Consider the following 134,680-nt stretch of genomic DNA (forward strand, 5'->3'; position numbering starts at 1 on the left):
ATATCTTTATCGGTTTTGTTGTCGATATTCTTATCGATTTTGTTATCGAAACTTTTATCAATATATCAATTTTCGTATCGATATTTTCGGAACATATCGATATAATAATCGATAATTTTATCGATATTGTTATCGATTTGTTATCGATTTTTTAATCAATAATTTTAACTATTTTGTTATCGATATTTATCGATTTTGTTATCGATTTTTATCGAGCTTGTTACCGATATTTATTGATTTTTTTATCGATTTTGTTATCTATATTTATCGATTTCGTTTTCGATATTTATCGATTTTTTTATCGATATTTATCGATTTTGTTAACGATATTTATCGATTTTGTCATCGATAATAATCGATTTTAATATCGAAATTTTTTCGATTTCGTTTTCGATATTTATCGATTTTGTTGTCGATATTTACCGATTTTGTTTTTGATATTTATCGATTTTGTTATCGATATTTATCGAATTTGTTATCGATTTTTATCGATTTGTTTTGTTATAAAAATTAAGATAATGGAAAAACAGAATAACAGGAATGTTATTAAAAAAACAGGGGTTGAGGTAGGGATCTAGACAGAAAAAAGAGAAGAAATAGAACGAATAGATGTGTATGTACATATACATTGGTTATGAGACAAAATAGATAAGTAACGTAAGTTTCACTTCCCCAGTTTGGCGCAGGCGCACTTACTTTTTTTTAATAGGTTTTTAGGTCCTAAAAATCCGTTCCCTGGTCATAAGCTATCTGTGTGCAAAATTTCATGTAAATCAGTTCAGTCGTTTCCACGTATTAATATAATTAAACTTTTTTAGCAGGTGGCAACTCTTAAAAGAGTAGCCTGAGCTTTGAAAGTAAAAGAGACTAATGATTTGTATTTTGACGCTTTGGAATGCACCCAAAGTTTGATTTTCTCTGACAATCAGGCTACGCTGAAAGCTTAAAATGCACACATAGACAGCGTAAAATCCCCTTATTGAATTTTGTTGATCTTTAGACCAGAACCTTGTTGTTGTTGTTATTTGGCACTAAAACCGTTTTTAAGTTTGGGCCGAGACCAAAAAGCTTCTCTAATTGCTCCTCTCATGTGCGAATTGGCGCCAGTTAGTTATGCCGAGCGTAGACTGGTCCTTCTGCGCCCGGCCCTTCAATTGTTCGTGGGCGCCCTTGATTTCGTTTTCTACGAAAACAGGGCCGCAGATCTTGCATAGAATAGTTCTTTCGAAAGCATTCTCATCTTTGTTAGACATCGTCTAAGATTCTGCGCCATATAAATGGATGGGATGAGAGATTTGTAAAGCGCGATTTTTGTTCGTCGAGTGAGGGCTCTGTTTTTCAATTGTCTACGCAGCCCAAAGCCCAATATATGGTACCGCTGCGATTCAGATTGGCAGCTCTTATTACGCTTTCCAGCATCAGATTTTGACGAATTGGCAAAGAAAGGTACGACCGCTCACTACCTTCTGGGAAAGGACATGGTAGGTATAGCAATAGCCACTTTAAAATGGTGTCAGTAGAGATCACACCATTCTAGTCGCCAATCAACGCTGGAACAACTTTTTGTCCTGTGAAACTTCCATGATTGCCTGGTCTTTCTATAAAAGGAAATTGGCATTGTCACTCTTAAGTTTAAATAGAAAATAAATGTTCGTCCTTATAAAGGATCTTAAGGTCCACTTTGTAATTTAGAATCAAAGCGGGCCTGCATTGGTCATTGCGAGGTGACGCTCTAGTCTACATACATAGTTAACAAACATTTAACACCGAATAAAAAGTTACCAAACTAAATATAAACAACCAAATTACTAAATTGGATAAAGAAAGTAAAAAATTTCCAGTTTCTATAAAAAGTACCTAAATACAAAATATTTATATTACAATTGGTTCTAACATTGCCAAGACGATACTCGTGCCAAATATATGCGTTTGTACATTTGTATATTGTTTTTATTTAATGAACAACGATTAAATATATAATTATTAAGCTCTTTCTTACATTTTTTCTTAAAATAGCTATTATATCAGCTAACAAAAATAACTATGAAGTTACGAGGTAAACTGTCTTTAGAGTAGTATTTTTAGCTAAACAAATATCTTCAATGGTTTCAGCTGGTTCACAAAATTCTGAATCATTAAAATTGGCGTATGTATATATAGCATTTTCAGTTTAAATGAAACCATTTTCAAATTAAGCGAAACCTTTTTCAAATTAAATGAAACCTTTTTCATGTTAAGCGAAACCTTTTTCAGATTCAGTGAAACTATATTAAGTTGATTGCTGTAAATACGCGCCATGGACTGTTGCAAGTGCAAGGACTCTAATAACACATTTCTTGGCTGACGAATTTGAAATGCGAAAAATGCGCAACTTTAGCTTTGCTTGTAGGATTTTTCAATACAAACGCTCACACATGCATGAGAATGCGTTGCGATTTGATCACAATTGCATTGCGTTTTTGTTACTCTTGCAACTTGTGAGCTTTACTTAACGCGCTTAGAACGTCCGGACGTACAAAAAACATACATATATATGTATATACATACGGGCATCAAAACAAAAGGCAATAGCATCGAGGCACTTACACCCCAGTACGGCAAGCAATTGCCTCAGAAAATTTTATTTATTTCTACTTATGTAGCAACTAAGCTCAAATTGATGTATAATCACCTAGCAGCCTCATTGAGACAAATCAAATGCATAAACTTTTGATACATATCTTTGCAAATAATTAAATATTAGTTGGAAAATCATCTAACTTTGGGTAATTAGCTATTTCAGCTACTAAGTAATTTTAAATTGGTTAAAAGGACATTTGCAAAAGCAACATACTGACTTTGAAGTGCTTTAAGGCAAATGCATTTTAAAGTAGTTGAAATCAAATGCAGAGGACATCGCCATGTTAAAGTCAACAATTCGTTCCAAGGAAGTAAGTCGGGTCTTCAACTAGTTTTGGTGGATAAAAAACTTATTGAACATCGCTATTTAAATTAGTTTCTTTCCCTACTGGGACGGAGTCGCCAGCGACTGTTACACAAAGGTTTTTGGGCATTCATCCGATATACGCATGCTTCACAAGTGGGCGTAAATGCGAGTATGTGCTTTATCTTTAAGATATATATGCATTAGCGTGTATCAATCACGGTTTTTGCATCGGAAATATAAAATTTATTTATGTATTTTAAAACTTCCGCCGAAATATTTCGGAAAAATATTAAGATTTACATAAGCTGGACCTTTTTGAAAATACATACCTCTGAAATGTACAGGTTTAAGTTAATAAAGTGGTAGCCGGGTTTTAAATAAAACACCTTCTCCTTTCGCTGCTCAAATTGGAATGTCCTCTTTTATTCTTTTCTTTTCACAAGATGGTGTCTTATAACTATATCTTAAGGTCTAGTTACACTATTCGTGTACTAAAAATATGCTAAAGGGACTATTACACTATTACAATGATTTACATGATTTATTAATCTATTACTTAAGCTAGCCTATACAACGCTACTACAGCTTGGCCATCCTGATGAATAGAATCAGCTGATTCTGCTCAGCATATATATACGTGAGCTTATTGGGCTCCCCGAATCGACTAGGCATTAAAATTGCTACTGGATGTCGACTTCTTGTAGTTTTTGCAGCTCGCCGCAAAATGTCCGCGTTCGCCACACGCAAAGCACGTCCCGTATTCGCGCTTAGGCTTGCTGCACTCTTTTGCGATGTGGCCGGAGCAATTGCAGTTGTAGCACCTTAGCCGCTCTTCACCACTTTGTAAATTCGTTTTTGGTGCGGCTCGTCGCGGCAACTCGACAGTCCGAAATGCTCTAGTCACCTCACCAGCACTTTTAAAATTCTGAAGCTTGGCTTGTATCTGCAATTGTTTATGAGGAATGCCGTCTACGAGGTATTCAACAAATTCTTCGTCGCATAGGTTGAGGCCAGCGCTTAACAGCCGTTTCTCGTTAGCGTAGCTACTGAACTGTTCACCAAACTTCCAAATTCGCCTTTCAAATTTTCTACGTACATTGAGCAAGTTGTCTTTCTTTGCGAATATTGCCTCCATTTCTGCGAGGATTTCGCCAACAGTGCGCATAAACATCTTGTTGGAGTTGTACCACATCAGGGCTTCGCCTTTCCTTTTGAGCCGTACGACTAAACTTAACGCCTCATCGCTGACTTGTAAAACTCGCTGAAAATGGAGCAACTGAGACCGCCACATGTCAAAATCCTCGCTTCCGTCATAGTCGGCCATAAGCTCTTTTATAGTCTCCAAACCAGGCTTAGCGTTGTCTGTTGCGACCGTCAATTTCGCTCCGCCTTGTTGTAACTCTAATTTTAGTTTAAGCAACTCTATCTCCTTTTCTAATAGACTTATTTTCGTACCATCGAATTCACGGGTGTTACTTGGGCCGCACCCTAGCTCACTTGTCACGCTAACAATTTCTTGCGAAAATTCGCGCCGCTCTACGCCACTGCCTCTAATCGCACCGTCGTTGCTATACGCACCGTCGTTGTTAGACGCACCATCGTTGTTAGACGCACCATCGTTGTTAGACGCACCATCGTTGTTAGACGCACCATCGTTTAACAATGTACGCGCCGTTGCTATCGTATCCCATTCGCGTACGCTCCATCGTTGCCACGCTCACCATCGCCGTTATTCGCACCTTTGTCATTGGTTGATCCCTCGCCGTTATTCGCGTCGTTGCCGTTGTTTGGTCCACCGCCGCTATTCGCACCATTGCCAGTACCTTCGCCGTTATTTTTTTCTTTGGCTGTACCATTGCCTCCATCGATATTTGGTGGCACCGTAGCATTCGCGCCGCGTTTTTCTGGCACACTATCACCTCCAGGCACGTCAATGGCTCCTGGACACAAGCCCCGTGCTTCTGCCGACAGCTCGCTAAGTCGTGCAGCCAGCGACGCTTTTGCTCCACTAGCGTTGAGCCCCACTGCCGTGCACCACGCTTTTAATTGAAGTAGCGAGTACTTCTCCGCGTTAATTGTTTCCCGATTCATATTGAAATTTTAAAAGCTTTACGTTGGAAGGGTTCTGTGACCACTTCTGATGAAATGTACAGGTTTAAGTTAATAAAGTGGTAGCCGGGTTTTAAATAAAACACCTTCTCCTTTCGCTGCTCAAATTGGAATGTCCTCTTTTATTCTTTTCTTTTCACAAGATGGTGTCTTATAACTATATCTTAAGGTCTAGTTACACTATTCGTGTACTAAAAATATGCTAAAGGGACTATTACACTATTACAATGATTTACATGATTTATTAATCTATTACTTAAGCTAGCCTATACCACGCTACTACACCTCCAAAAATCGAGGTTTGTATAAATAAAATTAGTTTCTAAAAATAGTTTTTCTAAAAAATCACCGCAGATGGTAGGATATTTTGAGCTTGGAAGGTCTGCATTAAAATGTAAAAAAAGATTTATCAACGAAATCAAAATATGTATTTATATTTTTGAAAGTATTTTCAAATCGGTCTAGCTCACGTAAATCTTATTATTCCGACATATTTTAGCGGAAGTCTTAAAATATAATAGATTTTATAATTTCGGTGGAAAAAACTTTTTTTGTGATGCAATCTAATGTACCTACACATGCTCATATGAATCCTTGCAAAATGAGTATTTTCACTGGAAATGGCGAAAAGCAAGCTTGCGAAAGAATGTCAATATCCGTTTATTTTGCTGCTCCAGCGGCTATTTTTTTCTTTCTTTCTTTTACTTTTTACTTTTTACGAAACCAATGTCCCACCAAGTTCTTTGCTTGCCATTTGTCCATGTTTGTTGATTTTGTAGGTGGCTACATCTTTAGCCAGTTATCTTCGCCTCGTGGTTGAGAAATTGCACAACATTCGCTTTGACAACAACAGAAAGAAAGGTTAAATGCGATTTGCGTGCACATGTCATATCCCTGCAGGGAAAACCCGAACTAGTGAAACCGATTTTGTAGTTCAATATTAGTTCTTTATAGCCAGAAACGAACCACTCCGATTGTAACCATACATAGGTCGCCGCCACCAGTCCGAAACAACGAAATGTGGTACTTTTCCGAAACTATTTTATTTTACTTTTTAAAACTACATATCGTTAGCTTAGAGTGAAAAGTTCACTTTTTCAAAAAAAAAAAATATTTTAATGCGAGAATCAAGAACAATTAAAAATGCATCGTTTTCTACAAGGTCGATGTACTAAGTCAATAATAATAATAGTAATAATAATATAGCACTTAAAATGAAAAAAATTCCACATAGGATAAAAAGATACCATGCTGTTCAAAAAAATAGGGCTTTTCATGTGCATATGCCCTTGCATTTACATATTCGATGCTTTTCTAAATTCCCAACAATATAATGCACATGGTTGCCATGACAGCAAGCATAATATATGCAAATGCAATTCCAACTACAAAACCAATACCATTTCCACAACATCCTGAACAGCCCTAATATTTTAATCAAAACAAATAAAATTTCTATATCCCAATTCGATAGGAAATATTTTGAATTAATTAATTCACGCAGAAATGGACGAAATTGGCAACCTGTACTAAGAATTCGAGCCTTTCAATATTGGTAACCGGTACAAAAAAGCTATTTAAATTTTGAAATATCCTTAATAGAAAAATGGGCCGTGACCACTCGGCTCTACTCAAAATTGGGTTTTTTCGAAATTGATAACCGGAAAAAGAAGGAACAGTGCAGCGCCTTCGTCTTAGTCTGCAGGCTGTGTCGGAGATATAGCCGCTTAATTTAAACGTAGAATACGTGGTATGGTTAAGAGCATATCCAAGTCAAAATCGAAAGCCAACACTATGAAAAAAATATCGATAATAAAAGCGATAATAATATCGATAGCAAAATCAATAAAAATATCGATAACAAAATCGATAACAAATTCTATAAACAATCGATAACAAACTCGATTAAAATATCGATAAAAAATATAGTTTATTATATCGAAAAGTTCCGAAAATATCGATAGCAAAATCAATAACAATATCGATAAAAATTTCGATAACATAATCGATAAAAAAATCAATAACAAAACCCATAAAATATCGATTATTATATCGATAAGTCCCGAGAATTCCGAAAATATCTAAAGTCCCAAAATAGGCCTCAGATTGAGGCTCTGTCTATATCCCTTTCTCTATAATTACCTTTATTCTAATTTTTCTTCCTCCATCTTCATCTTTACTTTTATCGGTATCCTCATCCTCATATTTTTCTTTATATTTATATTTATCTTTGTTTTTACTTTTATGTTTATCATATTCTTCATCTACATTAATACAAATATTGCGCCATCTGTTATTCATAAGCCGAAATACCTACACAGACATACTTTTTTGTCTCCTTCTCTTACTTCCAGCGCATGCACGTGTTTGCGAAATGATGACGAAGTGATTTTGTATGGAAAATCATTTATGCCCATATATTTAAATCAAATAAACATACTTAGAAGATATCAACCAATACTTCCCATATACCAAATGGAAGAAAAAATCTTGAATTGTTGATTAAATGAAACAAAAAAAATCATTCAAGCGGTTTTCAAGCATTTTGGAAATAAAAAAATGCAAATTTTTTCAACAATTTTTTGCGTTAAAATGCTCAATATTTGTTAAACGTATATAAAATTTGTACACGATAATATTTCTGTTGCTCCTATATCCCGAAGATGAAAGTTGAACCTGCAAATCGTTGAATCGTTGCTAGAGCACTTTAAAGGCTCAAAATTGACCGCAAAATAAGCCAATGTTTACCGTTGTTTCTGCGACAAAACCAGAATTGGTTACTGACAAAAATTAATCTGTCGATAGTTTTGGAATTATATCTTTCAAACTCCACCCTTTTCTTTGAAATCGCTTCATTTGTTCTCGTGCAATAAGCGTTTTCGTAAAGCTGTAAAAATTACAAGTACAACATTTGAGCATAGCCTCCATATCGAAACGTAAGCCGTATTCTACGTCAAAAACTGGTTTTTGAAATCACCGTGAATTTGTATTTTGTTTTATATTCGTTTATTTGTTTGTTAATGCTAGTAACAGCGATGCGGTATTTGTCAATGATTTTTGATGAATTAAAAATATTTCCTCTCAAACTGAGAGTTATCTTATTTTGACTACAATATTTTTCTGCATGGCATGGTGCCTTTTTATCCTTTGCGGAATTTTTTGAAACTTAATAGGACATCGAAATGTCAAATACGCCAGTTGCTAGCATGGAAAAGAGAATTAACGCGCACTAGTCATGGTTCTCAATTCCCTAGTACCGAATCATTTCGAAACTAGTGCGTTTCCCTACAGGGATGTGTACATATGTATGTGTGTATATGTGTTTACGAGGGGATGTATCGTTCGCGTAATCGTGTGTTTTGTCTTTTGCCAGTTAAGTTAAAAATAGCCGGAAACGCATACTAATAAATCCAAAGCAAGTCTGTTGAAGAATGGCTAGACCAGTGAAGCGTTGATAAGGCAATCAGCTTAAAGAATTTGAACAACAAACAAGATTTTAACTTATTAAATTTTACGTTCTTTTTACCGCGTTTGTTTTTCTATCTGTAGTATATTAGTGTGCATCATCATAAAACAATTTGCTGTTTTTCTACCGGAGTTATAAAACATATTATATTTTAAGACTTCCAGCAAAATATTTGCGAAAAATTTTAAGATTTACCTGAGCTAAACCGATTTTAAAATACCTCCCGAAATCTCATTATTTTGATTCAGTTGATGAAATTCTTGAACATAAAAAAAGTAGATTTTTGGAAGTAGTTTCAAATAGGACCAGCTCACGTAAATCTTAATGTTTGTCCAAAGTATTTTGGCGGAAGTCCTAAAATGTAATCAATTTTATATTTCCAATGAAAACACCGCCCGAGTTTTTTATTGGAGAGTGATACACCCTAACGTGCACAAATACGCTGCGATTCTTTCAAAGCTTAACGATTTAGTTACTTTAAAAGTTACAAGTCCTATAAGGTTAAAACTCCTGAAAGGTATTGCTGTGAAGCGATAATATCTATGATTGACGAAAGATCCCAAGCATGAAGGATTGAAGGTGGATGAAAGAAGTACTGTGGCAGGCTTACTTGGCACAAGATCCCAGAGAGGTCTGCAAATGGGAACATGGCCAACCATATTCCAAGCGGAAGTCTTCGCAGTCGAAGTCTGTGTTCGTGAATGTCCTCCCAGAAGGATAAGAGGTCAGGCTACAGCTAGCTATCCACGTCGATGGCGAAAAAATTGCGTTGGTAAACAATCCGAAAATCCTAGGAGTATCTTTCGACAGCCTGCTCTATTTCTTGGCGCACACAACCGCAATCGCAAGTAAAGTACAGAGTCTCTAAATCGCTTACCGGCAGCACTTAAGGTAAAGACAAACGACCGTGTTGGCAGCACGCGAGGCAATTGGCCAGCCGGTTTTAAACTATGTAGCGCCTATGTGGTTACCGCAGGTCAGAAGTCATATCTATAAGCTGAAGGGTGAGATTCGTCACTACGTACGACACGTACACGAGACTCTACAGACAGGCTATAAACCGCATTCACCGGGAGGCTGTCTCCACTTGAACCATCGCGAGAGACCCACGTCACTCTGACACAGTTGCGAACTGGATAGTCTTGCCGTCTAAATAGGTACCTATTCAGACTCAGCCCCAACATCCCCAATGAGTGTTCAGCATGAGAAGATTCCCCCTACCTCTTCATATGCCGACTCAGTGCAACTGATCTAACACCTGGGCCTACCATTAGTTGAGCTTGACGACAACGATTGAAGGACTGTCCGATTTAGGAACGGCTAAATAATCCGTTACAACAACTAAAATCTTCAAACATGATTCTTTCCTGCCCTATCCTCCAGGTCTACCATTTAATAGGTGGTTTAAAAAACGTCATTATACTCTCTTCTCCTTGGAGGATTGGCCAATTATAGTTCACGTGGTGATAAGATATTGGAAAATGGGCTCGATAAGGAGTAGAACCATGCTCGAAAGATCTCGGCTGGGTGTTGTGATTTTATAAATAATTTATTGTGCTTAGTCGTATGCGGACGATCTGTTTTTGCCTGGGGATACCCAAATATTTTGTTGATGTTTTAATGCTGAAGCGTGGTTGTATTCACTGTCAGGTTTTGTGCTCCAGTAAAGTCGACTAGTCTTTCTCCATCGTTGGAGGTTTCTCGTGAAAGTTATTTTTCTCATTTTCTGGATTAAATTCCGTCTCGTCCACGTCAGGTGGTTGTGTGCCCAGAACAGCATTCACAGGTCTGGACCGACTCCATGTGAATGCCGCTCAAGGCCAGTCGAAATGATATGCTGTCGGGTCCAGAGGTTGCTTTATGAACCTCTGGACTTCGTCCGTCAGTTCGTATTGATGCATTCTGACGTGCATTGGCGAGGGCTCCTCTGCAAGCAAGCTGTGTGTGCAGTCTCACCTCCTTCATCCAGGTGGTGAACAGGGTAGCTGAGGATTTTGTAGGGGAGAGGGTTAGGCTCCTAGCAGTGAAGAAGCTCGGAGAGGTAACCGTTTACTTTCGAATACAAGTCATCAGTTCCATTCCCAGACGCCATTATCCAGCGATCGTCAGCGTAAGAGACAATCGAGACTTCCTCTGGTGGTTGAGGGAGCTTTAAAATATAATAGTTAAACAGTAATGGGAAAAGGACACCACCCTGTGGTACCCCCTGTTTTATTTTTCTAGGTTTGCTCGATCTGTCTCTGAACATTACTGACGAGTGTCGACCACTTAGATAATTCGCCGACCACCGTTTGAGCCTCTGTGGGAGAGACGGTGTCATTCGCCTTTGACAGGTCCAACGCTATCAAAATAGTTCTCTCACAGGGACGGTTACGATTTAGGCCACGTGTTATCTGCGTGTTTATGGCGTTAAGAGCTGTTTTTGTACTATCCACTTTACGTAAATCATGCTGATGCTTCGCTGGGGTCAGATGGTTCGTGAAATACGGGAGTAGCAAGGCCTCTAGTATCTTCGATACCGAGGAAAGGAGTGTTATCGGACGATAAGACTCTGTTTTGTTGGCTGGTTTCCCCGGTTTGAGCAGTGGGACCACCCTCTCTATCTCTCAGATGACTGGGATTATGAGAGTGGATATTGACAGATTGAGGACCTCCATTAGGTACGCTACTCCCGCAGGACCCAAATTTTTCAGCTTTAACATGCATATTCCGTCGGGTTCCATGGCTTTGGAGGCTTTCCCTTTCCCGATAGCTACCAAATCTTCACCGCTAGTGAAAGCCAGAGGGGACATAGGTTGTTGACAGTTTGTGCAGCCTTCTGGTCACTCGACGCTTGGCTTTGTCCGCCGGAAGATGCAGTATGAATTGCCGGCTAAAATAGCTCGCGCATGGCTCCGGGTCCGACGAAGCATGGTCGCCGAGAGAAATATCGACCCCGTCATCGTGCTTCGTCGGATTGGAGAGTGGCCTACCGACTTACCAAAGCTTACTCGCACCAGAGGCGCTTTTTCCGCTTATGTACGTTCACAAGCTGCCGAATCTCCGCGTTGAGATCCCTAATACGGGAATTTCCAGGGTCGGCCTGACGAAGGTTGTCACGCTCATCGGCTAGAACAGCCGCTTCAGCAGGGAAGTTTGGACGGGGGTCCGTAATACATCCTGCTGGTACGACGCGAGCTGCAGCAACAGTGACAACCCTGCGGAACTTACGTTCACCAAGGTGGAAGTCGGTTGGTTTGGGGAGCGCAGCGAAGTTGCTCTCAGTGAATTCCGCGAAGCCTTTCCAATCAGCTTTAGAAAAATTGACATAGTTCCGGTGTTCCACGGAAGCAAAGTCGGCAGGTTTATCAATCTATGACTATGAGCAGATGGTATGATATCAAAGTCAGCATAGGTCGCCATGATACGCTGTTTATCAGACCAGCGCTGACTATTGTTATATCTGGCGAGCTGCAGCAGCTGCCCATAATCCTGGTGGATGCGTCTTCGTTCATTATGCTGAATATCGAATCGTCTATCTGCTCAGCCAAATATGTTCCCCTACGATCGTTTGTCAGGCTTGAATGGCAAAGATCGTGGTGCGCATTAAAGTTACCAACTACCATACGGTTTGGCGGGCAGCTAGTGACAGGGGGTATGTAAACGTTAAATATTTCGAGCTCCACATTACCTGACCGGATAGCAATGCCCTGACATTCTAGGGTGGTATCCCTGCGGTCGATGTCTGCTTCGATAAGACGATACTGCACGGTGTGGTGCGTGATGAATGCTAAGCCACCGCGATCTCGGCGGTGCACGTTGTATCCGGCGCAATTCAACGATGTTAAGTTGCTGTGCAATTTCTTCTCTTGGACCGCGGCTATCAAAATACCATGCCTTCCCATATAGACCGTTATCTCCTCGATATTGCTCTGTAGTTCGTTGCAGTTGAATTGTAGGTGCTTCGTGTGTCTAGGGAGACTTATTTTGGGGCGTGCGTGATGTGTGTTGCCGGCCGGCCGTGGCTGTATGGGCTGCTGTAGCAGGTGCTGCTCTGTGGTGTTAGGTGGCGGCGTCTCGGTTGGAACTTGCGTCCAATCTATCGTGGTGCGCAGACCTGAACAAACATGCCCTAAACTGGCACCAGCCAAGGCAGCTGTTGCCCTTGACCGTTGTCATATTACCGAATATCCTGGTCTGACACACCGTGCAGTTGTGTCTGTGTGTGGTCGTCTCTGTTACACGTAGCAGGTGTAAGTTTCTGGCCCAGGGTTTGATTCGATGTCAACTCTTGACATAAGAGTATGTAGTAGATGTAGCCCTATGGACGAACAACGCTTGAGATATTTTGCCGACCTAAATGGAGTAAGATCGCCGAAACAGCTGTCCTCGGTCGGGTAAAACCCGAGTCATACCGGTATGTAGAACCGGCTGTCGTGGGAACGTTGATCTTATCTTCTTTTTCATCCATGACCCGTTGTTAGGGAACAAAGCTAGTGTTATTGAATTTCGCTGAGTAAAATCACCAGTGTGGACACGTTTCCACGACAGTCGGGTCTACGTAACCGAAACGACCCAGATTTATATTTGGCCAAGGACTGTCATTCCAGCAACACTACCCAAAAACTATTTGCGGAACTTGTATACTGCTACAACAACAACCAGTGTGAACACAAGGACTAAAAAATCCAAATTCTTTAAAACGAAACTAGGACGATTTCCTTTCACATTAGCTTGGCAATTCTGTACTCATTTGAAAGTTCTATTGTGAACGTAAGCATTTACAAAGAAGAAGTAGCATTTCAAAGGATTTGTCATTTACCTCTCGCAAAATTTAAAAATTCTAATTAAACGCTAAATATGAATTTGTTAAGTGCAAAATACAGTGTGCATGTAGAAATATGTCTTAAGCCTAATCAAAAGTAAGTAGGTTTCGCATGAAATAAAAAATCCACTGAATGAACTCGATATGTATTTATAGCCGTTTGGAAACGCTGGAAGAATTGCTTGACGCACCCATGCGTGAATATCTTTCTATGGTGAAAGTGCCGCTAGGTGAATCTGTAAAAGTAGAAGGTTCTACCTTTGAGAGCAATTCTGGCCTGAAGGAACTGCAATTTGTTGAATCAATTTTAATAGAATGTGAAGCCAAACGCATTGGCGAGGTAGCAGTTGCAAGCTGTTACATCTCTATAATTATATTAATTTTTGTTACTTCTGCAGTTTTTCAATGATGCGGATTTGAAGCATTTAATTCTACACTTCTACTGCCCACACAGACGTTTAATGGAGCTGGAAACATTCGATGTGGAATCGGGTGATGCGGGCGATGGCGATGCAGTACCTGCGTCCAGTCATTGGCTTTTGCCATCTAACAGTTTTCTGCATTTATGGGAGAATCTTATTTATGAAGATGGTTTGAAGGAGAAGGTGTGTAACTCTTTTTTAATTAAACCTGTAGTTTCCTCTGTTCCATTCATTCATTACAGCTCCTAAAATTTGCACTTTCCGCGCTGATATTCTCCCAGCACAGTGTAAATCCGCACATCATCTCATGTAATCGTCTGCTGCTATTACATGGTCCTCCGGGCACTGGTAAGACCAGCTTATGCAAAGCTCTAGCACAAAAATTAGCTATTCGTGTGCGTCGTACTTTTCGCCATACACATCTCATCGAAATCAATAGCCACAGTCTATTTTCAAAATGGTTTTCAGAGAGCGGGAAATTAGTTATGCGTCTTTTTGCAAAAATACGCGAAATTGTTATCGATCCTAACAATCTAGTGTGTGTATTAATTGATGAAGTTGAATCGCTCGCCTATGCGCGTGATTGCATGTCTGGCCAAGAACCAAAGGATGCAATGCGCGTGGTGAATGCATTGTTGACACAACTCGATGCCATTAAAGAGCATCCAAATGTTTTAATATTGGCAACGTCCAATTTAGCTGAAACCATTGATTTGGCATTCTTAGATCGTGCCGACATCAAACAGTACATTGGATTACCAAGTGCTGCGGCTGTAAAACGCATTTACGTAACTATGTTAACGGAAATGATGCGCATTGGAATAATAAATGAACAATCATTAACTGAGGACGAACGACATGAAGGATTGTTATCAGCATTAGCCGAGCGTAGCAATGGTTTGAGCGGGCGCACTTTGCGTAAACTACCATTTTTGGCACATGCAGTGCATACAGCCAGTTCAGATTATGATCTGGATGGAAAAATTCGATTGAGCGACTTTTTAGATGCAATGCTGGCAGCACTTGAACAACATCATTGCGATCAAAAGCTGATGAAGAACTAAAAAAACATTGATACAATTTTTTTACACATTTGTTTTTCATTTTTATAATTTTAGAACTAAATTATGGCACTGCTTATAGTCATACAGTTATTCCAATTTTTGCTTTAAAATACCATTTTTTTACATCATTATGTGGTGGTTGCTATAAAATAAAAACTACTCAATCTATTTATGTGCGAGATTTTCTAAAAAGTTATACATTCATTAAGTAACTGGTAGATACTATAGTACTAAAACCACAAATTTTTAGTGCGTTTTGATAAGTTGTGCTCCTTTCAAAATAAGTCTCAGACCAAACACCTTCAGTCCAGTTCATATAAAAAAAGGAAACGCATGCATTTTTTCATCAAATTTAATAACTTAAATTTAGTACTTTATAGTCTCCTCAAGGTAGTATTTGTTATATTTTCGCCAGCCGAAACGTTTCTTTGGATTCTTTTTACTCCATGCCGGCGCCAAATTAGGCATTAAACCCGCCTTCTGAGCCATAGTGACCAATGTGCCAATACGCTTCTGCTGCCTGTGACATAATCCTGTAATACGTCGCGGTAGCATACAGCCATCGGAGCGCACATATTGGGACAATATAAGCACATCTGTATGTTTGATATCCAAGCCAAGTGTGCACTCCGGACAGAAGCCTGTGCCACAAGCTTCTTTTACCATACGTTCAGCACGTGGTGAGGGTAATGTGACAGCCTGTAGAACAAGTGCATTTTTCTCTATTTTCTCCTGAACTACAATTTAATGTAATTAAATGTTAATAGTAAAGCAGGAAATGAAAAAGTTATGAAACAAGAACCCTAAAGTAGTAAGTTGCGTACTCGTTACTTACTTTCTTTTATCAAAAGCGGAGCGGTGGTTGTTATGCTGCGATTTGTTTGAGCTACTTTGCGGCAAATGGTTTGGCCTACGAAGCGTAGTAAATTAGACATTTTTATACAAAAATTTTATTAATTTACTTTATTTACAAAAACATCAGAGAACGTTATCTGCCAAAATATGTTCACAATGGTGAATTCAATAAGCGCTCTAAACAAAGCTACAAGAGTTTTAAAAATTTCCTAAAAGGTTCGTTTCCACATCGGCCAGATTGTGCAATTTCAACAATCAATTTCGGGGCAGCGTGGAAACGCCAATTTAGCCAATTTTTAAAACTCCTGATGTAGATAAAGAACGTAGATAGATAGATTATCTACGTTCTTTGGTAACACTGCACACCGTGTATGCCACCTATAACCGGCAGTCTTCACGTGCTGAAAATCTCTCTTGCGTGACGATGCATGCGAGATCACGCACGTGTAGACCGCAAAATGTACAAAGCATACTTTCGCTCGGTATGCGAGATCTCGCATGCTTTCAACTATCATTTTTGCTGTTTGACAGGTATTTTCTTATATCACAGAATTCATCAGAGTAGGACCTCGATTATTTTGGTGGAAAATATAAAGTCGGCCTGGAAAGCTCGAACCTTCTCTTCTGGCGTAATTTTACATATGGAAAAGTATGCTGTGAAATGCCCAGTCAGCAAAACTCTATCTCGCTTGCGAGACAAAACGGTAGGGCACGCTCCCGCAACTCACCCTCGTTACAAATATAACGTGTTGTTTCCTTCTTATTATCTACGTTCTTCGGTCAAATTAAGAATCATATCGCAGTTTCAGCTGAAAATGAGAAGTTTCGAAATTGCGCAATTTTGGTGGTGTGAAAACGCCCTTCGTACACCTTCATTGCAAAGAAGTTTTTCTTTCGTACGGCAGCACGCAGGTGATTAAACACACCTTGAACCGGTTTGTGGATTGTCAGCAAAATCGTGTTGTCTCACTTGCACATATGCTATCTTGCGCCTTTCGGAACGAAATTTAATTATCTCTTCTCGTTCGCAGTCGAACAGCTAAAATCGTAAAAATTTTTTCGTGAATTTTCACTTCCCATTCTGCATTAAAGTAAAGTAGTGGTGTGTGTTGATAATCCAGGCAAAGTTTTACTAAATTTTCTCGGCCGAGCTAAATTTTTTTTTGTTTTAATCGTAAGTAAAATACAAGCTTTTTCATATAGTATTTATACCTAAAAGAATTAAAAAACAAATATTTGGTGTAAAGGACCGAAATGAAGATAAGGTGCTGAATCATCCAAGATGGTGGATTGCTGTGTCGAGCATAATGATGTTTAGGTGTTGTCATACCCTATTTATTTAAATATTTTCGATTTATCCAAAGTAAATTTTGTTAGAAATTGTTTTGAGGAGATTTGTAGTCTCGGGGTAATTTATTAAATAAGGTCGCCGTGGTCAAGTAATTGTTAGTGGTGGGGTACAGACAAGTTGGCGCGGTGGGGAGACCACGTTCCGCTGCCCACACAAAGTTGTACACGTAAATGCAACGCTGCGCTAGAAATTTCGCAAATGAAAATGGCGGTGTACAGCACGAGCGAAATCGGTTCACTTTCGAAAATGGTGATTAGGGCTGCCATTGATTACGATAGGCAAATTTAGAATCGAGGGTAATGTTGGTGTTTCATATAGTTATATTTGTATACATTTATGTGGTATTTACGTTAATTTACCTTATTTGGATCTGTATTGAAAATATAGCTAGCAAAAAAAATAATAAAATGTTTTCTATCGGTCTAGTAGAAAGGGGAACGACAACTTTGCCATCGGTGACGCTGACTTTGCGTTATCATTAGTGATGTGCTGAATTGTCGGTACCCAATACTTAAAAAAGATTTCGGTACTCAATACTTTCTTTTCGATACCCGATACCGATTCTTTACGTTAAACCTTCGCCATTATATGCATTTTAAGTTTAGAACACACTTTCATTACTAATTTATGTGATATCGGCTAAAACACTTGAACTTATCGCAACAGAGATATTATTTTATCAGTTTTAACCTTAGTCGATGCAAGGTTTAAGAAAAATGGTTTAACGGATAATGAAGCCTTTCAGGGGAGAGATTATGTAACCAGTTAGCGACAAGTTTCGATATCGCACTTGTTGACGTAAAAATATTTCATATGATACTGTGGGAACACAACATGAATTCGCCTTGCGTGGCAACACTTTTGTTGAATTGACTTTTCCTCTATTCCTTTTTAACTCTTGTTTTTTTTCACTTTTGCTGTTGCAAGTTAAAAACTGTAAAATTTTCCCAGTGAGGTTTTTAGATCATTCTCGAAGTCATTCATTCAACGTGCACATTCTAATAAAAGTTCTTGTCATTAGTTTTAAGTTTTTGGAAGATGATTAAATAAACGTTTTAGTTTATTAATTAATCATATGTGGTAATTTAATTCTCCACAATACGTCAACAAAAGCGATACCGATTCGAAAATTGTCGATAACTGGTTACAGAATCTGCTACCAGGCCTACAAAATTTATATCTTACGATTCAGCTAGAACAAAAATGCTTCAAACAAGTTATAGAGTTTCACTGCATTATGGCCTCGAACCGACATATATACATCTTTCATTTGAATCAGTATTAAAAGCTCTATTGGCTCCTGCTTGCGGGTTTTGATAGGCGAGTTTTTCCTGAACCTTTATTTGCGTATATTTGCCCTATGTGCGCTTTTATTCGAAACCTAAAATTCGAGAATATTGGATACTTTTTAAATCGGTACCGAGTATCGATCAATACTTAAAGTATTGACTCAGCACATCACTAGTTTTCACCATCTTTTGTGTTTCGTTCACTAGAGCTGGGACACTATCGATAGTATCGCCACTCGATAGTTGAAAACATCGATAGTACTTTCGTCGTGAACCACATTATGTAACCAGAGTTCAATTGAAAACCTCAATTCTTTGAAAATTTATAACTTACACATATTTTTTTTATTTGAATGAATCTAAAGGAACTTTATAATAATAGAATAAACTTATTAATTTATCAGTACATCTTAACTAGATATGTATACTTATGTACATACATACATTTCCATGCAATAGGGAGGGGGCAAAATCTGAATTTTATAAATGTTTCAAGATGTATAATTCAAATTTCTATAAAAAAATTATGTATAGAGTTTTATAGCATAATAAAATTTTAATACATATAATGATTCTTAGTATTTTTTTTGGTGACGGTGTTGTGAATTTCCTTCCATATAAGAATAATGTATTTACCTATATAAATAGTGAATTGTTCTGTAATGTATGAATATTTAAAATTTTACTTTTGCTTGAAATTGCCTCGAGCCATGAAGTTGTGTAGAGATTTGAAGAGAATATAGTGAAGATATGCTAAACACCGACATCGATGTTTTCAAAAACTATCAGTATAGGCAACAGTTTCCAACTATCGATAGTATCCCAGCTCTATCGTTCACTTCCTCTGTATCGTTCGGTAATAGAAGTGTGATCATAGTTTGAAGGCGCACGTTCTGCCTTATTTTAACCTTTATTTTTTTATCTAAGTTTAATTTTGTATTTTTTGCAATTATATTAAAAAAAAGTAACTGTGATATAGCCAAAAAACTGAACTGAAGAGAATTTGAAAGGAGGAAAGAAAAAGAAAGTCCATTTCTATAGTGAGTGCATGCGTGTCAACTTTTTTTTTTTTTTGAGCAATTATAAAGACGGACATAAAGCGGAATTGACAAGAAAAAGAGGAAAGAACAATAAGTAGAAGCCTATTGCAGTTGATTAGTGACGAACTCGCCAGCTTGAAATTTCACAAATTTCTAAAGCGAACAAAGAGAATAAACTTACTGTCTGTTGTGGGAGGTCAAGCAATAAACGGAAACTCCTTGTGAAGACTAGTATTTTAATTTTCCACATTTGAAACTTGTAAGTACCTAAAATATGTAATTGTGACGGATATTTTGGGAAAGTTTGAGGTTCAGTTGCCAGGATATATGGTACATTTTTGGTATTATTCAAACTAATTACTGAATTTAGTTAGATACTTATGTATGTATAGTTAATTTTTTATATATGTATATACATATAGGTATCAAAGTATTAACGACTGATTGGCGTGGCTGCGACTGCAACATGTGTGTTGAGCATTGACCTCGATTAAGGTAGAAATTTTACTTCGTTTTTAAATTTACACAGTGAGGTTTTTTATTGTCGCTGTGTGCTGGATGATTAATACTTTGGGAACGCCAAATGGTGTCAGCACAATTAGCACGAATAAAAAGTAAGAGAGATTTTCAAGAAGTGAGGTTAGAATGCAATTGTAATTAACCGCCCAACTTTTTTTTTTTTTTTGTATATTTGATGTAGAAACGACATAAAGCTTGTTAATGTGGCTAATTAACAATTGTCAACTGTGTGGGTATTTTTATTTTTTTATTATGAATCTATACTTGCACCTTGACACTTGATATGCAGTTCTCACATTCTTCAGCTACGCCATGTGGGAGCGGAAGGTAGAGAAGAAAGTGTAGTGGCGTGTTTTTGCGCCACATGATTTACTATACCAGTAGGCATGGATTATGGCAGCTGTTATTAAATTTAGCTATTTATAGGATTTCAATATATTTACGTGGTCTTTTTGTATTTTGAACCTAAAAAAAACTGCTAAGAGTTACATACCTATAGCTACACTAGTAGCTACATATATAACTATATAGTTAGTAACTGCTAAAGTGAGACGAAGCCTTTTTTTGTAAGTTATCTTATTTTTTAAGGTTTTTACTACTTGGGTTTTTCTATGTTTCTTGCAGCAATTTATTGTATGAGTCAAAAAATTGAAAGACCAGTACTATCAGGTCAGCGCATAAAGACCAGAAAAAGAGATGAAAGAGAGAAATATGACCCAACGGGATTCCGTGATGCGGTCATTGCTGGTCTCGAAAAAACTGAAGGTGACTTGGAACAAATCTCTAAATATTTAGACAGCGCTGGTAACAAACTTGATTATCGTCGCTACGGCGAAGTACTATTTGATATATTAATTGCTGGTGGTCTCTTAGGTGTGTACAGCGAAAAAATGTTTTAATTAAATTGAATAAAAATGAAACTGCAATACCAACGTATAAAAAAATTTTGCTTACAGTTCCGGGAGGATCAATCTCTCAGGATGGCGAGAAACCCCGCACAAGTTATTGCATATTCGAAGCAAATGAAGACATTGAGACGATGCGCAGCCATGAGCAGGTAATGGATATGAAATTAATTATAAAAATTTGTTGTTTGCATACAATTAGAGCCGTCCGCTGACTGGCAATCTTGTTGCACCTCGTTGCGGCAGATGGTGTCGAATGTATGCAATAGTAAACGTAACATCTTTACTTGTCTTTGATTTGTTTCAACATAGTGCAAATCAAAGATTTCTTATGTTGCGACAAGAAAATTAAACACGACATAGAGTCACTAGCTCTTAAGTTATTAAAATGGTTAACCAAAACGCATACAATTAGAGCCGTCCGCTGACTGGCAATCTTGTTGCACCTCGTTGCGGCAGATGGTGTCGAATGTATGCAATAGTAAACGTAACATCTTTACTTGTCTTTGATTTGTTTCAACATAGTGCAAATCAAAGATTTCTTATGTTGCGACAAGAAAATTAAACACGACATAGAGTCACTAGCTCTTAAGTTATTAAAATGGTTAACCAAAACGCATACAATTAGAGCCGTCCGCTGACTGGCAATCTTGTTGCACCTCGTTGCGGCAGATGGTGTCGAATGTATGCAATAGTAAACGTAACATCTTTACTTGTCTTTGATTTGTTTCAACATAGTGCAAATCAAAGATTTCTTATGTTGCGACAAGAGAAACATGATTTTTTAATGATAGTTACCTACCGAATTTGAGTTAAGTCTCACTGTGAAAAAGATAATAAGTGTGTATGTGTTTAACTGATGATTTTTTTTTTTTAACTTTGCAGGTATTCGTCAAGCTCATGCGTCGATATAAGTACTTGGAGAAGATGTTCGAAGAGGAAATGAAAAAGGTGTTGGTATTCATTAAAGGTTTTACTCCGAGTGAACGCACCAAACTTGCGCGTATGACAGCGCTCTGGTTAGGTAAGTAGCAGTAAATGCTGGTGTTTGTTTTATTTTAATTGTACATATTCCAATTATCCAAATTTGGTTTAGCAGTTTTGTACAGCATGTACCTTATGCGAAGACTATTAAATAGTTGGAATATTAATTTATTTTGGCGTACTGACTTTTGAATTATTTACTAGAGGCAAAAGACACAAACCCAATAACATTTAAATAGAAAGCACCAAATTTTTTTTTATATTTATTACTGATATTTGATTATGTGATGTCTGATTATTGTTGCAGTTAATGGTTCTGTGCCCCCGAATGTTCTGTTGGTATTGAACAACGAGCATTTAATTAAGGATGGCATTGCTATCGACTTCCTTATCGAGGTATTTGTCGCTTTCAAACAAGAGAAGGGCATTTCATATCTGGTACAAGCTCTCAAAAAGGGTGGACTTGAAAGCAAGTAAGTGAAATGGTATTATTCATATTGATTATTGCAAAAAAAAAGCATCATTTACATATGTACACATACATATATGTTTACAACTAGATATAAGTACGCGCTGCAATGGTACAATCTACTTTTATTACATATGTAAATTGATATACATAGATGTATTTATAGCACTAATTTGTTTATTTTTTTTAGAAGAAATTTAAAGGCTTAATCGCACACTTTTTAACAATGAATCTAATGAAACGCTACATATTTTCATTGTGAAAGTGTGCAAGAGCAAAATAAAGCGATTGGGTGTCCAAACTTCTTTAATGTATAGAAAAATTGGCCAATAATCGCTTTGACATGGCGCTTACATCATTAAGCATTGAAATATCGGTGCGTTCAGAAATGCATCGAGCCAAAGCATCAGTCTCTTTTTACTTCTAAATTATAACGGATGCAAATGCCTTATTTACGCAACTAAGTTCCAATTAGCCATTTAATCGTGGTTGCGCATATTGGATATTTCCATCAATTACAGTTTAGAAATAAATACGTCTGATCGTTTGCCTTGATGCATTTAATTACACACACTATGTATCTTTCTATTCATGAAATAGTTTTATAGGTCTTGATTTTTTCTTTGTTACCACTTTGCACACTTTGCGAATGGATTTGATTCGATTTAAAAGTCGATGTATCAATTTCATTGTACAAGTGTGCAAGAGTAAATTGAAACGATTGGCTGTCCAGACTTCTCTTTGTCGTAGAAAAACTGGCCAATTATCGTTTTAACACGTACATATGTATGCACATAAGTGTGTATGTATATTGAAATGTAGCTGATTATTAGATTATTCAAAGCTGAAATTATGATGAACTCGGCACACTGCACAATGGATCTCATGAAATATCACATATTTTCATTGTTAATGTGTGCTACAGAAAAATAAAGCGATTGGGTGTCCAAACTTCTTCATGCAGTAGAAAAATTGGCCAATAATCGCTTTGACAGTGCAAAAAAAAATAATAATTCTTATGCATATGAATTTCCTTTGGTGAACTTTTCCGCACACTTTTTGAGAATGACTTTGACTTGAAGCAACACTTTAATTTGTCAATTTCTGGTGCAAGCGTGCAAAAGCAAGATGAAAGTGATCGGGTGTCCAAACTTCTGCAATTATCATAGAAACATTGGCCAATAATCACTCTTACATTAAAATTCACCATTCAAAATAACATATGGCACCTATTGATGCGGAGGGTTTCAGGTTGAAATTGATATCCATACCTGTTAATTTCATTAATTAACTCTCCAAGAGAAAACATGAGGTTTTATTACACTCGCGAATATGTACAATGCATATTCGGGTTTAAATTTAATTTCAAACATTTTTTTTTCTGAAGTCGATGAAAATATGCCTTTCCGCACACTTTTTGAGAATGATTTTGACTTGAAGCAAAGCTTTAATTTGTCAATTTCTGGTGCAAGCGTGCAAAAGCAACATGAAAGTGATTGGGTGTCCAAACTTCTGCAGTTATCATAGAAACATTGGCCAATAATCACTTTTACACGCAAATACATTACTCGAAAGTGTCATTTGTTTGGAGGGTTTCAGGTTGAAATTAATAACTTCACCAGTTAATTTCATTAATTAACTCCCCAAGAGAAAAAATGAGGTTTTATTACACTCGCGAATATGTCCAGCGCATATTCGGGTTTCAATGGAATTTCAAACAACGTTTACATCGTAATATGTATCTCTATAATATCAGTTATTTTTCTTATGAATATTAAAAATAGAATGTTTTTTTTTTCATTCATATTTTTCAGATTAATGGACTTTTTCCCACCAAACAAACGTACTGAAGAATATTTAAAACAAGTTTTTCTTGAAAAGGATCTTACCGAAATCATAAAATTACACAAAGCACAGGCCAGTCAAGAGGCCAAGCGTGAACTCCAACAAACGCTTATCGATGATATCAATGACGAAAAAGCACATTCAGAGATCACGGCAGACATTAAAGAATTCGCACAGCGAAATAACATTCCCGATCACGAGATTATAATCATTGTAAGTAAGCGAAATTTAGTTAGTAAACAAAAACTAACCTAACACATCATACGAAAATTTACAGATTTGGTCGACTATAATGTCGCTCGGTGAATGGAACAAGAAGGAAGAGTTGGTCACCGATCAGGCGGTACGACATCTCAAAGGCTATTGTCCATTGCTGCAGGCTTTTGCCTCAACAGATCGCTCTGAGTTGGCCCTGATATTGAAGGTACAAGAGTTCTGTTATGAAAACATGAACTTCATGAAGGCCTTCCAAAAGATCATATTGCTATTCTACAAAAGTAAGTACAGCTGTTTTGTAAAAATCGTTGTTTAACATGTTTATATTTTGTATAGCTGAAGTATTATCAGAAGAGAGCATACTCAGATGGTACAAAGATGCCCACTCCAGTAAGGGTAAAATGCATTTCCTGGAACAGATGCGAAAATTTGTCGAATGGCTGCAATCTGCTGAAGAAGGTTAGTTAGTAATCTGAAACTTATATTGTATTACTTTGTTGCATTATATTTTGAAATGGCATTGCCGAAAATGAGCGTGTGTTAGTTGAAAATCAACACATTCATTGTAAACAAAAAATGCCAAAGCAAATTTTAAAGCTTTTGCTTGCCTAAAAATCGGAGTTTGCGTTGCAACATATAGATTTATTAGGCCAATAAAGACTTTTACAAAAAAAAAATTTTATACTAACTTAGTTTTGAAAAAATTCGCATAATTCACAGAGGAATATTTCATTTTACTTTACAGAATCTGAATCCGAAGATGAACAAAAGCCACAAAGCAATGGTGAATAACATAATGACTCGACGGGCATTATAGATTGGATAGGGTCTTAAAAAGCAGGCATGCAAACAAATAAACTGAATAGAACAGCGTTACATCGTGTTTCTCTTAGAGTAAAGTTCTAGTTAAAACATGAAGATTAAAAGTAACCAACCACCTCCACCTCTTCCTGCTCCTACAAACAACGACATTAGGGCGACGACATCATAAGCTGGCAGATAACCATATAAATTCATTATAATCTACACATGTAACATCAAGTATACATATACTATACATACATATATACACAGCATATAAAATGAATCATTTCTCACATCATAGGAAAATGTTTACAAATATGTTCTGAACATACAACAAATGGAAAAAAGCAATTAAAATATACTATATTATACATTAAAATACATGTCTATGAAAAAAGTTATAAGTGAAAAGAAATCAACAACTACTAATACTATCAGTATGTAGTGTGGCCAATCCACACAAAAATCTTAAATATACAGGCATATGTACGTAATGACACCAAGTTTTAGCTAAAAAGCGAAACATCTAAAAACTGACCCCAAAATAATATATCACGTTTTAGGGCGAAACAACAGGTAGATAAGCGTAATTTATGTTACAAATACATGACCCATGTGTTGAGTCAGATGAACAAACAAAAGAAAAAAGTAAGTGCATGAAATCTTTTGGCCATACAACAACAAAAAAATTCGAATTTTACGTGCGCCGCTTTCATTTTTTATAATCTATGCATAATTGATTTTAATTGCCAAATGACAAGTTGAGGCGTGTTACTGGCCCGACGAAAATTAACATTACAAGTACTATATACATATATAATATTGGGAGACGCGCATGCATTGATCCCGGGAAGCCAACAAAACAACCAACCTAGTAATAGCAATGGCCATCTTTTGCCGGATGAGGTAGGGCAACAAATATTAAACAAAAACGATACGAGAAGTAGGGAAGATAAAAGTTGTAAAATATACTACGTATTAAAAAATGAAAATTGCTATTTATGTGTAAAAGATTAATCGAATAAAAAAATTTTAAAAAGTCTTTGAAGGTTAGCAACATGACGATGGAATTAAATACAATTTAATTAATGTACTATTAAGAGCAAGTATGTGTTTATCATAAACATAAATTAACAAACAATATATACATATTACAAAAAGGTAATAAAATGTAAACAACGGGATACAAGGAGGTAATTGCGCTTCTTTTTATTATATGTATGTAGAAAAAAACTTGTTTAGTGGTGCGACCAACGGCATCACTAATTCAATATAATGGGTCGATTATGGATCGCAACGTAACCGCAGTTGGGTTGCCGATAGGCAACGCCACTGAAATGAAAATGTATATTATCAGGCAGGTTGTGCAATTCACTTTGGAGTGAATTTCAATCAAACTCGCTTTGAATTAAAATTGGCAGGGGCTGAAATTCACTCGGAAGTGAATTACAGAGCCTGCCCGTATGAATAGCAACTATAGTTAAGTTCTATAAAGTTGAAGGAAATAAAATTTTGAAAAACCAGCAACTAAGACTTGAATGTAAATAAGCTGAAGAAACAGTTGAAAAAAGAAATACTCCATCAAAATTTCTGCGGCCACTAAAAAAAATGCAGTTGCCAATATAGCAATTCAGCTGCCAGTTGCCATCTGTAATACCATTTCAGCCATTGGCTACCCAACTGAAGTTCGGTTGCAATCCGTAATCGACCCATAAACCTTCAGCAATCAACAAGTGAAAGTATCATGCTTGGAATAATTCTGGCCTTGAGTGGTTTAACCGGCCGTCTTCACATGCTTGAAAATCTCGCTTGCGTTCTGCTTTTTTCTCGCAAGCGAGATAGAGTTTTGTTGCCTGGGCATTTGACAGCATACTTTTTCATTTGTAAAATGTCGCCAAACAAGAAGGTTCAAGCCTGGTAGGCTCTTAAAAGTTTGAGAAAATTAGAAAATCTGCATAAAGAGATTTATACTATTTTCAAATGAAAAATGGCTGCCTCTTAATTTGTAATTGCCTCCAAAATAAACGATGTTGCTACTCTGAAGAATTCTGCGAAATGAGAACATAGCTGTCAAACAACAAAAATGACAGTTGAAAGCAAGCGAGAGCTCGCATACCGCTCCGTATGCGAGAAAAAGCATGCTTCGTACTTTTTGCGGGCTGCACGTGCGGTTTCTCGCATGCGTCGTCACGCAAGCGAGATTTTCCATCACGTGAAGACGTCTGGTCAATTTCATCGGCGGTTGGGTAAGGCGGCCTTTACACGGGTCGATTTCAGTCGATTGTAACCTCGTCTGAAGAATCGACCAGTCGAAACACGTACATTTTACGGTTGAATTGCGATTTAACATCTGATTATGCATAACTTTGCACAACCACTGCAATTAAAATGTCACTTAAGAAAATGACAGCAAAATCTAAACTAAACAGATCGCTAAGTTTTTACAAGTTTTGCTAATTTCTGGTTAATGGAATGTATACAAAATGATTGTTTGAAACTTATGCGAAATATGAATAATCAGACCCTTACACTGTCCGATTTTGTTTGAACGATAATAGTTTGTGTTCTTAAATCATTATAAAGGTCCTTGTAAGTAGGTCGATAGAGTAAACTGCGTTGGATTTCAAAATGAAGATTTATTCCCCTGGCGTCTTGATACATAACTCAAAAAGCAAACACGAAACATATTTTTTTTTGCCATGAATATTAAAAAACAACCCAAGGCAAACTGCTATACCCGAATGTAAAGTAGCAAGTTTTGGGATTAATTAAAAACACCTATAATATACTTACTCGATAACTTGTAATTACGATATTTTTACTTAATGCTTGAGGTTCACATATTCAAAATAATGCTTTCAATTAGCATTCACTCACTGTTCTACCAATGTGCTTACACTTGCAAATTGCCCTTCTGGTTGAAAGCAATTGTTCTTTCAAGGCGGTAGGCAATTTTTCGTTCAATTTCTCAGATGTCTATAGCTTTTGAAATTGAGTTTTTATGTGCAGAGAATTGTGTTTTTGGTTATGGTGAAATCATACCATTTTATTGTGCTATATTTTTGGTGTTCTTTGATTTGGTTGATTTTTGACAACTCATACGTGCTATTTCTTGGTGAGTTGTTTATTTATTTTTATTTAATTTTGATACTTATTTCAGCTTCCCTAATGAATTTACGTACTCAAAAAAAATTAAAACAGACTGCAGAAAAATGGTTGAAAATGCGTTATAAATTTTTTCGAATAACTCATCGTCAAAAAAATTATCACGTGCAACCTGCGAAATTGCAACGTTGTGTAAGGGTAAAGAAATTTGATTCATTCGGCGCATCCTGTACTGATAAGGAAACAGCTGATTATAGCCAGCAACAGACGGCCGGAAAAAAACGAGTGCGACCAACTTCAAGACAGCCGTTGAACTACGATCAATGTTGCCAGACCTACAATCACGAAAGGGGTACATATAAGAACAAATTGAGGGACTTGGGATACAACTAATGGCCTGTATGCAGCTCTCAAGAAAACGGTCAAGAAAAGATTGCAATTATTTCGTGTGTGTGTCCAAGGAATTTTTAAGTTTTTGATACTTCACAGCCTGTTACCTCACTCCTTCCTCAAGAAATAATGGAACGGGCATATATTTCTGTTGCAAACCTGAGTTGCCTTGTGCCCTTTTTTCACAAAAAAAAACTTTAGAAAACCGTAGTAGAAAGCGTACTAAAAACAAAAAATTGATTTATTCGCTTAGGGAACAGCAAAACCGTTCGAAAATAAAAATTTAATATCACTTCATCAAATTTTTTATTTAAATATTTACAATGTTTTTCAAGTACATTTTTTTTTTATTTTATAAAAATGTTTTTCATGCTTTAGCCAAAACCATAAAACTAATTAAAACTTTCACACTTAATAAAATGTTTAGAAAAATGCAACAAATTTCCATAAAAAGTGTGGAGTATTTATTCTGAATTCTTGGATATGCAGTTACATGGCTAAAGTTTTACGCGGCCAAAAACCGCATACATCTTTGATACTTGTTTGCTGATTGCTTTTTCCCATACCAAAGTAAAAATGGAAAAAGGCCTCAACCGCCACTCCCCGCTCCGAATGAGGAAGGTTTGGCAACCCTAACTCCGATTGGTTTTCATTCAATAAAAAAAGGTAGTTGTTAAGTGGAAGATGGAGTTGCTGGATAACATTTAAAATAAAATTATTTGCAACTGGCTAGCAGTTAAGTGTAAGAAAATGGAAATAGACGGCAGCAAAGAAGTGGACCAAATACATCCGCAGTATTCATTTTTGCACTCATTAGTGGTAAGCACACAAATTAAAGAAAATATAGCATAATCCAAACGAAATCAAGAACTCTTCCTTTCACAGGCAGGGGGTGTAGCTGGTGTGGTTGTTGATATTGCGCTTTTCCCCATCGATACTGTTAAAACGAGGCTGCAAAGTGAATTGGGTTTCATGCGTGCTGGCGGCTTTCGTGGCGTTTATAAAGGTTTAGCACCCGCTGCTGCTGGTAGCGCACCAACTGCTGCGATATTTTTCTGTTGCTATGAAGGTTTCAAGCGTTATTTCAGCACTACTACCGGTGTGATCAATTCACCTTACGTACACATGGTTTCGGCATCTTGTGCTGAAGTTGTAAGTCGGAGGTTATGAAATACCTATTACATATACATATATGTATGCGCAGATGCTTTGATAAATATAAAACAACTGCATTCCAGCTAGCATGCCTGATCCGTGTACCCGTCGAAATTGCGAAACAACGACGTCAAACACTTGGCAATACACAGAAAACTACAGCACTACAAATACTTTGGCGTGCTTACAAACTAGAAGGGTTGCGCCGTGGTCTTTATCGTGGATTTAGTACTACGGTGATGCGTGAAATACCATTCAGCTTAATACAATTTCCCATGTGGGAATATTTTAAGCTACATTGGACTGCTACAACTGGCATGGATTCGACTCCTTTTACGGTTGCATTATGTGGTGCAATGGCTGGTGGTATTGCCGCAGGTCTCACTACACCACTAGATGTAGCAAAGACGCGTATTATGCTTGCTGAACAGGGCACGGCAACAAGAAAGTTGAATCCACGCACTGTGTTAGCGGCCGTGTACAGGGAACGTGGTTTTGCGGGGTGAGTGGAGGGTTAATATATAGTATGTAGATACACATATGTCTGTACATGATATAATCCTTTATTCAAACAATTTATTTCTTTCTATAGTCTTTTTGCCGGTTTTGCACCACGTGTCCTCTGGATCACTCTAGGAGGTGCATTTTTCTTTGGGTTTTATGATTTAACATTAAGACTTTTGCGTGGCACTGTAGCAGCGGATAATCCAAATATATAGCAAAGCAATAATTGATATGAAATCGCAAAGTTCTTTAATTTTAAGTCTATAGGCATGCCCTTAACAAACGTTCATATGTAATATGTACGTACATACATACATATCTTTATGTCCATGGTCCTGTGCAATAACGACACAATTCAAAAATTAAAAACCGTTACTACTGTTTAGTAGCTCATGTCTAATCCGTATTGAATCCATGTCTAATATTTGAACTTACTTTAGCAATCCTTACTGCTTCCTTAGTAAAGAATGGAAATGGAGTAGAGACAAGAGCCACTTAACAGTAGTAACAGTTTTTATTTTTTGAATTTTGAATGGTTATTGCACAGGACCATCGATGTGTGTAGAAACAGATATACTCAAATTAAAAATAATTGATTAGTTGTAAGAATCAATTTAATGCTTATTTATAATGTATTTTCTATTTTCATAGACTTTGGATCGAAGCAAAAATATATTTAGAATCTAGCTTAGTTTCCATAACGATCTTTGTCTTAATTTATGAGCATAGCGCGAGAATTATCTATGTATTTGAGTATCATGTGCTATTACGAAACATCAGGTGCAACAATTATAGCAGGTAAATTTTATGATTTGATAGTTTAATAGCTCTAATAACCGCTATTTTCGTCAAAGTTTGGTATGCTTGCTTAAGTGTATAGTTCCTTGCGAAGTGTACTTGCGTAACTCTGGGTAATATAAGAAAAAATGTAATATTACAAAATATTACAAAACGCAGAGAATATATCATTAAATTTTAAATGACTGCACTCACATTATCGATTTGTAGTTTCCCCTTCAGCAGACATTCGCTCGGATCGTCGAAATCATAATCGTCACCCTGCTCCATTGGCGTATCGGAATCGTCTTCAAGTGAATACTTGCGCTCACTTCTTCGTCGGCAATAGATACGAGCTAGGCGGCGTCTATTCCGCCCTATCAAGAATACCTGTACGTTGCCATGAAAATAGTGTAAAAATCGATAAGCATACATACATACATGCACTGCAAAGATGGACAGAAGCATTGATTTAGTTAAATACTCACTAGCGCTGATAAAGCCACAATAAGCAAAAGAACAGTGAGTGGAATTAAAATGAAGTGCCCACTATCGTCTGGCTCAATATCCGTATCCGCTGCATCTGTTGTTTTGCTTGTTGTAGCTGATGCAAGTGTCGTAGGCAGTAAAGTAGGTAAAGTTGAATTTGTATTTTGCTCTAGAAGATCGCTCGTCGTTGCTGCTAACGTGGAGGACATAAAGTTTTGCAAGGCTGTTACGTTTTCAGTCATTATTTCCTTGTAATTTTTAACACAAATTGTAAATCTCAGTATGTACTGAGTTGTAAATGCAATTCTCATGCAAGTGAAATGCACCCCAATTTTATTTGTTTACATAAATGACAGTTGGTGCAATACAAAACAAGGTTGCATTTGTGCAAAAACACCTTTGATATGGCATCGCCAATAAAAGCACGCTAAATGCTCGGACAGCTGTCACTGAACGAGCACGTACATAGTCTGTTCCAGTACTGCAGGCTGTACTCTCATGTTATAATGGGAGTAAAGAGCGAAATACACAACAGAAGCGGCTTGACAAACCGAGCGAAACATCCCTTTGCTTTAATCCATTTCAGTTGTCTATGGGCGTGGTGAAACGAATACAGAAGGTGGCGCTGATTGTGATACCGCTAACACTCCCTTGAAATTTTTGACAAAGGTGTGACGTCGTAGTACATTGTGTCTATTGCCTGCGTAATATACATATACATACTGACACATCTCTCTCAGCTCTCCCCAGCGGCAAATCTGTGACAGGCTAACCTAATATTCGCGGCTTGCGTTTTGGTACGCATGCCGTCGAATTTGTTTTTTTGCGTCACCCGAAATTGGCTTTCGTCAATGTCAAAACGATGTGTTTGTTGTAAACACGGCTAATTCATTTTACAACAAACACATCATTTTGACAATGGCTGCGTTTCTTTATACATTCCGGATAATCCCATTTCACAGCCTGAATAAACAGAATACGTAAATAACAGAATAAGTAAACAAAAAAGTTTATTCCAAACGTTCAGAATGAATAAAGAAATTCAGCCATTATTGTCTTGGCAATATTGTCCGGTGTTAACCCTAATGCCTTGGTTATAATGGAACGATACGCACCGTGCGTATCGTAACAAATCGCGGCGAATTCATAAGGATCTATTCAAGGCGAATTTATACAACATGGTGTCAAGAATGATAGAATACAAGATTGCNAAATAACAGAATAAGTAAACAAAAAAGTTTATTCCAAACGTTCAGAATGAATAAAGAAATTCAGCCATTATTGTCTTGGCAATATTGTCCGGTGTTAACCCTAATGCCTTGGTTATAATGGAACGATACGCACCGTGCGTATCGTAACAAATCGCGGCGAATTCATAAGGATCTATTCAAGGCGAATTTATACAACATGGTGTCAAGAATGATAGAATACAAGATTGCGCCGATCAGAGAGGATTTTTGAGAATAACTTTTGTGTGACGTCACACTGGTGCAATTGCGAGAGAGAAATGCCAAAACGTGAGCAAGAATGGAAGAAGAAGAAAAAATGTTGCAAAGAAAACGTAAACAAGTTGCACCAGTGTGACGTCATGCAAACAACGATTCTGTCAAATTCGTTAAGAGAGGAATAGCGGTCCGAGATCGGCGCAACCTTAGTATTCTCTCAATCGTGACATGGTGTTGATGGCGAGTTTAGATTTTCGCCGAGGTACGTCTTAATGTCAAAATGATGTGTTTGTTGTAAAATGAATTCGCCTTGTTTACAACAAACACATCATTTTGACATTCAGTAGTACCGCGGCGAAAATTTAATTCGCCATCAATACCACCTTGTATAAATTCGCCTTGGATCTATTGATTTTAGATTGTTCTGTTTTACGTTACGTTTACGTGCATTATAACCATTTGCATTCATTTCCCATACAATGGATAATTAAGTGAAAGTTCACTCCGTTCCGCTACTTCCATTATAACCCAGGCATAAGTTAATGTCAAAAAGATGCGTTTGTTGTAATATGAATTCGCCTTGTTTACAACAAAGACGTCATTTTGACATTAATAACTACCGCGGCGAAAATCTAAATTCGCCATCAACACCGCCTTGTATAAATTCGCCTTCTCTGAGTAGTGGAACAGACTAAAAGCGTTGTGAATTGATTTCTTGCAGGAAAAAGTTGAGGATTATTTCAATAAAACCAGGCAAACAATCGCGGAAAAGGCATTAATTGCCTTCAATTATGATGCAGTCCACGAAAAGCGAAACCGCCTTGCAGGAAAGCTCAACGGAATATGTTGATTTATCTGACTACTGTAGGCTGTGTCTGCAAGTGCCAGAGGAGTCTCAATTACTTGATCTACAACTTATCTACGATGAAGAAGAGAATCTTAGCTACTATGATTGCTTCACCGTTTGTACGCAAATAGATTTGCACGCTGGTGGTGTTAACGCGCCACATCAGCTGTGCAAGTCATGTGGCTTGGAGTTGCAGGTGGCATATGATTTTCACAAAAAAGTGGAGGAGTCTAAGAAGTTCTTAATGCAGTTGAATAAAACGGAACAACTAGATGAAGAATTCCTTTCGACGTCTCCGCCAATTGCAAAAGAAAGCTATGAAAATAGTAACGTTACGACGCCTACGCAAATTGAAAGTAACATACAAACAGTGACCGAAGACGTGGTCGAGCAGGCTGAAGACAAAACAAATGATCCACAACTCATACTAGCGCTACATGTTAACGATGCTGCAAATGAAAACGAAATAGCTAATAGTCAAGAGATTATTGCTGGCCACTTGGCGACGCCTATAGAATATGAAGCGTTGGAAGAACATATGGAAATGGAAGATTATCAATCGGTCGACGAGCTGGTCGATGAAGGTAATTACATACATACGTGTACTATTTAGAAGTTTAGTAGCGTAGTTTCCAAAAATAGTATTGACTTTACCGAATTTAGTAGCTAGTGGATTTAAATTTCACGAGATATATGTAAGTTTTATGTTAATTCGTGCGTATTCGCATGTTGGCATTAATGGAAGCCTCGTAGTTCGTAAAAGACGTTTGCAGCTCAACGAAATGCTTATTTACTTATAGAAATTGTTGTATTAACAAGAAAACTGGCACAATAGAGAAGTTTAGGGCTGTGTGATTGGGATTGTCTTCTATAAACAGGTTATAACGGTTCCAAAGATTTTGGGAAATGCTCCTTAAATTGCAAGTCGTTCTGCAAGCGTATGCGGGACTATTCGACTTAGTAGGATATACTGTGATGTAGACCACCACTGTCTATCTTGGTTGGTAGATATTTTTTGGCACGCATGTTCTACTACATCAAATGTAACTAAATTCAAGAATGGATAATACATAACTTTAAAATTTTAATACGAAAATACTTGTAATGTTTCCTCAATTGTTTATTGAATGATGTTAATTTAAAATTTAAATTCGTGAAAGTTAAAATTTTAAAGTTAACTAAGTTTGGTGTTGCATTATTAATTTTGTTGTTGTTTTTGTTTCTTATATAACTCATTGAATAAACAGATGCGGAAACAGTACAAATTCAAATTGATGACCAAGAGTACCTACTACAAAAGGTCAAATTAAATGAAAAGAATTTTACTGATGGGTTAATCGATGCAGCTTCAAACAAAAGTCCAGATGTGTCCAGTATAAAACCCTCAGAAAGTAAGTCAACGAGCGAAGAAAGTAATTCGGAATTTCAGAGTGATAACATTACTTTTGACTATGAAAGTACTGAAAGCGATATAGAATTAGTTAATGATAAACAAAATGAGGAACATGTAATAGAAAAGGAATCACCAACGAACAAACAGAATACTGAATCAAATGTCGAAATCGATGTCAAGTCTTTAGTGATTTCGAAAAAAGGAGAAATTAGGGAGCGACGTCGTTACAGTGGCAAATTTACCTGTGATTATTGTCAGAAAGTTTTCAAGAATCGATCACGTATGCTAACACATCGTCGCTCTCACGAACCGGATCGGCCGAAATTCGAATGCGAAGAATGTGGTCGTTTATATGCAACCAAACAGGCTAAACTTGTACATGTGCGTACGTTCCACAACAGAATCGGACACAAGTGTCCGATTTGTGGTAAAATTTACGTTATTGGAAAATTACTTGAAGTGCATATGCGCTTTCATACGGGCGATTTTCCATACGTGTGCGATATATGTGGTCAAAAGTTTGCACAAATGTGCCACTTGAATACACACAAGAATGTAAAGCACAACAGTGTACGCTACTCATGTGAACATCCTGGTTGTGGTAAATTTTTCACGTCATCATCATCGCTACGCAATCACGAATTTTCGCACACTTCAATGCCATTCGAATGTGCACATTGTAAACGTGGCTATCCGGCAAAGTCTAAGTGAGTTATATATGTACTTATCTACATAAATATTTTTCCTGATTATTACGTAGTAGAAGAATCTTATATACTGATGTGTTTATTTGTTGTAGATTAAAAGTGCACATACGACAGAAGCATGGCATCGAAGTGACGCTCGAACAATTGGAAGATATGCGTAAATTTCATGTGATGCGTTCCAGATTAAATTTAGTTAAAATTACTGAATAGATCTACAACTTAAAGCTATAAATGAATTAAACTTTAGTTTATACTAGTTTTATACATAACTATTTGTAGTAAGTGGAGTTTTTTTTATGAATACTAGTTGAAATCTTAAGTGTGAATGGATTAATTAGAAAGCTATTAAAATACTAGAAAATAAAAATATGTATATATTTTTTTTGTTTGAAAAAGTGTTAAGTAAATTAAGTAATATTGAACATATATTTTCATTATATTTAATAAAACTAACGCGGTGGGAAGTAAAGCCCATCAATTACTAATAAGTATTCAAGTCCTTATCTTTACCTTTCGGTATATGTTTGCATTACATTAATAATAATAATAATAGATTGGTGCTATACATATTTTTTATTTTATTCTGTTTTTATTTTTTTAATATTATGTTTTTATTTTTTATTTTCTTTATTCTGTTTTTTATTTATTTTTTTATTTTATTTTTTTTAATTTTATTCTGTTTTTATTTTTTTTCTGATTTGTTTTATTTTTTATTTTTTGATGTTGGGTTGAACCGAGCTTGAACCCAGGCCCAGGCTTGAAGGGCCTCTACGGAGTGTAAGCGTAACGGGTCCATTGGCCAGTGGCTTATGTACCATCGTAAACTTAAGGACTTTTAATTATAATGGCGAGAAATATCAAAACTACGGACATATATGTTTAAGAACACCTACAAATAATATCTGTTAAGACATCGATGTCGAGTATTCCGTATGCATTCATTAGCTAATTTTCAATTAATAAAAATGTATTGCTAAGAAAACCAATCTTTTTTGCTTTTGTTTTAAAATTTATTTGAATTTGAATTATTTTCTGTTTTCTCCCTTCCTCCCTAATTTGAGTAATGCGCAATATATCGTAACGAATCTTATTATATTAATGTCATAAATTTTATAAAGTTTAAAAACACTTTAAACGGTACACCAAAACCCCCAAAATATTTTAAACCATTTATTTTAAAATTTACACCATTTGGCAGTTGCGACACCTCGTGAACTCCCTAATTATGAGTTACTTGTTCATCTGGTAAAAAGTTAGCATCGTTGCCATCCATTTAACGGTTTCTGAGTTCTTTGTACGGTCTGAGTTTTTCTTTTAAGTGTCCTAATTTTGTATTCAACTTACTAACGCGTTACTTACACCCACATTTTGTAACACAAATTCTAGACATCGAAAAGGATCAGCATATCGCCGCATTCAAGATTGAAAAAGAAGAGCCTGTAATTTTACCTATAAAAATGCACGCCAACGAATCGCCGATAAAACCAACAATACTTGTAAATCTAGCACCGCCATCGGATGAGGATGATATTAATTTAAAGGAATACCTCTTTGAAAATCAAGATCTAATTCCGAAAGTCGAAGATCAATTCGATACGATGCCGCGAAAGCGTGGACGTCATCCACTTATCCCTGGTGGACCGCCATATCAGTGTGAATATTGTGACCATATGAGTCCATCGCGACAGCGCTTGGCATCACATCGACATCGTAAACATCGCTTCAATAAGCCATCTCATAAATGTGATGAATGTAGTAAAGAATTTTCAACGAAGCAACAACTGGAACGCCATCAGCAGCGTATAACCTGCCAAACTTATCCCATCTTCAAGTGTGAATTTTGCGAGAAAACCTGTATTGGTCGAGCGAACTATCAGATACATTTGCGCTTCCATAAGAAAATCTATCCATTTGTTTGTCACATATGCGCCAAGTCATTTATGTTGGCGACGCATCTCACCAACCATGTAAAAACGAAACACGAGGGACAGCGCTTCATTTGCGAACAATCAGGTTGTGGGAAAATGTTTCAAACATCGCATGCGCTTAAGAATCACACATATACGCATGTCAAGCAATTGCCCTATCGCTGTGACTACTGCCAGCATGATTTCCCAACCAAGGGCAGGTGAGTGAGAGAGAAGCTCTAATTAAAATTTTTGCTTCTTAAATACAAATGTATATTTTTAGATTGCGTTGGCATATAAGCAGAGTACATGCCATTGATCATACTCTCGAAGAGCTGGATTGTATGTTGGTTGCCAAAGAGATTGAGCTGAAAGCACAGTTGCAGCCTGCATTAGAACCTGACTCCAGTGCACAGATTGAAGAGATTAATGCTGATGAGCTTGCAGACTACTGATGCTGCTATATAAATATACTCCAGTTACGGATATGAAACATTTTATCATAAGTAGCGCAATTTTCGATAAAGAGAAAAATATTTCATATTTATTTGGATTTTTTCAATTTGTCCTGAGTCTACATTTAAAATAAATGCGCTAGATGACACATAACTGTGTGTAGAATAATATTACATATTAATTTTAATTATATAGATTTGCCTAAGTTTAGTTTTTGCTCTGCCGGCATAAAAACTGCTGAGGTTACTTAGCCAGAAACTATTTTGGGTCGCTCTGATAGCTTACACCCGACTGACGTGCGGGTCTAAGTTTTAGCTTTATTTGTTTAATTTTTAACCGACTTCACTAAAAGGAGAAGGTTATCAATTCACCGGAATATTTTTTTGTTTTTTTTTTTTGTATGTATGTTGCTGCATAACTTTGGACCACCTTAGCCGATTTTTAGACTTCCTTTTTGTAAGGAAAGGTGTTACCTCACAGGTAGTCCCATACTAATTTGGTTTAAATCCGATCATTGGATCATGAAGAAATTACCGACTATCTTAAAGTTTTTTGTGAGAATTCAAGTCGTTTTTGTTTTTTTCTTAAAAATCACTTTTTTTAATATTTTAAATATATTTTACTTAGTACTTGTAAAAGTTTGTTTATTATTAATAATGTATCATTTTTCGCTTACATACAAACTCATTTGTGTAGCTTAAGGGGTGGTGTTGCAACAGGTGTAACGAAGAACTTTCAATGCCATTTAGAAAGAAAAAATGTATTTGTTTTGGGAAACGCATCTTTTCAAATAAAAAACATACTTTAAACTTTTAGCCACTGTATTTTTTATTTTACTTTATTTTATTTATTTATTTTTTTCATTTATTTTATTTTATTTTATGCTTTATTTTACTTTATTTTATTTAAAACTAATGATCTTTGGGGTCTCGGCTGCAAGGGTGTAGTAGTTTAGTTAGTTTTCATTTATAACAGATTTTTATCCTTTTATTCGATTTTTTAAATAATTTAGTTTGAAATTCAAAAAGACAAAATACAATAAACGGGTTTTATGTTGTTTTTGAGTGAAGTTTTACTTCTATTAAATTTTCAGTACAAATGGAGTACCTTTTAGTTGAAGAGCTCGATTCGGTGTCTGCTGAAAGCATACTACCCCACTCTGTCCTTTACAGCAACGATAATACAAATAGTAACTCTCTGGCCGGTTCAACTTCCAAATCAGAAGGACTGTCTATTCACTCAGATGCAACACCGCTCAGCGATTATACTACTGGTGAGAGCAAAAAGGACAATGAGTTGAGCGAATATACACAAAGTCAAATTGAAGAACAAAACAGCCCACCCTCATCGCGCGCCTGTACGCCTGATCTACCAATAAAAATAATTCATCCACATCGTGCTGGCCGCATCGCCTGCGATTTTTGCCAGAAATCGTTTACCAGCCGTAGCAAAATGCTTTCCCACCGACGCATGCACGAGCCGGATCGACCGCGCTTCAATTGTACCTTTGAGGGCTGCGATCGTTCTTATTTATCACGTCAGTCGTGTGAGCTACACTACAAACAGACACATTGCTCGCGCGATGACTTCCTACCGTTCAAGTGTCAGCTGTGTAACAAAGCGTTCTCGGTACCACAAACGCTGGAGGTGCATATGCGTTATCATACGCGTGAATTTCCCTACGAATGTCAGCATTGCCATCGCAGATTTGGACAAAAAGGACATCTGACGACGCACATGCATGTTAAACATAATAATTTGAGATACATTTGCCCGGAAACGGGTTGTGGCAAAGTATTCAAAAATACGATTTCGCTGCGTAACCATAGCTTTTCACATACGGGTATGCCTTTCCGGTGCGCCTACTGCGATAGGGGCTATCCGCAGAAGTCGAGGTAAGTAACTACGTTTTTTTTTTTTTTGCGTGCAAATATCGTATGCGTTAACCTAGGAGGAAATTTGTAACTGCGTCTTTTGTAACCCAGCATAAAATCGGTAATTTTTTCTTGTGTTCACAAATAAACATCAGGGCTATTTCAGGAGCACTTTGCATGGAGTTTAGGACGATTTCACGTCGATAGTTTGGGATCATTTCGGGACTGGTTCATCACTATTTAAAGACCATTTCGGGATAATTTTGGGACTATTAATGGACCATTTCCGAACCATTTCAAAACTTGATCGAGATCATTTCGGGACAAGTTCACAAATTTTCGACCATTTTGGGGGCAGTTCAGGACCTTTTGTGACTATTTCAGAAAAATTTCAGGATTTGTCGGAATCAGTTCAGAGCTAGTTCGTGATCATTTCGAGACCGTTTCGGGTCCTGTTCATGAACATTTCTTGAATAGTGCACAACTATTTGACGAGCACTTGGAACTAGTTCTGGACCATTTGACGCTAGTTCAGGACTATTTCGGAACTAGTTCCAGCCTAGTTCGGGACTAGTTTGGGATTATTTTGGGACTAGTAAGGGACCATTTCGGGATCATTTCAGGGTAGTTCGAAACTAGGCGTGAAATGATCCTGAAATATTATCGAAGTGTTTTTGAAAAAATCGTGTACTGGTCCCGACAAATTGAATAAAGTGAAATGAAATTATTTTTTAATTTCTAAGCTAAACTATTTGTGAACATACAGACATATGTATGTAGCTGAATCGTCTAACGCTTTTCCAAGCCGTACGCAGATATTTACACATCAATTTTTATGTGTACCTGGTACTCACGCCTTTTTTTTATGTGATTTTGTTTATTTTGATATTCTCTTTCCTTTTCAGGCTCAAAGTTCACTTGAAACTGAAGCATGAAATTGATATGCCCGTTGAGGAATTGGAATCGATGCGTAAACTGAAAAATACTCATACTCGCATTCGTCATGCAGTCGTAAAGGTGGCAAGCACCTCAGATGTTATGTCACAAGTTAAGGCGGATGACTTAGATGTCGACGACCCCGAAAGTGGTGTATATTTTGAGGATGTTGGGGAAGTTGAGGTGGATATGTAACGACTGATTATATTTGTTCGTTTTGACTTAGACGCCAAGGGGATGAAAAGCATTCGAAGGATTGTAGTACGAGTATATGGTGCTCAAGATTAACTAACGCTGCATTTTTTTGTATATAAACGTATACATTCATTAATATATAACACAAAAAGTCTGAAATGAATTATTAGAAGTACAAAGGTATAATTAAGTAAAAAGTATTTGAAATACTTCTTTGTTGATGTACATATCCGCGTATCGTCATTCTGCCATGCCGCGTAACTGACATTGGCTGCCAAAAATTGGATTTGTTCACTCAAGCTCTTGACTCAATCTTTATCCATTCGCCCTGAAATATTCTAGCCAGAAGTGCGATTGCTTAATAAAAAAGAGGACCATTTTGAAATACGAGTGTTTTTACTCTCTATAAAATAATTTATGCAACCTCACATACGCGGTTTTGCTTTATCTTGATACGCGGTTTTGCATTTTGCTGATACGCGGTTTTGTACTTTAAACGACGATATGTAGATGGCATGAGCCAAAATATGTATCTTAAAATCAGTTGAATATGAATAATAGATTTGATTGTACATAATGATGCATGTACATACATATAAAGAAAGAAATATATGACCAACAACATGTTTTCACTTTAAATAAATTAATAAGAATGTATAGGCTAAGTGGAAGGTGCTCATTTCCTCTACACAAAAAATAATTGTCGAACATACTTTGTATGAAAGAACCTGCGCGAAAAAAATTGCCAAAAATCAACGCGATTTTCTAGCAACTTCAAACTTGCACTTTGTTATACTAAAATTTAATGGGCTATACAAAATCATGTTTGGAATTTTTCTTAAAATCTGATTATAAGTGTTAGAAATTCAATTTTTATAACTGTATATGGTCGTACACAAAGAAGCGATGAGTGACATTTTGACCAGATTCGGTTTTTTCTTTTGTTTATTTTTAACCGACTTCCAGAAAAGGAGGTTTTCAGTTCGTCGGAATATATCTATTTTTTTATGTATGTTACCGCATAACTTTGGACCACGTCATCCGATTTCGATAATTCTTTTTGCATCGGAAATGTAGTGTCTCAGAGGTGGTCCCATACTAATCTGGTTTGAATCCGAAAATTGGATCATGAAATATATATATATATATATATTTAAGTCGGATTTTTTTTTGCTAAAAATTACTTGTACTTGTACAAAAAATTATAAGAATTAAATAATCTTTAATAATTACACCCACAAATTTTAAACTTTTTATTCAGAATTTAAAAAAAAACTGTAGGTATGCAGTTTTATAGACCATTAAATTTAAAAGTGAAAATTTCAAGACGTTAGGAGTTCGCGTTGATTTTTAATAATTTTTTTTGGATGCCGGTGCTAGGCATTTTCTTCCATCTGAAATGCACTTACCTCAGATTTTTCCCATATAAAAGTAAGTTGGAATTTTTTTCATATTTGGTAATAACTCAGATAATAGTGAATTAGGCGCAGCTTTATCAAAATGAAGAATTGTTGAGTACCTCATACCTAAATTTAGAAACAGAAAGTGCATTTTTACTGTAAAAATGTACCACTCGTGACGATGAAATGACCCATATGTATATGGGGAAAAACACTTTCCTAGAGATGGTATAGAATTCTTAAAATCGTTATTTTTCGATCACAAAACTGCTTCTCTTCAGGAGACTCTCAATAATAATACCCAATGATTTAATTATTTAACCATCTTTTAATATAAAGTATTTTTTATAGGTCTCCTCACTTATCTGCCCATTTGTGGCTTCTACAAGATATTAGCTTCTATAGGAAAAAATCTAACGAATTTCATGCGAAGAATTTCATCATTGGCTAAGAGTGGCAAGGAAAGTAAAACTTTGCTGATTCTAGTACAACCAAAAAATATAAAGAAACAATTTTACGTTTCTATCAAAAATTTATCAGCTAATAAAAACGTATGTATGTATACACGAATATAGACTACATAAACATTCTACTTATTATAATAGGTAGTAAAAATTATGTTTGGCCTATGGCGGGGAGCACTGTGCAATAGTTCCAATACCGGGACTGGTATCCTATCGACGATTGTGTATATGTTAAATTTCTATATACATACATACCATATTCTACTCACAAAATCTAAAGAATAAAGATACTCTCCATTATGTGTGAGTTTTACTACATTTTATTGAAACAATAATCTTATTTTTTTACCATAAATACACCCACACACGCACATACATTACGTACATTTTAAATCACTTAAGCGCGCATTATCGCTTACAGTTACGATAAATACGAACTCTCAAAAACATCATGCAATATTTATATACAAACATACTAAGTATTAAAATTCTACATTATTTACGTCATACTACATACCATACGTACTCGTACTTATGTATATAGGTATGTATCACCGAAAAAAAGTTCGTAAAAGAAACCATAAACAAAATTGTTTAAGCATTTAAATATAATACTAGATCTATGCATACACGCACATAACTATATGTACATACTAGAGGGCTGCATGAATGCATTCAAAACGGCTTTTGAATTATTCATATACAAAACGAATTACTGATTTTGGCTTCAAATTTTTTTTGAATTTGAGTGAATAGCTGTTCTGATATTTGTGTCGACATCACAATATTCAAACAAAGTGAAAATAAATTGAATTGAAATAAATGACAATTTTGTGTATGAATATCCAAAAATATTTTTTCTATGCACATATGTACAAACATACAATGTATGTATGTATGTATTGCTGCGCTCCTATTACGTAAGAAAAAACTTGTTTGTAGAAAGAAACTTTTACCGAACTGAGTTTGAATGATTTGAATGTTTTCCATTCATTCATTCACATTCTTCCATTTGAAGGTAGAAAATATAAAACAAAATGTATATTCATAACTTACAAAATTCCAAACGCTGAGTGTTTTGTATGTGAAGTAAAATATTCAAATCTACTGTACTCTGTTTGTCTAGAAGTTTGAATGAATTCATGCAGCCCTCTAGTACATACCAATAGCCGCCTGGAATACACTTTTTTATGCATGCATGTATGTACATATGTTTATTTTATATGTATTTATTTAGGTAAATGCATCATAAATGCTTCTCAATTTCTATTCTTTGGTATTTTGATAAACTGCTACGGCAATTGTTTTTGTACTCGACATTTTGAGGTAGCAGACATTGTATGTAGGTATGTATGTTTGTAAATACATATTGTTGCACTTAAAGCTAATAGATACATCTAAAAAATGTACACACACTTAAACATACATATTAAATAGTAAATATTTTGTCGTAGAACTACACGCTCAACCACTTGGTGGTGTGAAAATACATATCGATGCGTTTAAGTATATAAATATGTGAGTATGTATGTATGTAGGTATGTTCGGTGCCCTCAGTGATTTACTGTTAGCGGTATAGCTTTGCCCGAAGATTCATCTAAAAGGAGGAAAACAAATTGTTAATTTTATTGAAATGACCTCCCAACAATTTGAACTAAAACTCACCCGGATTTGAGGATGCTGTAGCGGTTGCAATCGTCGTCGCTAGACCGTTGGAGGGTTCAGCACGACGCCGCGATGTAATTTTCTTCCAACCGCGTAACAGTATTTGATTACGATATTTTGGTGTTGTGAATGTGTAGAGCAGCGGATTGACAGCGGAATTCAGTGGCAATATGAAGACAACCAGCCAAGCGTAGATATCGTCTGCTCGTAAAAACAACAAAAGACGTACACACACTTAAGTTACATGTCCATACTATAAATATGTACGTACATACATGTATATGTATGTAAATACAGTTATTGCAAGTACGACTCGGCGTATGAGTAACTTATATAGAATGTACATTAGACCGTACCACCTTATGTACAAGCAAACAAAAAAGTTCGCAGTACACTTCGGAGTCTAACGTATTTTTGCAAGGTAGATTTGAAAAAAAATTAATGATTTTAGTCGGCATTAGGGTGGTACGTTAGGGTGTTAGGAAGTGAGATCTGATGGGTAAAAACTAGAACAGGTTACAAAAAATAGTTTTCTAGAGACAAGAACATCGATATATCATATTTATGGATCCTACTGTAAGTGCCGAAGGCATGGCGGTATAAAAAGAAATTCAGCCTTATCATGAGTTTCATTTTCCCCGAACCGGTTCACTTTTCACTTTTGGTTTCCATGGTTTTACTATGGGCGGATGACAAATTTTCGAGCGAATTTTTTTTCGGGTGAAACTCAGGATAATGCAGATTATTATTTTTTTTTTACGAATCTGCCTTGGAAAAATACTTTAGACTCAAAGTTATACGGCGAACCTTTTTTATGGTTCGGCCTAATGCACATAGGTACGTACATGAGTTTATGTTTGTGTAATAAACTTTACGCTTTTACTCACCCGAAATGTTATAGTTGAAGAAAACCCAAATCTTCACCGCTATAATGGGCGCCCAACACAGCACATCTGTCAGGACAATGAAGAAGAAACGTACTGCAAACTCACAATCCAACAGCGACAGTGGTGTTGCTTTACGCGTACGCCAAATGGAAATGAGCAATGCCGTGTAGAGGAGAGCAATCATCAATAGTAAAAATAAGTTCACACCTAAAAAAATGAAAGCTGAATATTGCCAACCCAGCGGGTAGGGCTCTTGGATGTGCAGCGGAAAGCAAGTGCCCGAGTAGGTGCCATAGAATTTGGTGCTAGAATGCCAGAGTGCAACTGGCGCTACAGCAATGCCCACGCCCATTAACCAAATGACCAGAAGGGCAATAAAAATATTTTTTATGCCGATGCGGTGTTGACCACGAAACGGATCGGCGATAAGTAGAAAGCGTTCGAATGACATGAAGGCGAGTATTAGCATGGAAACTTCGGATGAGGTGACGGCCAAGGAGCCGATAGCAGCACACTGCCAGGATGTGATCCAATCGAGTGCGACTCTGTAAGAAGGTGGAAATAGAAGAAACAGCAAGTGAGAAAGGTAAGATGAGTATAGTTAGTCATTACATGAACGATTACATGGTAATTAAATGTTGAAAGGTCTGCATTGAGATTGGTTTCTACGTGTATTGACATTTGAGTTCTTTCTTACCTGTGACCAAGGAAAATATTCTAAATTTCAGTCATAGCAATTATTTAACTTCCGCAGGTAGATCCTATTAACGTGAATATGAATGTGATTATGAACGTGAATATGGATATGTCTATGAATGTGAATAAATGAATAAGTTATTATAAGTTATTATAAATTGAATGCGTATAAGAGAAACTAATATAAGTATGAGTACGATTACGAATATGAATATGAAAGTGAAATGTTCTCGAACTAGTAATGTAATTGACCGAAAGTAGTCCTGAAGTGGTTCTGAAAAAGTCGTGAAAGCAATTCGAACAGGTCTTGAAAGGAGTCCGAAACGGTTCATTACTAGCCCCAAAATGATCCCGCACTAGTCTCGAAATGTTCTTGAAATAGCCCTCAGGTTGTCCAGAAATGTTTCTAAAGTAGTCCTGAAACAGTTCCGAAATAGGACTGCAATATTCCTGAACGTGTCTCAAATGATCCAAAACCAGTCTTAAAAAGGTCCCGAAACGGCCGAAAAACTCGTAAACTTGTCCCGAAATGATCTCGAACAAGTCCTGCAAGGATCCTGAAATGGTCCCTTATTAGTCCCAATGTAGTCCTGAACTAATCACAAAATTGTCCTAAACAGGCTCCGAAACGGTCCCGAAATGATTCCGAACAAGTATCGAAATGGTCTTGAAATTGTCCCTAACAGGCCCCGAATGATACCGAACTAGTACCAAAATGGGTCTGGAATAGCCTTGAACTAGTCCAAAAATGTTCATTTGTACGCACGAGAAGCAATTAGAGGTTTTCTGCAGGTTTGGTTGGTTGGTAGAAGAGTGACCTGAGGACATGCCCAGGACCTAATTAGTGCTTATAGCACCATTTTGATACGCTTTCTCTGGGATCCTTGATCCTTTTCTGCTTTCATGATGCGGTTTCGTCAAACCATTTGGATTTTTCGATGAATCCACTTTAGTCTAATAATGGTGAATTTGGAGATCTCCCTAAGATGTTGGCCTTATTCGTGCTAGTACTGGCCACTCGCAAAGATAGTGTAGGATCGTTTTCTTACTTCCTTCAAGATCACAGTTACGGCACCGAGGGTTATATGAAAGGCCAATTTAGCCGTATGTTCGCCAATGAAGCAATGTGCTGTTATCGTGGCTGTTAACTTGAATTTATCTTTCCTCGACCTCTTTAGAAGTTCTGCTGTCTTTCGTTTGTCATAGTGCGGCCATATATTATTCGTATTTTTGCAGGTTTGAGGGTTGATCCAACGTGCATCAGCTATACGTACGAATTGCAAATGCAGTTCCCTTTTGATGAGTTCCCGTGTACAGTTTATTGTCTCTGCTTCGGATTCATAAGAGATGCTCTGGCCGTAGCCAACTCGTCAGCCCTCTCATTTCCGTGTATGTTCCTATGGTCGGGAACCCACATGAGGGAGATGTCTTTTAACTCGGCTGTTGAGCTTAACGCACATTTGCAATCTCTGACTGTTTTGGACTTTGTTACCGGTGAGGCAAGTGCTAGAAGTGTCACCTGGCTGTCTGAGAAAATGCACAGGCCCTCCGGATTCCCACTACTTCCGCTTGGAAGTTAGTATTGGTCGCATGATTGCCGCGTACATCCAGATGATAAGCTTTGGCCTTAGTCTCCAGTTCCTACTGAATATTCTTTTGTATGTGTAATAGGCTGTATGTAATAGGCTATGTAGAATCTAGTTGGTTGAAGGAAAGTCAGTGAATAATATAAAATTTTGGGGCTTAGGCATTTTCTAAGTATTTGGCCGAGCGTATCTTCCAATATTTGGTGTACGCCTTGGTGCCGTTACACGAATGGAGGAACCTACAGTTAATGCCGGCTCCGAACGGCAAATGGAATTTAGGGTAAGCTTTTGCATGGAGGTTTGTCGTTGAATGCCGAGGGAGACCGCTGCTAGAAAAAATGTTTTCCATTTTAGATGTTGCTTGATTCAGGGATAGGACCCTGGTCCTACGTTGCCGCAGGTGCCGCGGACAGAGCCTAAACACCTTCCAATATGTTCGTCTGCGATTTATGAAATCTACTACTAATTTTACATGGGATCGGATACCAGTTCCTTACCTCGTCTGCTTACGTAGGTGATATTGAGTACCTCTTCTCCATCGGAAGTTAAAATATAAGTAAGAGTATGTATACCCAACATTGTTTACCTCCAACTCGCCTCCAACCATATATTTTATTGAGCTCAACTAAAATTTCTAAACAACACCTCTCTGTGACTGTCAAAGTGTACAAATCTGTACAAATCGTGTGCTCTTCGTTTAATACAATTTAATCATAAATTCTATCGTACTTACCTATTGTTAAAAAAACTACATACTTTTCTGCTCTACTCACTTATAATACTCGCTGCGATAGCGGTAATCCTGTACACCAATTGTAATCAAATAGAAGCCCATCAATATATCTGCCAATGCCAAGTTGCGTATAACCATAGTTACAGCAACATTCTCATCTCGATAAATAAAACGTCCCCAAAGTACCATTATATTTCCAATCACCGTGACGAAAGCCATTATCCAAGCTGAGTACCGTAATACTGGCTTACTGAGTAGATCGCGAAATGATGAAACACCATCACTATTTGGTTTACACATGCGAACTTGTGGAGTCATCGAGCAGAAGTAAAAACGATCAAAGACGATGTACTTCAGATTAGACATCTGACTGATAGCATCAAATTCGATACGCTCGAAATGTATGCCCGTCAAATTTAGATATGAAATATTTAGCGATTGTAGTAGTTGATGTCCGATGTGTAGTGGCGTGTGGCTAAGGGATCTGAAATGGGTAAGGTAAGATTGTTGGGAAAATAAATATATTCGTAAGTAAAGCTTTAAAAACAGGGTCCGAGAATGCGTTCCGGTTTTTGTTTAGTTCTGCATCAGAACAAAATGTAATGTCAAGAACGATCCCGCAAATTAACCAAACGGAAATAAAACTATTGAGAACAGTTTGAGCGGGTATAACAAAAAGTTGGGGAATGTTTCCGTACCGAAAAAAATATGCACAAAACTCTCGGGAACGTTCTAAAAAGGGGTGGGGGGGGGCAAATGAGAGCAAAACTCTCAAGAAGGTTCCCAAGAAGACCAGAATGAGAATTAAACTTTCGGTAAAGTTTTCAATGAGAAGGAAAGTATCGAGAACGTTTTTAACGAGGACCAAATAAGAAGAAAAGTCTGGGAAACGTTCTGCTAGAGAACAAAAGTTTTGTGAACTTAACGTTACGAATGGGAGATGCGTCTGCGTGTTAATATCGCACATTGAGTAATAAAGAGATGTAATTCAAAATTTATGCTTTTTGAGATTTCATTTCATTTTATCAATCTTTTATTGCGTTTTCCCACCAAATTGAAAATATAAAAAATCGTTTTAGTAAGAACCATGATTGTTTATTCTAAGCCAAAAGAAAGCTGGATTATATCAATTTCAAGATCGTTTATCACTAGGGTATACTGTTCATTTATGGAATAATTTTGTATTTTCTGAGCAAGAAAAGTTCGTGTCTTAAGTCTTTCGTTGACTTAATTTGCATACTTATCTTTCAGTTCTTTTTTCATTAATTTTAATATCTAAACATTTCCAACTAATGCAGCGCTTCCATTCTTTGCGAATAGTTCAGAAAAGAGGTGTTCCCGTTGCGTTCGCTGTCAGAATGTTCCTGAGACTTTAGTTCCCAAATTTTTATTCCAGAGAAAGTTCCTTAGACTTTTGTTCCCATTTTGTTCTTTGTCCCATTTTGTTTTCATAGAAAGGTTTCCGAAAGTATCGTTCGCATCGGAAGCGTTCCCCAGGATTTTGTTCTTTTATATGTATGCGATTCTCTTTGAAAACGTTCTCGACAGTTCTGTTCTCTTTTTTTCTTCCTGTGAAAATATTCCCGAAGGTTTATTCTCATTTCAGTTTGCGTCTTTAGCGGTCTTAGGAACAAAACTACGGAAACGACATTTTGTTTCGATCATACCTTCTCGGTCCTTCCTTAAAAATATGGATATACAGTATTATCTAGGCCATATCTATAGCACCCCCCTTTCAGAGTGATATTGTTTGTCACTTATGTATGTTTAATTATTAATTTTTAGGAATTTTAAATCAAAATACAGTTCATTCTCCAACAAAACCCACATAAACCCAAGTTTTAAAGTTTGTAAATTTCAAACTTTTTTCTCAGAAGTTTTAGAATTTTTTCGAGTAAGCAGTTTAATAGCCCATTCAATTTTAGTCAATGTGCAAGTTTCAAGTGGCTAAAAATAGCCGTTGATTTCTTAGAATTTCTTTTTGTCGCGTTTGCTTCCATATAACGAATAAACACAATTTATTTTTATATGGAAGAAACACAACGCAACACCTTCGGTGAAAAAAAAATCTTAAAAATCACCGGTGATTTTTAGTCACTTGAAACTTGCATATTGTTAGACTAAAATTAAATGGGCTGCAAAACTGCGTACTCAAAAAAATTCTAACACTTTTGAGAAAAAAGCTTGAAATTTAGGTGGAAATTTGTTGCATTTTTTCGTAGTCTTTTACAAAGATAAAACTTGGGTTTATATAGGTTTTGTTAGAGCATTACCTATACTTTAATTGAAAATTCCTAAAAATAAATGAATAAACATGAGTGGGAAACAATATCACTTTGAAATGGGGGTTATATTGTATTGGCCAATACTGTATATGACATTTTGACGCTCATAAAAATTTGCTGCAACATCTTATGTACAGAAATAAATAATTTTTTTCTTATATGTATACTCACAGCGCCTCTAAACAACTACTTCGTAAAAAGACTTCGCCAGACAGTTCCTTCAGGGGATTACCAATGAGCCGACTGTGTATTAATGAGCGTAGTATGTGCAATGAGAAGAGAAAACAGATTTTATGAATTATTATTGAACATATGAACATGTGTATATTATTTTCATTATTATTATGTCGGATATACTCGCGCTCCGACCTAAAAGGCTCTATCGTCTTTTATGCTAAAAAAAAACCTTATATTATATATTAAGCACATCGGAGGGTATAATTTTCTAAATTTTGGAGGTATATCAGGCTGCGATTCACGGTATGTAGGCAGTCACATACATATAATATGCTCTGGGTTTTCCACCACCAACCCACAAAACCTGCAATCCCTCTTTACAGAAAACTCCATTTTATTCAAATGGTACCTTAACTTCCAGTGTCCTGGAGGTTAAGGAGTCTTTCGGAGCTACTCCGGGAAGGAGTTATGGATTTATTTGATTGTCTAATTCCCTTTGACTTCTACCAGTGGGCAGTGGTCTGAGATTCTTCGTCCTAATTAGCTCTGCAGGGTATCCTTTAGATGTCCCGGAGAAAGCTCGGGACCATACAAGTGCAATTGAGCTCTACGTCAGTCAGCTTTTTAATTGGCTTCAAACCCTTAATGTCCAGGGTGTGGGTTTCTAGGCGGTTCAAAAGAGTTTCACAACTTTCCACAACCACAACTTTTCTAAACGAGTCTAAGTCCTTTAATGTTAGTTATTCTGGCCCCATTTGTCCTAGGACATTTTCGAACACACGACTTCGATATTGCTTCCTGGAATGCTATTGGCAAATTTTTTCTGGAATCTTGGTCCAAGAACGCCTGCCCCAAGTCCCAGTCGTCCATCTTTGATCAACCCGCATACCAAACTTGATATCCTTTGTCAAACATAGATATTTACTATCGCTTCACAGCAGTCCCTTTCAGGAATTCTGAGAATATAGTGCTTGACGAAAAATAATTTCGGTAACATGATGTAGTTGAACTTGATAGCGGATCCACCAGGAATGTCTGGAGACTACGGAGATCCTTTCTAATCAGATTTTTCAGTGACCAAAGGCCAACCGTTAGACAAGGACTATGTGCCCCCTGTAATGGCCACGCAGACCATGCGGTATAGCACCCGCACTGACTTGCATAGCTTTTGGCCACCAGGCCAGTGTCGCATATGTAACTACAGCTTTTACGACCGTATTGAAAGTTAGTTTGTGTGATACTCTCCAGGTTTTACCATGCGGTCTCTGACAGATATAAATGTCAGTGAGATCCAATTGAGCTTTTTGTCCTTAAGTTTGCGACCACGATACTCACAGTGTTTGTTCAGGAACCTTATTTTTATTTTCGACTGTAAATTATTTGTAAAAGTTTAACTCTTTTCGTGTATTCTGCATAAAAAATATAGTCGAGAAATTTAATTTGAGAGCTGCACCTAATTTGCTTGCTCATTTTATTATGACAATGATCATTTAAGATCCCAATCAGTATCAAGAGATGCGTTTTGTTTTTAGCTTAATGAAGTCTTTAGATTGTGTCCGCTTCACTCGTGGGTAAACAAACTTAGCCACATTCCATTTCATCTGATAATTTTCGATTACATCTTAAAATATGTATTTGTTCGCATCCTTTAATGATATTGCACTTAAAATCATTCAATCCGCTTCTTCTTTTAAGGCGGCTTACTACCTCCGTTTAGACCACCCTGCATCGATTAGAACGCCTACATTTGAGGCTGAGTGAGAGTTGCTGCTAAAAACACTTTCACGTACTTTTGCATATAAATAATTTTCATTTATCCGTGAATAAGTTCAATGGGAATAGGGGATTACGAGCCGCCAAGTCTTCGGTTAAACGAACATAGTCAAAAAGATCTGGTCCAACCCTGCATCGTCTGCAATGGTCGATTAACCAGGCATGAACTCAATGCATTTTAAAATGCGTGGATCGACTTCTAGGTGACAGAACAAGAGAGTTGTTAAGCTTCTCTATAAACAGCAAGTCTGTATTGGGACCATTGAAACCCCGCCTGTGGCCTTGGTTGAAACCAGAGTGGCTGCGACGCTAGAAGTTAGCATTGGTAAGGTCATATTTTTCTGTATTTGGCTTCGTTTCATAGACACCTAAGGAAAATTGGCCTCCCCGCAAAAACTTCCGCCAAACCGCACTGTCATCAGCAGCAGTAAGCCACCAGAATCTTATTTTTGCACCTCCCACAAGCAGATTTGGATGTTACTGCATCCCGAAAACGGCTACTTCTTTACGTAATACTAGCCTTTGTATACAGTGGTGCCTTGGGAGTTGCAGCACCTGGAGGATTGCCGCTTTTCGTTGCCTGCTTCCAGTCAGAAATTCAGACCTACGCCATGCCTGCCTTCCGACTCATGCACCTCGTAAGCGGTGGTCCGGCTCTGACGCATACGAATAGTAAAGAGACAAGGCACACACCTCTACTGATACCAATTGGAAATGCCTAGTTTAGCCAATTTATTTTTCACCTGGTCATTCCATTGCGGAGTAGGCTTTCCACTTGCTCTATTACCAGAATCGCGACCTTCGTTGCATACTTTCAGAGCTGCAATGTTTCTGTCCATTCTTACGACATGGTCAAATCAGCGGAGCCGCTGCACTACTTATGTCCACATCTTTGTAAAGCTCATAAAGCTCATCGTTTCATCGGGTGCGGTATTCACTGACGTTAACGCACATAGGGGTTGGGGGTTGTTTGTTTTTACGAGGTAGGTCTAAACCCCAGCGCAAAACATATTGAAGGAGGGCGTGTTCGCCACTCGCTTCCGATTGGATGTTCGGTTGTTACCCGTGGGATACTTGGTGTAAACACCGGAACCGGACGCAAAATAATAGTGTTTAGCCAATTCCCGGGTCACAAGCATGCCTTACTATGGGTATATTCTAAGCCCCCAATAGCGCAGGGCACTGCTGGTTCCTAACTCGTTAATAATATTTTTTTTTTAACTTTAAACTTTTTGATTTTCTTCCGTTCACTGTGCTGTACTAATATTTTACAATTAAGAAAAACATTAAGCCATTCAACCGATATAAATATGTATGTAGTGTGTAGGTATATTGCCTTTTTACCGCGATTCATTATTTTTTTAATGTGCAGCGAAAACACAGATATTATTTCTTGATCAACTGCCGTTTCTCAGCATTTGCTTTCCATGAAATATTTGCTTTTTCTTCTTTGGCGCTTTGGAGTCTCAAATTTGTGGCCTTAGGCAATTTATGAGTACATCTATGCAAATTTGTACATTTTTTCGCCATTTAGCCTTCACACACATACCGATATTTACAAAATTTTAAACTCACTTAGCCGGAAAGCAAACCGATAAAAGCAGTAAATACGAATGTAAAGAGTCTTTTACGATATTCGTGCGCTGGCGTTAGTATTGGAAATTAGTGAAGAAGGCTGTGTACTTTTGACAGTGTTTGCGGCCGCATAGAATTTTCCAATTCATTATGTTGTAAACAACCCGTTGACGTAAATTATTGACCTTCGCCAAAGCGCAATTACCATAATGTTTAACCGAAATACATTGATATAATATTTTATACGTCCACTCGCCCCCCCCCCCCTTCCGCCATCAAATATGTTTACGAGTCCTTTGTAAGTATTGCATTGATCATAAATAACCGCAGTCGCACGCGCTGTATGTAAATGGCGGGGTTAGGAAAGAAAAAAAGACCAATATTTAACGGCTCTTGGTCATTTTTGAAAAAAATCGTTACATCAACAAAAATATTTATGTCAATGCATGATGTACTTCAAAAGCAATAGTCGTGCTAATGTATGTATGTATGTATTTATGTTTGTACACAGTTATGCTTTTTATGCAGACATATTTATGCACATTAGAGTGCCCCACAAAAAAAAAAAAATCAGGGTTTTCCACCGGAATTATAAAATTTATAGTGTTTTAGGAAGTCTGCAATAATATTTTGGTAAATAGTAGTATTTGCCTAAGCTGAACTGATTTGAAAATAGCGCCAAAAATCTCATTATTTCGATGCCGTTGCTAAAAACTTTATGCGGACCTTTTAAGCTTAAGTTCGCTCTTCTATAACTTTAGGTGATTTTTTGATTTTTTTTTTACTCTATTTATTTATCTATAAAAAACTCCACTTTTGGCGGTATGTATTTTCAAATCGGTGCAGCTCACGTAAATTTTAATCTTTTTCTAAAGTATCTTTATATTTTATAATTCCGAAGGAGAAATAGTACCGATTTTTTGATGGAGACTGTTGCACCCTAATGTATATATTTACCAACTTATACGTACAATCATACATACGTACATATTTCCTTCTGTGCATATATATGTATGTATGTATGTGAATGTACATTGGTATATTCTTGTGGCTGTGTTGATTTTGCATGTTGCTCCGAAAATTTCGCATATCGGAGCATTTTTTACCAAAAGGCACGTTCCATTCAATCCTAAGTGAATGCGTCAATGCTAAATGTGCCTCGTTTCGTTGTGTAACGGCTGTTTGTAGTTGTATTATTAGCTTCGAGGTAAGAAGAATTGTTTAGATATGTAATCCTCATTGAAGGTAGGTAGAACAAACTGAACGCACTTGTGCAAACAGAAAGTTGCATTTAATTTTTAACAGCAGTTAAAAAAGCTGCACGCATTTCAAAAAAATTTTATAGGTCATATTCAACTGCGTGAAAGGACATACATACATATATAAATACAACATACATACTTATGTAAATGAATGTTTACAGTAGAATGACACTTATTTGCAAAATAGGCCTTAATGTGATTGCTGCGATATTTACGAGCAAAAATTTATGGCGGCCGTCGTAGCAGGGTGGTTCGAAGCGATCTATCGGATATTGGTAGGATGTATGTGTATCTTCGGACAAAAGATGGGCGCGCGGGCCTTATTTTTTCGGCACGGTCAGGCACGAAAATAGAACACTTATTCGCAAACACGCACGGAGCTAAAATCAGTTAGGCCCGGCGCGACCCAAACACGATTAGGTACGGATTATCCGAATTTCGCCAAAAATATTAAATTTAACGAGAAAAAGGCTTTTTTTAGATAAGAAAAGTTCCATAATAAGTTTCTATTGCAAATTAAAGTATAGGGAAACATATATTACCTGGACCTCTACCAAAGTACGGAACTATCTTGGTTATCCGAAAGAAAACGTTTCAAAGTGGCCCACTTCACGTATTTTGATCTAATTTTAATTTAAAATTTTTATTTTTTTAATTTTTTTTATCAGTAACTGCTTTACGAAACAATTAATATCTCAGGCTCTATATCGATACACCCTTTAAAAAGTTGTCAGTTAAATCTTTGATATACGCTCCATCACATATATTTTTTGCAGATTTTAAAACTTGCTAAATTGTTGATTAGCAAATGTGGCTTAAAAAAATTTATAAATCTCTCACTCTCTGTCAATAAAATAGTAAAAATTTATTTTTTTGATAGAACCAATATTTATCGAGCTATGATGTCATAAACAATGGCTTTCGCCGAGACACCTTATATTTTGGCTATTGTATTTTTAACTTTAGAAAAAAAAAATAGTTCTTTTTTTTGCGTTTACAAACACTTTAGTACCTCCTTTGCTACATATCCGAAAATCGAGCAAAAGCAGTTTTTGACCAATTGAAATAGTATGAAATGCCCCATGTATGTGGTATGTATTTAATTTTCTTAAAAATTAAAAAAAAAATTACCCTTTTCTCCAGCCATTACACTTTACAGTTTCATATTTTTATTTGTTAACTATTTGCCGCAATAAGAAGAGCGAGGCCGAAATACGTGAGTGCGAAGGGCTTGAATTGCTGGCCGAAAGGAAAAATTCTCGAAAATTTTACCAGAGAATTAGGCGACTTACGGAAGGTTTCAATACCAGGGCGAACTCCTGAAAGAACAATAATGGCGACCTAGTAACTGATGTCCAGAGCGTACTTAAATTGTGGAGGGAACACTTTTCCGCCCTACTAAATGGTAGCAGCACGGAAAGTTGTGGAGAATACGAAAGCGAGCCCCCAGTCAGTGATGACGTAGTCGATGTTCCACCATCTGACTATGTCGAGGTAGGAGTAGCAAAAGCGCGCTTGAAAACCAACAAAGCTGCTGGAGCTGACAGCCTGCCAGCTGAGCTATTCAAGTACAGATGAATGCATGCCCGACGACTGGAATTTAAATGCGCTCTGCCCAATCCACAAGAAAGGCGATGACGGCAAAGGAAGACGGAGACTTCACTGGGCATTTCCCATTGGCGTCAGTTGACACAGAAGAGAAACGACTGGCGTGCTTTGTTGAACTCGGCCAAAATCGCTTAGGCGGTTACAGCGCCAAATAAGAAGAAGTCAGAAACCAACGAAATTTCAGCGCCTTTCAAAATAAACAAATTCCTTTTTTTTTTTCTTTCACATCGATAATTTTTCTCGTCATACGAATTAATTATGTATGTTCCAATGCTTGCAGATGTTAATTTTTTTTTTAGAACGTCCTTCATTTTATTATTAGCTAGACAAACAATCGATTAACAGAGAAAAATAAAAAAAAAAAAAAAAAACAACGGTCAGCATAAAAGAAATAGTAAATATTCGCAGCCTCTTGCAGCTGTAATCAAAGAAATTGCATAAACCAGCGAAATTACTCAGACGCAAACGAATTTGTTTGCGTCAATTACAGTTTTATGTGCAGGAATGCTGTTTTCGGGAATTGAAATAAGTAAAACATACATTCATACAAATCTACTTGTTGTCTACAAAGAAGCATGCAAAAAAAAAAGAAAATTAATGGAAACGATTATAGGACAGCGAAATGTAAATGACATGTAGCAATAATACTGAGTTCTTTTTTAAGGGCAGCTAACGCTGACTGTTGGAACGTGCATGTTCTGGCAGATTAGCCAATTTAATGGAGATATGCCGGTATTTCAATGCAAGCCATGGCCGGTCACGAAATCAGCTTTTTCGTAACAAGTATTTATGTACTTACGAATAGTAATAATGTAGATTACAAGGAGATCATTGTGCATAAATATTTAGAGCTGTAGGCAGTAATGGAAAGTCAAAAGCGTTGAGGAATTCGAAAGTGATATTTACAAAATTGCAATGCAATTGCGTTTGTTCGGCAGTGGATAAGATAGTATCCCACATTTCATGATTCTGTAATATCCTTTTCCAGTACATTGTACAGTTCGCGAAATGTATTTTATATATATATTTTTTTTTCAGAGGCTTGTACGATACGGTACAAGATTTCAGTATATCAGGACCTGAAGCACGAAATTAACTGGCATGGTGGCGTCACAGAATCCTTATAACAGGTATATTCTGCGCTGGTTCCTGCCCTGTAACCGGTAAATTATGTTACCACGTCACGAGCTGATAACAAAGTACTGCCCCGTGAAATATGCAATGACAGAAGTTCCACAATTTTATTTTAACTGCATTTCCAACGTACCTATAATCGCGGTGACAAGAATTGGTAACATTTTTTATACAAATCTTGACCTCTCAATAAAAGTCTTGAGTTTGTCCAGTTTAAGGGAAACCTATAAATATTTTTTTTAATTATACTCTAGATTATTTGGGGATGAAGAGTATATCTATCGTATTCGATTCCAGTAAATGAATATTTAGCGCTTAAACGTTTTCCACGTTTTGGCGATGATGTTGTGACACAAATGGAGAGATATACACTTTTACTCCACCTCCAAAGAAGCTTTTTTATGACAGAAGTACACTCGGAGGTCTGCAATTGTCTGCCGAGAGCGATCGCTATTTGAAAAACATTTTTTTTTAGATGTTGCTGGGAGCAGAAATTGAACCATGGACCTCCCAAGTAGCAGTAGGCACATCTGGTAAAAGCACTACGCAAATTAGAACAAAGTCAGAAAAAATGCAATATAGTTTTAAAAATAAAAGTTTAAAATAAGAAACGTGAATTTTTCGATGATTTTTTTTTTTTACTTTTGATCAAAAAAAAACTTTGAACTTATTTTGTTTTGCCCTTTGCTGCATAAAAGCTATCTTCACTGCTAATAGTTTTATTGTGATCTTTGGTGATGACTTCATACCAACATACGCATTTTATCTGTATGAGAACTATACAAAATAAAACCGTTTTATCCGTTTTTTTTTTTCTTAATTTCAAAAGAGCCGCATAGGGGTTATTTTCCAGGAAATTTTCCTTTAAACGAGTAATTCTTATATATATGTATATGTATATAAGGGTAATCCAAAATAACTAATCTAGCGAATTTAGGGCCTTAAAATTACCTACTATTTACTGAGAAGGAAACTCTCCCATTTGGAAAAGTTTTTATTTCAATTCTTAAAGGTGTCGGTGGGCACTTGAAATTTTCCATGTAAAGAACAAGTAAAAAATTTTGTTTTCATTGAAAATATTATAACTTTTGAACTGGTAAGCTTTTGCGTTTTCAATGTGGAGAATTTGTCCTACTGGAATCTTAAAAAATTCCGGTCACCTTAGATCTAACTAAATTGCTGTCCTATTCTGCTGACGCTAAGAATAAAAGAGCACCCACGAAGGAAGAAAAATGAACAGATTTAAATTTTAGGCAAAAAAAAAGCAGCCTTAAATATTATGCATTTTTCGTCGCATTTTTCGCACAAGTATTTCTGGTTAGTTAAGAACTCAATCAAGTTATTTGTTTTGATTACAATACTTCATTTTTTCTTTTTTATCCTTTGAAATATTCGGCACACAATTGGGAAATACAAACAATTCATAACGGTCACAACAAAAATATGTTGAAAAAAATGCAAAATTTTTACAAAAAACTCTGCCAAAAGCAAACAAAAAATGCTTAGACATATTTAAGCTCGTGGGAAAATGAATGATACGAAACTTGCAACATGGATACAAGATTTGAAAATGGCACACTTTTTAGCTGGGGCACACTTTTTTATATGTGTGTGTGTGTGCCGCTTTTTTCTCGTTTGCTTGTATGTTCGTGATAGCTTTGTGTTCATTAATTTTCTGGCTTAACTTCGAATTGTGCGCCTACTAATAAATTCAAAACACGCCTGTCAGCCAGCAACGCCTCTTCGCCACCATCACTGATACGCCTTGGACGTTTTTTTTTTGTCATATACACATGTGCATTTTTTTCGGGGGAATTTGCATGAAAGCGCCAATACAAATAAAAATATCTTATCTCCAGTGGATTTGTCTACTTTGGCAACGTATTTATTTGAGTGGATACAGAAGTTAATCCAAAAGAAAAAAATAATAAAAAAAATATAAGTAAGTAAATAAAAAACGAAATGAACCGAAAACCACACTGGTTGCAAGAACAACACGATGACTTTAAAGAATACATAGTTGCATGCGAGCATCAACACGCTCGTAACTTTTGCTGACCTTTGCATGACAGAGAATCAAAATAAATATAAAGCGTTTGGGGAGCAAAAAATAAAAATAAAAATAATAATACAAATTACCATTAGCAATCTTACTGTATATGAGTAAATATGTACGCACATATGTATGTATGTATGTATGCACGTACTTGCGTTTGCGAATTTCAGAATAATCTATGTAGCTTGCAAAGTTCAAACTTTCACTTGAGAACAAGCAGCACTGTAGGGATGAGTGAATATAATCGCTGTAATGAAAGGGTTTATGTTAGTTATTGCTTTGGGATTAGCGTAAAATCATGAACTGTAAACTTATGAAAGAAAATTTGAATATAATAACCAAAACAACTCAATATATTCATCTCATTCAATCAGTGGTATTTATTCCTTGGCTGTCAATATCTGACGCTCAGGGAGATAATGAAGGACACAATAACAAAAAACTCAATAAAGTGACAGACAAGAACAATATGCGGTCACAGCTGTTAGTATTTACATTAGGATGCGTCGTAAATATACATAAGTTTCTGCTTTCCAAAGCGATCCGCAAAATTTGGTCCGGAATAAAAAAAATGGTATGCAAGAAATTTAAGGCTCTATTAAATAGTATAGTTAAAGTGATCTGATTTATGTAAAAAATAACCTGTTTTGTGCGATATTTTGTTGTCATTTTGAAGGCAATTCTATTATCTCTCGTTCATAGAAACGGTTTTACAACTGCACTATGGGAAATTTGGCCAAATTTCTCTCTAAAAAGCCTATTTTTTTTTGTTATTTAATAAAGTGTACCTACTTAATTGCTTATGAAGTTGATCATTTTTTATGTAAATAATATTTCGACAAACGAAGGACGCTTTGGTCAAATTTAACCGTTATTTTATGGTTTTTATTTTTTCGGTTGAGAATAATCGATATTTTTGGATTTTTATCTTTTCGATAAATTTTTGATCGTTATTTTAAATTTTTATTTTGTTTTTAATATATCTTCGAAGGTATTTAGAAAATAGGTAGAGTATCGGCTTTCTGCTAGAAATTTAATTTATAATCTTATAACTGGAGTCTACATATCGCGCACTTTCTTCAAAGGTGTACTAATTAAGTATTTGCCTTATCTTATAAATTTAACTGAATTAAATTTTTCAAATAGGTGGCAACCCCCCTCAAAAATATTTTTGACAGTAAACTTTCCTAACCCTCTTTAGTTGGTTATCCATATTGCAATATTTAATTTATCTTATTATTAAATTTAATTAAAATTTCCAAACAGGTGGCAACCTCCCACAAAACTTTTCCTGCTATTAGCCTCCTTGATTAAACCTCTTTCTTTTGACAGCCAACCTGCAATGTTTAGTTTGTCTTATTATTTAACGTAAAATGCAATTTTCCAACAGGTGGGAATTTCCAAATTTTTTTCAATTTTAAGTTAGAAATAGATTGGTGAAAACTGTATTCGATTCCATGCATGCGCGTACAAACATACGGACAAAAATTCTAAAAACTGTTGATTTGGCTTCTGCTGCTCTCATAAAGACCCCCCATATAAATTTTTCTCCAATATCTATAATGTACCGACCTGTTACAATTTTATTATATGTATAGATTGCTATTTTTTCCTTTCATTCGAAAAACTAATATGTAAAATCGTAAATTAAAAAGTAACTACCTCGCTTCTCAGGGGTTCTTTTATTTTCACAAGCCCGTCTTGAGATGAAGGGGTGTATAAAAGCCTGAACGAAAATTTAAAAATAAAAAAAATAAAAATTAAAAAATTAAAAAAATTAGGGTTCGCTACCAGATATTCGATACCAAAAATTCGACAAAACTTTGACTTTGACCAGCTACAACTCGGCGAGTTTATGAATAAATTTCAATAATTCAAATTTATAAGATTTAAATTGAAAAAAATGTGTCGAGTATTTGGCGATTTAATAAATATCAATTTTTTCAAACTCTGCCACTGACCCCTGAAAATTTATTAAAAATGTTGAAATTTGCATGGATTTCAATCGATTTGTCTTTGCATAGCGCATGAGGCGGCTTAATGTAACTAACTAATCTATACGTTGGTTAGTAAGTGTCATTAATATTTGTGCGTACATACATTATGGTGGCCCTTAAAAATAATCAACATCATGTGGCATCTCTTTATTTTTTTGTACTTACAAAATAAAGGCATGAACGAAAATTTAAAAAAATAAAAAATAAACAAGTAAGAAAGTCTAAGTTCGGGCGGAGCCGAACATTAAATACCCGGCGCAGGTACCGCTACATGGTAAGCCGGTGTGTATCGGTTTTGAGTAAATTAGCGTCCTTAAATTTCGAAATATTGAAGTTTCAAGCATTTCTGAAATTTGCCGTTATATGAAAAGTGGTCGTAATTTGAATCTGACTCCAATAATTTTCAACGGTTTGCTTCTATGCGGCTAGCACAATAATCAAATTGGTAGAACGGTTACCGAGATACATATACGTGATCATAAGTGGGCGGTGCTACGCCCATTTTCCAAAATTATGTCATAAACGTATTTCTTGGAAAAGAATTGTTGCAAGCATAAATTTTGAGTAAATTAGCGTCCTTAAATTTCGAAATATTGAAGTTTCAAGCATTTCTGAAATTTGCCGTTATATGAAAAGTGGTCGTAATTTGAATCTGACTCCAATAATTTTCAACGGTTTGCTTCTATGCGGCTAGCACAATAATCAAATTGGTAGAACGGTTACCGAGATACATATACGTGATCATAAGTGGGCGGTGCTACGCCCATTTTCCAAAATTATGTCATAAACGTATTTCTTGGAAAAGAATTGTTGCAAGCATAAATTTTGAGTAAATTAGCTTTAATATTTGTTGATTTATCGAAGAATTCGTATTTCTCCAAATTACCGTTATATGGGAGGTAGGCGTGGTTATTGTCCAATTTTAAAAATTTTCATCCATTTGGTATGCTGTGGCAAGACTAACAACTGTGCCAAGCTTGGAAGAAATTGGTGCAGCGGTTACCAAGATATACACATGTATCCATAAGTGGGCGTGGCTACGCCCATTTTCCAAAAATGTACAATATTCTTATTTTTCGTCTAAAGGTTATTGTAAATATCAATTTTGAGTGAATAATCTTCAGTAGTTACTAAAATATCGCAGTTTTCGTATTTCGGAAAGTTACCGTTATATGGGAGGTAGGCGTGGTTATTGTCCGATTTTGCCCATTTTCAATACCATCCGTCCTACGCCCGAAGGAAGTACACGTACCAAGTTTCGTTAAGATATCTTAATTTTTACTCGAGTTATCGTGTGCAAGACGGACGGACGGACGGACGGACGGACGGGCGACAGTCACCGCTTAATCGATTTCTCTTTTCATTCTGATCATTTATGTATACATTTGTCTATATCTATCTCGATTCGTTTTGCCTGTTACAAACAACCGTTATGTGAACAAAGTTATAATACCCTTGTGCACAAGTGCGCTCGGGTATAAAAATTAGGGGTCGTTACCAGCAAATATTCGACAGATATTCGATATCAAAAATTCGACAAAACTTTGACTTTGACCAGCTACAACTCAGCGAGTTCATGAATAATTTTCAATAAGTCAAATTTATAAGATTTAAATTTAGAAAATATGTCGAATATTTTGCGATTTAATAAAATTTGATTTTTTCAAACCCTGCCAATGACCCCTAAAAATGTATTAATAATTTTGAAATTTGCATGCATGTTTTTTATATTTTACTTAGAACAAAAAGGGGGTGCCTCATAAAAAATGTATAGTAGATGTTAATATTTTAAGGACCACCCTAACATGCATATACGCACAATGATGTTGCGCAAAACTGCGAAGGTCAATAATATTGCATTTCTAAACTTTCTTAACTTTTCTTAAGCCTTAGCCGTTCAAAAGCTGCAGTTTCTCTCCATGGATTGGTCACTCATTGCAATTAACCTGATTTTGCACTGAATTTAATACACAAACGAATTGTGGCTGCTAAAGTTGATTAATGCAAACAACCTTACGATTTTATAATAATTACAAACTTTACACCTAAAACTATTAATGACTTTGTCAAAGTTTCGTAATTAATAATCTTAAGAGTTTATGGAACTTTTTTGAAGAAGTGCGTATCTATTTACTACAGAAAAAATGTTGAAAATAAGCAAAATAGATGAAAGTTGCATAAACACTCAAATAAACGAGGCCGTGCGAACAGAAGTGGCTCAACCCAATTTTTAAATAAAATACGCTCGTTGCAAATTAAGGAATAAGCGACTTCTATTTTACGGTTTATCACATTTGAAACAATTTTAAGAAATTATGTACATAAAAATAAAAATATATGGGTTAGACAACCTCGGCTCTTATGGCCTCAAAATATCTCGACTACACCCAATGTAAACATATGCTATGTATTTATTTAAGCTCCGTCGGTTCCGATATACATATGCATGTGAACTTAAATTTAAAATCTAATTAAACAAAATCCGCGGCATACTGGCAAACTCTTTTTTTGAGCGCCTATTGGTCACATAAGAAAGTTGCACCCGATATTATAGTCGTGTTCGGTCAAATACTCAAAAAATTCGGTGTCCAACAATCGATTCTACGCCAAAGGGGTGAGACTGATGGGTTTCCTAAAACCCCGGAAACATCGAAGCTTGTATAAATGATTACATTCTCTGTACGATGTTCGATTATTCGCCCTTTTTACAAACCCGGTTTTCTGTTCATTCGAAAAATTGCAATTTGAAAAAACCAGTTCCCGATTTTGAAATTAAGAAACAACCGGATAAACCGGGTTTCTTTTACATAGTATTCATACATTGCAAATGTGGCATGAAATCATTACCAAAAATTACAATAAAACTATTAACTAGGGCTGTGCGATTAATTGATTACTCAAAATTTTAATTAATCATAAAGTAAATAACTTAATTATTCGATTAATTGAAAATTATGATTACTCAAAAGTTCAGTTACTCGAGTAATCAAGATTTTTGATTAACCAAAAACAAAAATATTTGAGTAATTTTCTTTATGATTAATCAACATTTCGAGTAAAATGAGCAATCAACATTTCAACTCTTTACATATGTATAAAGGAGTTAAAGTGCCTTGATACTTTGAAAACAACGCTTCTGTTTTCAAAAATTAAAACGAAAATTTTTTTTCATATACAGAATGTAAAAATGAAAATCAGCATTTTCAAAAGCAAACTCTTTTAACGAGCAAAATTATTTTTTTTGAGTAATCATACTTCAAGTAACTCGATTAATCATCGTTTTGAGTGATCAAAATCCTGATTACTCGAGTAATTGATTAACCAACTTGCTCGAGTAATCGAATAATCNCAGCATTTTCAAAAGCAAACTCTTTTAACGAGCAAAATTATTTTTTTTGAGTAATCATACTTCAAGTAACTCGATTAATCATCGTTTTGAGTGATCAAAATCCTGATTACTCGAGTAATTGATTAACCAACTTGCTCGAGTAATCGAATAATCGCACAGCCCTACTATTAACAGTAAAGATAGGTTTCATTTGGAAAATAAAAAAGAAAAATAAGTTCAAAAATTTTTTTTTAGATCCAAAGTAAAATAATAAAAAATCAGCGAAAAATCATGTTTAGTCTCTTATTTTAACTTTTTTTACAAATACATATATTGCAATTTGTTGAACTTCTTTCGGATTGAGTAGTTGAGCCCAGCAACAAAAAAAACGTTTTTTTTTAATAGCGGCCTTCCTTCGGAGAAGCTCGGCTAAACACGTAGAAAACGTTTAAGCGCCAAACATTCAATTATTGGATTCAAATATGAGATACTGTTCATACCTAAATAACCTAGGATATAATTTTAGAACTATTTAGGGCTTAAGCTGGAAAAAGCCTTGAAAACTTATAAAAACTCCAAAACTTTATAAAGAGGTCAAGATTTGTATGAAATGAAAACATCGGTTTGTTCGATAAAAAATTAAAAAAAAAAACCGCCTATATATATCTAAAAGTCTGCTGGATTTTATAAGAAACCTTTTTATAACAAAATGCTCTCGCATGTCTGTGATTAATAGGGAACACAAAAATAATGTTTGTTTAATTGACAAAAAGAAAGGGCTGACAAACAATGAAACGTCCCGTTATTTTCTAGTAAACAATTTTAATATTCTCGTTAAAATATTTCGACTGTGGATTTGCAATAGTGAAGTTTCGCGTTAAACCGGTTTTGGTGGTTGAAAAATTCAATGAACATTTTTTCATTTTTAGCGAAGGCTTTTTAACAGTTTCCAGGTGTATTGCGAACTGAGCAGCGAGTTTTATTATGCATCGATTGTAACTTCGCAATATGAGCAACAATATATTTTTGTGAAGCAACACTTCAATAAAATGTTGCAATATTTTCACCAGGAGAATTGCCATCTCTTAAATTCTGTCCAACGAAGTCTTGTGACGTAGAGCGCTCACTACATACATATGTATGTATGTAAAAAAACTTTCTATATGATAATCGAAAAAATGTTGTTATATTTTAATGATCATATGATTAAGTTTTTTGTGCATATTTTTGTCTTCCCTAGTCATTAACTATCGAGGGCGCCTTATCTTCCAATTATTTAATGTTTGATGTTACTATTCTATTTTATTCAACAATTTTATTGACCTTGAGGCCGTTTTAGTGAAAATTTTTGCCGAAAAAACAACAATTTACATTTGGGTAGAAGTTATAGCTGCTATTCCAGAGATCACCACATCTCCTCATCAGACTTCTTCGACTGGCATTCGAACGCCAACGACCTCCGAGACGCCTAAACCAGTTGTCTTACCTGATGTTAAGCCAACTACAATCAAGCGCAGCTATTCCGCTGCAATTCACACTTGATCATTGTTGTTGTTGATTTTTGTTTATAAGTAGTTCTATTTTTAGAATGTATAACTTTTAGGTGTGCTCGTTCTTAAGTTATTTGTTTTTGTTATTTATGGTCTTATAACAATTATATTCAACAATTTTATTCTATTTTATTCAAATTTTGTTTATGGTTAAATATCTTAGAATTGTAAGGGTTAATGTCTTCCTAACACCTGACCACTTAGCTATATGCATGCATTTGATATGAAACTCAACAAAAAATAAACTCAATGACCCAAAGGAAGCGACTCTGGTTTATTAAAAAAACATTTCACATTTTAGCTTATTGCTAGCGCTGCGACACCTACGCTTACAAATGAAAAAAGGGAAACAGTTAAGTCAGTACATGTATGTATGTTTGTTTATATGTATTTACATACGATTGTATGTAATTCCAAATGTAAGACGTTGTACACTTTTTTAATCCCGCACTATTCACAGCCAGACACCCATACCCCCTTAGATAAGTACATACATAAATATGTATCAAGCAGACAGTCAAAGAGTTCGTCTGGTATTTGTATCGTATCTGTTTTGGTTTCTTTTGTTCGTCTACCAATCTGTTGCTATTTGTGTCCACTTTTGCTCATGTTTTTTTTTTGGTCAGTGGTTTGTTTCCTTTTTCACTTATTTTAAGTATTGGTTTTGATACAAACAATTTTTTATGATTTTATTTGAAGGTGTATGTGTGCACTTATTTGTATGTGATTTGTATTTGCAATTTCCATGAATATTTGTAAATTAGAATGTGTGGCATGAAAATTTATTGGTCACTGTTTACTTGGCGGCACGTTTTTTATAAGTTTTTTTTTTTTTTTGAGAGTTGTTTGAATTTTTGTCCTTCAATATCCATTTCAATGATAGAATTTATCTTGACACAAGTTTCGAATAGTTTTACGGTGGCATTTCTATTGATTTATATGAGCATAAATGTAGGTGTTCACACATACATAGCATATGCAACCATGTCTAAATGTGTAAATGTATTCCTTTGGGTTTTGTTGTGTCGTTCGATTGATTACAGTTTCTAAGAATTTAATTCAATTACTATTACTTTAAGTTGACATCTAAGCAAATTTTCAATGTTATCTTTGTTTTTCTAATTTGCGTGGAAATTTTTCCATGCTCTTTTATCCTCAAGGGCGGCGCGCAAACGTAATAAAACATTAATATATAGTATTAGCATCCGTAGCGTCTCTTAAGAATTTCCCAAGTCTATTATCATTCATGCATCACAGTTTATTGTGAGTTTATGCAAATGTGTTTGAAATTGTGCAAGTTGTTTATTGAATGTGTGCGATAAATTAAATTTATTAAAAAGACATATGTAACTTCTTACGCAGTGAAAAGGAAAGTAAAGATTATTTCAAAGCACTTTTAGTTATTTCGTAGGCAGTTAAATGGCGGAATTTCAAGGTTGTCGACCGTAGTAGGGCTAAAATTTATTTGAAATAACTATGTATATAAATTTTGCGGAAAATTGCTTGGTGTTAAAGTTTAAGTAAGGCAATTTTCCACCCACATTTTTTTTTACGAACATTTTGGTGATTTGGAAATCTTACTAATATTATAACTAAATGTAACGCAAAAACGTCTCAACGAATTGGAATAACATTTGGCACGCAGATAGCTTATTGCCTGGATTAACATATAGAATATTTCCTTACAGAGAGTTGCTACCTTTTCCAAAAGCTAAAATTATTTAATTAATAAGTTAAATAAAATAATAAAACAATGTGGGTGTCAAGTGAAAGGACTTCTAAAAGAATTTATTTCGAAATAAATTTTAAGAGAGTTGCCATCTGGTCAAAAAGCAAAAACAATTAATTAGCAAGTTAAAATAAATATATTTATACGGGTTTTAAACGAGAGATGTTTAAGAAAGCTTTATTTCGAAGACATTCTTGAAGAGGGTTGCCACCTGTTTAGAAATTCAAAATTAGTTTAATATGATATAGCAATATGGGTTTCAAACGAGCGTAATTTATGAAATCTTGATTGCCAAGATGGTTTTTAACAGGGTTGCCACCTGTTTAAAAAGTAAAAATCAATTTTATTTACTAACTGGACGAAATATTTTACTATGAGTATCAAACGACAGAAGTTTAAGAAATACATATTTATTTCGCATATGTTTTCCAAGGGGACCAATTTCTCTCGCGCTTCTTGACCGAATTGAATGATTGTTTCACAGTTACAAAGTCGTTTAGAAGCAGCAGTGCAGAAAACTTAAGTTTTTTTCCGGCAGGTGGATCAGAAAAAATCGTATTTATGGTCCGATTTAAGTACTTTAATAATATAAGTTTGCACCAAAAAAGTTGCATACCGTTCAAATAAGAGCAATAGGCGGACTACGTCTATACTTTTACCTTTTCAGCTTTTCAGCATATTTCTCACTTCGAAGGCCCATATCTCAATTTCGGAGGCTAACTTCGGAAAACGGAGAAATTACTTTTTTACTTATGACTCATTCTCTTGAAAAAAATGGGTTTGGTCCAATACCCAGAAAAAAAGTTGATTTTGCCGTATAGTGTTATGAATGGATAAAAGATACATCTTCTTTGAATTCTGTACTAAATCCTGACATTTTAATATCAAGTATTTCAAGTGCTTATCAAAACTTTACGACACGCACATAATGACAAATCAGAATGTTACGCATATGTCACGTACGTACTTTCGATTTTAACTCTCCCGTGATAAATGGTAGATCCAATATGGGTCCGAAATTTTGAATTCATTAAATCTGTAAAGTTTTAAGCGAATCTAAGTAATTTTAATTTTTTTTTTGACAAATCCAGCGTCTTTTACTTAGCACAGTACTGACGCGGTTGAAGGGAAGCATCCCATTTATATACATGTATACAAGAATTGATCGTTGAAAAGAATACGACTATAAGGCTATTATATAAATCAAGCACACATATGTAATTTAATCATCAGTAAATCACTGTCCTTTCAAAACATCACATCAGTTAAATACATTAGACTTAAGTGATATAAGTCATTAATTTTTCTAAACTATTTATTTTGAATGTGGCATAAGTCACCGTAATGAAAAGTAGTAATTTTTCCATGACTATACGAAATTATTTATACTGAGCAAAATATCGGTATCCTAAGAAAATAAATACGCGTAAATCTTTTCGAAAGTTAGCATCAAATTTCTAAACGTGTCAAAAGGCAAAACCCTTGCATATATCGCTTTATAAACAAACTGACGTATGCCACTTTCAAAATAAACACCTGAATTATTGACAAACGGTTTCGAAATAATCAACACACATTGGATATTTACTCACATAATGTTTTCTAAACCAAAATCATCCTTAAACACTATAAAACATATTTAAACAACACATATATGCTCACTTTCAATATCGAAAGTTTTGTTTTACCGGACAGTCAGTTTTGAACTTTTGCATGCGGCAACCTGTAGTAAGTTATGAGCTTAATATTTATTCAAGAGTGTGGCACTTTCTTATGACTTTACTGGTATGATTTTTTTCTGTACACCGACATTTGGAAACGAGTTTTGAGCAACGCCCCCTATGAAGAATCCCCAGTGTGTGACGATTGCCCCTCCAGGAATTTTGATAGCCACCGAAATAAAGGGTAAGGATGGTATAAGTGGTGTAGCGGCCTCTATAAGCCGTAAAACCATTGGTTGAAATTGAAAATATAATTATTAAAATACGTTAAAGTTTAAACCATTCAAGCACAAAAGCTTTGCCCTGCAATCTACGAGGCGTATGAGTGCTTCTTTACTGACCCATTTATGCATTACCGAAAGTTACTCATACGCACTGTAGGATCGCCAGGCACTTATAAATTGTATTCCCATTTAAGTGTTTGCCGTGCTTACATATATTTCTTATGCAATTCCCCAGTCCATAATGGCTTTTAATTGACTTTCGTGCTATGAAAGTATTGTATTATCGTTTGCAGTTGTTTATATGGCCAGTTGCGAGCGGCAATACTTCTTTACCGCCTAACAACTCAGTTTACACGCATTGCAAACCAACGTTTTCCCATTTTCTCATTCATATATATTATTCTTTTACTCAGACACTTTTGCCATCTATCTCTATTGACTATGTATCATTCTTATTTAATAGCTGAAGTAGTAGCATAAAAACACCGTAAATCAACAGTCAGCATTGCTTTACGATTTCATGAAGAAGCATCGTTATTGTAAACATACACACACAATTATCTACATACTATGTATGAACATAAGAATGTCCACACATAGCTTTAAGTTTGTCTTAGATGCGCTTAAGGTTGGTTATTACTAAATGGTGGCCATTCTTATTATCTACTGCATGCCGCTAAAGCACAGCTGACTGTGAAATTTAAGCAGGATAGCTTAGCATGTTGGTATTTTGTTCTCTTGCTATTTCATTGATTGTCAATTCATACTCACAATCTGTGCACGAATGTTAGTAAAATGTGTCATTTAATACATATGTAGCTGCTATTTATTCGTTCCATCCGCTTTGGTATTGAATGCACTTGTCAGGTCATTCAACGTGCTCAAATGCAGAAACTAGCAAATATACGTATTAACTTATGATATTAAATTCTCTTATTTAATAAACACTAGTGAATCCGTATGGCGTTTAAATGCCAAAGCGATTGGCCAAGAAATTCAACAAAATGGGAGAAATTTTTCAAAAATTCCGAAAATTGTTTTTGCATAAAATTACTTTGTACCGCTGAAAATAGTTCTAACTTCAAACAATAAAAGCTTATAAAAGAAGTCATTTAATTTGACACCTCACTTTTGAAATTCGAACAAACGGTGCCTTCAAAAAAATGCCTTCGCGTATTATACATACATATTTAAATGTACAGTGACACGAATAAGTGACCACGTGTTGATTTTTTTTAAATATTCATAATATTTTTCGAGTTAAATTTTGTTTGTCATTTTTCTATAAAAGTATTCTGCAAGCTTTAACCAGAATCATATAAATCACAGTTTAAAACTTATACAAAATTTAGGAAAAACCAACAAATCATCATCATCAAAATTTAAACTTTTTAATCTGAATACTTAGAACATTTTTAGGTATGCAGTTTTATAGTCCGTCGCGTTGATTTTTAATATTTTTTTTTTTGTGGTGACGGCTTTTGAAGTTTTTTGTAAAAAAAATTATCACGTGATCACTTTTTTCAGTCACTGTATATACATACATAATTACGTTGATATGACTTTTCTAATAGGTGGCGACCCTAACAAAAATACTTTCAAGCTAAAGATTTCTTAAAGCTCCTTCATTCGACACATATTTTAATATTTAATAGAACTTTTTTATTTTTAATTGAATTAAATTAAACTTTTCAAAGAGGTGAAACTCTCTTAAAAATGATTTTTAAACTAAAACTTTCGCAATTTTTTTTCTTCTGATATTGTGTTACATACGTATTTAACTACCTGATCAATTAAGTTGAATTTGACTTTTTAAACTGGTGGCACCATTCCTACATGTAGTCGTAGTCTAGTGGCATTATTCATAAAAAATAAAGTAGCTTTACAAAAGGTTTATAAATTGAAAAATGTATGAAAACGTCAATTTATAAAGCTCTTTAAACCTACTTTATTTTTTATGAATAAGGCCATAGAAATATAAGCTTTTTAAACCTATTTCGATTGATATCTAAATATCTGCTAATAATTCATTTAATTTACTAAATGATATGTGGTATGTATGTTTGTATATACATATAGGATGTCTCACCAAAAAATTTTGTGGTTTTTTTACCGGAGTTATATGATTTATATTTACGTGAGCTAAATATAGTAATGACAATACCAAATATCTCATTATTTTTATTCGATTAGTAAAATTTAAAAATATTTTTATGCGGACATTTTTAGCTTAAACTCTTCCGCGATCTGAGGTGATCTTTTGACAAAATATTCCTAAATTATAATTCAGTTAAAAAACCAATTTTTTGAGTTATTTTCAAATGAGCCTCTCCCATAAATCTTCATATTTACGAAAGTATTAAAATATAATAAATTTTTTGATTCCGATTTGAAAAACAGTCCCGTTTTTGCTGTATGGGGAGTGACGCACCCTTATGTATATAGATAGTAAGAACTGGGTAAGGGAAATATTTAAACATCGCATACTTTCCCTTATCTTTTTTCTAAACCCGTTCGCGGTCGCTATGCTGTAGTGGTAAGCAGTGCACGCTTCCACCCCGCAGGGCTTGGGTTCACGTCCTGGTCAAAGCAACATCGCAAACAATTTCAATAAAAGGTTTTTTCTTAACAGCGGTCACCCCTCGGCAGGCAATGCCAAACCTCCGAGTGTATATCTACCTTCTCATAAGAATACAATCGCCGTTCGAAGTCGGCTTAAAATTGTAGATCCCGCCTCTTTGTGTGACGACATCAAGACGCATGCCACAAATCGGAGGAGAAGCTCGGCCAAACATTAACATATGTGTAAGCGCCAATCTATTATTATTATTATTAACCTTACTCTTATACTTATTGTTATCTTTATCCTGGGACAAATTCTTATCGGTTTACTTATATTTACGCTGACCCTTACCCATATCCACATCATTATACCTATTTGTATCCTTATCCTTATCGATATTATTGTCCTTATACGTGTTATCCTTATTCTTATCATCTCATTCTTAGCCTTATACTTGTTCTTATCCATATCCTTATCACTATTTTTATCCTTCATATATAAACATATTCTTATCCACGTCTTTATCCTTATCATTATCCTTATTCTTATCCTTATCCTTGTCCTCGTCCTTATCCTTTCACGTATCCTTGTAGTTATCTTTATCCTTATCTTTATTATTACCCTTATGGTTACCCTTACCTTTGCCTTTATCCTTTATCTTTTACATTATCATTTTGCTTTTCCCTATCTTTATGCTTATCTTTATGGTTTTTTTATTTATCCTTATACTAATCTCCAAATTGATGCACATCAGTAGCTCAATTCTTTTCTCAATATCTATGCAGTTTGATATTCTTCCCTATTGCAAAAATTAATTTTCTACCCGTAACTTACCAAACCACAGTAACTTGTATTTACTTGCACTTAATATGTCCGCCGTCTTCTGCATTGCAGTTTTATTTTTTGCTGCAACACTTAAGTAAACATTTACTTACTTGGCGCACAGTTTGAAGCAACATACTGAGGAATGCAATAATATTTATTTAGTAAGCGGAGACAACTTTACTATTTTCACTTTTTTGCTTCTTCATGAACTTTACTACCCTGCACTTAAGCAAAGGGTGCATTTAATTTATTGACAATAAAGGAAAGCATAAAAATCAGTGTAAATACAGTGAAATCTGGGAGCAGTCGTGCGACGATGCAAGCTGCCAATGGCCATTAAGCTACTAAGATAACAGCTATTTAAGTAATGATTCGAATAATATGCTATGTGCTCAGAGGAATCAAAACTTTTATCACGTGGATGAGCTCATTAATACGCTACTAAAGCCTGGCGGTACCTTTGGTGTTTTAAGAAATATAGTTTTCTAGTCTAAAATTTCTAGTCAGTTGTTCTCCCCTTCTGCACTGGGCCCTTCCTTCCGTTGTGTTCTTGAGCCCGCCCACCACTACTGTTATCTTGCGACCGGAACAGCGCGAATGAATCTAAAAGTTATGCTCAACGACATAGATAGCCATATTAAATCGACCAAAAAATTGTGTGTAGATACTCTTTTTGAAAAGCTATGAAGATCTGATCAATGATGGATTTTTTACGTAACCGTCGCAGCATGTCATCTTTTTTTACGTGGCGGATGATAAGCCCAGTACAACAGTACTGGGTAGGGGTTTAAAAATATGCAGATTTAGCTATACACCTAGCTGCTTTCTCCAAGGCAGGCACTCAGTTGCAGCCAAATCTACTGGCGCACAGTAGGTCCCTTAAGTTGAATAACTTGAAGTGGCGCCACTAAAGCTTCCTCACTTTCTGTCGTGATGCAAGGCTCACCATTGGTTTGCCATCTCGCGTATGGTCTATCCACGCTGCTAGGATGGAAGTACGGAGAAGCAAAAGTCGGAATTGAAAAATACATTGTTGTGCAACTTTAAGTACATCCCTAGAAAAAAAGCTCGAAATGCCCTCAAAGCATGCTCATCGTTTTAAAGAAGTTGGTATACTCACAAACCCAGATTTGGGTACATATAGTAAAATTTCACGAGCAATGATTTTCTGAAGAGCATTTTAACCCTTTAGCTCTCTCACAAAAGGATCGCTTTGGTACCTATGTGGAAATTCTAAATAAAATGACATTTGGGGGGTCGCTAGAGGGTTAAAATATTCTAGAAAATTATTGGCCTTTTTGTTAAAAAGTCTACAAAACAGGTTTTGTAAATCTCACCGAATGCAAATCTTATTCTCCCTATCCTATATATTCATGATTAAAATACAAAAAAAAAAAACTTAAAAAAGTTGTAGCATATTTCAAGGGGACATATTGTTTTCTGTGTTCTTTGTTTTTAGAGTTTTTGTCTGAGAATTTCCCCAGTGAAATTTTCTCTCGAATAATTTTTTAGAAGATGTTGACCCTCGAGGGACCTATTAGATACCATTTTATTCAAGATTTCCAAAAAAGTGCTCGAAACGACCCTTTCGAAAGAAAGCTAAAGCTTTTTTTAATGCTCTTTATGCTCTACAAAATTATTCCTCGTGAAATTTAACTATAAGTACTCAAACTACATACATATTTCGCTCCAATATGAGTATTAACCCCTTTTCTGCCTATTCTTAAAACACTCAGGCAAAAAATCGCCAAACTTAATATGGCCATAGAAAAATTTGAGCTGAGAATGTAAAAGGATGTGGAGGTGCCCAAAAATGCTGTTGCACTGTGTTATTTTTTCCATTTTACCTGAATTCAAGCTTTGTCATTTCTATTTGGTATTCTTATGAAAAATAAATTTAAAAAAAAATCGTGAAAAAAGTATCCACTTCAATCTCATTTGAAGGTTACTTATACGCACTGCCGTACCAATGAACCTTTCATATTTAGTACCTACTAAATCCATCAAAAAATATCTGATTCAATTGCTTTCTCTATAAATGAGATCTTAAACTAACTGCTTCTTCTCTGTACTTACATATCTCTGATGTCATTTAAGCCCCAAAAGGCACGCGGATGTATGTATGCGATGCGATTTTCATTGAGATCTCTTCGCAGTAGCCATAGAAGTTGTAGGGCGGCATTAAATGAGACAAAACAAATAAATTTCATATCAAAACGAATTAATCACTTTTGCTTACAATATTAAAAACATAAATAACTGTGTAGCCTATATCAAAAACTGTCTGACGCACATACCTGCGTACATGAATCATTTCGACACGCAAACAAAAAAAAAAATGGTATTGCAAAGTGACAGTAATTCGCAAATTTTCACTACGAAAGTATTTACCTTTATGCGCAAACACGTTTTTTGTTTATTAATTGCTCACTTTACTCCTACCACCACCACCACCATCACATTGTTGTGGCTGCAGCACAAATAACGGTAACAATAACTATGATGGCTATAAAAAACTGAACAGCAGCAAAAATTCAAATACGCTAAGGTGTCTGCGCGGCACATTGATTATTTATCGCTTTTATAGCTATGTAGACGGATTTGTATTTGTTTTTGCTTCGTGATGTCCCTTTATTTTCAATATGTAATATATGTACAATGTTTGTCGCTGGTCGTTTTTTTTTATGCCGACTCGTCTGTATCGAAAAACAGATTTAATGCCTTCGATATTGACACTAAATGCCGCAACCAACCCTTACTTCGTTTGTTGACAGTGAAAAATGATTGGCATTAAATAAAAACAATGTAGGCAATTTATTAACTGAATATATGTATGTGTACATGTGTATGTATGCACACGTACAAGATCCTGTATTTTATACATATGTAAGTATGTATGTAGGTTTATGCCACAGCCGATTGTTTTCATATTTAAGTTAAACTTGTTTTTAAAGAGCATTGAGGTTGAAAACAAAATTTTTTTACTTGCCAAAAATGTCACATGAAATCGATTAAATGCTGGAACAAATTTATTTATTTTACAGTGGTATACTTATCAAAATCGTATTTCCGTAAAGCAGGGATCACACGATTTGTACATTTGTACATTTGGCAGTCACAGAGTGGTTTTGTCTAGAAATTTGTATCGAGAATGATTTCATGTCAATAACAACTTTCCAAACAAAAGCACTCTGTAACGGCGAAAATGTAAAAATGTGTTCAAATATACAAATCGTGTGATGCCTGCTTTAATTTGTACGAAATCTATCTATCTCAGCAGCCCGTACGGATGTGTTCCTAGCTAGTAAAAAAACTACACTAAATTTTATTGAAATCGGGCAAAAATGGACTTTGGAAGGTTCTGGACAATTTTTGCTCAACATATGTAGTATAAGATACATAGGTACGATAGCGGACAAAAGTATTTATACATAGAATTTTTCGCAATATATGCAAACGTTTTTATTCTAATTTTTTCCGATAATTTTTTATAAAAATATAGTTCGTACTAAAACAAAAAAAAAAAAAAACATGTATAAACTTTGTGCAAAACTCAGCAAAATTGCATAAATAAGTATGCAGTTGCAGTTGCAAAAAGCAAGTTTGAAGTAAATCGCGTTGATCTTTGGCAATTTTTTTTTAGCAAAAAAATTCAAAATATTAGTATTATTTTCTCACCAATAAATAAAATTCAGTAAAAAACCAGTAAAATTTAATTTTTTAATGGAAGTTATAACCGTGATGGTCCGTGTTCATAACCGTTACGGTCACTGAAATAATTACATAATTTGATCTCTTTAAAAATTAAGTTTTCACAAAAAGTGGGCTTAGCAACAGAAAATAAAATTTTAACTTTTTTAAATTACTTACAGCAAATTCAAATTAGTCAAATGAGCAAAGGTATCATCTGCAATATATTCAATGCGATTTGAATCCAAATAGCTGCAAAAGAAAAAATAAATAAAGAGAGAGAATTATTTTAATGGATATGCATTGAAATAATTGTGTACAAGTATACATACAGTCAGTCAATAAAGTTTAGGTACAGCGAATTTTTTACAATACGGGCAACTATTTTTTAAACATTTTATGTTTCGCTAATTTTTTATAATAAAATGGTCAATTCTACAAAAAAAAAAATCAGCGTACCAAACCTTGTGCGAAATTGAAAAAAATTCTGCAAAATTTCATTCAAATATTGCATTTTGTATAGAAAGCTAATGGCTGATTTTTTTTTGTCGAATACTTGTTTATTAACTTCAAAATAATACAAGAAAAGCATAGAGAAGCAAGTATGCTGCAAAAAAATGATGGTCCTTAAATATAAACTACCCTTTAGTTTCATGTTGTGCTTTTTTAATTTTCCTTTATCGAAAGGCGTCTCAAGACTAAGTAAATTTGTAAATTTGTGTGACGCAGATATAACAGAAAATCTGCTAGTCGGTTTAAAGGGTGAGGCAATCGCATTGTTCCCAAATTCAGACTGATATAAGTTTCGAGCAACAAGCGCTGAAATGGTCTAGATTCTGGAATGTTCGTAAGCGGATTAAACGAAATCTAGGTCGTAGTGGAAGAAAAATGGCTGCTGAAATGGGCTTATCAAGCGCAAAGCATAGACGAATTAATGGAAAACGATCTCAGACTGAAGCGGGATAGGTGTTTTTCCATGAGTCTTGAGCAGTATGTAAACAAACAAAATGATCGAATTTATTCGTCAAAATGAAAATCTGAACGTTCGAATGGTCACCAGAATGCAGACACCACTAATGGTGCCATAACGGCTAATGGACGCTTTCTGATCGTATTTTTGGAACGTAGCGTAAAAATAAATACGCAAGTATATCGGAAAACTATGTTATAATCAGCCCTGATGCTGTTAACAGACAAGCATTACGATCGTAGACCTTCGAGATTTTAACATGATTCAGTACCGTCATACAAATCACGAGTCAACTAAGAGTTGCTTTAAAACAACGTCAAAACATTTATTTTTGTCGACGCAACGGCTGTCGTTTCCTTTAGATGCGAAACCGCTTAATTTTTGATATTTTAAAGAGCAAAGTTTGCTCTGAAAATTACCAGGGTCTCGAGTATATCAAACAAGCACAGAAACGTGGACAAAGGCAAATAAATATGGGAATGCCGTCGTAGTTATCGGGGGAACGATTTTCGTAAAGCCTCTAAATCTCTTCGTGTAGCTGATGACTACTGAAGAATATTGAATAATGAACTACTCTAGACAAGGGAAACAAAGGCGGGCACGGACACTATAGAAGTGCTAAAGGCGGAAGGCCCTGTCTGCACTTGATGTGAATAGCTGGTGAAAATTCGCAAAGAAGAGTGGTATTTGAGAAAGTTCCTTGGCCTCGGATCATACCAAAAAAAAAAAAATAAGAAGAGTATAAAATAAAAATCGCTTTCATAAGAGTATTATTCTTCGTTGACGGGGACATTCGCAAAGGAAATGTTGTTGTGTCAAGGCTTGTGGACAATTGTAAAACACTTTAGAACCACATGGGGGCCCACAATAGAGTAAAGCTGTAGCGCGCCCCTGGACATAAAGGTTTTGAAGGCTACGCAAAGCTGAACTGTCTCGTAAAACGTGGAGCACAAATGCATTGGCAAGCGTCCGAGCCATAACTCTTTCAGGAGAAACTCCGAAATACTCCTTGAACTTGGACCTGAGGGACTTAGAACCATTACTGTCTACCTGACAGGGCACTGCAAATTAAGGTACTATCTGAATAAAATGGATATTTCTGTAGAGACGGACTGCAGCTTTCGGGGCTGGTGGAATAAACCCAAGAGAGCATTCTATGTAACTACTCACGTAACATGCATAGCAGACTGATACACCTTGGGAAACGATTGTCAGCGATACAAAATTTGGAACATGGCACCCTCCAAAGTGCCCAACTTTTTAAAAATCAAGATGAATTCATTACGAGAATGAATATGGAGATGATTGCGAAGACAAATTCAAAGACACACTGAAACGAATAGCGAAATCAATACGAAGACGAAGATTAATACGAAGAAAAACACGACAACGGTGACGAGGAGGAATGCGAAGATTAATACAAAGGCAAATACGAATATGATACGTAGACAAATACTTTTAAGAGAGGAGACGAAGACGAAAACGTATACAAAGATGATTTTGAGGACGAAAATGACAACTAAGTTGAAGATGAATACGAAGAAGAATGTGACAACGGAGTGGAATACGAATACATTCTGAAGACGAATACGAAGACAGCGACTAAATCGAATACGAAGGTGAATGCGAAGACGAAATAATCTTCGAGACACTGAAACAATTTTAAATAATGTAATAATTCTAGTACTGTTACTTAAATTTTATGTAAAAAAATTTACAAAACTCGAAATCAGAAATATTTCTTCGTATATCATTTGTCTGTTTTGCATTCATTCCATTTACTTTCAAGCTAACTTTTGTTTCCTTGGTAATAACCTGTTCAAGCATAAGCATGTATGTAAATCTAATAGCGTTTGTACTTACGAGTATAGTAGCTGACTAACGTTTTCTCAAACATTGACTTTTATTGCACACACAGGTTTACATGCACACCCGCATAACAAACATGTTTTATGCGCATACATATGTACATAAAAACATATACATAAACATACATATGTACATAAAAACATATACATAAACAGATTTTGCCGGCTCATCACGACCTTTGTAGATTGAGATGCGCTTAATACACTACACATATTCTACTCACATTTCATATAGACGCGGCATGTGCGGAAATCTCTCGTTACGAAGTGTGAGTAAATTATCACTCAGCATCAGCCATTCAAGGCGTGGCATGTCCGCAAATTGTGCCAACGGCAACTGACGCAATTGATTCGAAATGAAGAAAAGCCACACCAAAAAGTTCATGCCACGAAATGTGCCGACTGGCAGCGCGCTGATATTATTGTGCCGCACATCCAATTTCTCCAACTGGTGTAGGCCATTAAATGTGCCCAGCGGCACATGCGATATGTTGCAATGCTTCAGTGAGCTACCGCGGTAGAAGGCGAAACACACACATATACATATATGTATGTATGTACACACGAGTAAGTGCGATGGAAAGGACAGATAAAGAAATAATAGATTACATATATAAAGTAAAAGGCGTGAAGTTAGAGAAGTAAGAAGGAAAGAAAAAAGAAGCAAACAAAGACGTTGCTATAAATCGTAGTAAATAGGCATTAAGATTAGCGCAAATGCCGAAAAAGGGTCAAAGGCCTCTATTGAACGCTGCTATGCCTTCAATTCTTTTCTACTGTATTTTGCTCACTTCCGTTACTTACAGCTTCACCAAGCGTTTCAGTCCAATAAAGGCATTCTCACGCAGTGTCAAATTACTGCGGCCGATCATCAAGTACGTCACCTGCAAGAAATGGTCAAATTCCATTGAGCCTTTTGAATTAAGTTCTTGCGTTTTGTGTGGCTTAAGTTTTAAGCATGTGCATACATACGTACTTCTGCACTTAAGCGCGGTATACGCGTCAATTTCGCTTTGCGGCCGCAATATAATATTGTACGCTGTCGACAAGTGCATACACCTTTAGGATATGTTGTAATTTCTGTAATGAATGAATAGATGAATAAATAAAGGTGAAATTCGCGTAGAAGAAGAATGCGTCCATGGAGACATTAAACGCTGCGCGCGGTCGCTTTTTAATGAGCACTTCTTACCACAGTTTGCAACTTCTTCGTTGTCACCGCTGGCATACATGTTGCCCACACTACTACTGCTGCCGCCAGCGCTGGCAATTACTTGCGTACGATGCCCACCGCCAACAGTGTCAATGGATTCTTCCTCTTCTGGTGGCACTCCCACGCTTGTCACATTCATCAATTCTCCTGCTGCTCCGCCAAGAAATTGCCCGCTCTGCTGCTGCTGCTGCTGCCGCTGTTTTTGTCTTTGTTGTTGTTGTTGTTGCCGTCTACGTTCAATCGCATTGCCGACAATTTTATCGGTCAGCGCCTTACTGCCATAAAGTAGGCCACACTCGACCGGGTGTTCATCGCTGCCATCCTCACAATCTGTGCGATTGTCGCAAATTTGGCGCTGTGGCACGCACAACGTATTGCCATCGCAGGCGAACGTTCCCTGCGGGCAGGGTCCTGCAAAGAAACAAAGTGGCAGTGGTTTAACACCGGAGACAAAACGTACAGTTATAATGGAAATGAAAACTTGAGAATATATAGAGGAACGTGCGAATAATACTCGTATCCAAATGGAAAAGCATTAAGAGAAAACTGCCAGAATGAAATTAATGTTGCACCCAGCCATGGCAGGCAAGCGGATAAATTAAGAACCAGCAGTTGGCCCAAATTCGGTACTCGTAATATTACCCAAATACTCAGCAACTACATACATATATATAGCTACTAGCTGTTGAGGCGCGGGTTGCGCGGTAGGTGTCGAAAATTAAAACAACCGCTAACGACCCGCAGCAGATCGTTAATTTAAAATAATTGAAATGAGCTTTTGCAAGCTGTCTGCCTTTTGGTTAATGTTGGGGACACGGAATTGAAATTGTGGCAGTCTACTTAAGCTTGAGTGGACAATTGCGTAAACACTATTAAAGAACTTTGTGGCAAGCAGCTTGTGGGAACAGTAAGAAAAGGAGTCTTAGTACTTATTTGCGCATAACCATAAGATAAAGTCTGTTGTAAATAAGACAACACAAACTTTAATTAAAATATATTTCTCTTTGATTTTAATCTAGTTAGTGTCGACATTTGGTCCTGAAGTCGGCTTGATATACTAAATACTTGCTAAGAGTTTATAATGAAATCTATAAATATTAATTAATAGTTTTCCCACACCCGTTTCGCTCAGTGAACATTGGTAGTAATTTATTTTAATAAAACTCAACATCAGATTTTTCTTTTTTTTAACCTCCTTCAACATATTTGCTTTGACACCCATATTGTGATACATATATTAATTTCTAAACTACCTTAAGTCAAGTTTAATTTGACCTTTTAAAGATGTGGCAACCTTTCTACGTGTAGTTAAGAAATAAAGACTTTTCAAAAACATTCTAATCGATATCCTTTTAGTAAAAATTCATTGAACATATTAAATAATTTGTGTTTATTTAAATTTTTAAATATGTGGCAACTATTTCAAGCCTCAAAATATTATAAATGTTCAGACAAAATATTTCTTATTACTTTTTCGTTTGGCACCCATATTTCAACACATATTTCATTTAACTTGTGTATATTTAAATTAAACCTAAACAGGTGGCAGCCCACTTTAGAATATTTTTAAACTACAACCTTCTTAAACGACTTTCGTTCTCGAAATTAAAAAAAATAAATCGATGGGCACCCTAATGTACATACATATGTATATAGAGAACACTGGCCACCAGAATTTTTCAGCTGAGCTTTTGAGAGCTGAATCCTATAAGATTTTTTCCAATTAAAGTTCAGATTCGGATTCTACCTAAAAAAGGATATAAGAACCATTGGTCATTGGTTTTGCCGCAAGCAGTTCAGTATATCAGTTTATCCTATTACGTATAAGTTAGAACTACTAGTTTAGCCTAGGCAGGTTGCCGTTTTTCCACCGGAATTTGAAAAATTTGTTATTTTCGAAGTTCTCCGCCAACATATTACAATATTATAATTTGTAAACATTTTTATGCAGACCTTTTGATTTAAGCTCTTCTATCATCTGAGGTGATTTAAAAAAAAAATATATATATTTAAAAACTAAAAAGCTCGATTTTTGGAGTTATTTTCAAATAGGTCCAGCTCACGTAAATCTTAATATTTTTTCCGAACACTTATTTTGGTGAAATACTTAGAACATGATAATTTTTTTTTACTTCCGAGGGGAAAAAATACTAATTTTTTTGGTATGGGGAGCAAAAAAAAAGGTTATATTCGTGCAAATTTGGTAAAAATGTTTACTTTTATTTGATTAATGGCGTTTTTTGAAATCCAAAATACGGACCAAAATTTAAAAAATAATTGGATGCACTTTAAATTTGGTCCTCGGCGATTTTTGGGTCGCTGATTACGAATATGATCATAAATTTTTCAAATTTATTTAGAATCTCAAAACCTGCACTTAAATTCAATGGCCTACAAAACTCCTTACTCAAAATCTTTCTAAGTAATCTAATTGACATGATTATTAAAGTGTTCTACCCTGGCGTGGAAACCAAATACCTGACGCTTGGAGCTTCAAAATCCAACTGGCTCTTTATTTTATTTCATGTATATAAATGCTTAACCTGATTACATTAGTTAGACTTATAACTGTGCTTAGCTAGTGAGAAAATTCAGTTTGCTCGTTTGCGCTGCTGAGCGAGTATAAGAGTATAACAAACAAAACAGTAATTGCAGTTCGATACTAAACCATAGGATCTACACAATTATGAAGGTTTGTTGAACTTTTTTTGCCTTACTACATATTTCACAAAGTTTAATCTTGGACTTACACGGTTTGTGTTGAATGACAAATAACATTTTTATAAAAAAAAAACACTAAAATGAAACAACATGTGTTGACTCGCCGTGTTGACTCGCCTTTCGACTACACACAGTTGAGTCATTTAGAGTCATGCCCGAATCATGTCGGTGTAAATAACATATTTTTTCACCAACCCATCCAATTTTCAAATTTCATAACTCGGTTTTTAGTCAACTTAAATGAGCGATATACATATATTTTTGAAGGAAATTGAAAGTTGTATAAAAATGATTTTTCCATAAATTTACCTCTCCAAAACTTATTCAAGGTTAAAGTCAAAATATATGGAGTAAAATACACAAGACCGTCAACAAAAGAAAAAGAATTGCCAAAAATTAACGGTTCTTTGTATCCACTTAAGCTTGCACTTTGTTATAAAAAATATAAAAAATTAAAAAAAAATGTCAAATTTCTTAACGCAGAAAACAATTTATTTGTGTTATTTGTATGGCAAATAGCAATTCGCGATGAGTGACCTGTAAATCTTAATAAAAAGGGCTGCGCTTTTGACATTCGTCTTTTTTCACTCTCCCGAAAATATTTCACAGGGGATTTTGAAAAAAAAGATAGTAGATTTTTTTTGAACCAGGCTAGTGTATTTATGTAGTATCCAAATAGTTACTGTAAATACAAATGTTTCTAATTCTGTTTCTACAAAGTAAGCCTAAACGGCCTAAAAGTTTTTCCTAAATATTTGACACATTTGCTTCTCTTCTCTACAAAGTCGTACAATGCCAAAGAAAATTTATATTTACTTTACTTTATCTAGATAAAGAGTATTGAATTTGTTTTAGAAAGACAAAAATAATTTAAAACCCTAGAAAAGCTCATAACATTTTATGTAGCTTATACAGGTTTTAGCCTAATTTCAACCCCCTTTGCAATTTTCTTTAAGTTCATACAAACATTACTGTGCATGTATGCACGTGTGTATGTTAGTAAACTATCAAGATAAGCTTTATTTTATTAATAGTTGGTACTTCTATTTAATCTTCTCTCTATTTTTATTACTACTAAATTTAATCTTCACAGACTAGGTAAACTTTTCAAACAGAAAAAAATAAATAAATAAATAAACAAATTAAGATTACTCTCTAAGCCACTTGTGGCTATGAAGAGCTAATATTTTGACTGCATATGCTTTGATTTCACTCCTATCGCAGAAGTTAGAACAAACGCATTAAATCGGCACATAAAAATTTACAATCGATTTGCCTGCCTTATTTGGTTTAAGCCAAGGCGTGAGGCATACATACACAACTTTTAATTTGTTCCTACCCTCCTCAAATTTGGGAGTATGTGTGAAGGTCCTCAATATCAAAGCCATTGACAATTTGGTGGTATAAAGAGATAATCTTATAGCGGCATGTAGCCGCATTTATCAAACGTATATACATACATTCATACGAGTACATAGAAATATGTTTGTGTGCGTAGAGAGGACGTGTAGACGGCTCGTTAAGAAGCATACGCGCAATACGCTTTATTGCTATGACACACACATTAAAGGCAATTATTCGTATCAAAAGCATATCAAAGCTTTTGGTTAAATTGCGCGGATTTCTATTGTGCCATTATCGGAAAATGCCATGAATGGCATACTGCAATGGAGTTCAAATGTGTGTGTTCGTAAGAATGGTCGTGTGCTCATTTGCATACATACATATATGTAAATATATACTGTCCGACTTATTTGTTTCTGCCTAAAGCGCTTACCTACATACATACATAAATGAGTCTGGGCATGAAATTAGCCAAACTATTGTCATTTACTGATTTTTATAGGCAAATCGTTTTGAAATGCTAAAAAAAATGAAGCATTCGATACAATTATAGTAATAATGATAATAATCATAAACCCCAATTGGCCTTATGAAATGTCACAAATGCGTAAAGGCACGCAAAATCTAATAAAGAGATGAGATAGTTACATACATACATATATACGGGTATGTCAGTTTATATCTTTAAATCTACACATTTATAAATCGGATTTATTGAGCTTCCGGAAAAAGGATTTGCGATTCAGTTGATCTTCCTTGAGATTTTTCATTTAAAAGTTTCAAGTTTTATGTAAAAACTCCCGCTCACTTTCTTTATCCATTAGGTAAGAAAGAAATTAGTATTTTAATTAGAGCTTACATCAAGTTACCCAACCTCGCCGTTTTCTTTGCTCTAGATTAGTCTATAAAATAAAATTAAATTGCTTAATATAGCAAAAAAAAAGGTGATCACAGTGGCAGAGATAAAAAAAAAACTTTTTCTTGGGTGAGAATAACAAGCACAAGCAATTTGACGGCTAATAATTTGAGATTTGCCTTTCATTACTGGGCTCGATCTCAGACCCTTCGGAACGATAGCGCACTATTAACCACTACACCACAGTACATAAAATTAGCTTGACGTTTTTCTTCATTATTAGGAAAAATCTGTCGTGTCCCTAATGTCACGTCCGTAACTCGTACTATACCTCATAAAAAAGGCTATATCTATATCTATATATGTATTTATGTAATATATGTACGTTCATAAGATTTGCACCGTTTGTTCGATTATAAAAAATTAGGCTTCGAATTAGAGGGCTTGGGCTGTAGATGTGCAATGAGGTTTTACCTTTTCGAAAGGAGTTGCCACCTTTTAAAAAATTTAAAAAGTTAAATTCAAATTAGTTAATACGTAAAGTGAATAAGTAAAATATGGGGATCAATCGAAGTGTGTATGAAAATACTTTATTTCTGACATATTTTTAGGTGATTTTCCACATGTTTAAAAAGAAAACAAAATCAAATTGAATTCATTAGCTAATTGCGTATCTAATTACATAAATATACTATGAATATTATACGCAAAGTCGTTTTTGTGAAGGTCATCAGATAAACACCTTTGTTTCGAATTTGAAATGTAAAATTAAAGACCTTGGCCAGTTGATTTGGAATAACCTTTTATTTTTTTGAAGTTACATTTTTAAGCGGTACAGGTGGAAGTTAAATTTGAAAAACCGACGCCACGCGAGACCTTTCTTCGCTCAGATTTACATCAAATTCTTCACATTGATCGCCTAAAACTCTGACTTACATGTGGGGTATTTATTTAGGTTTTCGTAGAGGGTTTTCACCTGCTGAAAAAATTAAATTCATAAATCAACCAACCTAGGAAATTCTTTTGCCTTCATTTCTATATTCAAAAGTAATAACTTTTTATGCCAGCATCGCTAAATTTTTAATATTTTTACATGCGGCAAAAAACTTATATATATATTTTTTGTTTGTTGTTTTGTTCAATAAAATATATAACATGAAAAAGCTAACTTGAAACTAGTTAAAAAGAAAGAAAGGAGTAATGTCACGATTTTTTTAAGAACTCTGAAATTTGAATGATCTGATTAATTAAAAAAATTATTTAAGAAATGCAGCTCAATGTAGGATAGCAATATATGTAGGTACAAAATGAAGGAGGAAATTTTGTAGAATTTAAAAAACCTAAAGTTATTTAGCTCACAAGGCCTAATTTTTAAGGATATTCAAGAATACAATTTTAAAAGTACATTTTCAGTACCTATTCGTAGACTTACTTGTGCACCAAAAAATTTATTCTGTTCCAATTCTACAGAATCTTCTCTTTTATTTGGTACCCATATTGCTATTCTATATTTCACTAAGTTTTTAAACTTTAAACTTTGTGCGAATGTCGCGCGTCCGTTACCTGATATGTAAATCTTGAAGTACAAACAACTCAAGATAAGCTTTTATTTCAAATATTTTTTTCTTTAAGTCGATCATTTACCAAAAGTAATTGCTCGGTTCTCAAAGAAGAACTCTATACCTACTCAAGTGAAGCCTAAAGTAGTTAATGAAAGGGTTTATTAAACATTCAAAAACAAGTATAAAGTAATGTTTAACATTTTTTATCATCACGTTGTAATTGCATTTTCATTTACTTAAACACAATTTTATTTTCTTAAGGTTCTTGAATCGAATCTTTTCTAATCCCTGTCAACAAAATGAAATACTGCCGCTTAATCCACTGCACTTACATACGTACTTAAGTGGGATCCGCTATTGACATTGCCAGCAATTCTCTCCCCACAACAAAAATTTCTTGTCATTGTTTTTTGCCATTGCAGGCATCGTTGAACGATTTAATCTTAAACACGGCAACATTTTTGCGTTTGCACAAAGCCAGCAACGAGGCAAAAAAATGTATGCGTGTATGTATGTACGAGTATTCTACACGAGTCGAAAAGAACAAATAAACGCATTTTTATAAGAGGCGAAAAAATTGCTATAAAAATAACAAAGAAGCAATTAATACTTGTAACTTTGTTAAGTGGTTATGGCAGGCAGCATCCCAAAGCAACTGCATAGGACAACGCATACACACATACATACATACATATGTACATACATTAACAATTATCCATTTCTGTTTTTTGTGTGCGTACGTTTGTCAGTCGAAAGCCAAGAAAGCAATACGCGTGAAAAGACATTCATTTATTTATACATATTTATTTATACTTAATTTGCCACAAACGGAATGAAGAAAGTCAAGAAAACTGTATAAAGTATGAGTGACATGGGGTCGTGAACAAATCGAAAACGGGCATTAACGCAAACGTGTGCCTGAATGCGAATAGCATATTGCCATAAATAGGTTAATTTGAACGCACGGCTCAGGGGAGCAAAAGACATACTACACACACAGATATACACGCACACGGCAACTTTTTCACGCCGTAACTGGAAGATGACTCAAACACAAAAAAAAAAACAAATAAAAATCGTCACAAAAATAGAGAATGAGAAAAGTGAATAAAAAAGCATGGGCGAAAATAAAAGCAATTGACAAATAGACAAGTTCAGCTTGGTCAGTGTTGGGTGTCAAAGGCCAATGCGGCGCACTCACAATACAACTACTACAGAAGCAATATAAATAGCAAAACGGCTAAGTAGACAGTTGACAATGGTCACAGTGGTCAATGGTTAATGGTTAATGGTTGCAATTGATATGCAATAGCTACGAATCGAATTGTCAGTTAGGCAGTTGGGCAAACGAAATTCAATTTTCTTTTTCCACGCACTAATTTAGGTGATAAAATTGATAATAAGCAGGCAGCAGCAATGATATCGGCAAAAATTATGCGCGAATAGTGTAATAAAAATTGTCTATTTAGCATTTGAAATTTATATAAATACATACAATAATTTAAAAGCATATTTATGCGCTTTCGATGCTTTCAAGTGTCAGCAAAGTGCGTGGGAGAATTGATAAAAATGTACTAAGCTTACTGAAATGGATGGTATAAATGCGAGGAAGAAACAAACATTAACGGTTTGAATGTATAAGCTGTGGAAAATACTAGTGATACACATAAATTTTATTTTTAAGCAGTTATTGGTGACTTTTATTGGTTATTTATGTTTATTGGTTGAGTTATTACGCTTTTGCCATAAGTTAGAGTAATTGAAAATGGAAGAACTTAAAGGCCAATGAGTATGTATACTATATAGCGGCTGTAGGTGAGAAGCATAAATAAATTTTAATGTATGTACAAAATTGTCTACTATTATATTTAATAGACTGCCTCATGCTCTATACAAAGTTGCTTCTATTTCTGCAGTAAAATTAAAATTGTGTATCAATTTTAAACGTTTTGGACCAATTTGATAACAAAACTTATTTTTATATGGAAGAAAACCGCAACACCTTTAGCAAAGAAATTCTAAAAATCTAATTAATTATTGAAGAAAATCAATGGATAAATAAGAAATAATGAGTGGTCAAATAAAAAATCCGCAAAGATTTTTTGTATGAAATATGAGCAGTGAAGCGTGTTACTCGGGTGTACGTGGCGTATGAAGAACTTTCTTTCCTGCTCATTTTTCATACAAAAAATCTTTGCGCATTTTGAGTTGACCGCATTTATATGAAGATTCTTAAATTGGTTCCTAAGATATACGTGATTAAAAGGAACCAATTTTTGCTTTAAGCTGAATAACGGTAAATTGCAAATAAATATCTCGAAAACGTATCCATACAAAAAAATTAACCCGAATTTCGGAATCACCGAGCAATTCTACATAGAAATTTGGATAGGGGCGTCTGGAGAACAAAAACCAAATTAAAATTTGTGATCCAGTGTTTTTAGCCAGTTACAACCTGCACATTATTACACCAAAATTGAATGGGCTATAAAACTGTATGCTCAAACCAATTCTAATAGTGATTTCGTTTCTTCCAAAAAATGTTGCCCTTCCACCATACAAACTGTGTTCGATGTTACTTACACTCAACCCTGTCAAAGGGCTTGTTATTGCTTTCTTATCCTTGTCTAGCTCACGCATAGGGCAACCATCTCCATTGATAAAGCTGCAAAGGGCAGAGAAGGGGCCATTTTTGCCTTACAAAAGTGTGACATTATAAGAAATGAGACACTAGTCGCATGGTATCCATCCGTCTCACACATTATTAAAAGTGGCGTTACTCTCTGTCTCGCTCACACATCGTAAAAGGACTCTCTCCGTCTCACTCAAACTAGAATTTAGTAAAGTTAAGTTGTTTTAAGTAAGAAAAAAATTTAAAAATCTGATTGGGCGAAGCATTAAATTTCAAAATTTTTGAGAAAAAGTATCATTTTCTTCCAAGCTAGAGCAGTTGGCTACAAATTTTAAACGACAATTTACAGAAGCATTACTCGGAATTACATAATAGAAATAAAATTGTGAAAAAGTAGAAATTTGTAGTAACGACAATTAAAAAACCATCACAGGGTGTAGATTTTTTTGTTGTTTTTTTTTTTTGAACGCCTATAATTTAAAAACTACAAGACAAAGATTTTTTTTTCTGATAAAAAAACAGGTGGCAACCCTTCTCAAAAGTATTTTCTAGCTAAAAACTTGTTAACTCCCCTTCGCCTGATATTGCGATACATATTTTAATTAACTGATTAATTAAGTTTAATTTGCTTTTTTTTAACATGTGGCAACCACGCTCAATTTAGTTCGGATATAAAGAGTTTTCAAACCCGCTTCGATTGATACCTATATTTTAACAATTCGATTAACTTTTTAAATAAGTTGAATTTAACTTATTAAAAGGGTGGCAACATCTCAAAAATATTCTTAGTGTTCAAACTAAGGACACTCTTTCGTTTGACATCCATATTGTGATATTTCATATCAGTTATGTATAAGTTAACTACTAAATTCGAAATTTTAAGCAGATGGTAACCCTCTTCAAAATATTTTCAAACTACATACATACTACCTTCTGAAATCCCTTTTGTTTGGCATCCATATCTTGATTCAGATTTCTCTCACTCAATTCTCTTAATTCTAATAGGTGGCAACTCTCTTTTAGTTATGTGAAGAAACAAAGCTTTTCAAAACCATTTCAAAAAGTAAAAGCTTTTTGCGCATTTGCAGTCCAAGCCTTTTAATATGAAAATGGAGCGAGCGGTGCCGTTATAATGGCATTGATTATTAAATAATTGGAATTTAATTGTTCAAAAGTGGCAACTCTTTTCAATAAAACTCTTTTCCATATAGCGAGTTAGCACTTCTACAGGCCAAGCGCTTTAATTTGAAAATCGGGCGAACGTTGCAAAGTTAATGTCCTGTACAAAAAATATGTTCGCTTGATATATATATATATATAGATATGCTTGTTCCGCAACAATTTGTTAGGTTTTAATATTTTTTTTTTTTTGTTAATTACTTCACTTGTTAAATAATTTGAGTCCAATTCATTAGCTTATGCGAACCCTTTCGACAAAATCCTGGTCACAAAAATACCTCAACAAATATCAACCTATTTATGGTCTTGAAAGTTCTTTTATAGCAACGGGGTAATTATTAAGTAATATATATATATAGAAGCTAGTAATGGAAGTAAAAAATTGTACATAAATCATAAAAATTTACCACCAAATTTAAGAAACCGACTGCTTAGTTAACAACCCTGCAGGTAAACCGCGAACTAGTGAATCAAATTTCTAGTTCTGTACTAGATCTTTTCGCCAAAAACGAAACAATCCGATAGTAACTAGATCCCCAGCAGTCCGAAATCTGCGAAATGTGGTACTTTAAAAAAAAAACTATTTTATTTCAAAATTTTCTATTAGAAATCTATATGATGAATTTAGAACTGGTTCGCAACTATAGAAAATGAGCTGCAAAACGAACCAGATCTTATCTGTCGAATTTATAACAACATAGTTCGGGACCATCGAAAAAAGATGCAGCGGGGCGCTTGTTTACTTTACATAGTCCATTCTGCACTTCCCAGATGCTTTTTCATAGCTTCACAATACAAAAGAAAAAATTTTGTTAACATTTTAACATCTTGAGATTATCTAGAATCTAACCAATAACAGCAAGCACCTCTGCAAACTCAGCTACAGCCAAACTAATGTAAACGTACATTCTTACAATCATTCAAACAAATTTAATTTCAAATTGAAAACACATTTCTTTGAAAATAACGGAAGAACCGAAAAGATTGAAAAATCATCATATTTTTTTATTTCGTCTGCCGATTTTAGAACTGGACTAGTTCGGAACTACCGAAAAAGGATGCTGTGGGGGGCAAACGACACTTCCTAGAACATCGCCATGTTAAATTCGCCAGCTGCTTGCATGCAAAAGAGATTTATCGCAAACCATTACTGGGTCTAAATTTACTAGAAGAGCACCAGTTCAGAACTAGAGATTATCCCCATAGCTATGTAACTAGGTACACCATGACGTATGAGTAACATGAGAGCTGCTGAGTAAATGAATCAAGTTGCATATTTGTATGCTCCGGCGGCGCAGTGCCATATCTATCCGAAGAGATATATTGTACCCAGCGAGCTAGTTGAGTTTAATTGTAGCCTTGATTTATGTAATTGCTTTAGTCAGAGCCTGCAATCTAATTTGGAGGAATCATATTACAGCTAGTCGGATATCCTATTCATCAAATTCCATAAAAGAAAAAAAAAACATTTAATATAAATTAAATCAGTAAGAAAATTTGAGGTCTAGTTAACAAAATACATATATCACCTTTTATTGTACCATTAAAATAAATCTCACTTGATATTTATCGTCATAATGGTGTTTCAAATTATTTTCAACACTAAATTTTCAACTCATAAATTAAAAGTCACAGTGTTAAGTACTCACCCAAACTCAAATAGAATATTATTGCCGAGAGTGTAATGACCGAAAGCAGCAGGCAGCCACCGATAGCGATGCTGCGTCCATAAACCATACTTTAAGCGTGCAGAAAGCAGAATTTATTTCGGCGTAGCGTTGTTGCGGGCAGCAACTTGTGTCATCTATCTGTGTATATTTGATGCTAAATGAAAATCCTTTTTATGCACGCTTTTACGTTTAGTATGTGTATTTTGTATTAAACTTTCATCTTTGTTTTTCCTTCAGACGTTGGCATTTTCTGTTTTTTTTTTTTTTGGCAAAGTGACGTTTACGTGAGTCCTCTTCAATGTAATTAAATGCGCTTGCACTTGAAGTTTTTCTTTTTTTGGCGTTGTAGCTGCAAGCAGACGCCCGCCCCACTGCTAGCCGTTTTAAATGTTATTCTGTCACGTGACAACAATTACCAGACAAAGCGCTTCCGCGTCGTTTAACGATTAATCACGCTGCTTTTCGTTGGTACCGTTAATATCGCGCATCTACGCAGAGCTACGGCAACAGAGCTAGACTCTGCTGTCGTCAATATCATTAACGGCGACATTAGCGACATGATTATACCGGATATTAATATTTATTTTTTTTACTTTTATTTTTTTCCCTTTTATATTCTTTTGACCAGTTCAAAGACAAATAATTTTATTCACAATATTCATGGAGTACATCAACATAAATATTACTCGTACTTTATGTGGGCTATCAACCGCCACATCATCAGCATCGCCAATAATCCATCACTATCAGCTTGGATAACATCAAAATCTATGAAACCTCCATTAGACAAAGTGACGGACGTTTGGATGGCTGTTAAGGCTCTGTTATGCATACTTGGCATTGCTTGAGAGTTGTCACATAAGGAATCTGTTAAATGAGCTTCGCGTGTAAGCGGTTACCCAACGCACAGCATTACATACGTAAAAGTCTGTTGGTTTTTGATTTCTACGTAAAAATGGTATAGCAGTGCATGCAATGCCAAGTATGCATAACAGAGCCTTTAGTCACTTAGTATAGATTTTTATCACTATTTTTTGCGTACACAGCTTCCAGCTTCCAACGTTTTGTCGTTGTGTAGTGTGTGTTGTTTTTTTATGTTTTATAAGAATCACGGCACTTGTCTTTCATACGTCGGGAGTTGAGTAAATTATAACTTTTTTATACTAATATGCACTTATCTTCATATGTACATACATATGTATGTATAGTAAAAGCATATAAATATGTATATATGTACGTATGCATTATTTACGCGTGTATTAAGGTGGCCCTAATTTGTATTAAAATAAAAAGAGTGTATTAAACTTTGTAAGATATCATTTATAAATGTTGGGCGATCCAAAAAACTACTAACTATAAAATTTTAAGCTAATCGGAGATGTTTAATGGGTTGCGACTACTAGAGGCCTAAGTTTAAAACTGCTGCAAATTTAATGTAAATTTTTGTAAATAAAATGTTTACTATAAAAAATCTTCCATATATTAATATACAAGAGACAAGCATCCTCCTCCATCACACCATATCGCTCAAACTTTTATGTAATTCCACTGCTTTTCAAAGCATCCATCCAACCTGAAAGTATTCATTAAAAAGTTTTAATACATTTATCGCGTTTTGCGCGATATTATGTGCACTTGATTTCGCATATTTTCACTGCCACAAATTAGGAATTTCGTTTAAAAATATAAATTGTGAAGTTATTACTAAAAATTTTATTTATTATCCACTTCAAAATATTTATTAGTAACGGTAAAGGCAACACTATTGCCAAAAAGGGCTGCCAGATAGCGCTGGAGTCATTACGAATAAACGCCAAGTTAGAAAATGTGCCATGAATGTCAAATTAAATCGACCTGTTGCGCCATTGAGTATATCGAACTCTTATGTGTTACGATTGGCCCAATGGACGTGATATGCCAGTATTATTATGCGTTAAAGCTTCATTCTGAGACACCAGGGTTGAGTTGTACAGTGGTAAATTTCAAGTCACCAGCGATAAATCAACCACCAGAGCCATTGCGCGCCTTATACTGTAATATTTAAATTAAAATAATTGAATTTAGTTTTTAAAAATGTGGCAACCCTTGTGAAAGACTTAAATATTATTCAAAACTCTCAAACCAAAGGATTTTTAACAATATTTCGTTAGACAAACCCATTTTAATTCTTCAGATAGGTTGCGCATAACCAATTTAAATTTGACTTTTCAAACAGGTGGCAACCCTTTTAAAAATATATTCAGCCCTCATGCATGAGTGGATAATGATTTTATATATCTTCGTATCAAGTTCCAGTAATTTATCAAAAATATTTCCTGAGAAATGCTGTACGAAAAATTCCGTTTGTATGGGAGGTGCCACGCCCCCTTGTCTAATCGAGATTAAATTTATCCTATATTTTAAGTTGGGCTAAATGACAGCAGTGTACAAAATTTCATGATGATCGGTTGAGTGGTTAAGGCGTGAAAGCAAAGCAAACAAACAAACTCACTTTCGGATTTATAATATTAGTAAGGATAAGGATGAGAAAATTCCCATATTGACGCCATATTTTTCAGTTTGAATTAAAAAATAATAATTTAAAATTTGTAAAGAGCGAACCTAACAAGCTCGAACTACCAAGTTTCCTGAAAATCCACCAAGTTTTTAAATTCTAAATTGACTTCAGATTTGATAAAACACATCTTATAAGTTTTATTATGCTAGATATTGAAAAAATTATGCTAATTTTTAACGTTTTAAAATGTTAGGAAAATTCGCAACACATAACAGCTAAAACGTATAACGTATGAAAATACTAATTAGTTTTGAGTTCGTTGGACATTTACGATTATGAATGGATTTATTCCGACTAATTTATCACAATTTCCAAATATAACTTTTTCGCGGGAAACATAGCCTCTGCGACCATTATGCGACGTGAAGAATTTTTTCAGAACTTTCTATAAATAAAATCGTATTTGCGAAAAAATCGTTACAGAATTCGGGGCAAACTTCTAATGTTTTTAAAAATTTCGTAAAGATTTTTGTGAAATTTGGTTTGCTTTATTTAATTATTGACATATATACCTACATATAAACACAAAAAAAAATATTCCGATAAATTGATGACCTTCTCCTTTCTAGCAGTCGGTTAAAAATTTGTATACCCAAAAAAATTATCATTTTTAACTGTTTAAAAACTTGGGACGTTTTCTCAAGCAGGTGTTCAAATTTATGTGCCCTTTAAACACACACATATTTTGTTCTGAAAAAATGTGTTTAAAGCGAAGGAAAAATTTTAAAACCTACATAAGAAAACGTCATTTAGTAGATAAATAAAATCATAGTGTGAGATATAAACCAAAATAAATAAAAAATGTAAATAAAAATAATAATAACAAAAAAATTTAAAAATTGTTGCCACTTTCTTTCTTTGTGAATTTGTTTCGTTCCAGAATCATCAATACATCCTTTGCATGGTAAAATATATTTTGGCAATTTAAAATTTGTATGTAAAAAACTAAATGACTTGAATAAAATCAGAACAACTGCTTCAGTGCTACCACCTTGGTTTTGAACGAGAAGAATATAATTCCACAAAAAAATCTCCACCAACGAAAAAATGTTGGTACACACCAGAGCTGTGTAATGATTGAATCAATTGAGTGTGCATTCTCATTTTTTTCGTTTCAAAATTGTGATTGTTTGATTTAAAAAATTTAACAACCACTCTTGAGATTGGTTACAAATTGTAAACACAAAATATGTAGTGTGTTATGGAATGGTTGACACCCATTCACATAGAGAATGTGAATGCAAAAAAAAAACTCAATCATGTATGATTGGACGTTTATGGGAATGCAATCTGTCATTATCATTCAGTACTAATACTATTTGTTGTATCAGGGTTGAAATTTTTGTACTCAAAATGTGAAACCAGAAGATTGCCATCTCCCTTAAAATAAGTAAACAAATAAATATTTGGTGCTAAAATATTTTTCTAAGTGTTTGGCCGAACTTCTGCTCAAACTTGAGGCATGAGTTCTGATTTTATAAGAAGAGTTTTCAAGGCAGAAATATACTCGAAGGTTTGCCATTGCGTGCCGAAGGACGACTGCTATTTTGGGTTATGATCTGACCAGGTATTTAACCATGGTCCTATGGAGTGGAAGTACGCACATGTAATCACTCTGCTACGGCGGCCGCCGTAAGTACATGCTATACATATCGTCGTTTAAAGTACAAAACCGCGTATCAAGAAAATGCAAAACCGCGTAATTGCATAAATTATTTTCTAGAGAGTAAAGTCACCCATATTTCAAAATGGTTATCTTTTTTATAAAGCAAACGTATTCTGGCTAGTATATTTCAGGACGAATGGATAAGAATTGAGCCAAGAGTTTTTGTGAGCAAATCCAATTTTTGGCAGCCAATGTCAGTCACACGGTTTTGAAGAATGACGATACGCGGTTTTGTACTTTAAACGACGATATATATGTACACATATTAGATTATTTATTCTCAAAATGCATGAAAACTATAGTATGCTTGCAAACAATTAATAACATTTTGTGATAAACAGTTTTACAAATGTATTTGCACTTCAAATTTGTATTTTAATAAAGTATTAATTAAATAAATTATTATTGTAAATTATTATTTTAATAAATAGATATAAAGATATTTATACTTGGCAACTCTTGGACTTTTCTTCATTTGTAACAAATGACAGATGTAAACAAAATAAAAAAATAATTGTATTTTTACAAATTTAAAGCAAACGGGCGTTCTTTACAAAAAAATGTAGTTAGGGATCGAATTGCGCATATTTTTTTTACAATATCAAGTGCCCACAAGAAGTGTTAAACCACTAAATAGCTTAAAAAACGCTTTCAAAAATTCGAAACGAGAGTGAAGTGCAGTGTTCAATTGTGATCGAAATTGCAGGCAAAATTTGTGCGTGTGTAATTAATGTTTTACTTATTTGAAGAAATGTTGCCCGTTGTTATTAAAAATAAGCAAACCAAGACCCCCGCTTTCCACTGGTGGTTACATAATACTTGAATAGCTCCTTAATTAACATGTGTTTGTTTTGAGCACGCACGGCCAGTTAAACAGGCATGTCTGAATCGATTTCCTTCATCATTCTTGGCAATTTGATGTGCATTTTTATTGTTATGTGTTGCAAACAGACATTTTAGGAACTAAATAGGTTCTAAAATCTCTGTACACAAGCGCACTTATTTTTAACAGTTTCCAGTTTATGTAATATTAATCAAAACAGCTTTTATTTATTTTATGTATTATGTGATTTCTGGAAGCGTCGAATACAAAAAAGGGCTGTGACTGGGTTTATGTAATTTGAAATTGTATTGATGATTACTAATAATAATAGAAAGGCGCTTACATATCGACACAACTAAAAATTTCATATATTTCAGTAGAGCCAATTAAAGATTTTTTGTTTCGTAATTTAGCAATAATATGTCTTGGAACGTAATTATTCCGGATTATATGCAGTCATACTGTAAGCTTTCAAATTATGTATTTTTCTAAACCTGAAATTTTGAATTGTGCCGTTATTGCAGAGGACCATCGACATATGTTAGTGTTTGGCCGAGCTACTCCTCCGATTGTGGCATGCGCCTTGATGTTGTCGCACAAAGGGGAGGGACCTACAGTTTTACGCCGACTCCTGCCGGGGGCCGACCACTATTACAAAAAACATTTTCTTTTTTTTGTTGGCCGGAACTGGGCTCGGACGCTCACCCTGCGGAATGGTAGTGCGCACTTCTAACCACTACACCACAGCGATCGCTTAATTAATTTTAATCATTAATCGCGATTAACCATTTATTCGTTAATTTTTAGTCATTCATAGACTAACATTTTGTCGACAATACTCGCATAAGATAGTCCCAAATTTTCACAAAAGAGAAAAGTGATTTTCTTCAAAACTTTTGAATGACGTCTTGACTGAACTTACTAATTCGGAATTTCTACTATTACTTATAGAGTAGGCTATTCATAAAGTCTGGGTAATGAAATAAAAATTTTTCTATTATAAGTTCCATAAATATAAGGAGACTTTTATTGTTTAATTTATTTTTTGCACATAAACTTGTATCTTGAACTTCTTTTTCCAAAAAGTGAGGATGTCAAAATTTCAATAGATATCGGATGTACGGTAATTTTCCAAAGAGATCTCCTAATAGATAAGTTCATGAAAATTATTCCAAACGAAAACTTAAAATTGATAAAAAAAATAATAACTAAATTTAACTAATTTATATTAGAGGTTTGAAGTTTATCCCACTGTAAGTATGAAATCTTCAGCTATGTGTTTCCATTGTCACTTTTTCGTAGCCATATCAACAGCCTGACAATTAAGAAGATTGTGACGTTTCATGCTACCATACGCAATATCTTAAATCCTTCAAATTTTATTATTAACCTTTTGTTTGTTAAAAACATTTTCTTCTTAGATTCGAAACTTGATCAAGCAAAATTGCCTTTGTTTTTGACTAAGAGATGCTCAATAAGCTCAGAATTGTAGTTCTCATTTGCATACATAACAATAAATTATTAATTTTTGTTTCACACCAACTCCAATATTGAATAGTAAAATATATTTTAATCTTACCCAAATAAACAACGATTTAGTTCAATGGTCAATCACATATAGAGTATAGGGTGGTAATGTGTTAAAGTTTTAAAGTTTTTAAACGTAAAATTACGGCTAATACCTTTTTAAGCGTTTTGTAATTTAACCAAAACTCATTAGCATCCACTCAAGCAAGGAATTATTTACTTTTCAACATGCATTAGCAGAGTGCACTTCTATTTTGTTTACAATTTGGTTGTCAAACACACTACATCGGATCTTTTGACACATTTACCAGAATTTACCACCAGGTAGCTTCTGACAAAGAGATGACCTTACTTACTCTCTTATTTGTCCTCTCAGTTGCCAGAAAACCAAGTACGATTTCCGGTAAAATCTGGAAATTCTGGTAAAAAATGGTAATTTCGGACTCATGCGGGTTCACAACTAAATAATATTGGGAATACTTTTGAGGTGTTTGAAGAGGGTTGCGACCTGTTTGAAACTAAATTTATTTATAATAATCATATTTTGGCCTTGACACTTTTGCTAAGTTTTGGCCGAGCTTCTCCTCCGATTTGTAGCGTGCGCCTTTGCTGTCACACAAATGGGAGGGACCTACAAACTTACGCCGACGCCGAACGGCGATACAATTTTTATGATGAGCTATTTTTTTATTAAAGACACTAAGATTTTTAAAATATTTTCACTAAAATTTTATCAACCTAAATGTAAAGCTTATGCGAAGTAGTTATCTAATTTAATGTAAATTTTAAACATTTTCAAGATAAAACATGAATTATATTTAAAACGTAAATGTTAATACAACTGTTTTATATATAATCCCAAACATATGATATAAAATCCCCTCTACCAAAAAACTTAAATTGGGTAACGCCGGTTTGAATTTTTACAATTGAGCAATTGTCAAAAATCTTCCTTTTTATCAAAAAGTTATTTACCAGGGTGTCTTTGAACTAATGATTGGTACTGAGTTAAAGAATGCACACACATAAAAGATTGCAGCCTTTTCAATACTCATTCAGTGTTAAACCTTTTTTTGATTGGGCATTGGTTTTTTCAATCTTGCTATGAATATGTTGATGTGTGAATTCATAACTGCTCTGAGAGAATGGAAAATTCAAAAATTTTAAACCTCAATCCTAAGCGAAGAATAAGTAATGAAAACTGGATAGAAAAAAATTTTTGAATTAAAATTGAAAATGATTTCACACTTACACAGCTCTGGTACACACACAGCAGAGATTTTAAATCGAAATGTGTTTCGTAATAATCGCTAGTTGCTTCACTTGGACAGGACTACAACATACTAGTCGAGCAACATAATTGCGTTGTAAGGCCTAATAATATTTTAAAATCAATTTTTTTTGATGTTTCAAAACCGCAGTTCCTTTATGAACACCCTAATTTACTCTTTCTTATTTCATTTATGAAGCAAACCTCATTTTTCGCCAATTTTCTATTGACTGCACTTGAATCCTAATTGAGTTCAGACCATCAGCTACATGGAGCGTGTGTGTATGCATGCGCATGTGTATGTATATGTATTGTGCATGTATGTATGATTGTATTCACGAGAACGTGAATATATAAGATATCAGTTTCTGTGCTTTCTACCTAGCATCTCTTCAGCACCACTTTGTTACATCATTATCCAAAATTAGCACTTAAGTGCACATATGAAAATATATACATACATACATATATATGTGCACAAAATATGTATCTATTCGTGTATATGTGTGCAATTTTCTTTGTAAAATTTCACGTAATACCCTTTTTTGTGTGTTTAAAATGCTCTTAAAGTCATCGACTTTATTCCGTGTCCCTTTTTGTGATGTGCCAGCTATAAATCCTGTAACAAATGTTTGGATACTTAAATGCATACAAATTAAGTACAGACTATCGTTGTGACGTCGCTGAATGAATATATAAAACGTAAATACGGTTAATGAAGCATGCAAAAAATATTCAAGCCTTCCAGGAAATGATTATCCAATTAAATAAAAAGCAGTAGGTTTTGCTACTTACAGAAGAAACTGTATTCAATTTTAGGCCAATTCCCTAATAGAACTTTTAGCCGACTTTTTAATTGTATATGCCCCGTTTATATTAGGCCAGTAGCAAGCCAATCCAGGTGCTAGCCTAATACATATAAACCGGCATGCCAGTAACTGGAGTGCCGGCCTACTTTTCATGCCAATGCTGGAGTGCAATGGGGTGTAGTCGTTGTGGCTATGCAGTTACAGTTGCACGGTAATACTCAATCCCGACTCTTGCGTTCTCGTTCACGCACTCTGGTCAACGAGAGTAATCCATGTAACCAAATCAAGATTCTTCAACATATCGATGATTTACGCCCACAACGAAGTGTCCAAGGGTAGCTTCCATGAGCGCACATACGAACGCCATGTCCTAGTACGAAATACTAGGTTCAAGCATAAAAACATCCATCAAGCTACGTGGCTGCATGTTGTGATAGACGGGAGGCACACTTCCAAACATCGACTCGGACCACTGTCTTATTGCAGCCAAGGTACGCACCCACCTCTGTGCAGCAAAAAAGTGCGCCAAAAAATGCAAGGAAAGCTTAACGTCGAAAAGCTGCAGTCACAACAGACGGCCAATGCATTCGCTACTCGACTCTCACACCAGCTCTCAGTGAGCACTCTTCAGCAAACCGAAATATGCGAGCAGTGGAACCACATTTCCTGTTCATTAAGTACCGCCGCTGCAGAAGTAGTCGGATTTCAGCGAGCCCGAAGGAATAATTGGTACGATGAGGAGTGGTCAAGAAGCTGCAGAAAAAACAAGTAAGAAAGTCTAAGTTCGGGCGGAGCCGAACATTAAATACCCGGCGCAAGTATTAAATATATGTTTTTTCACCCTTCCGAAACCTTCCGCTAGATGGTAAGCCGGGGTGTATCAATTTTGAGTAAATTAGCGTCCNAAACGTGTTTTTTGCTGGGTGGCTACGCAGTGATCAGGCCCAACGCGAGCTATGTGGGACCGCTATAGGGAGCTGAAGAGGGAAGTGACGCGTATCTGCGTGCGAAGAGCTTGAAATGCTGGCCGGCAGGAAAAATGTCCGAAAATTTTAACAGAGTTACAGAAGTAAATTGAGTAAATTAACAAAACACACGAGCTGCACAAAGCTTATTCTGATAACTTTGACTGCAAGTAGGCACGGGTTGCCGTGGTCCGAATGGCATACAATTTTATTCGGATAGTTTTTAAGACAAAACCAATAAAATGAGGGGTATGTGTTATGCAGATCGAAAATATGTTTTTTTAGATACAAATTTTAATTAAATATATATATTTGCAATAAACCTCTGTTTAAAACAGATTAGCCTGGCTACAGAATACCTACATTTCTTTGACCCCAAATCCTCCCAAAGTAAGCTTTCATACTGGGGGAACAATTGCAAACTCTTTTCGGGACCCCAGTCTAGTACTTCGTATATGTATGTATAGCCTTATATAGCACTAAAGACAATTTAAATCAAGTAAATAAGCACATATAGTGAGTACACATACATATCGTCACCTTAATTCACAGAGGCACTTTTTTCGAAACTGCGTTTTTCTCAGATTTTGGTAGGATATATTAAAGTACACCCTCACTAAAAATTTGAAAGTGTCAGTACCAAAAACAACGCAGTTATGCCAATTTTAAAAAGCCCTTTGTGAGTTAAGGTTAACGATATACGCATATTTAATTTCAATTACTTAATCTCTTAAATCCATGAACGCCAAAACTTAGGACAAAAAAACACAACGTAAATGCTGTGAATGGAGCTTTAGAAAAGTTATTGCATTGCCAGGTAACAGACTATTAAAAGTGCCAAAAAACAAAACAACATTTCTAGCAACTTGAATTAAATAATAAAAAGGATTTAATTGAAAAACTAGCTAACTATGTTGGGTTGTCAACAAAACAAGAGCCTAGTTTGCCTGATGCCAGCACTATTTGCGTTTAGATTGCCTTAAGATGAGCCTGTGATTGCATACAAACTAACGTAAATGTACAATAAGTATGTATGTAAATATATGTATGTATGCAAACGCCTGCATGAAAAATAAAGTTAAATGTTTTCGTCATAATCGTTAATGAATATGTACATTTCTACATCTTTACACAGATATTTTCCAAAATAATTTGGTTGTATTGGCTTACGTACATATGAAAACCTTTCACTATTTGCATACATATAAGCAAATACTAGTATGTACTATATACTGGCATCCCTTCCTAAATTTTTTACAATATCCTCACAACAATTGCCTCATTACGTACCGAGTCAAAGATTCCCCATAATTTGCTAAAAGTCACATAAAATTGTCATTTCTTCCACCACATAAACGTGATACTATGTAAAGAATAATGGATGTGTATATATTAGGGTGGTCCAAAAATGCATGTGAAAAAGTCGGAATTTTACCTAACAAATTTAACCCCTACTTTTTTATTTTGAAATAAAAAAATATTTAGAGGTCGCTCAAAGCGCCCAAAGTTTTCCATGTATTTAATATGGGGAAAAACCACTTTTCGTAGAAATGGTATAGAATTCTTAAAAAACAATATTTTTCTATCGGAAACTCTGTTTATCTGCAGAAGGTTCCCAGTAATAATACCCAATTGTTTAATTAACCATTTTTTCATCGCAGCTATAATTTATAGGTCCGCCGAAAACCCACAAAAACCCCGAAAAATACAAAAGGGGGACCAATAAAAAATCGTTTATATTAAAAAATGGTTAAATAAATAATTGGGTATTATTTCTCAAAGTCTCCTGATTAGAAGCAGAGTTTTGCGATTAAAAAATATTGAGTTGCAAGAATTGTATACCATTTCTACAAAAAGTTGTTTTTTTCCCATATAAAAATACATGGAAATTTTGAGCGCTTTGAGCGACCTCTAAATTTTTTATTTCAAAATAAAAAAATTGGGGTTTATTTTTTTTCGATATAAAATAATCCTAGGCGGTGAGAGCATTACAATTCCGACTTTACTGTTTTTGAACCACCCTAGTATAGGTACATATGTGCATGTACTCGTATGCGAATTTCGTTGTTACACAAAGCCCACTATTTTAGTGTAATTCTCTTCTGTTTGCGGTCAAGTTTTTTTCCTGTTATTAAGTTGGGTCATACATACGGTGACCAGATTTCTGTGAACAAAAATCGAAACATTTCTAAGGCATCGAATCCGAACCTACAATTTTGTTTTTAGAATAAAACGACATAACTTCTTTTAATACAGTCAAAATTTTAAGCTTTGTAGAATTAGACAAATTTAAACAGATGTTGATCAAAATTTTAAACATTTTAATCAGATTTTCTACGATTGTCTTAACTATGCAGTTTTGTGGCCAATAAAAGTTTAGCATAATAAAGTGCACATTTGAAGTAGCTGGGACTTACCGTTAATTTTTGGAAATATTTTTTTCCATAAAAATTATGTTCAGAATTTTGTTTTAGATATATAAAATGAACAACACCTTCTACAAAAAAAAAAATTACCAAAAATTAATGGTAAGTCCTTGCTAACTTCAAACTTTCACTTTGAATTGAATGGGCTACAAAACTGCATACTCAGAATGTTTTAGGAAATCTATGTAAAGAGTTCAAAATTTTGTTGAAACTTGTCCAATTTTGCTAATTTTTGTACAAAGTTTGAAATTTTGACTTACATGGCCTTTGTTAGATAACGAGCTATACTTTCATATAAAAATAAAAAACATTAAATAAACGCCAAAGAATCGGTACAAATATGAAAAATCGGGACACTTATACGTCCCGACTTAAAAACAAAAATCGGTGCTGTCCCGCCAAAAACGGTACGAATGGTCACCGTAGTCATACACATATTGTGGGAGTAATCCAAATTATACATTAAAAATAAGTACGACCAGGAATGGCAAAAAAAATAAAATAATCGATTAATTAATCATATGATTAATCACAAACCAAAAAATAATAATTGCAATTAATTGCAATTATTGAGAAATATTCGATTAATCGAATTTTTAAAGCCATTTTTTACGGTGAGTATTTACAAAAACATTTGTCCATAAAAAAATTCTAATTCTCTTGTTAATTAGCTTTAAATGAAATAAAACGAGTATTTTTAGTGATGATAATTATTTATTATATAATCATTTTTCCAAAAACGAAAGTTTTGATACGCGTCTTGGAGGCTGTAGCACCAGCTTTTGAAATGACGGTATTTTTTGGAAAAACCGTAAAGTTTTAGGTAAACAGTTTCCATTTCCTCAAGATTGACCAACTTTCCTATATACGGCTTATTTACTACCAACTTCTAGTATTTGACCAACTGGTGCGCCTATAAATCAATGAGTGTGTAGGGCCTTTAAAGTTGCTACACTTAGTTTTTAGCCTTTACAATGGACTTACATGCACAACTTTTTGTTGCTGTTTGATATTTTAGACAGCTACAGTATTCATATTTCTTGAAAATATGTTTACAAGTAATCGATTAATGAAACACGAAACTACGATACAATTAAATCGTAGATTGGACAAAAATAATCGATTACTTTAATCAAAAGGGTCCCAAATTTTCTGCAAACAAACGCATGCACAAACAGGCAGGTAAATAAGTCTTCGTTCAGTTTTGATGTAAATATTTCGTTATAACATTTAGCAAACGCCTGCTTACTTTTGGAAGTCTTTCGGTTTTTATTTCGTAATTTCTTTGAGTGCTGCAATTCTGCTTGGAAGATGTTTGTATAGAATTGGCTGTAGCTCATTTGTTTTCGGGGATATGGGGCAATAGCGGCAGTCAATGCGGGAAAAATTGCTAGCCAATGTACAATAATGCAGATTTTTCGCGCAATCAAGGATGCTTTAATATGCATTCTACAAACTGTTACACTACGGGAGGAGGAACGAAGAAGTTGCCACCTGTTGGAAAAAATCAAATTCAAAGGGGTTATTCCAAGCATAGATATTGAGTGAATTAGCTTCAGTAGTTACTGATTTTTCGCAGTTTTCGTGTTTCTGTAAATTACCGTTATATGGGAAGTGGGTGTGGTTATTTTTCCCTAAGCAAGGCTCGTACCGAGTTTGGTAGGGGTGGGTGAAGCGGCTTCTGAGACACAGCATTCCATCATGAGCGGGCGGGAAGCCGCCCATTTTCCAAAAGTTTCATAATAGTCTTATTTTGTAACAGGATTTCACTTCACATACAAATTTTCATCATTTAGGATACAATATTTACAAAAATACCGTAGATTTATCTAAAGTGACTTTTATGTAAATTTAAACGCTTGTATAACCAAAACTATTTCTTTAATTGTTACTTGTATAATACCAATTTAAAGGAAAACTAATACATAATAGGACCGAAAGGTCTTAGAATACATGACTTTTGCTTATATCTCGCAAACTATTATTATTTTTTTTTTTTTAATTAAATAGATTCATATTCTTGTTCAGCGGCCTAAAATTCATCTAAAACGTTTAATTTTAGTGATAAAATAGGTTTAAAGTAGTGCTACTATATACTAGATGCATTTCTAGATTTTTTTAAATGATTTTTTTAAGTAAAGAACTTCCACCTATCTGCAATTTTCTGCGGGCAATCTTTTCACACTTAATTAGCCAGATTTATAAGATTTCAATTGAACAAATTATAATAAACCCCCCAAAAAAAATCCTCAAAAAAAAAATTGGTGGAAACCCGCTATTTTCGTTACATTCAGGCTGAACTTTTGCTTAATAAAATGAGTAAAAACACTTAACACTTAATTGAACTTATTACCTTCTGTATGCGGATCCATCACTACTTTTTAAGAATAGAATACAATGCAGAAAGAAAATATTAACTTAAAGCCGTCGCGATTTTTTTAGAGAACGAAAAATTATTTATAATCAGCGTTAGAATATTCTGTTTCCGGTCAACGGTGAACGTTCGCTGTGCAATGTTCTCTAACGAATGTGACTAATTTCTTACGTTTCTTTAAAATTTTCTTAAATTGGTTTATGTCCGCCTAGATCATTAAAATACCCATACATAAGTGCCTCGTCTAAATCAATCGATATACCGTTTTTTAATTCCATTTTACAAAGTCTTTTCACTTATTTGACGACCACTGCCATTGAATTTGACATAGTAAAAATAAGCCTTTACATATTTATTTAAAGTACCTGTGTGGATACTAAATGCTATATATCGTTACCTTAATTCACAAAGGCTTTTTTAGAAACTGCGTTTTTCACAGATTTTGGTAGGATATATTAAAATACACCTTCAATCAAAATTTTGAAGGGTTGGTACCAAAAACAAAGCGCTACCTCTTTTATAATATTTTGGCGCTTACACTTTCGCTAAGCGTTGGCCTAGCTTCTGCTCCAATTTTTGGTATGTGTCATGTTGTTATGATACATTTTTCCGCAGCTCCAAACGGCAAATGTCGGAGGTTTTACACTCAGCCGCGGAAGCCACGATTTGTTCTCTTCAAAAAGGGTTGGATTTCCTTTCCTTCGGTATTGCCTTCGCAATTTTCGGACCTTCCTCAATTTTTTCCATGATATTGACTTTCTACAATTTGTATTTGGTATTTAGCATTTTAATTTTCAGGGCTAATGCAAGCAAATTTGCTACATTTATAGATGATTTAAAAATATAATTTTTTTTTAGATCAAAGTGCATTACACTCCACGATATTCTTAAACAATAAGAAAGCAAACGATGACGAAGATGGTCAAGCATATGTGTATGTGTGTGTATATTGAACAAATTCTGCACAAATTTAAAACATCTAAAAAATATTTTAAATTCAATTTGTTTTTCAATGCTTATTCCAGCAGTAAAATTGGAAGACAGGCAGCTAATACTTTTATGTATTTTTTTAGTCATCGATTTAAACGTGCGTATGTATGTATATACATTAGGCCGTAGCATCTTACCAGCAAGAAAACGCTCGCCGCACACGCCTGAATCTAAAGTATTTTTGCAAGGCAATTTCGAAAACAAAAAATTTCTTCCGTCGAACCTAGTCGCTTTTTTACTTTTTTCGGTGACACTTTTTTTAAATGGTTCTACCGGAATAATTGAAATAACTTCTTAGCAAGAGTTCAATGATTTTTTATGAGCTTTAATTAACTGTCATTAGGGTGGTCTTGGGGGGTGATAAGAACTGAGATCTGTTGGGTAAAAATATATATTTTTAAATATATATATTTTTTAAATTGTTTTGCAAAAAGACTTTAGCTACAGAGGTGTATAGCGAACTTTTTTTCTGATACGGTCTAATGTACGTAGATGTGTATGTGCGTGGGAATGCAAAAAAACAGCATCAGAGTGTAGTTAATGACGAAATTATATTGTGATATCAGAAGTATAAACAATTAGTTAATATAAATAAACATAATTGTGCTTGCTTAGGCAGATGTACATATGTATACGTACATTAGGCGGTATCACGACATATGAAAGAAAAAAAATTTAGGCGTGTTGTCTATGTTTTATTTAAAGACTTATGTCGAGAGAATATTTTAGGTGCAAAATTTTCTTTTAGACACCCGCTAAAACAGCTGAATCGCGTTTTTTGCTATAACTTCCTTATTAGATGCCCGATTTTTTAAATCTTTATGTTTTTGGAAATACTGACCCAAGTTTTTTATTTTTATACCATAAATCTAAAGCTCTCAAAAAATTATGAGAACTTTATTCAAAAACAAAAAAGTTTAAATGTTTTTCTTTACATAGCTTTTCATGATCTAAAAAACGCTTCAAAACAAACTGAAAAACGCGAAACTTTTTTTCGTGCTACGCCTTAATGCACATCTCTTTACGTTTTCTGCTATTTCTAGTACTTTTCGGAAAAAAAATGTGCAACGCATTAAAGTTGATGAATTATAAGGGTTGTTCGTTGAGTGCATTAGTGTAGGAGAAAGCGTTCAAACGCACCTAATACAATGGAAGCACAGTGGCAATTTAGTAATGAAGTTATCACTCATACGCACTGGCTCACCGAAGATTCACACTGTTTTTTTTCTTAACATTTAAAAAAATTAGGTTACACTACCAGGGTTTGAAAAAATTAAATTGTTTTAAATACCCCAAAGAAAAACTAAAACGCCACCAGGGTTTACAACAATTAATTTCGAAAGAAAAATTGCAAGGCGTAACTGTAACTGAAAGAGCGCAAATCGCTTTCGAGAAATAAGTTAGACTTACTCGTGCTGCATTTTTTAAATTAGTTACTAGTACAAATTACGTTTTTTTTTTAATTTCACGTACAAATTATAGTTCATTTTAACCGACTGTAAAAAAAGAGGAGGTTATCAATTCGTCGGAATATTTTTATTTTTTATGTATATATGACACCGCATAACTTTGGATCACGCAAACCAATTTTTCATCGGGAAAGTGGTACCTCAAGGGCTGCCTCTACTAATTTGGTTTTGATCCGATCATTGGATCATAAAGAAATTAGCAGTAATCCTTAATTTTTTATGAGAATTGAAGCTGGTTGTCTTTTTTCTTAAAAATGTTGTAAATTTCAGATTTAAATGATTAAATGAAAATATCTCTTTCGCCTTTTTTTGCAGTCAATTTTTTAAGAAAAAATCGAGTCGAGGAGGAGGAGCAGCGTTTCTTCTTTTGGGAAAAATTGTTTCAGCTGTTTTTCGCAATTCAGAAGAGACAGCACATGTGGAAAGAACATTTTCCCAAATCAATTTGAATAAAAAATAAAAATGTTAATAAATCGCCTTGTGATTTTTATTGTAAAAATTTAACATTAAAAATTACTTTTGATTTTTATTTATTAAAAAATAATTAGGAGTTACTTTCGGAATTAAAAACAAAAATGGTATCCCGAAAATAATTTTCAAAATTCAAAAATTCAAAATGATTCTTATTTCCATTTATAAAAATCAGATGTATGTATTTCTATTATTATTTTTTTATTCCAAAAATATTTTTAATTCCAAAAGTATTTTTTATTCCACAACATATTTCATTAAAAATGGCATCTAGCTCAATAAAATTGTTGAATATATTAGTATATCTCTTTATCTTTTACTATTTATGGGTTTCAGTCTTAAGTATAAGAAATATCGAATTTCAGTTATTTTTTTATTTAATTGTATTTTGTTTTGTAATACCTTTTTTATTGTACTTAATTTATTTAATTTTTTTTTTAATTTTAAGCGTAAAATTTTTGATGTCATACATTCGCAAATTATCACACATAAAAAACCACTCATCGGTAGCAGGCGAATGCGGAAGCTGCGATAAGCGTCCTTAAGCCTACTCAGTTCTTTTTCACAATTTTAAAATGAAAATTGCCCTTTCGTTACACATTTCCGCCAACCAATAGCAGCACACACGTGATCGTAATTTTTCACAATTTTCTACACATCATTTTAAGAGAAGTATTTTAAATCAGGAACACACACAATCAACCGCCTACCGACACGCGAAGAAAGTAAAAGTTTTTCAAAGAAAAACAGCGACTACTACAATCAGTTCTATTCAATAGAAACGACAATGTCCTTGCACCGGCACGCACAGCATCCGACTGAATGAAAATTGGCGAATTGTTGCTGATTTTGTCAATGTGCACAACGACAGCGACCACGGCGCACACGTCGACGCTTCGACGTCGACGACGACGGCGTCAGCGCCAATAACCAGCAAGAAACTCGTAGTGGCAATAGCGGCAATGATGACGGATAAAAAAGGAAGACGAGTACTACGCGATGATGAGGCGGTGGAGATAATGGCCAGCCAGCGTGTGCTACTGTGGCAAATGCTAGCGAAGAATAGTAGTAGTGAGTAAGCCGGCCGCAGCCACAGAACAACAGCAGCAGCAGCAGCAGCAGCAGCAGCAGCAGCGGCAGCAGGGACAATTGCAACAGCAATATGCGAATGCTCGATTTACCATGGTAAGGTCATAATGATGTTGTGCATTCCAATGATAAAGATGCTCCACGTACTAATGGCCTTTATGGTGCTGGTAATTAAGTGTTTACTTTTGCAAGGCAAAAGTAATGAAGATTACATATATCTGAAAATGAGAGTAGGAGATTGAGGCAATATAACTGATTGTTTTGTATGAATTATTTTCGCATGTTGGGTATGTAGTTTGTAGATATTTGGTGGATTACTTCAATAGTAATAAAAGTTTTGGATACGTTTGTGTGTATGTATGTATGTATGTAGTTTAAGATGACTTGCAGTGAGTTTTCTGATAGTCTATTAGGTGTTGTAATTAATTACTAAGGACAAATGGATTAAATATTTTGTTTAATTAAAATACATACATACATACTCTATGTATGTACATAAATTGACATTTTTGAAACTAAATTTAATTTTGCTATTAAATAAATAAATAAACCCTCAGCAATGTTTCGGAGTTTCGCTGAAAAAAGATATAAATTAAATAAGCTCGACGAAAACATTTGTATTTTAATTGAAAATTCTCAAAAATGAATAATTAAACATAAGCGGCAAACAATAACACTTTTAAAAAGGGGTGCTATAGATATGGCCATTACTATATGTACATATAGGAATTTGGAGAAAGCAGGTGGCAACCCTATTCAAAAACATAAAGCCTTATTGCACACTTAGTGGTTAAGTCCCTTTCATTTGACATCTTATGTTTTTAATGCAACAAACGGTGTGGGTCTGATAATTTTTTAGCCAGGCGGCAACTCTGTTCAAAGAAATAACACCAAATGACACATCTCGAGGCTAAGTCTATTAATTTGACAAGTCACTTTTAGTTCAACGAACAGCCCATATCTTTGCCATATAATTTTTCCAACAAGGGCAACCCTCTTTTTAAAACTAATACCGTAATAAATATCTGAAGACCAAGCTCTTTCATTGCACACCAAATTTTTTATAATTGAATCCACTTTGCGCAAATCTGATGTCATTCACAAAAAAATAACTTAACGTATTATATGTATGGTAGTAATTAAAAAATAAATGGCAACCTTACTAAAAAAAATAAAAGGTTATTGCACATCCGGAGATAATCTCCTTTCAGTTGGTGCCTAATTTTTAGTCCAACTAACGGTGAAGGGTGCAAATCTTATAACTTTTTAGGCAGATGGCAACTCTATAGAAAATCCAAGTACTAAAGATAACAGATTATACTAAAAAAAATCACGTCCTACTCCGTTCAGTAGTTTTCGAGATTAGAATGGTAAAAAAATCTCGACTTTGCTTTATATTATGTAGGGATAATATAATAATTTTTAAATAGGTGGCAATCCTACTCAAAAAAATTAAAGTTTTGGAACATGCGACGGCATTTTTAATCCAACAAACGGTTAAGATCTATAATTTTTAAACAGGTGGCCACCGTACTCAGAAAAATAATACATTAATGTACATCTGTAGGCTAAGTCTTTTTATTTGACAGTGACGGTGCAGAACTGATTCCTTCGTATTGAATATAGTAATTTTCTCAACAGGTGGCAACCTTATTCAAAAAAATAAAACATGAATGCTTATCTGGAGGGCTAATGCCTTACATTCGACACCTTACTTTTTTAAATCAAATGAACGGTGCGGAGCTTATAATTTTTTAGACAGGTGGCAACCCTATAGAAATTCTAAATAAATTAAGGTGAGGTGACATGATATATATCTCTCTATTTCTATCTTCAATTTAATTTCCATCCTATTCTTTATCCTTATCTTTATTATTATCGTTATTCTTTACCTTTATCCTTGCATTAATCGTAATCTAAATTTTATCAGTAAACCGCTGCTCAACAGGTTTCTTTAATTCAGTATTAAGATTAAGGCATACATTTAGGAGGCATTCACCATGTAGATTTTTCAATTCACTACCGCTGCTAAAGAAGCTTCACTTCAAATGTTGCTCCAATAACACTGAATAGAATATTTCACGATCTGAAATATCACAACAAAAAACGCCGCGACACGTAGCCTCAATTCTGGGTTTTAATTACGGATATGTATACCGTTTTTCTAGATCGTCATTTTCTCAAGATATTTTCATTTTAGGTTTGCATTGCAAATGAAAAAGATTCAACCTTTAACAGGGGAAAAAAAAAAAAATAAAAGATATTATGTCCCTTTTTTTAAATAAAGCGTAAAATCAGTTTTTACATAGAAAATCTACTGAAAAATAAATTTGTGAATGGTGAAATGAAACTGGGTAATGATCATACTCATACATGCTCGTACATGGAGTATGAGTAACATTCTTCTGCTCATATACAGATATGTATGTAATTCATGCACAAAAAAGGCGTCGTAGTGTTATCAAAGGTGGTTTTAAAATTGACGAAAGGTTGGCGCTTATCTATTATGTATCTAAGTTCATTTCCATTATATATATGTATGTATTGTGAGAATCTGGACTATGGGGATTTTCCAGGTCTGAACCCACACTGATATGATCCAATCATTTATTTTATAAAACGCTCCAAACTTTCACGTAGTATCGCCAATAGAACTTCATATGCATTGTTGAGAAGACTTATCTCGCAGTAGTTGGCGCACACAGCTGTATTTTCCTTCTTGAAAGAGTTTGTACAAATATTCTATCATCTCTTCGACGTCTGCTTTCAAAAGCTCAGCCGGTATATAGTTAGCTCCGGGTGTCTTTCGCGTGGGTTCTTCATTAAACTCGCCACCTGTGAAAAAACTGAAATACGCTGAAAAAAGTTCACTTCATATATCAAGTATGTGTGCCCCCCTGAGGTAGCATCCCAACAGGAGTTACTTGTTTGCTCGATATATAGAAATTGAATCGCTTGTAAGAAGAGAGAAATGATTTCCCCGATACAGATGAGTTTCGACCAGTCACAGACCACTGATTTAGACCTGCAGAAGTAGACCGTTTGGAAAGCTTCCAACCAATTTAGTGGCCCTAGGAGCGTCCGCTCACTTGATCGATTTAGGTTAAGGCCATGGTTAGCAGGTTCTCGGTAGTGGTACGACTTCACAGGTGACAGGTGGATAACTCTGGTGCGTTATATACTCCCACTGCTTCTAGTCTCAGCATGGTTAGACCGTTAAGAGCAGTGGTTCTTGAGGCTTTAACCTTCGCCTGAAAGCAAGTGATGCGCTGGCATTTAACCAAGTCCAATAGCACACGTCAATCATTTATTTTCTGTGCCAACTGACGCTAATTTGAAATGCCAAGTGAGGCTAAGTCCTTTTTCACCTGTTCTTGCTATCGCTGAGAAGGCCTTCCTTTCCATCTGCTACCACTAGCCGGTACCATGTCGAAGCGTTTGTGTCTATTCGTACGACATGACCAAGCCAGTGTAGCTGCTACCTTTAATTCGGTGCAAGAGCCGGATGTTGTCATTGCCCTTTCTTCTGCGTCATTTATTTACGGGCATAATTAGTGATTTATACTGTGATTTTGGACGTCGAGAGAGAACTTTACAGGTACTCAAGTACCGATCGGTAAGCTCCTCTTGATCAAAAGATGGGATTCCAGGTGTTTTAATCGCAGTCTATCAAAATCTTGGTAATTTGCGGTTGCTAGAATTTGATTCGATATGATATTTCGTCCCACCAATCGCGCTGTGCACTATCAATACAAATACTACAATTAGGCTCACACGCCTAAGGAGATTTGTAGACCTCCTCGGGCCCAGCCCCTGCCCAGAAGGACCTTGCAGTAGCTAATGCCCTAGTTTTCGCCTACCATGAGGACCTTCTGCTCAAGAATAGTCCATATGTAGTCGAAGGCACTCCCACTTCCTCTTTTCTTCGTCAGACTGGGTCGACGGTGCCCCTCCTTAACCACGCAGTTTCCTTTGATATCGCTATCATGTGGTACTCATATACCTAAATCTGACAAGGAAATTCTTAGATGCGACCGAAAGAGAAGTCAGGCATCCTCTAACTTATTGTGAGCCCTAGGCGCAGACCATATTCCACAAAGGATTTAGTACATGCACCTTATCAACCCCTAGCTAACGTAGCTCAGCTGGCAGCCGTCAGCTCCAGAAGCTTTGTTGCTGTTCGTCTTATCCGAGAGTATAAAGAATACTTTCCACTGCAAGTTTGTATTTGGGGGCGTGTCTCAAACCCAAAAACTGGACAAATTTTTATATATATTTTTTTAATATAGGTAGCAGCCGCTGCAGACTGTTGTGGAACCTTAAACGAGGCACATCGGAGTGGCCCCACTAAAGTTCCTTATCTTTTTACCGTGAGCAAGGCTCCCGACACGGCTCGTTAACTGCATCTCGCGCATGGACTACCCAAGTTGTGCGCACGCGGATGGAATAGTAGGAACTCGCTATGGCCACTGTTAATTAATTTGGCTAGCCTTCCACTAAATTCCTACAGCTGCAGTGGTAGTAATTTTTTTATGTTAAACTCTTAAGCTTAAACTTTGATAAATAAAAAGCCGTTTGTTATATTTTTAAAATTTGCATATATTTTTTTCTAAGATATTAACTTTTTTGAAGAATTGCAATTTGCATTGTGACAATTGAATAGTATATCGTAGATAGTATGTAGTATATATTTGTTGTTGGATCGTTGTCCTTGTGTTTGGTGTAGGTGAATTACCAATGTGTATGTAGTAGAAGTGTTCGGTGTGGAACTACAATTTGCTGTTGATTGGAAATTCAAAGCTAGATTTTTCATAATGATACATATTCTTATTTTTAATTTTTCAATAATTTGATCATTAGTTTATATATGTATGATAATTACATAGATACAATATTAGCAGACAATTCTTTTTTTTTAATATTCATATAATGCATATTTTCAATACAAACATGCATACATATATACATACATTAAAATAAAGTACGTATAAAAAAAAAACCATCCACGAAAAGTTCAAAATTTTCAAAAAATAATTTTTATTTTGATCGCGAAAATTCGTCAACATTTTTACTGTTTTTTTTAATTCTTTAATTTAAATTTTAATAATTTTTCCTCAATTTTTTAACCGGCTATAACTCGGGCAGTTTATGAGTTTATATGAATAAGTTTCAATAATATTTAAAATATATCTTATTTCAAGTCAAAATTTTGTAAAATTTTTGCGATAAAAAAAATCAGACCCTGGTAGCGACCCCTATATATGTATATATATTTTTTTTTAATTTTTAATTTTCGTTTGTCTTTATTTTGTACGGTTATTCAAAATATACACTGCACGACACTTGATTGCCCACCCTGGAATTTTCACTGTATTTTTTTGGGTGGCACCCATGAACAAAATTCTTATACGCGTAAATGGCAGCTATCGGCATCGCAATTTTCCTGTGGTGGCATTCTAAATATCTGCGCAGGCTAACCGTAACTAACTCTTTTCTGCTATTTTAGTAACCTGCAAGGGCCACAAAACAAATTTCAACTTTTTTTCATAATTTTTAGAGACTTTTTGGGTATGCAGTTTTGTAGCCCAATCAATCTGCAGGTTTGAAAATTTGAGAAAACCCCGTAGATTTGTGAATATGAAAATAAATTTGTTCATGCGTTATATGGGAGAAAGTTGAAAATTTTAATTACATTTTTATGAAATTTTTGAAATTTTACTCAACTGTACACAAAGTTTTAAACTTTTACTTATATGGTTTATGTTATAGAATCTACTATATATTTCAAAAAAGTAAACGAAAAAAATGTATCACGTAAAACATAATGAATATTGTAAAAAATAAAAGTGTGCTATTTAGGTGAGCGCCACTGTACGTACGCTGGCGTGATTACTGTAAAACTGTTATTTTTTTCTAACGAAAAATAGTTCAATTCGAACGGTCCGTGTGGTTTCCAGCACAATTTATACGATTTGAGAAAGTCGGAGCGATTTGTTGGTTCGGTGATGATATGGGCATTAACTTGCTATTACGCTGCAAACAATTGAAGAGTTTTTGATAGTCGACAAAATGCATATATGTATTTACCTCCAGTTGTTGGAGACCCAGTAATTTTTAAACCTTGATGAAATATATACCAACCAATAATGGATTTTTCAGCAGGACAACGCTGGCATTCACACAGCGAGAAGAGTGAGGCAATGGTTTAGTGCCAAAAATATACATGTTTATAAGTGGTAAGTGTTTTTTCCAGGCTTGAAAATCATTGACAATAGGAGTGCACTCATACCCAGAACTATCAAAAGTTTTCGAAAACTTTTACTGGTTTTGCTTTCTTGTACCCAAAAAACTTGCAAAGTAGGGGAAATTGAGAGAGAAAATTATGAAAGAGAGCTGCAAATTTATGCTGGAAAAATTTTTCCCAGCTAAAACTTGCAAGTAAGAAAATCAGCTGATCACAAACACATGTTTGTAAATAAACAAAAGAAAATATCGCCTTTTTGAGTTATTTATTGCAAATTTTATTATTCATGCTAGTAAAACGAAAAGGTGAGTAATTTTATTAAGCACAACGTTCGTTGAGTTTGTTTTTCGTTAATTTACTATTAATTTCCAGTTTGTTTACTTTAGTGTGTGCCGACTATGGTTGCCGTACGGCATTTTTGTTTGTACCATAATATTCCTTTAAATATACCAGAGTTTATAAAATGTCAAATCGGGGGAACAAGCAGAAAATAAATTGGTAAATGAACCACCAGTGGCAACTGTGGAAGTGATCAGCTGTTTCGAAGGTTGCAAGTTTTTGCAAATTTTCCGTGCTCGCACTTCTGCGGATATTTTGTCTCTTTGAGAGCGAATGCTGCTAAAATCTCAGAATTTTTGCTGCTGGATACTTTTGTCCGCTCAATACGAGTATACACCTAATGTGTGGGGATAGTTGTTGCGAAATATCTATACAGCACGACTCCATGCCAACACTTTTCGATGCAATAGCGACTGCATTCACTTTTTAGTACCAAATAATTACATTCCAAGTTTATGTAATTCACTGTCAAACAGGCTACTTGACGTCATAAAAATTGATGGAGGAGGTACACCTTAATATCCATGTTATTAATATGGTGGGCATTTATTAGAGCAACAGAAGCCAAATCAACAATTTTCAGCATTTTTGGCTGTCTGTCTGTCTGTCTGTCGGTGTATTGCTTTGTGGTCTAAATTAAAATATAGGACAAAAAAATTCAGAGCTGCAACATAGCTGTAAACAAGAAATAGGTTTAAGAAGGCTTGCAACCGAAAAAATTGTGTGGAAGGTTGCCACCTATTTGAAAATGTTCATTTAATTAAATTAATAAGGTAAATTACATATTGCAATACTGGTGTTAAACTAAAGAGGTTTAAGAAGGTTTACTGTCGAACATCAATAGTTTTAGTAGTAAGTGAGGGTAATCAAGTGTCGCACTTGCAAGTCGAAAAAACTTGAAAATCGACTTTTGTTGTTTACCGTTATTGATTTTTTTTTTGCCACTGTAAAATATGTTTACTGGTAATCGCTGCAACACCGCATACAACATTTTTTTCGAAATCCCTAAAACTGTTTATAAGCACTTAAAGCGAGCACATCTCAAAAAAATAAAATAAAATGTCTGCAACTTACTAAAAAACATTTCTTTGCGTTTACATATTATTTATTTTTAATATTTATCATCGGCTTGGCTTAACAACTGGCCTTCACGTGGGATATGCAAAATTCAAAATAGTACTAAATACGATTACATATATACATATGCATGTACTTAAAAAGGTGTGTTTATTTGTCTGTATATATTTTTAAAATGTTTTTTTTTTTGTGAAACTATAAAGTTATGTATCTATATATTCTTTAATAGGCAACTAATTCCTACAAAACTACTTAAGTATTAGAAGGCGTTTCGATAATTATTGCAACTGTTACATAAGCAAGTGTGAATATGTATTTATTTATTAACAAATTACTAAGCAAACTTATTTTGAAGTTTACAATTTTTTTTTTTATAAAGTAAGATTTCTTACTACTTAGCTGCGTATTTGAAAAAAAAAATCCGACATTTTGAAAATGACAATATTTATTGTAAAAATAGTTAAGCCCTAAATTCAAACTAATTCGAAATAAAAAGAAAAATCAACTACAGACTAGATAAAGCATAAATTTTCTACATGTACATATGTACATATGTAGGTGAATATAATTTACATACAATACTTGGAGAAATGCAAGCAATATATCGTCGCCACCGCGGTAAAAGCTGCTAACTCCATTTCGTAAAATTTTAGAGTAGAGCGAAAAGACATCATTAAATAATAACTACGCACTACCCAAGGCTTATCAAACAGGTAGTAGTAGCATTCGAGCAAAAACAACATTTACGTGTATTTTGTTGTTGCTTAAGTGTCAAAAATAGTATGCTTTTTTTTAAATATCGTAGTGGGCAATGTGGAATATAATTAAAAACTTAAATAAAAGATTATTTCTTTGGAAATTTCTTTCATTCCAGAAGCATCAAGGCATCCTTTGCAGGACCCAATAATGAGCGTTTATCTTACAGTTTAGGGACCAAATAATTTGGGAAAAAACCAAATCAGCTGCTCTAGTGCTACTTACTACCTACCTCACCTTCAAAATTTCAAGATACCCTTTTATTACCTTTTGTATACTCTATTTATTGAGCTTACAAAAAATAAGTTTTTTTCGCTAAATTTTCAAGTTATACATAAATGAAAAAATGGAGTTAGCAGACTTTATTTCGTATCAAAATAAAATAAAAATTGGAGTTGGCAATTGGCAGTTTTATACTAAATCAACATACATATGTTGTAAGCATTGAAAAAATACAAGAAATTAAGATTTCGTGGAGACTACTTAAACGTCGTCTTCATCCCTAAAGTTGGTAGGGACGACTATACTAGCCCAAAAAGCTGCAAGCAAATTAGAATGATATCCTTCAAGCCGAAATGTCAGAATTAGAAATACCATCACTAAGAAAGAATTCGCATTTACATTAGGGTAGTACGTTCGGATGAAAAGAACTGAGATAATTTAGACACAGGGGTGTACGGCGAACCTTCTTTGATAAAAATCATCTGTCTAACTCAAATTTCGTTCCAAAACAATGTGTTTGTAGGGTAGATAAGTTTTAAAAGCTATGTACTTGAGAAAACAGCCCTAAAACTTTAGGGTTAGGCAGGTCGTTCAGAAAAATTGTCAAAAATCATGGAATTAAGCTCGTATAGCCATCGTCGACTACCGCTACCTGTCCAGACTCGACCCCAAAATGCCTACTGAGTATCCGGCATGTGGAGATTCCCAGCACAACACCAACCATCATTTCGCATGCCAGCTCAACCCCACTCAACTAACACCCCTCTCGCTTTAGTCCAACCCTGTTTAAACTGTTCATTTCTTGGGCCTACCGTTAGTTGAGTTTGGCGACATCGATTGATGGACAAACCGAAATAGGCGGGGTCGTTAAAACAACAACAACCTGCCTAGCTTATGGGCAAGGTCCGCATAACACCCAATACTTCTTCGCATATACCTATAACCTGACGATCCTCACACTAGACACCTTATGGGACCGTTCATTCGAATACACGATGCTTCTGCTCCCAATATGTCGTTGCGATAACAATTGTATATGGCGGATCACATTCAAGGAACGATGGTCTTGGAAGAGTAACATCTGTCTGATCATTGGTTCATCGAATTTCGGCTGGGATTATCAGTTCCTCAGTCAAGTGTCGAACGGTATGAGTAGTGGGAAATGTGTGGGTTCAAAAACAGGAAAGGTTGATTGATTGTTTGAGGAAGTACTGAACTGACGGAACTTCGTAAAAGGTCCAGAAGTTTTCTGTATAAGGTATTAAGAGGCAAATTCGTATGTCAAAATTAGGCTCCTATAAAGACTTCTGTAGTAATACGATAACATGAAAGAGTCGGCCAAGCTGTGTAAGCTACTTCGGCAAACCCTTACGGTGAGGCTTGACTCTATCAGAAAATCGGATGAGTCCTATAACATGTCGCTGATCGACTTGAGATAGGCAGATATATGGCCAGAGCCGCATTAAAGAATGGGCGGGTGGGCCGCGACCCAGAAGTCCCTACATCTAGGGGCGCCACAAATCAGTCACAACCTAATAAAATTAATAAAAATCGATACTTTATTTTACAAGTAGTCATGATAATGAAGTTACTGAAGAAACTGACCCTTTTGAGTGAAAATTTGGATGATAAACAATGTATAAAGGATGTTTTATGTGAAAGCGATATTCAACGACTTCAAATCAATAGGGGTATTCTCGAAATTTTGCAAAGCCGTTGCACGTAGCACGGATTGCAACATTTCCTATCGCATATTTCACCAAAAAGCATAGCAAGATAAATGCGACCCTGTGCTAGCTGTTTTGTTGTTAGAATGGCTACATATGTATTTCTCTTATTCCTCTTACTTCGCTCACTTAATTTTTTTTTTTTGCTAATTCTTGTTATTGCATTTTATACCGAACTTTGCTGTTTGCACCTAGGCATGCTACAACTTTGCAATGGGGTGCTCTCGTACCTACTCTTGCGAATTTGGAATAGTATTTTTGCATTTCGTGCAACGTGCAAGACTTCGAGAATACCCCTAATATTTCTCCGAACGAGGCGAATAAATGCGATTGGTTGCACACTTCTTCTTCTTAAAATGTTAAGCTCTCACTCCCGAAGACTTTTCAAAATGGAAAAAATAGGGCCGGCATTCTTTTGTTAAAAAAAAAATACTCAGAGCTACCTCAAAGCCCATGAAGTTTTCCATGTATTTTTATATGGGGAAAAACAGTTTTTCGTTGAAATGGTATAGAATTCTTGGAAATCAATATTTTTCGATTGGAAAATTCTGTTCTCTTCACGTGGAGACCAATAACACGGTTCAACAAAATTTTATAGTATTTTGTCTCAAAAACAGGGCCGACCTCATTTTACAGTTTTTTTTTTATGCAGATTTGAAGTGAATTTATAAAATTTTTCTAGCACGTCCAGTTTTTGAGAAAATAACTGTTGAAGTGTCGAAAAACGAAGTCGGTCCCGTTTTTGACCAAATTTTATTGAGCTGTGTAATAATACCCAATTGTTTATCTTACCATTTTTTAATCGTAACGATTTTTTATGGATCCCCTTTTGCATATTTAGGGGGTTAATTGAAAATGGAACCCGGTATCTCCCAATTAAAAAAAAATTAAAATACACACGTCGCATATGTTCCTATGACACAGTCGCTCGCGGCGTATCGCTGCAAACATTTTAAGCTAAAATTACAGAGATTGGTATATATCATATTAGCTTCGCAAAGTCTACCGTAACTCCCTTATAAATGCATTTACCGCTATGGTCAAATGAGAGTAGAAATAACAAATTTCTAAATATTATAACATTTTTAATTTAATTTGCATATAAAAAGTGGGATGAAACCCACGGGTATAAGCTAGTTAATAATAAAATTTATAAGCTATAAGAAGTACATACGAAATTCCTTGTGGCTACAAATATTTAAAATTTTATAAAAAAAAACTAACTACTTTTTCAAAGAAAAGTTAATCTACCTAATTTATATAAAAGAGCACAATAAACTTATTGCAAAATAATGCTAAGTACTTGTCTAACAGCACGCGGTGTAAAAACTTTAATTTCATCATATGTAGTTACATATGTACATATTTCACACAATTGTTTCGTAAAAAAGTATTTTGCTATAAAAAAGATAAAAGTTGCTTAGCTAATAAAAACAATTGACAGCTTTAATTTAATCATAATGCTCCAGGAAACTAGCTTTCGAAAGCTTACTTTAGCTAAGTAACACAATACGAAAATTTTTAAACTTATACGCTTAAATTAAATCAACAATTTTTTTTTTTTATGCATATAGCAACAATGGGAATGATAAATTTTAAGTGTGTGGTGGTAAATTTCCACTCCAAAATGTTTTTAATATGAACTATAAAAAATATTAAAATTTATGAACAGTCTAAGCAAGAAAAAAATCAAAACAAAGTAACAGCGATTGTTGCAAAACTCTACGCAACTATGGAATGTATGCGGTTGTGTTGTCGTCTTTTTCTTTATAATTTTTAAACATATACATATACATATGTTTATAATTAGTTGAAACTAAAACACTTGTGACTATTGACAATTTTTTCATAATTTTTAGAGCAGAGCTGTAGTCACTTTAAATTAAATTTACGCATAGAAAATGTCTTTCATGATTTTCATTAGCTTATTATTTAACATTAAAATTTATAAATGGGTATTCAATTTCTAATAAAAAGTTATGTATGTGTGTACCTTTAACGGTTTTGTAACATTTAAAGTTTCAATAGAGATCTTTGATTAAGAGCTTTTACTAAGCATCAAAATGTATCATCTGCATACATATGTATGTATATATTACATAATGTTTGCCATCATACAACTTTTTTTTTGTTAAGTACATTATTAAAATATTGTATGATATATAATTCATATGATTGCTTTAAAATAGTTAGGTATGTATTTGAAAATATGCTTGTTTGTATGGTTCGTTTGTTTTCCTTGTTTGACAGATATGCAACATTTGTTTCTAGTACTTAAAGTTCGTTAGTTTGTAACTCGTTTGACTGTAGTTAGCGCAAGCTTGTGTAGTAAATTTTAAAAAACATTATATAAGTAGCTGGTATATGAATATATCTATACATATTCATGTAGGCGAGTGTTTAATACTTCCTCGAAGAATTTTACGTTTAGTATTTTCCACACGCATATTCATCACTCATTTAGCACATTCATTGTCAATAGCAGCGTGTATTTGCCCAACACAAATACTACTTAAGAACAGCAGCCGACTTCATGCATCACTTAACTTCTCAAAAGAGCCCTCGAAAAAGCCCTCTCTCTCCTCTCTTTCTATTTCGCATTTTTAAATTAAACCCAAACACCATGTGGATTTTTGCTGGTGGGTACTGCATTCTCCAGCTGTCTGGGTGAACCGATTATGCGCCGACTACTCCCGGGTTTGTTGGAACCTTTTGGAAGGAAGAAAAAGTATACATTCAAGAAATTACTTTTCAATAGCAAAACCAACAAGTGACTGCATACCCTCTAAAAAGTGCTTAATTTCCTCGGAGGTGTTGACGGTGAGGCTTTGCAAATTAACCTCTTTCATTTCGTTCACCAATTGCTCTACCTAAAATATAATAACAGTTTAGTTTAGACATTTTGCATGCGCTATTTTTATAGCGCACCTGTCGCTTCTTCTCGGTTATTGCATTTTCAATAAGTAAAATTTCTTTTTTCAAATTCTCTGCTGTTTTGTTAGACGTATCTGTGTTGTGTATTGCCTGATCGATTTCGCTTTGTATGCGCTCCATTTCCATGAGAAAGTCACGCTCAACATTTTGACTGGAAGCAAATAAAAACAAATTTTGTTATCTTGTAATTCAAAAAACAAATCAAATACCTAATAATTAACTATTCATTACATCATTAAAATGTTTATTTTGCAAACTTACCGATTCGTTTTTTGCTTTGTGACATTACTGCGCTGTTCTACCTCAATATCGTTCATTAACAATCGAATTTTATTCTTGCATTGCAGTAATTCAGTTTCACAATTAGCCAATTTAGAGCGCAGCAAAGCAATTTCAGATTTTAAAGTTTTCTCTTGTTGCTTAACGAGCTCATTCTCTTCCTCTACATACTGTAGTGTTTGCAGCTGTACGTGAAATTTTAAAAGCAACATTATATCAGGCTACATAAAATGCATGTGTTGTATTATATACTCACCTGCTCACTACCCTGTCGAAAAATTTGATCGGCTTTGGTGATTTCACGTGAAATCGCTTCGAGCTCTTGCGCCTGATCGCGTTCTTTATTTTCCAAATAAACTATCTCAGCATCGTACTGCAAAAGAGTCGAAAAATATATAAAATAAATACCGATAAAGTGCAAAAAAAAACAAGATTTAAAAATAAATATAGTACATACTTTGGTCAATTCCAGCTGTTGTGCTGAAATTTTTTCGCGTTGAAATTTAATCAATTGCATTAAATCATTGTATTGCGTTGCCTGGAATATGCTTTCGCTTTCCTCCATGCTGCCGACACTGCCACTACCACCGCCGCCGCCGCCGCTGCAAGCGCCAACACCGGTGCTACCGGTGCTACCAGTGCCACCCAAGTGCTGAAACTCCACATCGTAATCGTTAGAGTTGTTGTAATCTTGCATGCAATTATTCACTGCCACCGTACCCATGCCACCAGCTGACATTTGCTGGGCATGAAATTGGTGTGGCTGTTGCTGCTGTAACTGCAATGGACTATTGCGTGGTGGCGGTGGATCGCGATATGGCGGTGGCACTAGCGCACCATTTGCTGAAATTGTTGGTACATTTTTATACAACAAATCTGGCGGAATGTCACCACCAACACCAACACCACCTGCACGATTTACATTACCATTGTAAATGTCGAGCAAATTTTCACTGCTGCTGCTGCTACAGCTATTGCTGCAATTATTATTGTTATTATTGCTAACGCCACTACCACTAATGAAGCTTTTGCTGTGTGGCGTGGCGTATAGCACATCCGGACTATCAGCGGCAATGCGCCGATCCAGCGATTCGCGCACAACGGCCAAATTAATTTCGTTAATTGATTTGCTATTTTGTGAGCCAATTTGTTGGTAAATGTTATTGTTGTTGTTACTGTCTTCATTTGTCTGCGGTGAGCTATTAAAAAAACCAGCATTGCTAGAAAAATTCTGAGTATGCGATCTGGACATTTCTGTGGGGTTTGAATGTGATTTTTCATGGCGCGGTATAAGCTGTGGTAGGGGCGACGAATTATTGTTGTCGGTTGAGGAAATAGGTGAGCGAGAGAAGCGTATGGAGTTTGGAGAAAGTGGTGAATTGGTTGGTGTGGGTGAAGATTTATGAAGTTGCACATTTCGGTGTTGGTTGTTGGAAATAATATTACTGTTATTAGTATTTGCAGTATTATTATTGGGGCGCTGCGGAATTCCTTTTACAATTCCAATATTTTCAATGAGTTTTGCATCGTGGGCACTAGACAAAAGAAAAACTGTTAATTTAATAACAAACTTTTTTAAATTAAAAATTTTACACACCCAAAACTCTTCTTCTTCAATTCACGTGTTTTATCAAAGTGTGGCGATATATTTAAATTTGTATCCAGGTCAGCCAAGTGGAGCGGCTTTGTTTGCTGCTGATTATAATTACTGTTATTCGTGTTGTTATTATTGCTGTTGCTATTGCTATGACTACTGATACTATTATTATTATTGTTGTTGTTATTGCTTAAGCCTAAAGGCTTTCTCAACATCACAGCTGCTGCAGGATTAGTATTGTTGTTATTCTTATTGTTGTTGCTAGTGTTATTGCCAACAGAGTTTTCCATCCGTAGTGTTTGTTGTTGCTGTTGTGTAGTCTGTTGTTGTTGTTTGTTTTCCGAACGCTGCAGTATAAATTGCACATCATTGGCATATTCACCCCATTCTATCAATAGCTTAAGCGGATTTTCATTCGGCGCCAGCAAGCGTTCATTGTTGCGCCAACGTTCTATTAGTGTAAAACGGCCTACTTTGCCAGTGGCATGCGCCAGCGCGAAAACCACATCCTACATAACGAAAAAATGTAATCTCATTGAAATTATGCTTCGAGATAAAAAGTAATATCCAACCACAAACTAGTTACATATGTATCAGCTAAATAATTTCTATGCTTGTACATATGGATAAACTGTAATAATAAGCTCATTAATATTTGATTGGATATAGCAAAGTTTCTGCTAGAAATTCAATCATTATTAAGTGCGTATCAGACGTAGCAATAGAGCGTGTCAGACGTGGTAATATATTTCGAAAAGGCTGTCAAAATGAGAAATTTCAGCACGCAGTTGCATGAGCAGTCACACCTTGCACTTTTATGTGTCTTTCGAAAGAGGTTCCCGAAGGCAAATTGCAGATTGCTAGTGCAGCACGAACAATTTGAAATATGTTTCCGAAATCGATTTGCGCTCTCTCAATTGTAGTCACATCCAAGGTGTATTAAACAAGGTGTGATTGACAACTCAGGTAGGCTATCTTTTAAGCTACTATTATGCCAAAAAATATAAACAATCGATTTAAAATTCATACAAAATTTTTTCAAGTTGACTTTATATGATGGTTCTTCAATCACACTTTGTTGAATACATTTTGGTCACATCTTGCAACTTTTATTTCTGAAACTGATTTCCGAAATGTTACAGAAAGGTTTTCTGGCTCTTCACACACCGAAATGTTCTGAACTCTCTCAGTTTGATAGCCTTTTCGAAATATATTGCTTTGCCACATCTGACGGGCTCTTTACATATCTTCAAATAAAAAATATCAAATTTAGTATCTAGTATGTAAATATATGTATGTTTAACTATAAGCTTTTTTCATATTTTTACGATTCAACTAATTAAAATTGTGTTATTTTTATGTGGTTGTAAATTACTAAAACATAGTATATACATATATATAAAGTTCACATTTACGCACCTGACATGTTGTATTCACTGTAACGCCACATACAATCCGTTGTATGCCCTCCACCCATACCTTCAATTCCATCGTGGAGCGCTAATTGCTTTTAATGCACCAATTTCAAATCTATTTTATTGTATCTCATTAGGAAAGCATCATCTATGGGAGCGTCAGCCGTAGTAGCGTTGATCGCGTGCACGTTGCACCTCAACTATATAGCGCTGTGTGGCGTAGCAACTAACAATAGTTGCGTGCTGTAGCCAATGCTACCACGAATCCGCTGCAACGCAACGCTCCAGTGAAGCGAAATAGATTTGTCGTTGCTATTACGGTTACCAATGTTCTTACTTTTTTAGTGCATTTCGATTCTTAGCCGTATGCATGCAGACACATTTATGTGTGCCTTTTTGCTGTGTATATTTCTACATAAAGTTCATATATGTACATATGTACATATATGATTTTATTTTTATTTCGCTTATGTTTTATGCAGTTTTATTAATGCATTTTTGTTGAAGAATTTTTCGTTGTTATTGCTACGAAAACAAAGTTAAAAATATCGATTCTTCCCAAAAAAGCTTAGCAAAAATTTTCACTTTCCACAATAAAAATTAGATGTTTCCCTTTCTTGCTACCAATTATTGCCCCGTCACTTCTTTTGTTGTTGTTTTCATGTTGGGTGCTGCAAAAACTGCACTTGACAAGTTCTAGTTGTGCATTGTGCACACCTGTGTTGTTGTATGTCTATTGGAGAAGAGCGTGAGGAATGTTATTGAGGGCGTTCCATCTGCGATCCACTTCGAATTCCATTTAACTGGTTGCTTTTAATGCATAACATTTTCATTGATTTTACATCTCATTTTGTTACGGATAGGTTCCTTTTAATTTTAATTGGTTTTTTTTTCACTAAATGCAGCTGCACTTAATTTTATTAATTTTTCTGACACAAAACAAGTTCTTCCGAAAATTCCTCACCAACAAAAAACGCCATTTTGCCCTTTTCGGTTATGCCATTTGTGTTTGACATTTATCGTGCATTGCAATGCATTTTTTTTTTGTTTACTTCTAAAAAAAACCCGAGTTGCCTACTTTCCGGCAGAAAGCTGAGAAAATTTAGTACTAATAAATAATCACTGCATACACAAAAATCATGAGACTAGAATCATTTATGTTTAGTTAATTGTATCGATTGCGATAGTCCTTGACTGGAAATATACAATACTAAGGCACTGCCTCTACAGGAATACACTGAGGTCGGGATAACCATGTCTGAATACTCCCGGGGAGCTTGTTCCCGGGAATTTGTTTCTCCTCAGAAAGAAATTCTCCAATAATGAACTCCCAGGGAATAGCCTTTTCCCCGTAAATTTGGGAGGAGGAAATTCGAACTTCGAAAGAGCTGTTTGAAAGTTTTTTGACAACTCAACTTCGCTATTTAAAGTAAAAAATCCTCAGAGAATTTTTATTCATGATAGGAGTAAAGGAAAATGGGAGAAAGCCTGAATATACATATTTCCAATGAGACTGCCTATATCTCATGGGCTGCAATATATGTCAGCGCTTATTGCTTGACATCTATTGCTTGCAATTTGATAGTTTGACAACCATATTTTCATTTGAAAGAAAGCGTGCTGGTGGTAACATCAATGAAATTTTGATATCAAATCTAAATAAAAATCTGTTCCCCATTGGATTAATAATGATGGTTACGTTTTAGGAAATCATTCAGCAAGTTTTTTGGATTTAAATGTTTTCAAACACCGAAATTGAGAGAAGGTTGTCTGGTGGCGTCATGCGGCAAATGCTTATATCAAGACATCAAAGTGCGCACACACAAAAGTTTGAATTCATATTGCTCGTCTAATAATTTACATGAAATATGTGATTGTACTAAATTACGATTTGCAATTCTGCAGCTCTGTTTTTAAATCAGTTCCTTTTCCACCTTTTTCGATAACAAGTGCTGCCACATCGCGCTCTTATAAAATCCCGAATAAATAGCACCCGAAGAGTTCCCTTGAAATTTGTACATAAAAAGTGGACTTTGCAAATAAAATAACACTTAAAACATTACCTTCGCTTTAGTAATGCTACTGCCGTATATTATACGATAATTGAATGCAAATGAGTCATACTCAACATCTGGCAACTCGACGGATTTCCCAATTTTTTTTTCTTCATTTGTGCACTTTTCTTGTTTTCTGCAGTGATTTTTTCAACTCAGCATTGGACGTTCGACTAATCGGCAAAAATGTTATCCATTTTGTGCTGCAGTTGCTAAAAATTGTGAAAAATGAAAAACTTATCGATTTTATTGTAGAAAATCTAATAAAATTTATAATTTTCATTGGAAAACGGGCGAGGCCGTGTTTAACTGCAAAAAGTGCAAAAAAAGGTGTTTTCGCAGTGTGGTTGGGGAAAGTTCGCATACAAAAGGGTAGACAACGAAAGAAAGTCATAAAAAGGCAAGTGGAGGATTGTGTTTCTCTGGTTGGAAAGTGGCTGCAGTCACGGATACAAAAAGGTGAGGAGCAGTAAGCATTCTGGATCTACATACTGCGTTGATTGCCACAAGGAACGACATTGTATATAACAACATACGGGTATGTACATACCGATGTATCTACAAAGTTTTTAAGTTCACAAAGCTGGAAAAGTTATAAAAACGGAGGTTATTAGTTGCTAAACAAGTACATTGTTTTTGCTCTGAAGTTGTTGCTGTTGGACTGGTGATTTTCAGACGACTGCATATTGTCTAAAGTAATAATTTAGCATCACAATCATTGCAATTGTAATCGTACTTTAGACGCACCTAGGCACCGCAGTCATTCCAAAATGTCGAGTCGCAGTCGCGCAATACTCAATGTAAACCTCGATGCGGCAATGGCCAATGATCCATTGCGAGAGCTTTTCGAAGCATGTAAAACGGGTGACATTGCAAAGGTAAAGAAGCTCATTACAACACAAACTGTGAATGCGCGCGACACCGCTGGACGAAAGTCGACACCTCTACACTTTGCAGCAGGTGAGTGCGTATTTTAATTATTCCCTACACATGTATGTATGTATACCTAGTGATAATTGCATAGAAAAATTGGGTGGTTTAAGGATGCTTGTTGGTTATGTTGCACTGATGACGCTCCTGCTGCTGCTACTATTGCTGATGCAGCATGCAAGTGAACATACACATCCACAAACAAGATAACATAAACGACGCTCATACAAATAAACATACATACTAGCTAGGTATAAGCGTCCTTAACTTAATTCGTCCTTGAATCACTGGGGCATGCGACTGACGCGCTGTATGCTGCCTCTGCGGCTGTGATTGCGTCTACGATACAAACGTTTTGCTTTGACCCAGTTTGCTTGCGGAACACATGTGCTGCATTTCGGGTTGCGGGTGGAATCCGGTACCAAGGGTGGGGTTGTTGTCACAAGGGCAAGGGAGTGACTGAACGCTATGCATAAATGTATGAATAGTGAGTGGATTCAAGGGGGAGGGAAGGTTTTTTTATGTGCATATGTACGTATGAATGTGTGTAGCTAGTGACGACTGAAGCTGCAAGGAGGTTGGTGCATTGGTCCTTGCTTCTGCTTTCGCTATTGCTGTTCCATTTTGCTCTATTTTAGCTTTATTTTGTTTTGGATTCAATATTGTTGTTAGCTAGCGCTGACGTCTTTCGACTTGTCCTAACTATCATTGTTTTATTTACCTCATCGACGGCGCCAACGATGTGCCCATTTCATGCTTGCATTAAGCTTAACAATATATATCTATATGTATGAACATCTAATTTCTTGTATGCCTCGATGGCAATCAAAGCGCTCTCAAGCGGCGAGTCATTCTAATCTCAGCGCCTAATCAGTTGCCATAAATTGATTTCCTTGATACGTATGTGTATGTATGTACGTTTATATTTTAGTCAAGGCTCAAAATAGTGAGTTTATTTTAAATTTTGTTTGGGTTTACACTAGTGCTTACTTGCCTTTTACTATATTTGATGCTTTTTTGTCGCGTTTTGTTTAGACGGCTACACCAAATATTTTTTATCTAAAGCTGCGTATATTTGCATACAAGTCCTCCTTTTCAATTTCCCAAAGACCATAGAACTCCTTTTCAATTAAAATCCGACAAAGACTACTAAACTAAACAGTATTCGCTATTATTTAATATTCCAATTGTGTGCAACAACAAATATCCACAACAACAACTGGCACGCTTGCTGCATACTGAGCTACAATTGAAGTTCACATACATTTGAGGTTTCACTCTTTGCATGCGTTTAGTATTGTTGTTGTTGCTGCTGCTGTTGGATCCAAAAACATACAAAAATGCAAATCAACTGAAAGTAAAGTGTTTGGCGGTATTTTACATCGCACGCTTTATTTTTTATTACACTGTATTTAATTATTTCCTTTCATTTTTACTTTTATTTTAATTTCTTGCGCTTTTCAATCGCCTGAACTCGGCTGTTTGGTGTAGTTTCGTTAACTACTAACTTAGTTTCCAGCAAAAGTTGTAAATTTGTGAAATTTTATGTGCTCTTTCCCTTTTAACTACGTCTTTATTTGCAGGTTTGTTTAGTTTAAGCAAAATCAAGTGAGTTTTCAGTTATGTCGATGCGATACATTGCTTCTTTTAGCGTTGTGTAATGTTTGAGTGTATAACTATAGAAAAATATTTTATGATTATATATGTACTTAGTTACATAGGGTGTGCATTTAGTATAGTTTCATTTTAGTTGCGATCCCGTACGAGTCCGGACTAGTCAGAATCAGTCAGATTTTACTGGAAATCGATCCCGTACTCGGTTCTCTGACTATTGAGAGAACCAAAATAGAGAGTAAATACGGTTCACTCTCTGTCAGAAGTTACCAGTTTTAGTCCTAATAGGTGCAATCCCGTATTCCTCGGACTCGGACTAGTAAAACTGTCAAAAAATAAAAATTCGCTCAGAGCGAGAGAGTAACATTAAAAAGTACGGGATCGCTTTGTAGTAAAAAATGGTAACTTCTGTCAACTTCAACATAACCTCCAAATTTTGGTTGTAAATTTTTGATTATGTTGTATGTAAACACACTCAGCTCACACATCTAAATAACCAAAAACACTTTCAAATTCATTGGAATCCAGTTAAACAAGTAATTAGGTTCGTTCGCGTAGCTGTTAATTGTTCATGTTTAACCAAAACTTACAAGTTTTTGCGTTCGCGTACGCAAAAAACTTACAAAGTAGGGGAAATTGAGAGAGCAAAGTGACATTTCATTTTGAGGGGAAACTGCTGGTTTCTGCTGGAAAAATTTTTGCCAACAGCAATTTGCCAACAGGAAAACAGCTGATCAAAAACAGCTGGTTGGCATTTACGCAAATCACAAAATTGAATTTGATGGTTTGGAAGTTAAAAATTACAAAATGCGACTAATTAAACTTGTAAGAAGTAAGTAGTTATTTGTTTAATCAATAAACTGTG

General features: G+C 35.1%; 9 protein-coding genes across 15 annotated transcripts in view; 5 read left to right on the forward strand and 4 right to left on the reverse strand.

Annotated features, from left to right (window-relative positions):
• The first annotated feature begins 13,253 nt into the window (after nt 1-13,253).
• On the forward strand, nt 13,254-15,145 carry pch2 (pachytene checkpoint 2 protein). The gene is made up of 4 exons (XM_017624637.1): nt 13,254-13,402; nt 13,462-13,645; nt 13,704-13,910; nt 13,970-15,145. Exons 1-4 carry the CDS (start codon nt 13,341-13,343, stop codon nt 14,789-14,791), a joined length of 1,275 nt encoding a protein of 424 aa, XP_017480126.1. The 5' UTR covers nt 13,254-13,340; the 3' UTR covers nt 14,792-15,145.
• A 5-nt stretch (nt 15,146-15,150) lies between these two features.
• mRpS18A (mitochondrial ribosomal protein S18A) lies at nt 15,151-15,956 on the reverse strand. The gene is made up of 2 exons (XM_017624647.1): nt 15,627-15,956; nt 15,151-15,528 (listed from the first exon to the last, which is right to left on the reverse strand). Exons 1-2 carry the CDS (start codon nt 15,724-15,726, stop codon nt 15,158-15,160), a joined length of 471 nt encoding a protein of 156 aa, XP_017480136.1. The 5' UTR covers nt 15,727-15,956; the 3' UTR covers nt 15,151-15,157.
• A 665-nt stretch (nt 15,957-16,621) lies between these two features.
• On the forward strand, nt 16,622-26,265 carry kra (basic leucine zipper and W2 domain-containing protein kra). 4 transcript variants are annotated; one of them, XM_017624683.1, is made up of 9 exons: nt 16,622-16,820; nt 20,470-20,718; nt 20,802-20,902; nt 21,636-21,774; nt 22,042-22,207; nt 24,018-24,261; nt 24,326-24,545; nt 24,601-24,723; nt 25,010-26,265. In XM_017624683.1, the coding sequence occupies exons 2-9, from the start codon at nt 20,481-20,483 to the stop codon at nt 25,054-25,056; spliced, it is 1,278 nt and encodes a 425-aa protein (XP_017480172.1). In that variant the 5' UTR covers nt 16,622-16,820; nt 20,470-20,480; the 3' UTR covers nt 25,057-26,265. The 4 variants fall into 4 exon arrangements, 3 of the variants coding, with proteins under 3 accessions (XP_017480172.1, XP_017480191.1, XP_017480182.1); XM_017624702.1 differs by lacking the exon at nt 16,622-16,820 and adding an exon at nt 19,308-19,326; XM_017624693.1 differs by lacking the exon at nt 16,622-16,820 and adding an exon at nt 19,397-19,585.
• Nucleotides 26,266-29,174: 2,909 nt separating this feature from the next.
• Nucleotides 29,175-30,923, forward strand: LOC108369577 (S-adenosylmethionine mitochondrial carrier protein homolog). The gene is made up of 4 exons (XM_017624714.1): nt 29,175-29,382; nt 29,449-29,715; nt 29,802-30,220; nt 30,311-30,923. Exons 1-4 carry the CDS (start codon nt 29,314-29,316, stop codon nt 30,435-30,437), a joined length of 882 nt encoding a protein of 293 aa, XP_017480203.1. The 5' UTR covers nt 29,175-29,313; the 3' UTR covers nt 30,438-30,923.
• On the reverse strand, nt 30,802-31,826 carry LOC108369586 (uncharacterized). Its single transcript, XM_017624725.1, has 3 exons — nt 31,488-31,826; nt 31,216-31,389; nt 30,802-31,129 (listed from the first exon to the last, which is right to left on the reverse strand). Exons 1-3 carry the CDS (start codon nt 31,797-31,799, stop codon nt 31,091-31,093), a joined length of 525 nt encoding a protein of 174 aa, XP_017480214.1. The 5' UTR covers nt 31,800-31,826; the 3' UTR covers nt 30,802-31,090.
• Nucleotides 31,827-33,589: 1,763 nt separating this feature from the next.
• LOC108369534 (zinc finger protein 182) lies at nt 33,590-41,651 on the forward strand. 3 transcript variants are annotated; one of them, XM_017624656.1, is made up of 3 exons: nt 33,590-34,364; nt 39,337-40,138; nt 41,023-41,651. In XM_017624656.1, the coding sequence occupies exons 1-3, from the start codon at nt 33,725-33,727 to the stop codon at nt 41,246-41,248; spliced, it is 1,668 nt and encodes a 555-aa protein (XP_017480145.1). In that variant the 5' UTR covers nt 33,590-33,724; the 3' UTR covers nt 41,249-41,651. The 3 variants fall into 3 exon arrangements, with proteins under 3 accessions (XP_017480145.1, XP_017480161.1, XP_017480152.1); XM_017624672.1 differs by lacking the exons at nt 39,337-40,138; nt 41,023-41,651 and adding exons at nt 37,267-38,008; nt 38,071-38,610; XM_017624663.1 differs by lacking the exons at nt 39,337-40,138; nt 41,023-41,651 and adding exons at nt 35,028-35,880; nt 35,973-36,401.
• Nucleotides 41,652-44,283: 2,632 nt separating this feature from the next.
• Nucleotides 44,284-95,792, reverse strand: Lgr3 (Leucine-rich repeat-containing G protein-coupled receptor 3). Of its 2 annotated transcripts, XM_017624735.1 has the most exons (13): nt 95,711-95,792; nt 94,171-94,941; nt 82,207-82,638; nt 81,991-82,094; nt 81,819-81,898; nt 81,239-81,523; nt 78,357-78,428; nt 76,563-76,634; nt 51,136-51,207; nt 48,720-49,163; nt 45,665-46,209; nt 44,778-44,978; nt 44,284-44,709 (listed from the first exon to the last, which is right to left on the reverse strand). In XM_017624735.1, the coding sequence occupies exons 2-13, from the start codon at nt 94,256-94,258 to the stop codon at nt 44,666-44,668; spliced, it is 2,439 nt and encodes an 812-aa protein (XP_017480224.1). In that variant the 5' UTR covers nt 94,259-94,941; nt 95,711-95,792; the 3' UTR covers nt 44,284-44,665. The 2 variants fall into 2 exon arrangements, with proteins under 2 accessions (XP_017480224.1, XP_017480231.1); XM_017624742.1 differs by lacking the exons at nt 44,284-44,709; nt 44,778-44,978; nt 95,711-95,792 and having other exon boundaries at nt 46,132-46,425; nt 94,171-94,998.
• A 28,375-nt stretch (nt 95,793-124,167) lies between these two features.
• On the reverse strand, nt 124,168-129,712 carry RASSF8 (ras association domain-containing protein 8). The gene is made up of 8 exons (XM_017624752.1): nt 129,222-129,712; nt 127,803-128,311; nt 126,663-127,740; nt 126,462-126,578; nt 126,188-126,390; nt 125,921-126,077; nt 125,775-125,862; nt 124,168-125,701 (listed from the first exon to the last, which is right to left on the reverse strand). Exons 1-8 carry the CDS (start codon nt 129,291-129,293, stop codon nt 125,601-125,603), a joined length of 2,325 nt encoding a protein of 774 aa, XP_017480241.1. The 5' UTR covers nt 129,294-129,712; the 3' UTR covers nt 124,168-125,600.
• Nucleotides 129,713-131,285: 1,573 nt separating this feature from the next.
• Tnks (tankyrase) overlaps nt 131,286-134,680 on the forward strand; it is a 21,888-nt gene continuing 18,493 nt past the window's right edge. Inside the window, 2 exon segments of the mRNA XM_017624765.1 lie at nt 131,286-131,809; nt 132,013-132,231. Of these exon segments, the coding sequence (XP_017480254.1) occupies nt 132,042-132,231 (190 nt within the window). The 5' untranslated portion in view covers nt 131,286-131,809; nt 132,013-132,041.

The sequence above is a fragment of the Rhagoletis zephyria genome, unplaced genomic scaffold, assembly GCF_001687245.7.
Source record: "Rhagoletis zephyria isolate East Lansing unplaced genomic scaffold, Rhagoletis_zephyria_1.1 Rzeph_scaffold_00059, whole genome shotgun sequence".
Lineage (NCBI taxonomy): Eukaryota > Metazoa > Arthropoda > Insecta > Diptera > Tephritidae > Rhagoletis > Rhagoletis zephyria.

Bases quoted from the DNA above. Each gene is read 5' to 3' on its own strand.
- RASSF8 (XM_017624752.1), bottom strand. From the start codon at position 129,293: ATGGAATTGAAGGTATGGGTGGAGGGCATACAACGGATTGTATGTGGC. The intron at 126,391-126,461 runs GTGAGTATATAA...TTTCACGTACAG, and splicing joins TTCGACAGGGTAGTGAGCAG to CTGCAAACACTACAGTATGT. The intron at 125,863-125,920 runs GTGCGCTATAAA...ATTATATTTTAG, and splicing joins TAACCGAGAAGAAGCGACAG to GTAGAGCAATTGGTGAACGA.
- LOC108369577 (XM_017624714.1), top strand. From the start codon at position 29,314: ATGGAAATAGACGGCAGCAAAGAAGTGGACCAAATACATCCGCAGTAT. The intron at 29,383-29,448 runs GTAAGCACACAA...TTCCTTTCACAG, and splicing joins CATTTTTGCACTCATTAGTG to GCAGGGGGTGTAGCTGGTGT. The intron at 29,716-29,801 runs GTAAGTCGGAGG...ACTGCATTCCAG, and splicing joins CGGCATCTTGTGCTGAAGTT to CTAGCATGCCTGATCCGTGT.
- LOC108369534 (XM_017624656.1), top strand. From the start codon at position 33,725: ATGATGCAGTCCACGAAAAGCGAAACCGCCTTGCAGGAAAGCTCAACG. The intron at 34,365-39,336 runs GTAATTACATAC...TTAAATTTTCAG, and splicing joins CGACGAGCTGGTCGATGAAG to TACAAATGGAGTACCTTTTA. The intron at 40,139-41,022 runs GTAAGTAACTAC...TTTCCTTTTCAG, and splicing joins GGCTATCCGCAGAAGTCGAG to GCTCAAAGTTCACTTGAAAC.
- pch2 (XM_017624637.1), top strand. From the start codon at position 13,341: ATGAATTTGTTAAGTGCAAAATACAGTGTGCATGTAGAAATATGTCTT. The intron at 13,646-13,703 runs GTAGCAGTTGCA...TTACTTCTGCAG, and splicing joins AAGCCAAACGCATTGGCGAG to TTTTTCAATGATGCGGATTT. The intron at 13,911-13,969 runs GTGTGTAACTCT...CATTCATTACAG, and splicing joins AAGATGGTTTGAAGGAGAAG to CTCCTAAAATTTGCACTTTC.
- kra (XM_017624683.1), top strand. From the start codon at position 20,481: ATGAGTCAAAAAATTGAAAGACCAGTACTATCAGGTCAGCGCATAAAG. The intron at 20,903-21,635 runs GTAATGGATATG...TTAACTTTGCAG, and splicing joins CGATGCGCAGCCATGAGCAG to GTATTCGTCAAGCTCATGCG. The intron at 22,208-24,017 runs GTAAGTGAAATG...CATATTTTTCAG, and splicing joins AAGGGTGGACTTGAAAGCAA to ATTAATGGACTTTTTCCCAC.
- Lgr3 (XM_017624735.1), bottom strand. From the start codon at position 94,258: ATGGTTTATGGACGCAGCATCGCTATCGGTGGCTGCCTGCTGCTTTCG. The intron at 46,210-48,719 runs GTGAGTAGAGCA...ACCTTCTTACAG, and splicing joins TATCGCAGCGAGTATTATAA to AGTCGCACTCGATTGGATCA. The intron at 44,979-45,664 runs GTGAGTAAAAGC...TTTTACGAGCAG, and splicing joins CTTCAACTATAACATTTCGG to ACGATATCTACGCTTGGCTG.
- mRpS18A (XM_017624647.1), bottom strand. From the start codon at position 15,726: ATGTCTAATTTACTACGCTTCGTAGGCCAAACCATTTGCCGCAAAGTA. The intron at 15,529-15,626 runs GTAAGTAACGAG...ATTAAATTGTAG, and splicing joins TCCGCTTTTGATAAAAGAAA to TTCAGGAGAAAATAGAGAAA.
- LOC108369586 (XM_017624725.1), bottom strand. From the start codon at position 31,799: ATGAGAATTGCATTTACAACTCAGTACATACTGAGATTTACAATTTGT. The intron at 31,390-31,487 runs GTGAGTATTTAA...GGCAACGTACAG, and splicing joins TTGTGGCTTTATCAGCGCTA to GTATTCTTGATAGGGCGGAA. The intron at 31,130-31,215 runs GTGAGTGCAGTC...TATATTACCCAG, and splicing joins GGAAACTACAAATCGATAAT to AGTTACGCAAGTACACTTCG.